Source organism: Sus scrofa, chromosome 7 (genome assembly GCF_054392235.1).
Source record: "Sus scrofa isolate SSC_HxYL_T2T_F1_AM1 chromosome 7, Sscrofa_HxYL_maternal_Yorkshire_Landrace_v2.0, whole genome shotgun sequence".
In the NCBI taxonomy this organism is placed as follows: Eukaryota; Metazoa; Chordata; class Mammalia; order Artiodactyla; family Suidae; genus Sus; species Sus scrofa.
The window spans coordinates 4,218,363-4,360,438 of NC_139389.1; the positions used below are offsets into that span (position 1 = coordinate 4,218,363).

General features: G+C 52.7%; 4 long non-coding RNA genes across 12 annotated transcripts; 3 read left to right on the forward strand and 1 right to left on the reverse strand.

Moving 5' to 3' along the window:
• The first annotated feature begins 4,997 nt into the window (after window positions 1-4,997).
• LOC110261765 (uncharacterized) lies at window positions 4,998-17,588 on the forward strand. The gene is made up of 4 exons (XR_014809540.1): window positions 4,998-5,248; window positions 5,697-5,984; window positions 6,146-6,235; window positions 13,851-17,588. It is a non-coding gene; the product is annotated as an uncharacterized LOC110261765 (long non-coding RNA).
• Window positions 17,589-18,625: 1,037 nt separating this feature from the next.
• Window positions 18,626-31,003, reverse strand: LOC110261766 (uncharacterized). 3 transcript variants are annotated; one of them, XR_014809150.1, is made up of 3 exons: window positions 23,968-31,003; window positions 22,385-23,732; window positions 18,626-22,119 (listed from the first exon to the last, which is right to left on the reverse strand). It is a non-coding gene; the product is annotated as an uncharacterized LOC110261766 (long non-coding RNA). The 3 variants fall into 3 exon arrangements; XR_014809149.1 differs by lacking the exon at window positions 18,626-22,119 and having other exon boundaries at window positions 22,160-22,578; window positions 23,586-23,732; XR_014809148.1 differs by lacking the exon at window positions 18,626-22,119 and having other exon boundaries at window positions 22,160-23,732.
• Window positions 31,004-41,392: 10,389 nt separating this feature from the next.
• On the forward strand, window positions 41,393-51,467 carry LOC146401157 (uncharacterized). 7 transcript variants are annotated; one of them, XR_014809544.1, is made up of 3 exons: window positions 41,393-42,320; window positions 46,521-49,260; window positions 50,970-51,467. It is a non-coding gene; the product is annotated as an uncharacterized LOC146401157 (long non-coding RNA). The 7 variants fall into 7 exon arrangements; XR_014809542.1 differs by lacking the exon at window positions 50,970-51,467 and adding an exon at window positions 43,412-45,140 and having other exon boundaries at window positions 46,521-48,865; XR_014809541.1 differs by lacking the exon at window positions 50,970-51,467 and adding an exon at window positions 43,412-45,018 and having other exon boundaries at window positions 46,521-48,865.
• A 57,002-nt stretch (window positions 51,468-108,469) lies between these two features.
• On the forward strand, window positions 108,470-112,013 carry LOC110261768 (uncharacterized). Its single transcript, XR_002346278.2, has 3 exons — window positions 108,470-108,863; window positions 109,243-109,328; window positions 111,800-112,013. It is a non-coding gene; the product is annotated as an uncharacterized LOC110261768 (long non-coding RNA).
• Window positions 112,014-142,076: the final 30,063 nt, after the last annotated feature.

Here is a 142,076-nt window from a genome sequence, read left to right on the forward strand (position 1 = left end):
CTCAGTTCCCGGCTGAGTCAGCGAAGCCGCAGCGGGTCCCCAGCCTGGTGCTCAGACAGGCTCTGCCCACCCTCTCCAGGGCACACCCGCCACAGCATCCTCCCGGCTCCAGGTGAAAGGCCCCAGCACGGAGCATGTGGACACAAACCCCTGCCTTCCAGGAATCCCACACACTCCCTCCCTGGGCTGGTTCCTGGCAGGGGTGGGGCTGGCCCCCGTGGGCAGGAAGCCCAAAGGGCACGCCCAGCTCAGCAGCGATGCTCCGGGAGATCAATGAATCATTCCCTTCGGTCTCCCGTCTCCACGCTGAGAACAGCAGCCTCGCCTTCTCTGTGTGTTCAAAGGACTAAGGCCTTGGACACTGTGGCTGCTTAGGCCTCTCCAAAGGGTGGAACAGCGGGGTGACTAAACACCACTAAGGCACTTAGCGGGTGACCTCCAGCCTGGCCACTCAGTAAACCGCACCCCTAAGAGCCAAGCGCGCCAAACTCCAGGCCATTTAGAGACACAGCGCAGAAGCCTCTGTCTCATATTCTCTCTCCCCGCCGTGGCCTGTGAGCGGTTTATGCCCCTGCTGTTCCCAAACCAGAGCTCCCTGCCCCTGGGCCGCTGCCCCCTCCCCACCGGGACCACCCCTCCCACTCCTCTCTGGGGCCTCAGGCCAAGGCCCGGGTAGGAGACCCTGTGAACCTGGGTTTCTCAGGGAGTGAGACTGAGGGAGCAGGAAGAGTCAGCACAGGGACGTGTCACCGCGTTGGCCACCAGACCAGCAACCTGGAAGGAGATCTCGCTCGGCTCTTGGAGAAGCGTACAGCCTGAGACTCAGAATCTGCCTGAGGGAGTTCCCACTGTGGCTCAGCGGTAATGAACCTGACTAGTATTCATGAGGAATCAGGTTCAATCCCTGGCCTCACCCAGTGGGTTGGGGATCCGGCGGTGCCATGAGCTGCAGTGTAAGTTGCAGATGCAGCTCGGATCCCGTGTTGCCGTGGCTGTGGTGTAGACCAGCAGCTGCAGCTCCAATTAGACCACTAGCCTGGGAACCTCCATATGCCATGGGGGCGGTCCTGAAAAGAATCTGCTGGGGGACGAGAGGCAGGAGCATTTGTTCTTTGGCCCCGGCCCAGCCTCCCCGGCCCTCATCTCGAGGCTGAGGACAGCAGAGTCTGGGGAAGGGCCCGGAGGCGTCCCGCACCAGGGCGCAGGGGAACCAAGACGGGAGTTTGGCAGCATCTCCACTGGGATGGGTCGCATGCGCAGCCCAGAGAATCCCGACGGGCGGTGTGTAGACGCAGCGCGTGACCAGCCCTGGAGAGCAGGGACCTCAGGACAGGAGGGTCACCCCCACGGGGCAAGACCGCCTTGCCACTGACAGCAGCTGTGCAGGAGCTCCTTGAACTTGCGCTTGGAGACCAAGCGTTTAAGCCTCTGATGATGGTGATAAGTCTTCTGTGAACATATTTCGACACCCGGGAATCCCAACAAAATCTCATTTTGGTAGACACACAGCGTGTAACAGATATCCAGGCCAGGGATCGCATCCCAGATGCAGCTGCGACTTACGCCACAGCTGTGGCAATGCCGGACCCTTTACCCACTGCGCCGGGCTGGGGATCGAGCTGCTGCAGTCGGATGCTTAACCCACGGCCCCATGGCAGGAACTCCAGAAACGCCAAGTTATAACCAACACCATCAAGCTCTCTTACAGCTACTCCAAGAGAGGGGCCCGTGACACGAATTCTTCCAGAAAGATGAACTGAGGTTGGAATAAGCGCGTTCTCTGTCCAAAGGCAAGTGGGCGTCTCTTTCAAGGCCTGGGGCGGACGTCTACACGCCTGAGAACAATGAGAATCCTCTTGCCTTGATGCCAAGGAAATAGAAACAGAAAAGAAATAGAAAACAGGAACAGAATAGGAATTACATAGAGAAATGTACGCGTGACAGTGACGGGGGGAGGAGGAAGAAAATGTGCCCCCTTCCTCTCCTTGGGTCGGAAAGAAAAGCATATGTTGAAATAAAACCTTGAGAAGATGGTGTTGTGATGAGACACTGGGTCGTGTGTCAGCTGGGAGCTCCCTACACGGCTCCCGGCCCAGAGCGTGGCCGGCCACAGAGGTGCCTGCAGGCTCCTTGCACTTCCTTTCAGTGAACAGTGCTGAAAACAGTGTGTGTGTGTGTGTGTGTGCGTGTGTGTGCGCGAATGGGTGTCCACGTGTGTATGCCTGCTTGTGAATATGTGCGCTTTTATGTGTGTGTGCGTGTGCACGTGGTTTTGCACGCGTGTGCCTGTGAGTGCCCTGCGTGTACATGAGCGTGGTCCCAGGAGAAGCCGCAGGGCTGCTTTGCCAGGGCATCCACTCCCATTCCGCCCACAGCGGCCCGAGGCTGGTCTCACGAGCCAGGAGCAAGAGAGAAAAGCAGGGACAGAGGCACATGTTCTCCCCTCCCTGCGTCGTCACTCTACTCCTAAGGGCAGGCGCCTTCGGGGTGAAGCCCAGAACCCAGCGTTTCCCAGCCTGAATTTGGTGGACACGGAGCTGAGACCACGGAGCTGAGACCCTGCGGGGCCCTCCGAGAGGCACCTGCCCTTCCCACCCCCCACCCCCTCCCCCCCCGCGTGCCCACAGCCGGCCGCCGTCCTCTCCTCACCATGGCAACCGGAGCCTCCACCCTCAACTTCCCTAAATCAAAAGCTGGCAAAGAACCCAAGGAAATGAGCCTCCTCCCAGTGACCTGAGGTCTCGCTCTGCGCTGTTTGGACACAAACCCCATCCCCACAGAATACCTGGAAGTTACAGACCGTGCTCATTAAACACGACTACCAGCGCCTAGGCCCTCGGGTTGTCTTAGAAGAGACAAAGCCGGTGGGACGGGAGCCGGGCGGCGCCCAGGTCCTGCTTGGGAATTAGATGGCATGTCAGGGACCCTTGCTATGCTGCCCCGAGACTGTTTCAGGGGCCGTGTCAGGCCCTCCTGGGGGAAAAATCTGGGGGTGGCTTTGTGCCCCTTGCCAGGAAGGGGGGTGGCACGTTCCTGCCTTCCTAACGGGGCACATTCTCGGGTTTAGCCTCCTTTGATGGCTTCAGCTCCCTGTACAATAAAGAAGAATCAGCCCATTTCATAACCAAGGCATCAGAGGGTCTCATCCTGGGGGTGGGGTGGGGGTGGGGGGCGTGGTCCGTGCCTCTGAGAGGTGTGGGTTCCTCTAAAGAACAGCCTTGGCATTGGGACTCCCCATCAGCCTGGCTGACACGTTCTTGGACCTGCTCCTGTGCCTGCTTCCTCCTCTGCGGGGCTACGCCTGCCTCTCAGGCCAGGCTTCTCCCAGCTTCCGCCCCGGGCTCTGCGGATCGGCCCACTTCTCCTCTCCGACCCTGGGTGATCTCCATGGCCAGGCCAGCATAGCCTGGCTGGGGTTGTTCTGGGCTGATAAGGAAGGGAAGAGAGGAGCCCGCAAAGCTGCTGCGGGCACTGGCCGTGTTTACTGGCGGGAGCTGGCCAGCTCTCCTGGGCCTGGGTTTCGCTCAAGGGGGCCGGAATGGAGACTGAGACGGCAGGAATTCCTCGGCTCAAGGGCAGCCTCTCCAGAGTCAGGAGTTAACTTCCTGGCAGATGGACACATTCTCTGCTGGAAGAATAGAAGGGCGAGGCTGGGAGAGGCAGAAAAACCCCACCTGCGCTGGCAGGAGGCCGAGGAAGTGCACAGGGGCAGCGGCCACGCCGGGAGGGGAGCATCAGAAGCCACGCGGGACCTGCCAGAGGCTGATGCTGCACGGGAGCCAGAAGCCACGCCTTCACCACGACCACGGGGGACACGCTGGTGAGGGGCCACCAGCGTCCCAAGATGCTCAGGATGACTGTACTCTGCGGATCACAGGAGGGTGGCAGGGGGCTGGGCCCCTGAATCCCTGTGCTTAGAAGGCAGGAGACCCCCGAAGCCCTAGCAGCCTGGGGCCGCGCTCAACCACCTAAAGCCACAGGGCTGCCACCACCCTCCTGACGGGCGAGGTCGCAGAGGCAGCCAAAGAGCCATGACCACCAGGGAGCTGCAGACACAGGTCACAGAGCATGGGGTCTCCAAAGGAAAAGAATAAACATCAACAGAGAAAGGAGCTGGGTGTCCAGCCAACCTTCCTCTCCCAGGCCTGTCCCGGTTTCAGACCGCAGGTGGAATAACGAGGTCCTCATAAAAGAACGCTCTCCGACCGCGCATTGCAGGGAAGACACTCTATAGTCTATCACAACCACTAATCACTAAAGCGATGCCAGCTAGGAGCTTAAATTATGCACAATGGCCCATCTCCAAGGAAACCTTCCCACCAGCCCCCCCCCCGCCCCCCGCGAAGAGATGCAGGAAGGAGGAAATGCACCCAAGTTTTCCGAGCCTGATGGGAACCAGGAAATCTTTGACTTTGCTCCCTCCCCTTTCAGCAGAAAAGGAGCCTGAATTCTGACGTGGGCAGGACGGTTCTTTGGGATGCGCGTCCCCCATCTTCTCGCTCTGCTGGCTTTTCCAAAGAAAGTCGCTATTCTTTGCCCCAGCAACTCATCCTCTCAATTTTTTGGTCCGTTTTGCAGCGAGCAGTATGCGATTGGACTCGGTAACAGCCACCGGTCATGGTCAGTGGCCTGCCTGGAGCTATCGGTCTTCTAGGAGAAGACGGAAGAGGCATTGGGTTCTCCTGGGTCTTTCATCGCTTCCTGGTCAGAAGCGGCTGCGAGTCTCCAGTGACGCGGCATTTCCAGCCCGCGTGTCATCCTTGGATTCCCATCAGCAGACAAAACGTGGGGAGTCCTGAGCTGCAGGAGAGAGAGGACCACGACCCACGAGAGCCTGTTTTCCTTTAAGGGCCTCCCATTCCATGTGTATGAGACACTCGAGCAGCAAACGCACAGAGTCAGCAGAGGGCGGTGGTTGCCAGGGGTGGGCGGGGGTGCGGGGAAGGAGTCAGTGCTGGATGGGGACAGCGTTTCCGCAGAGGACGATGAGAAAGTTCTGGAGATTGAGGCGAGGGCTGCATGGCAGGGACTGCATCGCACACCACTGAACCCCAGGCTTAAAAATCGTTTCCACGGTACATTTTATGTGTATTAGACAACAGAAAATCACGAAAGCAAAAAAGGGGGGGCTGAAGCATGATGCAGGCTACGCCACGGATGAACCTCAAAAACAAGATGCTGAAGGAAAGAATCCAGTCACAGAGGCCACATACGGTCTGATTCCTTTTACAGGCAACCTCCTCAAGAGGTGAATCCGCAGAGACAGAGGGCAGATTGGCAGGTGCAGGGGCTGCAGGGGGTGGTGGGGAGAGACCGCTTCTGGGGTGATAAAAACATTCTGGAACTCGATGGGGTGGTGATCGCACGACACTGTGACTGTGCTAAATGCTACCGAATGGCTCCTTTAAACAAACGCTTATGTTTATATTAGGTGAGTTTCATCTCAATACATGATTATTTTTTAAGTCCAACAAAATTAGCACATCGGGCTGTAAACATGCCGGATGCTGGGCACTGAGTCCGGAGGTGGCCTTTGGCCCAGATGAGATGCTCCCAGGCTCCCGAGGGCCCTCTCCCGGGACCCGCGTGGCCGTCTGTGCAAAGGAGCCCCTGCGGCCTCAGAGCCACATGGCAGTGGCATTTCCCCCTTTCCGTGGGTTCTCTGCGGTTATTCTCATGACTCCATGTGTCTGCAGGGAGCCAGCCCGGGAAGGACACAAAACCCCCACACTGCACGGTCCATGGCCCACCGGGCGGCCTCGGCTCTCTGACCACGACCGCCCCTGCCCGGCTCAACCAGGGCTCACAAAGGCCTTGCAGAGCATCCTGCAGGTGCCCTGGGTGACCAGACAGGGCAGAGGAGAGGGCCAGGGGCCGGTCTGAGAACTGGAGAAAGAAGAAAAATTACTGAAGGATGTAAGCAAGCCCGACCCCAACAAAAGAAAAGAGACGATCCTTTGATGCAGGAAACATCTCCCGTGTGGGTAAGGGGGTGAGGCAGGCAGGGCCGGGTGCCAGGGAGGATGGGCAACAAGGGCGCTGGATGGGGGTGGGGGGGAGAAGCAGGAGAGCGGCGGTGGAGGTCGCTCAAGGGTGGAGGGTGGGAACTTCAGGAAGCACAGAGCAGATGGCCTTAATCTTCTAGGCGGGAGAGGAGGCCACGTCGAACTTGGCTGGGGCTACGCCGGCGGACTACTTCCCGGGGATGCCGGGGCTCTAGGAGGGGGCGTCCTGGGTGAGTAAGAGCATGTTTCCCAAGCTTGCCTCCGGAGACATGTTCCCAGAAGGATGTCAAAATGCAGATTCCCAAACTCCTCCCTGGAACTGGGATGAGACCAAAAACCTGCCTTGTTGGGACAGGCTCGGCGTGTGCTTTGCGCCAGGCAAGTTTGGGGAAATTGTGGCTTAAAAAAGCATTGGGTGTGGAAGGCTCGGGAGAGGCGGCATAAGGAACGTGACATTGAGGGGAACCCTCTCCACCTCAAAATGCTGCTGTGCAAGAGCCCACGGAGAGAAGACTGATGGTGGCGGAGAGCCCTTTGAGGGGCACGTACTGGACCCTATCCAGGAGGGAGGGCTGTCCCCAGGAGGATGGGGTCCATCCAGGTGCATCTAGCCCACCTAAGAGGGTGGGCTGTCCCCAGGAGGGTGGGGTCCATCCAGGAGAGCAGCCTGTCCCCAGGAGGGTGGGCTGTCCCCATGAGGGAGTGGCGGGAGGTCCAGGGCATGGGGGGTGCCTGGAGCACAGTTGAATCACTTGACCTTGGACCCACATTTGGCAGAGACCAGACTGAGGGCAGGAGAGAGCTGACAGTGAGAGAGGAGGAGTGGAGGGAATGGATCAAGACGGGAGGTGGGTGGGGGGAGGAAAGGGGAGGGTGGGAGTCGGAGGTGGGGTTTCAGGGTCAGTCGTGGGGAGCTGGAGTGGGGGCAGGGCTGCTCAGCGGTCCGAGGCGCATCCCCAGGTCACCTGTCAGTCAGGTGGTCTCCCCAAGATAGCAGCTCTGCACAGATATTTGGGGAGGAAATTATTTTTATACTGTAATAAACACAATCCATTGCTTCACATGAATAGTCCGTTTGAAAAAAAAAGACTTCCGAGGCCTTTCTCCTGGCTGCCTGGTGCTCCTCGCCCAGGGCTCCTGTCCCTCTGCGGTCTGGGGACGTGGAGGAAGATGTGGGAAGCGGTGCTAAGGAATCTATACCCAAAAAAGCATATGCGTTCCAGGTCTGGATCTCTCCGGAGGAACAGGTGGCCAGCCAGGCATAATAACTAGAACTTGGTGAAACGCCACTAAATGACCGCTTTTGCTTATATAAATGGCTACTTGCTGTGATTCAGTCCAAATCGAAGATTCCCTTTGGTCCCTCCTCGCCACCGCTTCCCCATGTGGCCTCAAGACGGCGCTATTCCTCCTTCTAAACTCTGTCCAAAGGGCAGAGGCACTTCCTGGGCTTCCAGCGGTGCAACCAGGTCAAGGTCAGAACAAAGGCTTGAAAAATAGAGAGACACGCCATCTGGGACAGTGCACCTCCTTGTCCCCTTACACACGGTCCCCAGACCTGCGGCATCACCTGGAAGCTTGCAGAGTCCCTGGCCCCCAGCGAGACCCACTCAACCAGAAGGAGCACTTTCACAGGGCTCCCAGGCCAGGCGATCAGAACGTGCCCTGATATTTGCAAAGCATGCGTCCAGCCAGCAGATTCTGCTTCCCGGGCACCTGCCTCGGGGCCTCCGCAGCCTGGGCCCCGGCCACTTAGCACCTGCCCCCGGGGGTGTTCTCTTAGCCTTCCACACCTCAGAATCCACAGAACGCTCAGAATCCACAGAACGCCCAGCCTTCCCAAGGATACGGCGCCACTTCTTCTCTGAGAAGTGCATCAGCTGTCCATTGCTGTGTAACAAATGACCCCCACACCTAAGTTTAAAACAGCAGACATGTGTTATCTCTGCAGGCCAGGAAGCTGGACGTGGCTTAGCCGGGGCCTCTCTCACAGGCCCACGCAGCAAGCAGTCATCACAGGACTCCACTGGGGGCATTTCACGTTCAAGTTTGCTCGTGCTGGGGCGTCCCCACTGGAGGTTGGCTGGAGACATTCCTTCCATGTTTGCTGACAACATCCGAGCTTGCTTCCCTGAGATCAGGAGCTCTGGACAGGGAGAGGGAGGGGCAGAGACCGTCAGACAGGGCAAGCAAGACAGAGGTCACAGACTTTTGTCACCAAATCTTGGAAGTGACATTCCATCACTTTTGCTCTTTTCAATTGGTTAGAAGCAAGTCACTCTAAGTTTAGCCCAGGCTCAAGGGGAGGGGGCTACGGTGGCGGGGTGACGTGGGGGTCGCTGGGGACCCTCTCAGAGGCTGCTCACCTCAGTGGGTGACCGCACATCTCGGGGCACCGCCCAGAGCAGTCCTATCAGAAAACAGGAGAACGACCTCCACGGCCATAGGTGAGGAGGCCTTGCCCTCAACAACAGGAAGTCTAGTCCCTTTAAGAGCAGCTTTCAGAGCGAGTCTACAGCAGCATCACGTGGCAAAGGTTAAAAACCCCAGTGAAGGAGTTCCCATCGTGGCGCAGCGGTCACAAACCCGACTAGGATCCATGAGGTTGCACATTCAATCCCTGGCTGCGCTCAGTGAGTTGGGGATCCAGCAGTGCCGTGAGCTGTGGTGTAGGTCACAGACGCAGCTCGGATCTGGCGTGGCTGTGGCTGTGGTGTAGGCCGGCAGCTATAGCTCCAATTCGACCCCTAGCCTGGGAACCTCCATATGCTGCAGGTGCAGCCCTAAAAGACCAAAAAAAAAAAAAAAAAAAAAAAAAAAATCCCAGTGAAGACCATTTGCACTAAAATCTCCAGGCACTGGTTTTTTGGTTTTGGTTTTTGTTTTTGTTTTTATTTTCCTGGGGTTGAGAATTACTGCCGCCAATAAACAATTTCAGATGCTGCCAGGCCAGGGCTGGGCTGAAGCTCCCTGGCACCGAAGAAGCACGGGGAGACCACTGAGAATTCTGACGGGTGACCTGCCAGCCACAGAGGGAGGGGCTGGGAGGAGGAGCCGAGAATCTGGCCCTTAAGGAGGATGGAGGCCGGCTTAAATGACTTTTTACAATTGCCTACCTTAGCGTGACACTTGCAAGCTTAGGACGAAAGGCAGGCAGGAGGGAGGGAGCGAAGGCAGGACAAGAAACCTGTCCATTTGGAAAGCTCGTCCCACCTCCAGCTGACGGCTTCCAGGAAACGGAAGGAGAAAGAGGAAAACAAACCAGTAAAGGTGCCTCGTAAACTTTTACTCCACCGCCCCAGACACACGGGCATGCAGGACTGGAGAGGCCCCTAGATCACCTCCCTGGCCCCATTTCCTGGATGAGAAAACTGAGGCACAGAGAGGTCCCGGGAAGGGATGAGCGCTCACAGCTTTGCACGGAGCCCGGTGCTTCAACAGCAGGCTTCCCACACGCAGCCCTCCCCTCTCCACGGGGTTGGGCGGGGCGGGGTCCGGCCTGTCTCCTTCTCGGCAGGGTGAGGGCGAGCCTTCCTGAAGAGCTGGCGGGAGAGATATCACCCACTCTCTTTCCAGAAAAATCCTCCATGTATATATTTCCACGAGGCTGGGCACATAGTAGGTCAGCGGCCCATGGTCAGGACTGTGGCAGCCAATCTCCTATTTGATGGAGCCCAGGGGTTGACTATTGCCTGAGTGTCTAACAAGCTCTGGGCTTGAGCTGCACCTGCTCCTCGGCGTCTGACCACAGTCGGCACCTGTAATGGACCCCCCTGGGGCTCCATCTAAGCAGGAAGGTGGCTCCACTCTCCAGCGAGCCCACCTACACCTCTCCGCCCTGGCCTCCCCTCCCTGCCTGGATCTTATCAGGGACCAGGTCTCTCTGTCCGTTGCTACGGCCACCAGCGTCAACCCAAGCATCTCGGCACTGTGGTGCTCATGGGTGCTTTTATTTATTTATTTATTTATTTTGTCCTTTGTCCTTTTAAGGCCACACTCCAGCATGTGGAGGTTCCCAGGCTAGAGGTCCAATTGGAGCTACAGCTGCTGGACTACGCCACAGCCACAGCAATGCCAGATCCGAGTTGCATCCGTGACCTACACCACAGCTCGCGGCAACACCAGATCCTTAACCCACTGAGTGAGTTCAGGGATCGAATCTGCAACCTCAGGGTTCCTAGTCAGATTCACTTCTGCTGCACCACGATGGGAACGCCATGCTCATGGGTTCTGGCCAACATCCAGGCAGATGCTAAGCAGTCGGGGAAGGAGAGGTTTTGCTCTGAAAGCTGTCCCAGGGCTATTCCGTGGGACCCTCTGGACTGTTGACCAAATCTTTCTTTTCCTTTCCTCTTTTTTTTTTTTTTTTGGCTTCACCCATGGCATACAATAATTCCCAGGTCAGGGACGGAACCTGAGTTGCAGCAGCAGTCCAAGCCACACAGTGGCAATGCCAGGCCCTTAACCTGCTGCACCACCAGGGAACTCTGGCTGAGTCTTTCAAAGCTGTCCATTTGGTGGCATCTGTGACCAGGCAGGCAAGGTTCTTTCCTCTCCTGTGCCAGCTTCCTGACGCCTCTGACGCCAAATGTCAAAGAGCTGAAGAAAGCTGATCCCAGAACCTGGGGCACCAGCTGGTTACCAACCCCTGAAAACTTTACCAGTTGCCACCAGTTCCAAATCTCCCAGCTCTTAAGAGAGTGGTGAGGACTGTCACCCCACGAGGTCCAGCCCAGCCCATTCCAGATGCTCCCAAGTGACCTGTGACCTGGACAGGCTCGGAGAGAAAGATACCAGCCCTGGGAGAGGCAAAGAAGCACCCAGTTAGAGGCTAGCGATGTCCCCTCTTCAAAAACAAGCCAAGGCAGGAGTTCCTGTCGTGGCTCTGCGGAAACGAATCCGACTAGTACCCTAGAGGAGGCGGGTTTGATCCCTGGCCTCGCTCAGTGGGTTAAGGATCCAGTGTTGCTGTGAGCTCTGGTGCAGGCTGGCAGCTGTAGCTCCGATTGGACCCCTAGCCTGGGAACCTCCATATGCCACAAGTGCAGCCCTAAAAAGACAACAACAACAACAAAAACCGAGGCAGACCTCTGGCGTACAGGCGCACAGCCGGCACTGGGGCTCTGCGGGCCCTGTGCTTGCATTCGCTGCCATCACAAGCAGAGGGGGACTCCGAGGGGCTCCCCACCGAACACCACACGGCAGGGCACATCTGTCCCTTGAGGTGGGCAGCCTGCTGTATCCTCATCAGGACTCTCCCAGAATCCTCTACCGGGAACCCACCGGGGGTCAGAAAGCAGCGTGTCGCCAAAGAATGCTGCCTTCACTCACTGCGGGTCCTTGACTCCTCCTCTGAGCTCACAAAGCCACAAAGACGGGAGCCCCCCGCCGCAGGGACGTGCCCACACTGAGAGAGTGTGGCCTGGCAGTGGGGGGAGCAGGAAGGGGCTCATGGCTGTTGCTCATGTAAGAGGGGGTTGGGGTGGGGCGGGCGGCGGCCACCTCTGCTGACCCAGCCACAGCAGCTCCAGCCACTTCTGGGGTCCAGGGCCACCAAGCCCCCTCTCAGGTCTTATTTTTGCCCTTGATCTGCCAAGAGGCACTTTGCTGAGCCATGTCTTGGCTCAGGAGTTGTGAATAAAGAAGAGCATAGGGAGTTCCCATTGTGGCTCAGCAGTAACGAATCTGACTAGTATCTATGAGGACGCAGGTTCGATCCCTGGCCTCACTCGGTGGGTTAAGGATCCAGCATGGCCGTGATCTGCAGTTGCAGACGTGGCTCAGATCTGGCATTGCTGTGACTGTGGCATAGGCCAGCCGCTGCAGCTCCGATTCAACCCCTAGCCAGCCTGGGACCCTCCCTATGCCGCGGGTGCATCCCTAAAAAGGCAAAAAATAAAAAAGGAATAAGAGCATGTTAGGACTGAGTTGCCTGGGGCGGGGAGGCATCTTCTTAGGAAGTAATGTAGAAAATACCCCTTTCCAGTGGGAGGGAATATGACCATAATAATAACTAGTGAAAAATTAATGAAAAAGATGCTGAAAGAGGTTTTAACTTCTTTGTACTTTTCTGTGCTCCCCTGGAGTAATGTATTCAGCCTTCTACTTAAGCTCAAATGTTTTCTTGAAGATTTATGGTTTAATTTTAAATTGATGGATAGCGTGTTTACCTCTAGGGCTGGCAAAGCAAGCCTGGAGTTCAAGCCTTAATATTCAGACCCCATGGCCACACCCAAGCCCCCATCAGAGCATCACTAACTTAACAAGCATCCCCTAAGAGCAAGGGGCAGAGACGGTGGGCAGCGGGGCTGAAAAGCCACGGTTCAGAGGGATGGCAGCCATCAGGCGTCCCAGGAGAGTCGGCACAAGCCCCAGGCTTTCCTCCCACTTCCCTCTCTCCATCCTTCCTCCCCTCCCCCTCCCGGCACCCACACCCGTCCCGTGTTTTCAAAATGACTTCCAGTCTCTGTGTAGACTATTTAGATGATCAGAGGCTGGACAGGGTCCAGCAGGGAGAAGCCTCAAACAGGGTGAACAAACCCAGCTGAAACATCTCCAGAAGTTGCTGGCACGTTGCTGAGACCTACTGTCTATTGAAAGACAGTTGGAGGGTGGAGGGAGTTTCCACTGTGGCTCAGAGGACTAAGAATGTGACCGGTATCCATGAGGATGCAGCTTCAATCCCTGGCCTCGATTATTGGGTTAAAGATCCAGTGTTGCTGCAAGTTGCAACATAATTTGCAGATGTGACTCTGATCCTGCGTTGCTGTGGCTATGGTGTCAGCCAGCAGCTGCAGCTCTGATTCGACCCCTAGCCTGGAAACTTCCATATGCTATAGGTGCACCCCTAAAAAGCGAAAAAAAAGAAAAAAGACAATTAGAAACATCTTGCCCCCTGGAAGGTTGGTCCGTCACGAACACACTTTGCCTTGCACAGCCCACAACTTTCCCCATCATCTAATCAGCCAATCACAGGCCCTGGGGGTCCCCAGGGACCGCCGCTCCCAGGCCCTCCCGAAGCTGAGGCAGATTGAGCAATGTTTTCTACCCAGAGCGGGAGCTGGGCTGGGCTGCGTGTGGCGGGTCACGGAAGCCTGGAGAGGGAGGCGAATCAGGACTCCACTGAAGACAGGCTGTGTCCCCGGGGGAACGGCGTGGAGAGGAGGCCACTTTCGAGCCAGATCAGGGAAAGCTTAAGTTATTTCATATTTATTTTTACTGAGTTTCAAGTGTTTGGAAGGCTTGAGGCCACTGGCAGCTGCTGACTTCATGAGCCCTTAAAAAAAAATAAAAAGGAGTTCCCGTTGCAGCTCAGTGGTAACGAACCTGACTAGCATCCATGAGGACGGGGGCTCAATCCCTGGGATCTGGCGTTACTATGAGCTGTGGTGTAGGTCGCAGGCACAGCTTGGATCTGGCATTGCTGTGGCTGTGGTGTAGACCGGCAGCTACAGTTCTGATTCGACCCCTAGCCTGGGAGCTTCCATATGCCATGGATGCAGCCCTAACAAGACAAAATAATAAATAAATACATACACAAGTAAGTGTCTTAGGATGTGGCCCAGCACAGCAGGCTGGGGTTTGGATGTGGCTCTGAGCCTCGACCCTAACAGGCCTTGCTGCCCTGAGTCAGGCAGCCTCTCGGCATCCAAATCTCGGAAACACACAGCAGCCTCTTCCCCACTGCGGCCGCCCTGGGGCTCAGGCTGCAGGGCGGTGTCTCCTCCCGTGGCTGCCCCCCGCGGAGGGGCTGGGGGGCTGCTGGGAGCCAGTCAGTGTGTAGATGGTCTCAGCATCTGTCACCCAGTGGTCACTCGAGTTTTGATTTTGTCCCTCTCCTTTCAGAGGAGCCACCCATGGAGCTGGTTCCAGCAGCTCACCTCTCAGCCCAGCCAAACACAGGACTTCTTGGAGGGGCCGCGGGAGGAGTGTGCAGACCAGGACGCCAGCCCTGCTGTGTCGCCAGAGACGACTGTCCCTCTCCCTCCTTCGGAGCCTCCGTTTCCCCACATTTACAACGAAGCTGCACCTGATCCATCCCAAGTGATAAACCACTTTGTAGCACTGAAAAGTTTCTTCATGAGAAAGCTTCCCCAGGGCCCCCACTTGAAGAAAATGACTCGGGGGGGGGGGTCAAATGTTGACTCAACTCCCCGGCCCACCTGCTCTTAAAGGTCGACCGGGAGGCACCCCCCAAGGAACAACCCACCCCCCCCCGGGGGGGGCGGTTCCTGGGAGCCCACTTAGAGAACGGCAAGACTCTGTTCTAAATCTGACATTCTGGGAGTTCCCACTGTGGCTCAGCTGGTTAAGAACCCAACTGTATCCATGAAGACTTCAGCTCAATCCCTGGCCTCACTCAGCAGCTAAGGATTAAGTGGTGACCTTGAGCTGCAGTGTAGGTCAAAGACACAGCTCAGATCCCACGTCGCTGTGGCTCTGGTGTAGGCCGGCAGCTGCAGCTCTGATTTGACCCCTAGCCTGGGAAGTTCCACATGCTGCAGGTGCAGCCCTAAGAAGAAAAAAAAAGATCTGACATTCTGGGATGCTAAGTGACTACGGAGTCCCTTGGGCACATTTCTGAGCCTGACAATGAATGCAAGGCAGACACGTAACTCGCAGCAGAAAGAACGCAGCCCTGACTCCCCTCGTACCCAGCTCTGCGGATCTGCTGCCTGGACGGGAACCCCAGCGCAGGAAGTCCCTTTAGCTGATCTCAGCTGGAGTCTTGGCGGCTCTGGGGAAGGGGGGAGAAGAGGGGGAAGTTATATGAAAAAAAAAGTGTAATCATGTCCTGTGAACCTTCCCCAATTAGAGGAGCCTGCAGAAATGGGACCTGTGATAAATGAGCCTGGGCAGCCAGGGAGCGGTGGGGGCGGGGCAGAGACTGGGCAGGAGATCAAAACACCTAATCCCCGGTGACTTTGACTGCTGACCTTGAGCAGATCACACCTGCGTCTCAATTACCTCCATGGCGGGGCTCGACCAGGTAGGGCTCAAACCTCCGTGGGACTTTTCCAGCCATAAACTGTGACTCCAAGGAAGGACGCAGGCACGTAAGAATGTTGTAACAAGGTTGCCAAACCGGCGGGGGCAGCAGTTTCCAGCTACTTGTGTTCATTGCTCCTAAATATTCTGCAACCCGCGACATTAATAACACATTTAGGGCCTTGGCAGAGCTTGGGGGTCTGTGTGAAAAAGGAGAGGGCTTCGAGTCTATATGGCAATTCCCAGAGGCCTCTGTAAAGCAATTTCAGCATGTGTGGGAACTTAGCAAGGCCAGGAAAAAGGATGAAGAAAGCGTTGCAGGCTGGTTTGCAAGGATTTGCTCTGGCCCTGCTGCTTAGCTAATTGTTCACTGGGGTCACATTCTGAGGGTCTCAGATTTACTCATTTTTTTACCATGGTTTTTTTTTAACCCCTTAAACTGAAAGATCTGGATATTAGAAGCCTGAGGAATGAACACAGAGAGGCAGAGACTCACTGGGTTTATTTATTTTTTTTCTTTTTAGGGCCGTACCTGCAGCTTAGGAAAGTTCCCAGGCTAGGAGTCGAATTGGAGCTACAGCTGCCAGCTTACACCACAGCCACAGCAACACGGGATCCTGAACCCACTGAGCGAGGCCAGGGATTGAACCTGCATCCTCAGGGAGACAACACTGGGTCCTTAACCACCTGAGCCACAATGGGAACTCCCACTGGGTTGATTTAACCCTGGGCGTGCCTGGGCTAGGCTGCCTCAGGTCATAGATGACTCACAAGGTCACATCTGCCTAAAGAGGGCGCTGTGTTTACACGCCACATCTCTAAGCAGGGCAGGTGTCTTGGCTGGGGATCAAACAGGGTGGCATGCCACCCGAAATGTGACCGCAGGGCCTGGCTGCCAGCTTGGTCCCTTTGGTCTTCCAAGTCCCAAAGTCTTAGGTGGCCCCTAGTTTTATGTATCCACCTCTGCCAACGGCAGGGGACAGGGACACGCCGCCAGGTAGATACAGGAAGTAAAGCAGGATGGCAGTGGCTCCTTGCAGATGCAACGCCTCTCACACACATTAGGATACTTCAACTGCAAGTAACAAAACGCAGCTCACGCCGGCTATAAGAACAAGACATTGTTATCTCAGGTGATAAGAAGGCCAGCAAGCTCCCAGGGGATTAAAGCCCGAGGTTCAATGATGTCAGGAAGCCAAGCTCCTTCGGCTCTCGGCTCTCCCATCCTCGGGGTACCAGTGGTGGCCTCTAGCGTCTTGCCTCGTGGTTTCCAGGGCTTAGTGGTCTGGGTGCACTTAGTGGTCTGGGTGCAGGGCGACTTCACGGGCCATCAGTCTGGGTAGTTTCCCAGGGCCCTGTGCTCACGAGGGCCCCGCGCCTGGTTCAATGCTTCGTGGTCGCCCTCTTGAAGTTCCTCATAATTTTATCCTTGAACTTGTGTTTTGTGAGCGAAGTCCTGCAGGGCCATGCGGCATGCACATGGGCAGAGATTATGCAACATGCATGCCCACCCTGGCAGCTGCCCTGTTCATTCATCCCTGATGCATAAGCACAGAGCCCCAGGGGACCAGCCTCCCCAGAGTCTAGTCAGGCTCACGCCTGCTACACCTCCCCTGAGTGTTTGGGGACAGGGACACCCTTGAGAGGCCCCCCTCAACAGGGGAAGAAGACAGCAGGGCTCCAAGAAAACACCAAAGTCCAAGAAACCCCATCCTTTTCTTTCTAACTCACATCTCTTCCCTGTACGAGCCAAGCACTTACTTGGGAAGGGAGGGCATAGAAGGAAAAACAGAAGTGGCTGGCTAATATACCCGTGTGGACTGTTCCAGAACAAAACCAGTACGCCGCCAGCCTACGACTCCGAAAACCTCCATTACGCGCCTTGTTCACACGCCTCACTTTTCTTCCTTTTCTTCTCTCCACAAAGCAGCAGGGCAACCACTTCAGTTGTGCACAGTCGCTGTCCTGCAGTGAGGCTTTTCTGGACGCCGGCCCCTGCTAGGCGGTCACAAGAAAGAGCCCTTGGTCTGGTGGCTGCTCCCCTAAAGCAGCAACTCTCCCATTTCTTCAAGACCATTTTGAGAAGAAAACAGGGAACACCCACCCCAGGGCTGGAGGGAAGAATGACTTTTCACTGCACACTGCCCTTAACACCTAAATGTCTTAGTCTGGGTATGGAGGACTCCTCAAAATGCCTCATACGTATATTTTTAAAATCACCCATTCTTACTTGTTTCCGAAAACAAAACAAACAGAGCCCTCAAATCAGGAATTCCCATTGCGGCTCTGAGGTTACGAACCTGACTAGTATCCTTGAGGAGGCTGGTTGGATCCCTGACCTCATTCGGTGGGTGAAGGATCCAGCAGTGCCCTGAGCTGTGGTGTAGGTCCCAGATGTGGCTCGATCCTACCTTGCTGCGGCTGTGGTGTAGACCAGCAGCTACAGCTCCGATTTTACCCTTAGCCTGGGAACCTCCATATGCTGCAGATTTGGCCCTAAAAAGAGGGGTAAACAAAAGACAAAAACCCTTCAAACCTTGTTCATGAATATTAAAGAAAAAAAAATCCAGCTTCTGTAGCTACATGACGAAGAAACACGGTGAGCTATGATTCATCCCAGAAAACACTATAAATCTTCTCACAGAGTGGCATCGAAATGCCGGGGTCTGTCACCACTTATGTCACGAGAACTGGCAAGCAGAGGTCCCCAGACCCCAGAGTGGAAGCAGGGCCCCCGCCCTGGCCAGCCCTCCGCCTCCCTCCTCAGCAGCTGCTTCTCAAGCACGTGCGAGGGGAGGCAGCTGGGCACGCGGGGGGCACGGCGGCGTGGAAGGGCATAACCCCATGGCTGCTTCTTCCTTCGTCCCGCTGAGCTTTAGCAATGGTCCACACTGGCTCAGGCACAGCCCGTGAGAGAAGAAAAACTGTTAGCGGCAGAAGAAAACTGGAGATCCGTGAGGTAGAAAAAGTGTGTGTGAGGCTGGATCGGGTGGCACAAAGATGGTCAAAGGGGAGAGAGGAACGGGACAGGCCAGCTGCAAGACCCAGGACAGTAAGAGAGGCCCTCCGGAGGCCTGCGCCCAGAGAGGCAGAATGGTCAAGGGATGCTTTTTTCCAGAATTTTCCATATTGGTCCCAGTAATACCCAGTTCGTCCCGCCCGCTCTATCCTTCATCCCCTGTTACCCACCCAGCAGAGGCTTACACACTGGTAATTGCTGGATCCCTGTGAAAATCCTGTAAACTGGTCACGTGTGCATCAGTCTGAACCTTTATCGGGAACCTAACTATGTCTTCAACTTGTACCACCTCCTGGGGGCACAGGTTCTTCCATTCCCCCCCCCCCCCCCCGTGCCCACAGCAGGCAGGCGCTGTGGGGCCATCCGAACTCTTCTGGGTTGTGATAACTGTGGTGAGAGTGTTGAAAGACACAGGACCAGGCCCTTTGCGGTCCCAGCTCACCCAGATGGGGGGGGCAGCCAGGGAGTGGGGGAAGGGCCGCCCCGACAACCAATGGGGTCGGGCTCCGGGTCTGGGGCTCCAGCCTGATTAGCATAGCCCCTCCCTCACGCATGCTCTTTGCTGATCTGAATTTAGTTCTAAGTTTGGAACTCTGTTGGGAAATGAGCGAAGGGCCAAGAAGAGGGATCTGGGGCTTGAGGGCAGCAGGGACGTCGCAGAGGAAACGCCTGGCCAGCCCCGCCCACACAGCCTCCTGGGGAAACGCACCAGAGCGTGTGTGTCCCGGGGCTGTGCACACCCGGGCAGCGGTGGGCGGCAGGGAGCGAAAGGGCGCCAAAGCAGAGGCCTGGAAACGACTTGAAAGGAGAGACAGGCCAGACCTGGCGGCCGAGTGTGTTTTCTTTCCGGGAGATGCTGCGAGGCGTGCAGAAGTGCACAGCCACCGAGCGTGCAAGAGCCAGGACTGGACCAGCGCCATTCCAAGGCCACCAGGGGCTGTGGCATCGCAGTTATCCCCCCCACAGATCGTCTTTTACAGCTGGCTTGGCCTCCAACCCAGACCAGACAGGGGGCGGGTTGTTGCGGGTCCAGTTTTACACCATTAAAGCAAACCGGTTCCTCCTAAGGGGTTCTGAGCTTCCAACTGTTTGAGCCACAATAGAAAAGAGCCCAGATCAACAAAAGCAGGTAGAGCATCACGTTTTTCTTGGGCCAGCATCCCCACCTCTTCCCCCTGAAAATGACTCTCCCAGGCCCTCACCCTCCACCAAAGCATTGTGCTGTCTCTCCAAATAAAAATAGAGCCAGCAGGGCGAGGAGATGGGGCAGGAAGGCTGAGCGGTGACCTTCCGCGTTGTTAACTTCCTCACTGCCTCTTGGAGGAATCAATGGCCATCCTGCGCCCGCAGAGGAAGCCCTGGGCCTCATGCAGGACCGGGGACAACGACATGCTGAGATCAGCTTAATGAAAGCACCCGTGACACCCACCCCTGTCTGAAAACGCTGTCATGAAGATGCAGCTAATGTGGATGTGCTGGGTCAGCAAGCAACGCCAGGACCTGGGTGCGGAGGGAAGGAAGGGCTTCTCCTGTTCATTGCGGCGTGTGCTCTGGGGAGTTTGCACGGGTCCTGGCATCTGTCTGTAGCAGCGCAGTGCTGCATAACTGCACGCCACCAGGTCCAGCTGCAGGAGGCCGGCCTGGGGAGGTGGTTTGCAAACAGCTGCACAGCAGCAGGGAAGCATCCTCTGTCTGCCACTTCCTGCCCTGCCTGGTTGCCCCCAGCCGCCACCTGTGACACACAGGGCTTGCGTGCATCTCGGGAGAGATGAAGCAGAGCACATGGGAGTGACCGGGGCGGGGTGGGGGGAACCCACTCTGCTGAAAACAGATCCCTGGATTCTGGGCTTTGTCTTCTTTCAGAAAGACATTTTGCATATGGTTGAAAGTAAATAAAATAATGAGGTGAGAAAGAAGAAAGGAAAACCATTTTCAAAAGACAGCCATTAATTCCCTGGGGCGAGCAGCCCTCGGAGTCTAGAAAAGGCTGAGCCAGCGTCCCTCTTTGGGGACAAGCCCACCGCCGGAGCAGAGTGGGCAGCTGCGTGGAATCCGGAGCTGGTGCACCAGCCGAACCTGGGAAGCCAGCGGCGCCCTGTGACCAGGAGGTGGTCCCCACAGCGGGCGGTCACTAAGTAGGTCAAGCCATCTCCCAGGAATGGGCTCTTTCTCTTTTCAGAGACAAGCCTCCAGTTCTCAGCTTAAGGCATCATGTTTTCCACGTCCCAAGACTGGGACTGTTGCCCCGCAGCAGCCTCTGACCCAACACCCAGCACACTCAGCAGAGTTAGAGACTCCATCTGCTGCGTCCGCCTGAGACACGTAGGGACCACGGAGGAAAAAGAGCAGGAGGCGCCACAGACCAGAGCGCTGGGAACTCCCAAGGATCCCTCAGCCCCTTGACGCCTCTGCAGCTTTGGGCCAGAGCACCAGCGGTCAGCCTCTCATTAAACAGATGGGGCTGAGGGAGGAGCCACATGTGAGAGCCACGTGGCTTCTGGGTCCTTCGCATTTTGGGGACCACGCCCATGGCCTGCGGAAGTTCCCAGGTCGGGGATCTAATGGAGCCACAGCGGTGACAACACTGAATCCTCAACCCACTGAGCCGCCAGGAAACTCCCTTCCCAGCAGGGGTAGGAAGGGGGGACAGGCTGCTCCAGGTGGCGGAGGGGACATTACAGTGAGACAATGAGCCAGTGGGGCGATGATACGGTCTGGTCATTCTTGTCTTGGCCAGAGGCTTCGACTTCTATCTCCTGAACGGGTCTTAAAGTCCAGCATCCCCTGCGCTCTCTTCCGGCCCAAGTCTTTGGCCCCTTTGACTACCCTGCTCTGGTCTAAGTGCCCGCCTGTCGCCCTCTGCAGTGTGTGGGAACCCAGAGTATAAGTGGGAAGGGGGAGACGGGGACGCCTGCCCTGGCCTCTTGCTGCTGGATGTGGGCGTTGTGAGGCCCGGGGTTCCCGCTGCCTGCTCCCTGCCAGGCCATCCTGAGGGCAGAGGTGTGCTGCACAGAACAACGGGGCAGCCTGCTCCGACGTTGTCCAGATGGTGACTGATTTCCCCATGGCATCGGCATTTGGAGACTTCTCTGTATTCTAGAAGAAATGAACTGAACAAGGGGATTCGGAATCCCCGAGGCCAAAGACAGTCAAAGAATGATGGTTACGAGGGGCCCAGGCAGGACTAAGAAGAACAGGTTATGTTTGGTTTTTAACTGCCGCGGAGATAGAGCCAAGGTTTGGGTTGTCCTGTCCAAAGGAAAGAAGCCATTCCACGTGGTCATATATTTTAATGCAGGTGTAACAGACTGAAACGACTCCTCGTGCACAGACCCCGACACTCCGCAGCTGCGTCCAGAGCCGGCCCGGTGACAGCAGCTGACTTCTCGCTGGCCTCAGCATTTCCTGTCTCTCGGGCTAGTTGTCAGGTTCTGACAAGTGTACGAATTTTCCCTAAATCTTCATGAAGCACAAACGTTTCTTTTGTGCGGTGGAACGTGGTGTGTGGTGGGGGGGGTGGCTTCTGGCCCATGGCTTGTGTCCTGTCACTTCTAGTCACCTACCGAACTGAGCTGGAAAAAGGGTTGGGAACACCTGCTCCCATCGCCGCCTGAAGGAGGCCACGGGGATGCAGGCAGGTGCCTTGGGGCTGGACTCAGGAGGCCCGTGTGTCAGCACCTGTCCCGCCACCCCCTGGGTCTTGGGGCTCATTCTCACTGCTGTGGGGAAAGGGGAGAGGGGACCGGTCCAGGCTCGGGTTTCTCAGTCTCGGCGTTCCTGCCATCTTGGGACAGATGGCTCTTTGTCGGAAGCGTGGAGGCGGGGGCGGGGGGGGGCTGCTTTCCTCTGCATTGTGGGGTATTTAGCAGGATCTCTGGTCCCCACCCTGCAGAGGCCTGAAGCATCCCCAGCCGTGGTGACAATCCCTCCAAAATATGCAAACATTGATAAATGCCCTGTGGTGGGAGGGGATTTCCCCCAGGAGACCCCCTGGTATAAACCTGCCTCATCTAAGCCAGAAGCCAGATGGGGTCACTGAGCGTGTGATGTGGCTTGTCCAGGTCGGGGTGTGTGCTGAGTACAGACTGTACCCAGCGTGTCAAACATCTGCATAGAAAACAGGAAAATGGAAACCATCTAGTGGCTCTTTCTTTTACGATGTCACATTTTTATTGATTACAGTGATAGTATTTTTAATATGTTGGTTACATACAACAAATTAAAAGTATTAACTTCATCGCCTTTTTTTTTATGGCTGCGTATGGAAGTTCTTGGGCCAGGGATGGAATCTGAGCTGCAGCTGGGACCTACACCACAGAGTGGCAATGCCAGCTCCTTTAACGCCCTGCCTGTCCAGGTATTGAACCCTCACCTCCACAGTGAGCTAAGCCGCGGCAATCGAATTCCCAACGCACTGCGTCATGGCAGGAATTCTTTTTCTGCAGCTGTGATGGGCCAGACGGCGGAGGCAAGACCGAGTTGACACAGGATCCCTGCAGCACTCTTCAATTCTCGCCCCTCGGTGTATTAAGGTCTCTGTCTCCTCCGTGACAAACTAGGCGACACCTGCAGCATCAGCAGTGAGAGGTGACGTCCTGCCCTGTCCCACAAAGGAAGCAGCAGCAGCCATCCACATCCTGCTCAGGCTGAGGGAAGCAGCGGACCCTGGCAGCCCATGCGGGAGGCCAGGAGGGCCTGCCTCCCCGAGGTGACGTTCCAGGCCCACCGGCCGAGGAGGGAGCCTGGAGCCACACCTGCCTGGAGCAGGAGGCAGGGCCTAAGTGGAGCTGGTGGAGGGTGCTGGGATTTGCTAAGCGCTGTCCATCTCTGCGGCTCTGAATTCCCAAAACAGTCCCGTGAGCTGGATGCTAGGCCAGCTCCATTTTTTTATAAGTGGCCAATAAGAATTTGCTCTAGAAATTCAGGGCATAAGAAATGTTCATTGCTTCATTTTTAATAAATCAAAGTAATTCAGGCTTAGCCCTTTTTTTCCACCCTCATTTCTCACCCTAGTTCCTTCAGGTCTCTAAAAGGCAAAGGCGGAAGGGGGTTAAGGACCTGACATGGTCTCTGTGAGGATGTGGGTTCCATTCCTGGCTTCATTCAGTCGGGCAAGGATCCCACCTTGCTGTGGCTGTGGTGCAGGCCGGCAGCTGCAGCTCCAATTTGACCCCTAGCGTCGGAACTTTCCAATGCCCCAGATGCAGCCATAAAATGAAAGGAAAAAAAAAGACCAAGTCCCTGAGTCATAAGCAAAGAACAGTCAAGGTGGCCCCTCCAGTTTTCTGTCCCCCTTATTCCTGCTGGGCTGTTGCACTGGCCTGCTTGGTACCTTGAAGGGGTCTGCACATTGCTTATGGGGGGACAGAACCAAGAATCGCACCTTCCCAAGAGCTGGGACTGTAACAGCACGGGACTCAAATTCCTGGGGCTCCTTCTAGACTCTCCGGACACAGGAAAGCCCTCTCTCTGCTCTACAGCTTTCCCTTTCACTGAACAAACAAACAAACCAAAACCAAACGAAAAGCACCAGCCACATCACCCCCCAGCCTCCACCGGCCCCAAGCACACACCCCATCCTCCAGGCACCAGCTCAGATGAAGTGACTTCAAGCTTTCAAAAATAAAGTCCAAGACGGTGGATTTGGATTCAGCCAAACTCTGCTTTCAGTCCTGCACCACAAACCTCCAGCTAGATAAGGAGCTCAAAAACCTGAATTTCTGGAAACAGAGACCAGGAAAAAAAAAAAAAGGACAACAGACAACATGCAATTTAAGATGCTATAAATGATGCTGTTTCCACAAGTGGAGAGAGCAAGACTCCACGGGATCAAGATAATTGCTCAGTATCACGTTTCTGGTAAGTATCAGAGGAGGAACTCAAACCCAAGCCCCCTGCCTCCGCCTAAACACATCACAGGCTGCTCCCCCGCCTCCACGCCCATCCCCAAATTACCCGAGAGCAAGGACAGCGCTGCCAGCTCTTCATAATCACATGCTGGCGGCCTAGGGACGGGGTAGCTGGATCTCCGCGTCCTCAGCTCTATTCCTGGAAGCGCCTTCCCCTTAGGGAGCTCTTATTGTTCTGTGGCTGCCACGCTCCAACTTCCCGAGTTAGGACACGCTTCTCTTAGTCCCTTAGCATAGCTGGAACTCACTGGAACATTTAAACAGAACCTGGCTAGAGGGTGAGATTGGAGTTCCCTCTGCAGCATAGTGGGTTAAGGATCTGGAATTGCCTCTGTGGCAGCAAGGGCTCAATACCCCTCGCAGTGGGTGAAGGATCTGACCCAGGAACTTCCATATGCTGCGGGTGCTGCCAGGAAAAAAAACGGGGGGGGGGGGTTGAGGTTAACACATCTGATTTACAAGTTATCTTCCTCTCTCAGTTCTCTGCAGAAACAGTTACAAAAAGGACAGTATTCAGTGAATCTATAGTGCTTGAGGGATCTGCAAATCCGTGATTCCCACAGCAGTTTTTTCATTGGGTGAACGTGGATGGAAGGACAGCCGGCTGAGAGGAGGTGTGGAAATGTTTAGCTATTTTATCACGTGCGGTCGGTTGTCAGCCAGGGTAATGGAGTGGCTGATCAAAGTACGCTCTCATAAAATGATAGCATCGATCTTTTTTTTTTTTTTTTTTTTGTCTTTTTTTTTTTTTGCTATTTCTTGGGCCGCTCCCGCAGCATATGGAGGTTCCCAGGCTAGGGGTCTAATCGGAGCTGCAGCTGCCAGCCTAAGCCAGAGCCACAGCAATGCGGGATCCGAGCCGCATCTGCAACCTACACCACAGCTCACGGCAATGCCGGATCCTTAACCCACTGAGCAAGGACAGGGACCGAACCCGCAACCTCATGGTTCCTGGTCGGATTCGTTAACCACTGCGCCACGACGGGAACTCCAGCATCGATCTTAAAGTTGGAAAGGATGTTGGTCATCTGAGTAGGCCCAGCTCGTGGACGGGGCAGAATCTTCACTTCACGTCTGCCTCTCCAGGCTGTGAAATGTATGAGAGCAGCAGAAACAGAGTGGCAGCCCATGTCCCCACAGGGGTGGGAAGAATAGAGTCTAAGGAAACTGCTACAAACATGCCCAACAATGCCGTCTATTGAGGGCTAAGGAGGAAGTGTACTCTGCTAAGTACTCTTGCAAAATGCTACCCAATTAATTGTAACACTGGAAGGATCTATCTATATAAGCACTCCTTATTAACCTACAGGAGAATATAAAACACACAAACATCAAGTACATTGTAACTGCTTACAACTCTGGCTGCCAGCTAAAAACTTATGAACAAAAATCCAGTTACACAAAATTGAACAAAAGAGCCAGATGAAAGAGTGTGTGCCGAACAGTTCCATGTATATAAAGTTAAAAATGGGCAAAACTAGCTGTGGAAAACAGTATGGAGGCGCCTTGAAAAATGGCAAATAGAATTACCACAAGACCTAGCAATTCCACTTCTGGGTATTTACCCAAAAGAATTAAAATCAGGGTCTCTAAGAGATATTTGTACACTCATGTTCATGGCAGCCTTATTCACAACTGCCAAGAGATGGAAGCCACCCAAGTGTGCATCAATGGACGAGTGGATAAACAAAAGTGATATAAACACAAGGGAAAGTTTATACCTCACATCAGTGAAATCTACTCAGTAAAACAAATGGACAATTAAAACACACACACATACACAATGGTCAGCCTGAAAAAGGAAGGAAATTCTGACACAGGCTACAGTGTGGATGAACCTTGAGGACATGACATGCGGTGAAATAAGCCAGTCACAAAGGGATAACACTCTTTGATTCCACTTACAAGACGTACCTAGAGGAAGCAAATTCATAGACACAGAAAATAGAATGCCAGAGGCTGGGGGGCGGGGGGGCAGTGGAGAGCTAGTAATTACTGGGGACAGAGTTTCAGTTGTGCAAGATGAAAAGTTCTATGGATGGATAGTGGTGGTGGTGGTACAAACCACAAATGTACTTAATGCGCTGAGCCGAACATTTGGAGATGGAGAAGATGACACATTTTATGTTTTGTGCCCTTCATTACAATTAAAAACAAATCCTTTTTTTAAGAGGGGGAAAAAAGACAAAAAAAAAACAGACCGAACTAAACTTTGGTGCAAGATGAGGGCTGGTGCTGGGGGGCAGGGGGTGTGGGGGGGTCTTGGGTGCTGGTCAAGTTCCACTCCGTAGTCTAAGTGCTGGTTGTATGAGTGTTTTCAATTTGTGAACCTTTAAAAACTACATATTTAGGCTTTTGGCACTTTTCTTTCCTTCTTTTTCTTTTTTTTAGGGCCACACCTGCGGCATATGGACATTCCCAGGCTAGGGGGCCAATCAGAACCGAAGCTGCCGGCCTACACCACAGCCACAGCAATGCCAGATCCAAGCCTCATCTGTGACTTGCACCACAGCTCACGGCAACGCCGGATCCTTAACCCACTGAGTGAGGCCAGGGATTGAACCCATGTCCTCATGGATACTAGTCAGGTTCTTAACATGCTGAGCCACCATGGGAACTCCCAGCACTTTTCTGAATGCATGCTGGTTTTTTTTGTAAATATTGCGAAATGATTGCTTCATCCAATTCTTCATCCCCCACCCTCCATTTTACACTTAAAAGAAATTATATTAATGAAAATAAAAACCCGACCACACAGGAAAGGCCCCAAGGATGAAAGATATAACCTGAAGTCTGTGATAACCTACGACAGACTATTAACTTCTGCCTACATTTGGTTCCTGAACAGCTTCTGGGGCGCCCAAGTTCAGGAAGCAACTCCTCTTTGTGCTTTCATTGCTACCTCTTTTTTGCTTTAACTGAAATGTATATTTTATCTTATTGGATTCATTAGGCTATAGCTGATTTCTAGTGTTGAGTCGCTCTCCGCTGTACAGCATAGCGACCCACTCATACATATAGGTCCATTCTTTTTCTCATATTATCTTCCATTATTGGCACGTACAACCAACCCCCAAAAGCCAGATTTTTTTAAAAAACAACTTTATCCTGAGAGTCGCTCCCCTCAAGGGCTGCTCGGCACGACTGGGACTTAGTCACGCTCTCAGAGTGAAAACACCTGGATGTGCAGAGAGCCGGGGGGGGGGGGGGGCTTTGCAGGGATAAGGTAAATCACAGGTGCATCCTTACCTGGCCAGCCCGCAGCTTACTCATTCATCAGGTGCTTAGCAGGCTGGCGCGCCAAGGCCCCTCTCAGCCTGGCAGACTGGCAGCTTTGGATGGGTTCCCAGATTGGCCCCCCGCCCCCTGCCAGGTCCCTTTTCTATTCCCAGTCCAAACCTCTCTCCGTAGGTATCCAAACCCTAAGCCCTGGCTTCTGGCGGATTGTCTCCCCGCCGGGTCCCAGAGCAGAACTGACCCATCGGGTTTGCTCTGTGCGTCTCTGCTTTCCTGTGTCTGCCCGACACGTCCATGGGCTCAGGGTGCGATCTGAACCAGCTTCTCCAGAAGAAGAGGTCTTAGCTCTCCGTCCCGCCGTTTCCTCATCTTCCTCCCGAAGCTTTGACTTTCATCCCACTTCCTTCCCTTGCCACCGGCTGGAAGAAGCCACCTGGGCATCTCATTTCCTTTGGGTCCTTTTAAGCCAGTCTTTTAAAAAATAATTACATTGGGAGTTCCCGCTGGGGTGCCGTGAGTTAAGAATCCAACTTCAGTGGCTTGGGTGGCTGCAGAGTTGCAGGTTCAATCCCCGGCTTGGAGGAGTGGATGAAGGATCCCTCATTGCCGCAGCTGTCGCATAGGTCGCAACTGTGGCTCGGATTCAATCCCTGGCTTGGGAACTTCCATATGCTTCAGGTGCAGCCATAAAATATATATATGTATATATATATATATATATATATATATATATATATATGTAGATTATGTGGTAGCACTGCAAATGCTAATCACGCCTCTGCCCCCCACCCCACAGAGGGAGGGACACTGAGGCAGGGAGACGTCACTGCCCCGATCAGCAAGTAGCAAAGCCAGGAAGATTCAAGTCCCACCCGGATGGCACGGCCCTACTATCTCAGGTGTGCCTGGCACCTCACTTACACTCTGATGCGTTCTGGGCGCCTCTGCCACATCCCCAGGGACCACCATGCTTGGGTCTTGCCAGCCTCCCCTAAGCCCTATTAGAACGTTAACTGGGAAGCAGAGGATGCTGGGAATGTAAAGAACTCTTAGACGTGTCTTCACACCGTCACACTCTTTTGTTTTAAATGTCATGTTTACGCTCAGGGCCCTCTGTTTACCTTCAGTGTCACCCCCAGAAAACCAGGGAGCAGTGTGCGTGGCTCAGGAGGAAGCCAGCCTTCGGGAAACACGCTTACCTCCCCAGCGTGGGAACTGGCCTTGCACGAAACATTGGGGAAGAGGAAGGGCTGAGCGGGACAAGTGCAGGATGTGCCATCTTTACGCTGGAGGGGCAGGGAGGCGTGGCTACAAAACAACCCAAATCTGGGGCAGACAATACGCCGCGTTATTTCGGACCCAGCTCTGCTCCCTGGGGGCGCCACGCTCAGAGCCAGCTTGATCCTCTGCCTCTGGGCTTCCAATCCTGGGCAGAACCCCACTGTCTCTGTCCACCCTGGACAGCAGGTGCACGGGGTTCTTTAGAAAGATGCTGCACACATCTGGGGCTGAGGCAGCCACCAAGCATCCAAAGAGAAACCTGGCCCAGGTTTCCCATCAGTTCTGTCAAGAGAGGAACTTTTTTTTTAATATTAATTTTTTTCAGAATTTGCTTAAGATTTTCAGAAAAAAAAATCTCTTTTTTAAGTTGAATGGGGAAAGATATTTCCTAATAATAAGCTTCTATAGCTGCAGACCAGAATAAAGTACAAAATAAAAATAAGTAAAAATTTAAAAATATAAAATTAAAAAATACTGAGTTCTCATTGTGGCTCAGCAGGTTAAGAACCCAACTAGCATCCATGAGGATTCAGGTTCAATGCCTGGCCTTGCTCAGTGGGTTAAGGATCCGGCGCTGCCGTGAGCTGCAGTGTAGGTTGCAGACGTGGCTCACATCTGGTGTTGCTGTGGCTGTGATGTAGGCTGGCAGCGGCAGCTCCGATTCGACCCTTAGCCTGGAAACTTCCCCTATGCTGCAGGTGGAGCCCTACAAAATTTCTTTAAATGCTTCTTTTCCAGTTCTTCAACAAGCCACCAAATCAGAAGTAGTTAGTTACTGAAACCTCCCATGAACACCAGGCTTATAACTCAAAATTTCAGCCCAACTTTCCCCACTCCCTGTTGTGCATCTCTGCTCCCCTGGGCAGAGAAGAGCAGCAATTTTTTCCACCAAGTGGAGCTTCCAGTTCCCCAGGAATCAGCGCTGTAACCTCTGTGACCACGGCCCCCAATTTAAGAAAGCTGCAGACGGCCCGCGCTAAACTCCATCTCACCCTGAGTCTTTTTTCCCCGAGCAGCTTCGCTCCATAAAACAGTCCAAACTTGTGAAAACGCTTTCACATGGTTCTGGCCGCGTGGCAAAGCAGGGGCACGATGCCCTACTTCTGCAGGGTCTGGGCTTTATTGGAGGGAAACAGGCTTTCCTCTGCTCGTTCTTTCCATCACTTCTGGAGACAAGCTCTCCAGCTCCAGCTACTCAAACAAAATGTTCCCCAGTTTTCCTTCCCACACCCGTGACCTCTGTTCCTTGATGAAGTCCCCTGGAAACGGGCCTGGACTGTGTCCAACCAACTTCTCCAGGCTCTTCCATCATGAACGCAACAGATGTTGTTTCACGAGCTTGGGTGTCCTTTGTTCCTCGCCTTTGAGCGTGTGGGTCAGTCTTCGAGGCTCCAGTGGGGAAGGCTGAGGGGTTGCATCAGGCCCAGCCCTGGCCTCACCCTTCTCACCCGAGGGCAGGAGAAGGAAGCCCCTTTGTGTGCACAGCCAACAGGCCTGTGCTTTCCTCTCTAGACGCGGCCAGAGGCTGCGAGCCAGCGGGTAGACAGCATGGGCGCCGGATCGGCCGGTCCAGCCCCGGAGCCAGAAGGGCCCACTTATTTCACACGCAGCCGTGAGATGCTGGACCATTCCTGCAGCCAGACGCATTAAAGCGGGCTGACTTTTGCATCCGTCCCAATCTCTCCTGAGAGCAAGGGCTGGTTCTTTGCGCTGGAGGAAGGGACCGAGCCAGCTTCCTTGGAAGAAATCTCGCTGTGACCTCCACAAAGGCCTGGGCTCCGTTGCCAAGGGAGCCTGGAAACCGAGGAGGCGGCGCCGTTAGAGGGCGGCATGAGCTAAGCCAGAGCTCGGAGCTGGCTCCTCGTTGCAATTACAGGCTGTCTCAGAGCAGAAGCGCCAGGGTTCCAGTGTCAGCAGAAAAGCAAGTTAGAAAGAGGCAAGGGAGGGGAGGCTGGGAGAGAGCAACATCCCCCAAGCCCAAGCAGTGCCAGGGAGACACTGCTCTTGGGAGAGCCGGGCTGCGTGTCCCAGCACATGCTCCCGGGATAAACCCGGGGAGAGAGAGGCTTCGGGGGAGGCTGGCACCTCCCGACCCATTAGCCCGCCTTTGATGGGCTCCCTGGCCTCTGGGCCAGGAAGCCAGGGTGCGTGGCCAGACCCCAAGCAGGCAGGCGCAAGGGGGACCCGGGCAAGGCCCTGAGTGGCCCTTCATTCTCAGACTCCTGGAACAAGAGGACAAAGGAGCGTCCAGATGCTGGTAGATGCCAGAGCCACGGCTGGGTTTTAGCGGGAAGGGCGAAATTTGACCCCACCCATCAGGACCCAGCCTCTTTGCCAGTGTATGGGGTGACCCAGTTCTGAGCGCAGCGCCTGGCTCTGAGCAGACCTGCATCAGCCTCCCGGCTCGCGGCCCCAGCCCTGCCAGAGAGCTCAGGACAGGCCATCTTTCCACAGGACGGGAAGGAGCTGGCACTTGGGTGGCCCCTGGAAAAGCGGCTCTGCATCTCAAAGGCCTCCCTGAGGATGGAGGACTGGCCTCGGCCCCTCCTCCCACAGCACCCCACATTCTGATTCACGGGGTGCCCCACCCTCCACCCCTGGAGAGCAGAACCAGAGCCGCCGCGGCCGGGCCTCACCTCCTCCAGGTCACCAGGGCCAGGAACTGGGGTGCTTGTGCAACCTGATTATTCATCTCCTCCCACGAGCCCTTCGGGGCGGTGGCCCTGTCCACGATGCCACACCGGGGGCACTTCTGAATGACAGGCTCTGCCCTAGAAGGCCCAGGCAGGTTCGAGTGTCACACAGAAGGTGACAGGTCCCCAAAGTTCCAGCCCTGGGTTCTCCCCCCATGGTCGGGCCCGAGGTTCTCCTTCCCTTCTCACTCCCCTCCCTGGTTCACTTTCATTTCCTGTCCTCCCCCAGGACCCAGCCTGGCAGGCAAGCCCTGAGCTCACCCCCAGATTGCAGGGTGCCTGTGGTTCAGCCCATTGCTCTGGCTGACATTTCCTTATGGAGCAATTCCTTGGGTTTTTTTTTTTTTTTTTTTTTTTGAGCACCACTCACAGATTTTGTTTTCAAATTCTGCTTACTGAAAGCCAGGCACGGGTCCTGAGCGGGCGGCGTAGCAAGGCTGACGGTACCAGGACCTCCGCGTCCCAGCCCTGCACACGTGGCCCTTGGGAGCAGCCTCTGGGCCTCCTCCCCCCTCCCCCGTCCACGCGTTGGTCCAAGTGAGAGGGACGGCAGAGCCTCTAAACTGGGCGCATGCTAATTATAGAAGCGAGCCTCACCATCGAGAATAGAACGCCTTTGGAACTGAATGGAAACTTCACGCTGCCGGGAGAGTTTCCAGCGTCCAACAGTGCTGGGCAAGGTATTCCGACAAGTTCCCCACTGACAGCAATGTTAAAGCTGGACGAGATGTCAAAGAACTCCGTGTCTTTCTGGTTTAATTTTGAATTATTGAGCAGGAAAGAATATTGGCTATTGATGTGGAGAATCGGAAAGGGCGGAGGTTCCTTCCTCTCCCATCACCCCGGCTTCCGAAAGCAAGTTAAACGTTAACTATTCAGCCTGAAAAAAAGGAGATTCCACCATGTGGATGGGCCTGGAGGACACGGCGCTCCGTGAAGTAAGCCAGACGCGTGGAGAGAGCAGTCCTGTGTGAGTTCACTTATGGGTAGAATCTAAAACAGTCAGATGCAGGGACTTCCTGTGGTGGCTCAGTGGTAACGAACCCGACTAGTATCCGTAAGGACACGAGTTCGATCCCTGGCCTCGCTCAGTGAGTTAAGGAGCCAGCGTTGCCATGAGCTGTGGTGTAGGCTGCAGGCGATGCTCGGGTCCCTCGATGCTGTGGCTGTGGTGTAGACCGGCAGCCAAAGCTCTGATTTGACCCCTAGCCTGGGAATTTCTATATGCCCTAGATTTGGCCCTAAAAAAGGCACAAAAAAAAAGGCAAAGAACGTTGCAAAGAGGATAGATCTAAAATGAAATCTTGGCGTGCCCATCGTGGCGCAGTGGTTAACGAACCCGACTAGGAACCATGAGGTTGCGGGTTCGATCCCTGCCCTTGCTCAGTGGGTTAACGATCCGGCGTTGCTGTGAGCTGTGGTGTAGGTTGCAGACCTGGCTCGGATCCTGCGTTGCTGTGGCTCTGGCATAAGCTGGCAGCTACAGCTCCGATTCAACCCCTAGCCTGGGAATCTCCATATGCCGCAGGAGTGGCCCAAGAAATGGCAAAAAAATAAAATAAAAATAAAATGAAATGAAATCTTGCCACAAGCAGAGACACACACACACACACACACACACAATGGTGACTCCGGAGAGTTAAGGGCGTGTTAACTAGTGCACGGTGTGATCTTTTCACAGCGTATCCATACATCAAAATACCAAACTGTGGAGTTCCCGCTGCTGCACAATGGGATCAGCAGTGTCTGCACAGCACCAGGACGTAGCCTTGATCTCTGGCCTAGCCTGGCAGAGTGGTTAAAGGATCCGGCGTTGCCAAAGCTGACAGAGGTGGCAACTGTGGCTCAGATCTGATCTCTGGGCCTGGGAACTCCATACACCACAGGGTGGCCAAAAGAGGAAAAAAAAAAATCAGCTTGTACATTTTAGATAGATATAATTTTTCTACGTCAAAGATACCTCTTTGGTGTGCAGTGGCTTAAAGCAGAAACTCAGTTCCCAGACCAGGAATTGAATCCCAGCCACAGTGGTGAAAGTGCCAAATCCTAACCACTAGACCACCAGGGAACTCCCCAAAAATACTTCTTTAAAAAAAAAAAAATTTTAAATGGAAAGCAGCAAACGTGGTGTAGCAAGAATGCCAAGGGGATGCATGGAAGGGCAGCAGAAGAGGCAGGCCCCCCGCCACTGTGAGAAGGCCGGCAAAGGGGCCCAGCCGCCAGACCGAGGAGGCCTCCGGGCCGGCCCCACAGCCCCAGGACGGCCACTGGGTACCATATTTTCACGTTGACGGTGACTTTGCCCAGACAGAGGATGTTGTCACTTCCTGAAATCTTCAGGCATAGGAAATACAGCCATCAGACTGTGCTGAATACAACCGCCCGGAAAGGGCCGGAAGGAGTGAAAATCGGCCTTGAAAATAAGCCTTGATCCTCGTACATTATGTAACTCAGCAGAAACCTAGCATCGCTTCTGGCCGGAGGCTCTCCAAACATTTGGGGAATGCGGCCTTTTAAGAGCTGTTTGCTGAGGTGACCCTGGATGCCCATGGCCTGCTGGGACCCAGCCCTGACCGTGGCGGGGGAGGGGAGCAGAGCTCAGCTAAACTCCTGTTCAGGGTCCGGAAGCGTGTCTCTCAGGCCCACCGGCCTGACGCCTTGCTCGGGTGGGAAGCGTATTTCCAGAGCATGCTTCTGCCTTGGGAAACAGAGAGGAATAGCCTGCAAAGGGTAACACACGGACTTGCGTGGGGTCTGAGCTCCCCCGTGGGAATGAGCCATCTCCCTCTCTGCGTATCACAGGCCGGTTCACGACGGCTGACCGGGGCCCGGCTTCAATGCTCTCCTAGCCCCACTGACCTATGAAACCAAAGCCAGATAAGATACCACTGCAGAGCACAGCGCGCTCAGAGGAGATGTCTTTCAAGCAATGCTTCCCAGATATTTTTGTGTGCAACTCAGTGCAAGGAACACGTCTTCCACCTCTACCCAGTAACACACGACCTGGGCACACGCAACTGAAACACACGGCCCGGGCACACGCAACTAAAACACCACGACCCGGGCACACGCAACTGAAACAAACATTCATGAAATGATAGCTAACCTTACTCTGGGCCATAGGTACAATCTGGAATCTTCTGCTGTTTCATTTGTTAGAATACTGGACATAGCTTACTAGCAGGCCACAACTCGTGGTTTGAGAAACACTGGCTAGGGGCCTTCCAAACAGGGAGAGAGACTAAACACGCATTTTCACCTCTCCCTCCAGAGAGCCTTTTTTTTTCTTTTTTTTTGGTCTTTTTAGGGCCGCACCTGAGGCATCTGGAAGTTCCCAGGCTAGGGGTCCAATCGGAGCTGCAGCCTCCAGCCTCTACCACAGCCACAGCAACACAGGATCCAAGCCACTTCTGGGACCTATACCACAGCTCACAGCAACGCCAGATCTTTAACCCACTGAGTGAGACCAGGGATCGTACCCGCATCTTCATGGATACGAGTCGGGTTCATTACCGCTGAGCCACAGTGGGAACCCCAGAGAGCCTATTAAACTGGTCATAAAGGAACAAAATGGCATAAACGCACAAGGACGAAGAGCAGAGCAGAGACATCAGCAGATAGGAGACTTCAACAAGCTCTTAGAAGACAGATCACCACGACTCCATCACAGTAAGTGACAGAAGAAGCCACAGCTGCTGGGTGGACAACCTCGGTTTCCCACCAGAAATGCTTGTCTTATTCTTCTCTGAAATAAGAATCAGATTTTCTTGAAAGACCTCAAGCTCAGAGTTGCCAGGGCGGTGCAGCAGAAACGAATGTAGGGTGTATCTGCTGCTTACATCTGATCCCTGACCTGGGAACTCCATATGCTGCGGGGTGGGGGGGCAGCCAAGAAAGAAAATTAATAAAAATGAAATAAGATGATCAAATTAATTTTATTCCTCTTATCTAGTGACTCATTTAGGAAGGGCCTCAACACCTCATTTTGGACCCAGGGTCTTGATGGAATGTCTGCCATGAAGGGATTAATTCTGGGAAATCGTCTACCGTTTTAAAAAGAGTTAGAGGGAGAGATTGTCGCAATTTCTGCCTCTGAACTATAAGCCACAGCCGTATCTTGGCCACGAAGGGATCGACCCAGCGCATCCTGGCAAACAAATGGATTTTTTTTTTTAAACCTGGGTTCCGGATGATGTTATTCACCCCTAAATTAATCTACCACAGAGCCACCGAACCCCAGGGCTTCTCACTCGGCACCTGCGTACATCTATTTGTTGTAGAACCACTTTCACTGAGCTTTCTTCACTTCGAGCAAAGCATCCCCACGGAGAAAACAAGGCACATGGTCACAAAACTCCACCACGCCAGGGACAAACTGAGAAGCCTTGAACTTCCAAGGAGGGAAAAGCCAGAGCATCAAGAACAAGACTGATAACGGACAAGGACAGCCTTGGCTGCCAGAAGGACCATGGATGACCTCGAAGTGCTCAGAGAAAACCATATGCTCCTTCAAACTCGATAATCAGCCAAAGTGCTGACCAAGCATGAAAGCAGGTAAAAGCATTTTTAGACATTCACGGATTCAACCAATTTATCTCCCGTACACTTTTAACTAAGAGCTAGTAGTTGACAGGTTTTAGGGAAAGACAGCAATAAAAACCAAGAAAAGCAAGGCTAGGCCCTTCAGGAGCCAGTGAGCCCAGCCCGCAGGGCAGGGAGGAGGGCAGCTGTTCCGTCGGCCTCAAGAATAACCAGCCCGGTGGCAGCAGAAAGGTGAAGCGACCCAGGACAAAAATAATTAACTCGACAGAGTAGATCACGTGGCACATCTAGTGACAAAGTGCTAATCAGAACGCAATTAAAGACATTGCATTCATTACCTGTGGCTGCATCACTGATGACCCCAAGTCGCACAGACTTGAAACAATCACCATGTGTTAATGTCACCATGTCTGAGGATCAGGAATCTGGGAACAGCTGGGCTGGGTGATCCTGGCTCAGAGCCCCTCCCCGGGCTGCAGTCAAGACTAACCCCAGTCACCCGCATCTCCACCAGGCCTGTGGGCTTAGCTCCCAGCGCGGATGCTCACAGAACTGCTGGCAGGAGGCTTCGGCTTCTCTCCATGTGGATCTGGCCATAGGGCTGAGTGAGTGGCCTCCCCTTGTGGCAGCCCTTTTCCCCAGAGCAGGCAATGCATGAGAAAGATGGAGGCTGTGATGGCTTTTTAGGACCTCGTCTCAGAAGCCATACGTACCTGCTTCCACCATTTTCTACTTGTTAGAAGCGATTCACGAAGCAGAGCCCACATACGAGGCAGACGAAATGGGGCTTTTACATTTTTTGGGTTTATCTTTTTGTGTTGTTTTGTTTTTTGCTTTTTAGAGCTGCACCCACAGCATATAGAGGTTCCCAGGCTAGGGGCTGTAGCCACCGGCCCTACACCACAGCCACAGCAATGCGGGATCTGGATCCTTACACCACTGGGCGAGGCCAGGGATCGAACCTGCGTCCTCATGGATACTAGTCTGACTCTCACTCTGTCCCATCATCAAGATTCTCTCCAATTAAAACCATTGATAAGAGAGTTCCCGTTGTGGCTGAGTGTCTTATGAACCCAACTAGTATCCCCAATGACGTGAGTTTGATCCCTGGACTTGCTCAGTGGGTTAAAGGATCCATCGCTGCCGTGACCTCTGGTGTGGGTCACAGACGCGCTCGGATCCCCCCACTGCTGTGGCTGTGGGCTAGGACAACAACTACAGCTCCGATTGAACCCCTAGCCTGGGAACTTCCACATGCTGCAGGTTTGGCCCTGAAAAGAAAAAGCAAAACAAAAAACAAGAAAAACCCCAATAATAACAAAAATATTTTCCCGGTGAGAGTAGGAATGACTCAAAACAGTTTCCCCAACAGGGCGGCGACATTGAGCCGACTGTCCCAGGGACCTGGACGAGGTGAGTGTGGGAGTTTGTAGGTGAAGGTGGAGCAGTCTCGAGAAGGGTGGGGCTGGATTTGAGGAGTGAGGCCTCTCCAGGTCTGTTAGGGCCCGGGCCTTGCCTGGTACAGCTCACCTTCCTGCAGACACACCTCCAGGGAGGCAGGGCCACTTCGACAGGACAAACCAGCAGGTCTCCAGCATGACAAGCGCAAGAAAAGGCCACACCGTGAGAGCAGACCGTTGGGGCTGGCCACCAAGAGCACCTGTCTTCTTTCTAACCAGAGATGATGGTGACGTGAATGCCACCCGGGCACCAAGCAAAGCCAGGCAAGCCGAACCCCCTCCACCCCATGCGCTCTCGGGGTCCACTGTCTCTCCGCCAAACTCCCCACAGGACTGCAGGGCATTGGGGCTGTCGGTTTCTGGCCCCACCTCATCCTCTGATTAAGTCACCAGAGAGCACTGATTTTCTAGCTATAATGGACACTCTAATGCTTGCCTTTTTTGGGGGGTCTTTTTAGGGCCATACCCAAGGCATATGGAGGTTCCTAGGCTAGGGGTCAAATCGGAGCTGCAGCTGCTGGCCTGCACCACAGCCACAGCCACATGAGACCTGAGCCTCATCTACGACCAACACCACAGTTCAAGATAACACCGGATCTTTAACCCCCTGAGCAAGGCCAGGGATCAAACCTGCATCCTCAAGAATACCAGTCGGGTTCATTACCGCTGAGCCATGACGGGAACTCCTACTGCTTGTCTTATGAACTCTTACTGCTTGGAATGGGTTGACTGGTCACTGTCACTTCTTGACATTTGCGTCTCCCAGGCTCCTGCGACCCCTGCCTCCTGGTTCTTGAGGCCGCGCACCGGCGCCCCCCAGCCGCGCTCCCCATCTGCCGCTGGCCCTTCCCGGAGCCCCGAGCGGTTCCCTCTGCGCCTCCCTCTGCACACCTCCCATGAGCAGTCGGACCTTCTGTACGCTTCACCCACCCTGTGTGCTCCCATGAGCCCCGCTTGGCAGTGGCATCCCGGTTACAGATCTGCAACCAGCCCCCCCCCAAAGGAGGAAATCTGCAGCTGCTGTCTCGGGAGTGATCCAGGTTCCAGCAAAAACCAGGCACCGAAGGAGAGAGAGAAGTGAGACCGAAACACCTCTGACTCAAACGCAGTTAAGCCTGGGACTTGAACACAGTTTTTTAAATGAGAATCCCTCACTTGGTGTCTGGACTCACTGAGGCTCAGGATCTTTGTGTCTCAGCACAGAAGGAATTCGGCCAGAGACAAAGTGATAGGCAAGAAATAGATTTAATACATCTATGAAGAAAGGACACTTGTGAGAGATGCAGGCGGGCAGGTGGGGAGGCTCTGCCCCGAGGATCAGGTGGGCTACAGTTTTATCATCCAAGGGGAGTTGGCAGGGGTGGGTGGGGGGACCAACTTGTTTCTCATTCTTCGAGTAGAAACATGCTCACATCTCTAGCTCCTCCTTCACATCTGGCAAGAGAGCATCTGACCCTGTGAGGTCAAAGGAGGCCTGTCGTGGTGCTTATTCAAATCAGTAGCAGTGGCAATGACCTGAGGCATATCTCATGCTTTTAGTTCTGGTTTTATAGTTAAGCAAGGCTGCTTTGTTCCATGATGTTCTGATGGCTTCTTGAGCCATCGTGAACTTACAGTGATCTTCCGAAGTCCCTAGGTTTGCCTCTCTATCTCTGGTCGCCTACTGGGACTTCGGCAACTACCTGTGTAACTATCCTACTCTAACTGTCCCTATCAGAAGGGCAGCAGGGGAGAGAGAAGCAGAGCAGCACAAGTTCCAGCCTCTCCTGGGTGATGAATCAGATCCCCCTGGACCACAAGAGCCCCTGCACTGGACCACAAGAAACCTCTCAGCTGTTCCCCGTGCATGTGTCCTGGCTTCAGCCACACAAGTGTAGCTTTTAACTCTCTGGTACAAACAGCATCTGTTTTCAGCCTTATTTGGAGGCGGGGGAAGGGAGGGTTATTTGAGGCATCTTATGTGAAGAATTCACTGAACGGAAGGTTGTTCCTATTTAATTAGAACAAATAAAAGCCAAAATTGCTATGCAAAATAGAAGTCAACCAGCCACCATAAGCATGAACAGCAGGGTTTGGTGCCACCTGCCTCCTTGCAAGTGGGCATCTCTGACTGGCATCCTGACCACCAGCTGTTTAGACACATTCCTAGAAGCATTGTTTCAAGCTATCGGAACTTGGCCGTTTAGAAGGTGCTAGAAACTAGTGCAACACTCTTAGCCACATGGCCCAAACGAAAAAGCAAATCATTCCTATTTAATGACTAATAATGAAACAATAAGGTTATGCCCACTGTAAAAATGTCAACAAGCTGGAGACATATTAAGAGAGCAGAACATTCGAGCCAGATGATGCAAAAAAGACAGAAATGGAGAACTTGGGGAGACTGCCGCTGGTCTGGGGTCAGGCTGGTAAGGAGGTTTCCTGTCACGTGGGAAGGGCCACCAGAGGCCGGCAGCTACCAGGAAGGCCTGCAGTGAAATCGTGGCGGCCTCATGAGCCCAGCTGGGAAGATGGAGAGACGCCAACTGCAGGTGGGAGGACTGTCACCCGTGTGTCTGCAGCCATGACCCAAGGCCCCCTGGCACTGGCTGGCAGCTATACAAAGGTCAGGAGGTGACCACACTCGCTAGTACAGGGCATCACTAGTACAGGGCAGCTGTGGCCTGAGCAGGAGCTTCACGCCTATCTTCTTAAGTATCTTCCATAACGAAGAGCCCAGCCCCCGCTTCTCTTCCCATCTCTAGACCCCCACCCCCACCAGGTCACTAAAGCATCCCTGGAGGTGTCTCTAAGTGTTTCTTCTTTATTTTCTCTTTTTAGGGCCGCACTTGTGGCATATGGAAGTTCCCAGGCTAGGGGTCCAGCTGGAGCTGCAGCTGCCAGCCTACACCACAGCCACAGCCACAGGGGACCTGGGCCGCATCTGCAACCTACACCACAGCTCACGGCAACACCAGATCCTTAACCCACTGAGCAAAGGCCAAGGACGGAACCTGCATTCTCATGGATACCAGTTCTTTGCTCTTAACCCACTGAGCCACAATGGGAATTCTCTATAAGCATTTCTAAATGTGTCTAAACCCAAGTCTTAATCCCCTCAACAGACCTGAAGCTCCTCTAGGCTTCCGTTTCAGTGGCGTCACCACTGTCTACTCAGCCGCTCACCAGAAACTGGGAGGCATCCTTGCTTCTTCCCATCTGAGCCCAGTCTCCATTCTCCGTGTTTGTGGCTTCCACCTGGACCAAGCCACCGTCATCACTTGCCTGGACTTTGGTCAGAGCCTCCTAAGCTGTTGCTTCCTTCGTGACCCACCCCCACAGGCCCATCCCCCCATGGCAGATAGGACGGTCCTTGCAAAGCCAGAGTCCCAGGGCTTCCCCTTCCCGCAGCTCTGAGGGCACATTCCAGCTTCTGGAGGATGCCCCCTCCTGGGGCAGTGTCCACCTCTCCTTCCTCCTAGGGGCACTTGGACCAACCCTGCTTCTCTGGGTTCCGTCCTTACTGAGTTCTCTTGCTTCTACCAGTACTTTCCAAAGAGCAATCATGTTCCCTTTCAGGCTAAAATGCAAAATAGAGCCTGGCTTATCTCCCAAGAAGGCCAAACTCCAAGTCAATCCTGGAACATCTTTTGCCCACTTGAAAATTCTTGAAAAGCAACCGCTGATTCCCAGCCAGGCTCCCTGCCCCCGTGCTCCCCCGCCTCGTCCACTCTGCATCCTCTGCAGCCTCTGGTCACCGCTGCAGCTGGGCTCTGCCCCTTCAGAAGCCGACGCTCCAGCGAGAGTGGGGGATTTATGGTGGAAGGTTACACAGAGCGTAAATCTGGCCTCAGGAATCAAGGGCTGTGACATTTTTACGGCCTCCTCCTCCAAGCCCCTGCGTGGATATGAAGCAACCAGAGGGAAGAACATCTGGTTTCACTTTTTTTATTCACTACCCCAGCTCCCATCTGACAAAACCCTCCGTCTTGCCAGGGTTCTGGTGGATGGTGGAATGAATGAGCCCTGGGGCAGCTCTCTGCCGCAGATCTGCTTTTCCTGGCTCATCACGGGGTGAAGAAACCGCCGGGGACCAACGGGCCGCCACCGCTGCACTGAAACAAAGCGTGTACCCAAGTTGAGGCCGGGGTGGCAGGCTGCGAGCTCGCCTGACTTACGGAAGGACATCTACCAGGGCGGCGAGGGCTGGCCCGGGCCTCCCCGCTCGCAGGGGGCGTGGCCGGGACGCGCGCGATGAATGCTGGGACTTGTAGTTTCTGTGGGCAAGATGGCCGCCGGTGAGAGTCGCACACCGCCGTCGCTGGCCGGGACTTAGCAAAGTAAGGATTCCCGTAATGACTACAGGTCACCCTGGAGGAAGGCACACCAGAGATAAGAAGCCGCTCCAATAAGTATCTCCTGTTCCGCGTGGCTAGCCCAGAGCCCCACCTCACGGCAGAGGCTTGCTTCTCAGCTGATGGCGAGGCCCTGCGGGAGCCAGTTAGAAAAATGTGCCCCTTGTCACTCATGCCGACTGACCGTAGCCAGTCAGGTAATTGACCAGCAGGGAGGATGAGAACCAGGCTTCTGGCTCTCCCTGTCCCGCTTACTAGATACCACTCCATCAGCCCGGGTAATGGGAGCCCTAATCTTTCATCACCTGCTCCCTAAGCTGTGCGCTGGCCGGAATGTTCCAGAAAAGATGGAAAGCAACAAAGTCCAAGCAGGACAGTGCACCGGGGCCCTGTGAGGACGGCCCGAGTGGCCAGATCTCCTGCTCCCCCTCCCCCCGCCCCCGTCTCCAGGACTCCAAAAGCAGATCCCCGCAGACCGAAATCCCTCCAGAGTCCTCACGGCCTGTTGAACAAGCTCGTCTGTACAGTGCGCATCTATCCTTCTCACTCACTGCTGCCCCCAACTCGCACCCTAGGAGGGTTATGTGCAGATGCGAATGGTGACTTTTATGAGCTGCCCGAAGCTGTGTGCCCAGAACTGCACTGGATCCCAGAAGGCGGTGCCGTTACGTCCATTTTTCAGATGGTGAAATGGAGGCATGGAAGTTAAAGCCTCTACCACCTGCTGCCCTCAAACCTGAAATCCAGCAGGTGGTTCTGCCGGAGGTAAGCATGGAGCCAAGCAGACAGTCGGCACGGGAACCGCAGCATCACCCACCTCGGGAGGGCCTCATGCTGCTGCCGCCAGCACTGGTGAGTGGCCTCTGCTCCCAGAGTTTACTCCCTTGACCCCCCCCCCCATTGACCTCCAGCAGAGACCCTGATCCCTCGGGGGCTGTGCTCTGGCCTGGCTGGTGGGGGGACTTTAAACGCCCCCCCATGCCTGGATTCCAACATAGAGATTCTGATGTAATGAGCCTGCGAGGTGAGCCTGGACATAAGGGAGGTTGAAAAGCTCCCTGGGGGATTCTAATAATGTGACCAAAGTGGACACACTGACCTAGACTCAAACTTCATCAGAATAACACAAACCAAGCCTACAGACGCCCGTCATGGGCAGGCACCCAATGCCGTGGGCATCCCTTCTGTTTGAAAGGCAGAAGCACCCAGCAAGCATCAAAGGCAGGTGACTTAAGGGCTTCAGTCCCTCACTGACCCCGCTACTCCTCTCTGCCCCTCCCTCTCCACTGCGTCACCCCCACCCCCCGCCCCAGAAGCTTGAAAACAGTTTTTTTCACTTCCATTTACTGCTCTCGTCTATTATAGCCAACCTTCTGTTTTTCTTTTTTGGCTGCCCTGCGGCATGTGGAGTTCCCAGGCCAGTCTCCACCTAAACTGTGCCTGGCGGGGGGATCGAACCTGCCCAGCCAGTCCCGAGACACCGCTGATCCCCTTGCGCTACGGTGGGGACTCCGACAGCCAAGCTTCTTGAAAGAGCTGTCAACACAGTTTATATCCACTTTCTCTCCTTCCAAACATTTACCCAATCCAATCCGACTTCCACTCGTGCCAAGGTCACGGCTGGCCTCCATGTCACCTACCTCAGCCATCTTTCCAGACCCTTGAGCTTGGGTGCAAGACAGAAACCCCCTCTCCCCTCCTGGCCCCCTTAGGGCCACCGTTTCTGGATTTTTCTTCCCTGTCCCGATTCCCCTCTTCTCAGCCTCCTTTGCCAGACTGTCCTCCTCCACGCAAACCCCGAAGAACGAGCTCACCGGGGCTCTCTCTGGGTCCTTGCCTGCGTGAGCCCATCTGCACCTAGGCTTCGTGCTAGCCACCCCCAGACTAACACCCCAGACTCGGGTGCACCCCGACCAATCTGAAACATCCATTTCGTCCCAAAGGCACTCCCCGTTTCGGACATCCTGCCTCGCATCTCTTGACTGTCGCAGCTCAGCTTGAATGCAGAGTCTCCACGGCCGGCTGAGGCCACAAACCTCTCTCTCAAATCTGTGCCCTGGTCTGTCTGCTTTAGGGCCGGATGACAGCCCCTTTCTGGAGTTGCCACTGTGGCTCAGCGGATTAAGAACTAGACTGGTACCCATGAGGCTGCAGGGTGACGTGCAGCCATGTCATGAGAAGGACACTTACGCAGACTGGAACACGGAGAGGAACAAGCAATGACAAGCACGAACTTGGCTGCCCTGAGCGTCAGCCACCTTGGCCTCCACTGTAGCCTCAGCCAGCACCTTCGCGGCAACCTCATGGGAGACCCTAGGCCAGAACCTCCAGCTGATCAGTTCCAGAAATCCTGCCCCAAAGAAAAATGGGCCGTTCTAAGCCTGTTTGGAAGGGATTTCTAATACAGTAAAGATAATTAACCCTTCGTCTCTATCCCCCCGATGACAGCCAGAGCCCTATTTTCAAAATGTAAGTATCCAGAGTTCCCGCTGTGGCTCAGGAGGTGAAGAACCCGACAGTGTCCATGAGGATGTGGGTTCGATCCCTGGCCTCGCTCAATGGGTTGAGAAGCCTGTGTTTCCACAAGCTGCAGTGTAAGTGGCGATGCAGCTCAGACCCCTCGTTGCTGTGGCTGTGGTGTAGGTCAGCAGCTATAGGTCCGATTGGACCCCTAGCCTGGGAAATTCCATATGTCGCAGGTTCGGCCCAAAAAAGAAAGAAAAAAAATTTTTCTATGGCTTTCAAATCTTCAGAAAGAACAGTGAAACTGATGAAACTGGCATCCAGGCTTCCTCAGGACGTGGCCTCTTGGCTGCATCCTCGGGCAGCAGCAGCCCCGGAGGGCTCTCCTTTCTGAGGCCCCTCCATCAGAAACGCTCCTGGAGGGGGTCGCTCACACCCCTAAGAGTGGCCCGTTCCTGTGTCCACACTGACTGACTGACATCTGCCAGGACGCCAGGGCTCTGACCCGGCTGGTTGACTTTTATGTCTCTGGCCCCGGGTATGGAGCACTTGAGTCATTTTGATGGGAAGACAGTAAAAGGACTAGAAAAAAAATTGCCTTCAACTCTGTGACTTCCAAAGCCACCAGCAGGAGACTCAAAGGGCACAATTTCCACTCAACGTTTGCTATCAACTCATCTCCATAAACCCATCTTTTCTGGAGCCTCTCAGATCATTTCTGGAGGCGGGGAGCTTTGAAAACAAACTCTGCCGGTTTCGCAACTCCCTGTGGCCACCCCCGGGGGCGGGGGGTTGGGGGGAAGAGCCCCGTGTGATGGTTGATCCTCCTGGCCCCCCAGCCATGGCCCCGGATCCCAGCGTCCCATCAGGTAGACCTGCCACCTGGCTGCCCCCTGAAACTGACCTCGAACCCGGAACAGGGAGACTGCAGGTGGGGTGCGGGTTTCCGGGGTGTGCCTGTAGAGGCAAGGGCCGGCAGGTCTGCAGGAAACGTTTACTGCAACCACAGTGCCGGGCTGGGCTGTCGGGCTACGCACAGACCGGGGATCATGTCGACGTGTTAGTGATTCGTGGAGGAGGAGAGGCGGTGGGTATTTTGTTCTGCTTGTCCGAGTGATCCGGTTTCCACATATGTTGGGAAATACCTGTTTTAGCCACTCTGATGGAAAAAATATGTGTGAGTCAGCCGGCCTGGAGGTCTTCCAGAAGGTCAGTTAGCCTGGTGGGTGCTTAACCAGGGTGAAGGGCCCCGGGGTTTTATACTCTGGAAACATGGGGAATGGCTTGCCCTCACTGAGCAGGGTCCCCAGAGCCGCCTGGTGGCCCCAGCCTCGGGCTCCCTCCTCTTACTCAGCACCCCCCCCCCAACCCACCTCCGCAGCTGCACCTGAGCCTGCCTTCCATTCCTCCAAGATGCTGGGCCGCCCTGGGCTCCTCCTCCGGGGCTCTGCATGGCCTGTTCCTTCCAGCTGTTCAGTCCTATGTCAGCATCAGCACCCCCGGCGGGGAAGGGGGGGGTCACTCACTGCACCATCTTTCCCAGGGAGCACCCCCCCCACGCCCTGAGTAAGTCAGGCTGGAGCCAGGAATTTGAAGTGAGCAAAGGAATGCTGATAATACCAGCTGCGAAAGTGTACACAGGGCCCACTGCCTCACACCCATACTGGGGCCATGGCATTGCCGTGGAGTCGAGGGGGCTGAAGGGTCCTTTTCGCTCTCGGCTCTTTTTCTGAAATGAGGGCTTGCAGGGTTTGCTGCAACTGAGGGGGGGAACCCCCACAATGTCTGGTTTCACTCGACAGTTAATGGTTTATTTCACCCTCAAGTATTTGCCTGGTTGCCTTTAATTAGGAGAAACTCCAAAGATGCTAAGCGCTTAAACACAAGCAGCTACACTCTTCCACAGCTGCCTCGCCAGGGCAGGTTTGTGCCCCGGTGGGAAGGGGAGGGGGGACTGGGAGGGGCTCCTTCGGTCAAGGGCAAACCTCTGGGGAGGGTGGGGGCGTGAGTTCTGCTTGCTCACAGCAGCAGGGACGGGTGCAGTTGCTGGAAGGAGAACTGCAGCCAGGTAGACCCAGGATACCGCCTGCGGCGCCTGGATGTGGCTCTCCCATCGTCAAGGCCAGTGTGGTTTTCAGCACAGGAGCCTCCGCCTGACTGTGCACTACTCATGCTCTCATGGCATGCCTCTCCCCACCTCCTTGTGAATACCAGTTCTTGATAAAATTCACAGCTAGGAGTTCCCTGGTGGCACAGCAGGTTAAGGATCTGACATAGTTATGCTGTGGCTCAGTTCGCTGCTGTGGTGCTACTTAGATCTCCAGCCTGGGAGCTAACGTATGCCATGGGTGTGGCCAGAAAAACAAATTCACAACTGAAAAAGCAAATTAATCAACCATGACACCTCCCAGTCGCTCTATGCAGAGGCATCGGCGGTGCTGGGGTAACTGGGTCTCCAAGGGGTGGGGCATGAGGTAGTGCTGGCTGAGTTCTCTGGGGAAAACACTCTTCCCGTGGCCCAGCAACTAGCAACATGCCTGAATATTTTAATCTCTCTCTCTCTTTTTTTTTTTTTTTTGGTCTTTTTAGGGCCGCACCGTCTAGGGGTCAAATCAGAGCTACAGCTGCCAGCCTCTGCCACAGCCAAAGCAACTCAGGATTCAAGCCACATCTGTGGCCTATACCACAGCTCACAGTAATGCCGGATCCTTAACCCACTGAGCGAGGCCAGGGATCGAACCTGTGTCCTCGTGCATACTAGTCGAGTTCGTTATTCCTGAGCTTGCCTGAACATGCCTGAATATTTTAACATGAGCTCATAGGAGTCCAGATAACGCATCACTGCAAAACACCTCATGGTGCCCATCTTAGGGAAAAACCACCCACCTCCACAGCCCCTAAGGAAAAGAAGGATCAGACCTGCTTTCTAGAAGAAATCTGAACTAGGACATCAAGATCTAGATTAGAATGAAGAGTCCTGAAAAATCACGATAGTCGTGTGAACAAACCAGTCTGATAGGAGCTATTGCATGGCTAGCTCTTCTTTTCAGTATGTTGCTGAGTGGGAGGGAAGCTTCGAGAAGGCAGGGACCTTGTCTCCTAATGTCCCTGGCCCTCCAGTGTGTTAAGAAAGTGCTCGATTCACAGGGAAGCTCCGTTGTCCTCACAGATGGAGAGCTGCCCTTAGTGAGGACATTAACCAGGTTAAGAGCCAGCCTTTACAGAAGAGTGAGGTCAAAGCCAGAGGAGGGAGCAGGACTGAATCCTAGATGTTTGGCGGATGCAAACAGCCTCTTTAGGACTGAACTGGAAGGCAAAGGCCGTGGAGATGCACCTCGCCGCAGCTCGGGCTCAGCCGCAAACTTGGACCTGCCCCAGGGAAACTGGGAATGTCAAGGCCAGCCAGGTGTGAGGCTGTGCAGAGAGAGAAGACAAGCCGTAGCTGCCCCACCTCGCTCGGCCCCAGCAGAGTTAACCAGTCCCAGCCTGGGAGGGGGGAGAGCAGAAAAAAAAAACCACCACCACCTCCTCTAAATGAAAAGGTCAACAAAGGCTCGAGACCAGAGGCCCCAGCCCTGCTAGGGAACAGCTCTGCACTCTGCCTTCTCATTGTGGAAAAAATACACAACAAGTAGATTTCTGCACCCATACGTCACCGAGACGAAAATAATGCAGCGGTTGGCTCATGGATTTATCACAAGCATTTTGCGAGTCTCATTATGTGCCAGTAGCTGTGCAACATGCTGACAGTAGCTTTGCAAACATCAAAACCAGAGTCTGAGTTCCTCTTCAGATCATCTCTCCCCAGCAGGTGGGCAGGCTCCGTCTCTGCTCCAGCAGGACCACGAGACTCGGCTGGGCACCCACCGGCGAGAGTGTCCCCGGACTGCAGAACACGGAGCCAGGACAAAGCAGGGGATGGAGCCTAGAGGCAAAGGCAGGATTTGGGGGTACAGACAGCCCCACGGAAGGAAAGGGAAACCCAGGCAGGAAACAGACACCAGGCAGGGGCAGAAAGACAAAAGCCACAGCTGCCAAAACAGAGTCAGGTGGGTCTGATGTAGAGTAAAAGACAGCACCTGGAAGGTTCCAGAAGTGACAGGAAAGCACCTTTTTTTAACAAGATGCCTCTGTCCTCACCGCACTGGGAAGGGGGTTGTTAAAACCACTCCCACTGGTTCAGGATCACTCAAGGCCCCAGTTGGAATATTCCAGCAAATCTAAACTATAGTCAGTAGTACCATGACTTGGCGTGCCACTAAGAGAGAAAGAAACCTAACAAATTAGGATCCACCACTGATTTTAAATGTAGACCAGTCTCCGAAATGTGCAAATACAAACAGTGGGCATCAGAGAATCAATGAAATACAGACACTTGGGAGGAATAGACGAGGGAGAGAGAGGGACACCATCCGTAAATCCCAGGAGAGACTGGACGACGGCTTCCTGTTCAGGATACACCGTGGTAACATTGGAATCCTGGTAACCATGGAGACAGGAAAGCCGGTGGAAAGAAGGGAAGGATGGAGAGGCACCAGATCAGCTGTCTCCAAGACGGCAAATCCATCAGGAGCCCCGTCAGCGAGTCAGGGACCCTCCGAAACTCGGTCTGCACTGATCCAGGAACACCTTTCCTCTCGAATCACGGCCGTCCTCAGGGAGAACTTCGCCACAAACACGTGGATGCAGCCAAGCAGCGCATTCGCTGTGTTCGCTTCCCAGAGAGCGGACGATCAGTGAAGGCTTGTTGACTAATGATGTAATTCACATGATGAAGGATTAAATGATGGGGTGGATCAGGCAGTGAAACAGAGGCATCTGCCTTTGAGCTCAGGGGCTGAGAGAGCGCTCAGGAGCAATGTCTCAGCCTTCTTCATCTGTGAACAACTGATTATAGGTGGGAATTAAAGATTAGGTAATTTAGGAAATAAAAAGGAAACTGCCCCGTGCATTTTTATTACATATCCTCACTTACCTGGAGATGTGTATCTGTGTGTAAATAAAAATACACACACCCACACGCATATACACCATATACTATATATAACATAGAGTGTGTATGCTATATACTATATATAGATCATAAACTATAATATACATACATACAGTTGACCCTTCAGCAATGCACAGGTTAAAGACCCTCAGCCACTGTGCCGACAAAAATTCCCGTATGACTTACAATCAGCCTCCAAATACGCAATCCTCCTGGTCTCCTGGTTCTGCCTCCGAGGATTCAGCTAACCTCAGATGCTGTAACGTGGAGTACTTACTATGGAAAACCATCCATGTGTAAGTGGACCCAGCCAGTTCCAACCCATGTTGTTTAGGGGTAAGCTGTTTACCATGTACTGTATACACACACCATATTTTATATCGATATATATATCAATGTGTCTATACACACACACACACACACACCATATTTTATACATATATAAATGTGTATGTATCTACACATACACCGTATGGTGTATGTACACACACACACAATTACTCCCTGAATACTATACATACACTCTGTACTATATATAAACTTTTTATATGATAATATATATGATGGCAGTGCATATACTGGCTGTTTCCATGCAAGTGCACTGATTTAAAGTGGTTTACAATCCAGCAAATCAGTATCCTGACTTATAACCTCTTCGATTCTGGAAGAACTTCCCAGGAATATGATGAAAAACCCTGAAATTTCCAGTGTCTGGTAGTCCCCTCTTGTCAGCTGAACCCTAATTGCCCACAGAGAGTCCAATTAGCAGCAAATCCGATTTCCCCTTCATTGCATCTGATGGGGTGAGCGGGGGCAGCAGCGTCTGCCAAGGCCAGCCTGGCGGGAGGGAGAGAAGGGCCACCCTGGGGGTGCTGGCAGGGGATGGGGGCCCAGGTGGGACCTGGTGTTCCCACACGTGCACTCACTGCTGCGCCCCTCCCCCTCCCTGCTCCTCTCTGCACGCCGGGATCTTGCTTCTGTTTTCCAGAATTGCTCTCACAGCATCAGAATCTTCATCTAAGAATCAACGTCTTGCATAGAGTACACAGCTTTCATAACCGATCTTTTTTTTTTTTCTTTTCCTTTTCTTTTTTCTTTTTACGGCCACACCCACAGCATACGGAAGTTCCCAGTCCAGGGGTGAATCTGAGCTGCAGCTGCCAGCCTACACCACAGACACAGCAACACCGGATCCTTAACCCACTGAGTGAGGCCAGGGATCGAACCAGAATCGTCACAGACACTACGTTGGCTTCTTAACCTGCTGAGCCACCACAGGAACTCCCATGACTGATCTTTATAAGACTCAAATCTAGGGAGTTCCCTGGTGGTCTAGTGGTTAGGATTCGGCACTTTCACTGCTGCAGCTTTGCCTCAATGACCCCTGGTCTGGGAACTGAGATCCCACATCAAGCTGATGCCTGCCGCAGCCCAAACAAAGACAAAAACAAAAACAAAAAAACCCACATTGTATATATAGAAAAAAATCAAATTTATCAGGTACAGTCCTAGAAAAAAAGGCTTAAAATCAACTTTGAAAGCAGGGTCTCTACAATCTCTCCCTTCCCTCCATCTCTGTATCTTTCTGTAAAACACACACACACACACACACACACACACACACACACACACACACACCCTTCTCCCAGGAAAATGTTTTTGGCTGATGGAGCCCCCCAGTAGCACCACACTCCTCCGGGATCCTGACAGAAGGGTCTTGAGGCCCCTGACTTGGGGACCAGGGTGCAGCATGGTGGGCACAGGCATGCCCTCTTGGGGACACGGGGCAGCCGCGGGCACATGTGTGGGACCAGGGCTCCGTGAGTGCTGGCTCCACGAGAAGCGTGCCCTGCCAAGCCTGCTCTCCCAACTCAAGGTCGTGATAATAGGTTACGAAGAAGTGGGAAAGCTCTGCCCACAAAATGGGCCACGGGGACTTTCCTCCGGGTGAGGAAGGGGAGGACAGGCCGCGAGGCCGCCGACACTGGACCTCAGAGGCCGGCCAGGACAGCATCTCACGGCGTCTCCCCTTCCCGCACGCGCAGAGAACACCTGACGTGGAGACGAAGGAAAGATGGGACACCCAGCGGTTACGTCGAAGGTGGTTCGATGGAGGAGAGACGCCGCCACGAACACGAATGCATTTCACGAGAACCGAATACTTTACGACCATGTTTCATGCTGGTGACGTCCGTGTATCCCTTACAAATTAAGGTGGATGGATGCTCTCAGAAAATAAACTTCTCCCTGCCTTAAAAAAAACACCACGGATAAATAGTTCAGGCAAATGAATCCTTGCCTCCCCTCAAAATACCGGAGGATTGTTCTTCTAGAATGGCAAATCGAACCAGCCCCTCAAGTGCCCTGAACAGAGGGCCCCGCTCTTCCAAGATGTGACATCTGCATGACGTCATGGCTGTCCCGGGACCTGAGACAGCTGTCCTCAAAGAAAACGCTTTGTGTCCGATGCCGCGGGGACCAGACGTCAAGCCTTAACTTAAAAAATAAATAACCACAAAAATAAAATTACTCTATAAAAGGAACACTTGCTTTTTTTTTAAATCCAAGTCACACTCACCAGCTTGAAGGAAAAAAAAAAAAAAAAAAGTTTGGGGGTCTTTTTTCCAAGACTACAGCAAGCGGTTTAGAGTAAGATTAGATCCAGGGGAATTCTTGAAGGGGATCCTGGGTACTTGGATTTTATTTCCAAGACGCTTCATTCCCAGACAGTTCAGTGAAGAGGTCAGCCCATGACAGGATCACATCCTGGACGAAAAATGTCCAGGGGGGGACAGGCGGCTAGAAATAGAATCAATAGAATCGGAGATTCCAGAAGCTTTTCGAGACTCCTAGAGACTGGCAGCTGCACTGCTGCCTTCTGCCCACCCCAAAGGCTTCGCCTAACCTACCGGTCCTCCTGGCATCGCCTAGTGGCTGCCAGCCCTGGAAACTGGTCCTACCGGTTCCTGAACCTCCAGCCACTTTCTCTGAATGTCTCAACTGTGGGCCCCTTTCCTCCAGGGAACGGGCCCAGAAGCACGCTGGAGGGCAGCTCTGCAGTCAGAGGCAGACCCCACGGCCCAGAGAAACCACTGGCCCCCCGATCGCACACGTCCTTGTGGGGCCAAGTCCAGCCGTCCGGAACGGCTCACGCTCCCCAGCTCTCGGCTCCCCAGCCCGGCTGAAGGCCGCAGATGTCAGCTGGAGCTTGGCTGCTCTGGTTTTTCCTCGGGCTTATTTATCTTCCCTCCAGCTTCAGGCAGGTCACTCCCTGCCTCTTTGTGACACGGGCCATTGCCACCTGTCTTCCGCAGGACACGATGACTGGTTCTGGATGTCTCCAGCCAGGGTGGCAGAGGGCAACGGAGGCTGCGCGGTGCCTCCCTCGTCCGCACGCCTTGGGACCAGCGGAGCTGTGAGGATGGGGACCAGGACCAGGGTGTCCTGCTGTGCCAACCCCGACGGGGTGGCTGCCCGGCCTGGAGGGAGGGTGCCCCCAGCGCAGCCCTCAGTGAGCCCCGTGATCCTGGCCCTGCCTGGCATCCAAGCAAAGGGGGTGCGGAGGAGAGAGGGGCCAGGACATCCCCAAAGCGCTTCTACGAGATGAAGTCAGGGGCAGCAGGGCCTTCTGTTGAAACACATTTTCATTAACGATGAAATAATTAAAAGTTGTAGAAAGTAGGGAAACAAGGCACTCACTGATTAGCATTTTGCCATATTTACTTCAGATTCTTTTCTTTAAGGAAAAAAAGGGATCACTCAGCTGACCACAGGGCAGCTCCCTCGGGGGTTTAAGGGCCGCAAGTGCTGGAGGAAATTCACACAGCGGCTGGGGCTCTCCCACTCGGCTCGGTGACCTTCAGGCTCAGCTGCATCGAGGGAGTTCCCTGCTCCTCTCACTTCCCGCGGACGGTGGCTGACCGGCCACTTTGCAAACACAGCGGCTTCGAATCCCGGAGCAGGCAGCGCCCCCAGACACACCCTAAACTCCCCTCCTGAGCCCCACCCACCCCTCCGCCCCTGGCCCCTGGCTGTCCCCAGGCACCGTTTGGCTCCAGTTGCACATCCCAAGGGTTTCTGAGAATCTAGGCTTTGTGGACTATTAATTCATCCGACGTTAACCCGCAAGGAACCCGCAGCAGCGACACCGCCATTGCTCTCCTTTGCCGTGGACCCTCTGCCTAAACCCTCACTGCAGCTTGGTGTCCAGAGCAAGGAGCAGTGGGCAAACCAGAAAGTCAGTCTGGCCCCCTGGGGTCCACGGGGACCGGGGGAAGGGGGAGGCCAGGCAGCACGGTCACCGCCCAAAGCCACGTCCCAGAGCCAGAGTGGGGCCCTGCTCTGCCCCCAGCACAGCCCCCTGCTCCCTCGGCCTCTTTCCTGATGCACCAGGTCACTGACTTTCCCCGGGCTTGTGGGCGGAGCGCCTGCAGGCCAGCAAACAACGCTTCTGAAAATCAGAACAACACGGCCAGCTCGCCTTCTGCAGGGCCGAGGACGCAGGGGGAGCTGGAGCCCACGAAATGCCTTCCACAGCTCCAAGGAGTTCTGGAAGCTGTGGGCAGAGGAGGGGCGGATCCAGGGGCACAGCCACGCCCCTTCCCCTCCTAGCAACGCTGGGCCAGGCCTGGAGGTACCAGCCCTGCATCTGTGCTCACCCACAGCCTCACCAGCACCCTCAGAGGCCACAGGGCCGCGTCTGCTGGTGACAGCTGTTCCCTTGACTTTCCGGAGGAGAAACTGACTCTGAGGTCGTAAAACAGTGTTAGGAACTGAAACTGGACCGTTTCTCCCTCTGGCCGGCACCCTGGTGCTTAACTCACACTGGCACACAGGGCGCATGCGCTCCACATCCCCTGCTAAGGACATTTGTGTTGCCTACGTGCTGCTCAGCCACAGTTTGGCTGGCTGATGGGTGGGGTTGTGTTTGACAAAACATACTTTTAATCAAATCCAGGGCTTGCCATCCTGAGTCGAGAGCCATGCAGAACAGGGGCCTCCCTCGCCCCGACCCGGGACTCTGGGCAACGCTCCATTTCGTCTCCTCCAGGCAGCTGGCAAGACGAGTCCCTGGCAGGTGAGAACCGTCTCTGGAAGCCCAGGAATTTTCACATCGTGGATTCAGCTGCAGTGAGGGCCCTGCACACACACCGCCAGAAGAGAGCCCCAAGTTCTGGGAGGCGGCCTGCCTCCCAGTAGGCACCCTTCCAAACACTGCCAGATTGTGGGGAGAGCGGCTGCAGCCCTCCGCTTCCCTGGGCCAGGAGGACTGACCTCTGGTCTCTGCCCACCCCCACCCCCCCCAGGGAGCAAAGGGAAGGGGCCAGGGGACAGGAGGGGAACAGCTTTTCGCAGACCTCAAGGGAAGTAGCGACCTTACAGAGGAGCCCAGGAGAAGCACACTTCAAAAAGGAGGGAGAGGAGTTCCCGTCGTGGCGCAGCGGAAACGAATCTGACTCAGAACCATGAGGTTGAGGGTTCGATCCCTGGCCTTGCTCGGGGAGTTGAGGATCCGGTGTTGCGGTGAGCTGTAATGTAGGAGATGTGGCTCGGATCTGGCGTTGCCGTGGCTGTGGTGTAGGCCGGTGGCTACAGCTCTGATTGGGTCTCTAGCCTGGGAACCTCCATATGCCGCAGGTGCGGCCCTAAAAAGACAGAAAATAAATAAATAAATAAGGGAGAGAGGGGAGGAAGGAACGGGGAGGCAGGGAGGAAGAAGGAGAGGAGAGGAAAGGAAGAAATGCATATGCATTAATACCCAGGCAATCCAAGACAGATCATATCAGGACTTCTATTTTTAACAGTAAAGAAGATGCCAGGTTGCCTGAGATTTTCCCATCAAGCCCAACTTATCCTCAAATCAAATCCCTTGTCTTCTGTATTACTAATTGTTTTTTTGGTTTTTTTTTGTCTTTTCAGGGCTGCACTCGAGGCACACGGAGGTTCCCAGGCTAGGGGTCGAATCGGAGCTGTAGCCACCGGCCTACGCCAGAGCCACAGCAATGCGGGATCCGAGCCACGTCTGTGACCTACACCACAGCTCACGGCAACGCCAGATCCTTAACCCACTGAGCAAGGCCAGGGATCGAACCCACAACCTCATGGTTCCAAGTCGGATTCGTTAACCACTGCACCACGACGGGAACTCCTGTATTACTAATTCTTAGGACCTTTTTTTTTGTTTTTTTTTTTGCTAAGACATTAGTAAATCTTAGAAAGTGAGGCAGCCAGCTTCAACCTGGTTGGGCACCTAACTGTCACCCATGCCAGCTTGTGACCTATGTCCCTCTCACCCTGCAGAGGAGAAAGATGCCCAGTGTGTGACGGTCATCAAGCTCCCCAAGGGCTCCAGGGCCCAGGGGTCTAGGGGCAGTTGTAAGGGAAGTTATCATTCCTGCCAGAGACCGTCTAGAGCAACAGATGCGACAGGGTAGCCACCAGCCACACGAGACTGTAGAGCACTGGACGCACAACCACTGCCAGGCACTAAAAGCCTAAAAGCGTGAGATATGCTACAGACTCTGAAGATTTAGTGTGAAAAAAGGATGTAAACTATCTCATTGATAGTTGAACTATCGCATTGATTCCATGTTGAACGGATAACATTCTGGTTCCGTTCACTTAAATGTGAGATGTTGTTAAAATCCGTGCTTGTTCTCGTATTTACTGTGGTAACACACGCGCCGTAAACTGTGCCATCTTACCCATGTTCCAGTGTGAGGATCTACTGCGTCAAATTCTTTCACGGTGTCATGCCATCATCCCCACCATCCCTCTCCAGAACTTTCTTACCACCCCGGACACGAGTGCACTCGCTAAATGCTAACTCCCCATCCTCCCTCCCCCAGGCCCCGCAAACCCCCATTCTTCCTCCTGTCCCCATGAACTTGACTGTTGTAGGAACCTCATGTAAGGGGAATCCACGCCTTGTCCTTTGTGTCTGGCTTGTTTCACTCAACGTAATGTCCACGAGGTTCCTCCATGTGTCAACATTTTCTTCCTTCCTAAGGCTGGATCATGTTCCATCGCCCGTACAGAGGGTGTTTTCTTTGTCCACCCACTGCGGATGGACACGAGCGTGGCTTCCACCTCTTGCCTGTTGTGAATACTGCTGCCGTGAACACAGATGTGCCAATATTCTTCAAGCCCCGGCTTTCAAGTCCCAGAAGTAGAACTGCTGGTCACACGGTAACTATTTTTAATTTTTCAGAAGAAAAAAAAAAAACAAAACCCCACCATACTGCTCTCCACAGCAGCTGCACCATTTTACATTCCCTCCAGCAATGCATAAGGGTTCCAATTTCTCCACATTCTTACCCACACTTGTTATCTTCCTTCTTAATAGTTGTCACCCTGGAGTTCCCATCGTGGCGCAGTGGAAACGAATCCAACTAGGAACCCTGAGGTTGCAGGTTTGATCCCTGGGCTCACGCAGTGGGTTAAGGATCCGGCATTGCCGTGAGCTGTGGTGTAGGTTGCAAATGCAGCTCAGATCTGGCATTGCTGTGGCTGTGGTGTAGGCTGGCAGCAACAGCTCTGATTCGACCCCTAGCCTGGGAACCTCCATATGCCGCGGGAGCGGCCCTAAAAAGACAAAAGACAAAAAAAAAAAAAGTTGTCATCCCGATGGTTGTGTGGGAGTATCTCATTTCAGCTGTTTTGTTTTTTTGTCTTTTTCTAGGGCTCTACACCACAGCTTACGGCAACACGGGACCCTTCACCCACTGAGCGAGGCCAGGGATGGAACTAGCAACCTCATGGTTCCTAGTCAGATTCATTAACCACTGAGCCATGATGGAAACGCCTCTCATTTCAATTTTGATCTGCCTTTCCCTAGTGATGGATGATGTTCAGCATCTTTTCATGTGCTTTTTGGCCATTTCTACATCTTCTATGGAGAATCATCTATTTATTTTTACTTCTTTTCTTTTTAGGGCCACACCTGGGGGCATATGGACATTCCTCGGCTAGGGGCTGAATCTGAGCTGCAGCTGCCAGCCTATGCCACAGCCACAGCGACAACGGATCTGAGCCACATCTGTAACCTACAGCACAGCATGCAGCAATGCTGGATCCTTAACCCACTGAGCGAGGCCAGGGATCGAATCTGAATCCTCACAGACGCTGTGTTGGGATCTTAACCTGCGGAGCCACAACAGGAACTCCTACTTGCACTTTTTAAATGTGGCTCCTATACAATTTAAAAAGTTACATGTGTAGCTCACATTTTATTTCTACTAGATAGCACGAGTCTGGAAGGAATAAAGGCATAACTGCTCTCACATGGGAATCTTCTGACGACAAGAGGAACCATGACGTTTAAAATACAGAAAACGAGTTCGACTGAATGATCTCTAAGCTTCTTTCCAGCGATAGCACTTCAGGCTCTTTTCTCTCTGTGCTCACAGAGCTTAAGCTAGAGCTTTCAGTTCGAGGATGGCAGGAGTCGCTTCCCCCTCCAGTGAGGAGGCCCCACCCCCCCACACAACCTGGAAGATCTAAAGGTTCAGGGCCCTCTGGCCTCCGTAGCTTGGGTGGGCTCTGTGACGGGGGCCTGTCTCCAGAGCTTGCCGGTGTCCGGAACGGAGGGGAGAAGCGCCACATCTGAAAATTCGGCTGGTAAAATCCTGCACCATTGAGGGAAGGATGCGTAGGGCTGGGGATAGAAAAGGTGGTCTCCATGGAAACCGCCACGCTTGGTGCCTCCCGAAGGCAGGGACTAATCCTCTTCTAAGAGAGAGACTGGATGCCATCAGCACCTAGTCCCTTGGTCTTCGGGGTGGAGACTGCAGGTGTGCTGCAGTAAAGTGAGTATGCCTTGATTGTGCAAACCTCTCCCCACCCCCACCCCCACCCAGGCTGCTGCTTATCACCCATGCCCGGGCGTCATAATTTCTAGCAGAAGATGGCCAACTCTTCCCACCACTGAACGGTAATAAAAAAAGAATGGGCTCCGGGAGTTCCCGTCGTGGCGCAGTGGTTAACAAACCCGACTAGGAACCATGAGGTTGCGGGTTCGGTCCCTGGCCTTGCTCAGTGGGTTAAGGATCCGGCGTTGCCGTGAGCTGTGGTGTAGGTTGCAGACGCAGCTCGGATCCCACGTTGCTGTGGCTCTGGCGTGGGCCGGTGGCTGCAGCTCCGATTCAACCCCTAGCCTAGGAACCTCCATATGCCGCGGGAGCGGCCCAAAGAAATAGCAAAAAGACCAAAAAAAAAAAAAAGAATGGGCTCCAAAACACTGCTACTTTTCATTAACGTGCCTATTTTCCCTGAGGAAATAGCGTCCATAAGTCCAGATGTCCCTCCCTCTGTCTTACGAAAAATCTCACAAAGCCATAGCCCGCCCACCAGGGAGGAGCTGAGCCCACAAATGCCCCGACCAGTGACTCAATTTAAAAGCAAGAAGAAGAAATTTTGCGGAAAAAGCAATAATTGGGGGGGGGGGGGCTCTTATTTCTTTCTAACTGAGAGAAATAAGCTTCATGCACGTCCACCTTGGACCGTAGTTGTTAATATGGTTTTCGAGGAAAATGGGAGCAGTATTTTGAGGCCAGACAACAAAACAGGGAGCAGGCAAGAATTAAGAATGGGACCAGGAGTTCCCATCGTGGCTCAGCGGTTAATGAATCCAACTAGGAACCATGAGCTTGTGGGTTCGATCCCTGGCCTTGCTCAGTGGGTTAGGGATCCGGCATTGCCACGAGCTGTGTCACAGACGTGGCTCGGATCCCGCATTGCTGTGGCTGTGGTGTGGGCCGGCGGCTGCAGGTCTGATTAAACCCCTGGCCTGGGAACCTCCATGTGCCACGGGTGCAGCCCTAGAAAAGACAAAAAAAAAAAAAAAAAGAATGGGACCAAACCAATAGAACCTGGTCACCTACTGTGAAAAGATACTGTAAAGAATACTACTAAATAGAAGATATTTGACTGTACTGGAGGAAAATGCTGTATAAATATAAACCTTTGTAGTTTCTACATAAAATAGCTTATGTAAACTTTCTTTACTATCTAGAGTCATATAAATACAGAAAGACACCTTAGTAATACTGCCAACTCAGACCTTGATAATTTCTTTTATATCCAAAGTTTTAAGCGCTAATATCCCTGTAATATAGTCATATCTAATCTCTCATATATCAGTTTCCTCATCTGAAGAACTGATTAGAGGTACAATCAATTTCCCTATATGATTCTGGAGCTCACTATAAGGAGCTAATGAAATAATAGATTCTATTGTGTGAACACTTTAGAAAATTAAGAATCCCATAAAAACGATTCTTATAAAAGTAAATATAGTTCTTTATACTAGACTTCCCATCAGGGAAATTGAGAAATATTGAATTTTTTTTGTCTTTTTTTGTCTTCTCTCAGGCCACACCCGTGGCATATGGAGGTTCCCAGGCTAGGGGTCACATCAGACCTGTAGCCGCCGGCCTACACCACAGCCACAGCAACGCAGGATCCTTAACCCACTGAGCGAGGTCACAGATCGAACCCGCAACCTCATGGTTCCTAGTCGGATTTGTTAACCACTGAGCCACGATGGGAACTCCAGAAATACTGATTTTTATAGAAAAAAATGAAAACCTGTACTGGCCTGTGAAAAATATAAAATCCAAGATTTCCCCTCAATCCATCCATGTGGAGGAACTTTTTAGGAGGCCTCCAGGCAAGTCGTGGTGTGAGATGCGCCACAGAGTTCATATTAACATACAAAACTTTCAACTGGATGAGGGCAGGAGAGAACTAACCAGAGAAAACTGAAGATACACCCTCTGCTGTTACATGCGGAAGGCTTCCTGCCAGCAGGTGTATGTGCGTTTACGTGTATATGAATATGTATATACCTGCCTATATATTATGGATGTATATGGAAGTGTGTATGTTTGTGTACACACGTGTATTATGTATTGATGTGTCTGCATGTGAGTGTATTCATGCGTATGTGTGCGTATGTATTCATGTGTATTGTGTTCATATGCGTGTAGGTACTTGTGTGTGTACATGTGTATTCATGTGTGCGTGTGTGTACATGTATATGTATGCATGTATATATGTTACTACGTATCTCTGTGTACATGTGTGTATTGTTTGTGTGGGTGTGTATGGGTGTACGTGTGTGTGCATGTGTGTTGCATGTGCATGCACGTGTGTGCAGATGTGTGCTGCGTGTGTCTGTGTTGAGGGTCAGAGGCACAGCCCTCTTAGGTACCACATGTCTTTCGCCATCATTCCTTCCAAAACAGGAAAAAGCCTCAGGCGAGCCACGCAGGCCTCAGAAACCTTGCGCTTCTGTCTCGGGTTCCGCCTGCGGGATTACCCCAGAGCGCCGCCGAGGCCGCAGAGCCCCGGCCCGCATCACCCACGGCAGCTCGGGCCTGAAGCAGGTGTGGCAGCGACACAGGTGGTTGGTTTGTCAGGGTCAGATTGGCACATCTCTAGCCTAGGGCTCTAGGGGAACGTTTAGATGTCGTTTCAGGGGTACGGTGTTCAGCTCCCCGGCGTCAAAGGCAGGCCCCTGCACGCTTCCCTCCCACATCCTTGGTCTGGTGGGAGGGGAGAGGGCAGAGGGAAGGCGAGGAAGGAGGGGAGGAGGGAGGGAGGGGGGAGGGGGAGCGAGAGGGGTGGGGCAGTGGGCGGGGAGGGAATGAGGGGGGCTGTCCTGCAGCCTTTCCGACTCGCCCCAGAAACCCCTTCTCAGGCACACGGGACTCCCCCGGCCCAGCCCTGGGAATCAGCCTTGTTTACCCAGCTCAGGGCGCTCCCTTTGCAGTTGCTATAGCAACCACCAGGGGTCAGTTTATAGAAGGAGACTCAGCGCTCCAGCTCCGTGCGGAGCCCAGCTGAAAACAATAGACCGGGACACCCGGGAAGGAAGCACATTGAAAACTTTGCCAGGAGCAGAAGCATCGCTCAGAGCAGAAGATATCCCTCGGCGATGCCGCGTTTCTTCTTTGCCGCTAGAGCTATTGTAGAACAGTGGACAGGAGAGTGGGTCTAATCATTGCATCTTCCAGATTTTCCCCTCCCACCCTCTGCCACCCCTCCGCCCCCCGGCCCTCATGGCCTGAAGGCAGACGTTAGGAGTTGAGGTAATAAGGGCCGCTGACGGGGTTCATTTAAAGTGATAACTTCATTCATATAAGGTATTCACTGAGGATCAGAGAGATCCTTACAAACTCATTTTTCCGTCTTTCTCATGGGGACGGAGGCAGCAGCCACAAGAACCCGCAGGCTCATCTAGAGGTGCAAGCCAAACAAAATGGAACAGAGAGCATGCTGGGAATCTCTCAGGATGCAGGATGCTAGGATGCTGTCCAGTGAAGACTTTCCAGCTCTAACCCGACTAGCCAACCAGATCTAGCAAATTTTAAAAGTACAGGGTGCCCAATTAAATGAGATTTTCAGATAAACAACAAATGGATTTTTACAAGCCTATCCCACGAAATCTTTGGGCTATCTATAGCAGAAGCTGAATTTAACCCAACCCTATTCTAATCCTCCTCATTACCGCTGCCTCCGGGAAAAAAAGCAGGACACGTGAGTTCGTCCTCTGCGGCCAATCATGTGCCAGATCACCGTTTAGGGTGATCTGATCCTTGGACTATCCTGCCGACAGTGGAAAAATGAAAAGGCATTGTTTACCTGAACGTAAATAGTACACCAGAGGCAGGTCAACTGCCCATGGGCAGGCGAGGCTCCTGACTGTCGGTCCCTCAGATCTAAACACCTGCTCTAGGAGTTTGATGGCTCAAAAGGAAAGAATCCAGTGCTGGTATGACTTTGACTTTTTCACAAAGTGTAAAAGTCAGCTTCCTAAAGAATAATGGTTCTTATTTCTTTGACAGGAAAAGCATTTTTTTTTCTTGGCCGTGGCCATGATCCCTCGGAAGTTCCTGGCTCAGGGATTGAACCCCTATCACACCAGCAACCGGAGCCACTGCAGTGACAACACCAGACCCTTAACCTGCTAGGCTGCCAGGGAACTCCAGGAAAAGCATTTTTAATGAGTTTTTTGTTTGTTTGTTTTTGTTTTGCCCAGGAATAAATGACTTTGGCTTCCCAGTGTTAGGCGGGGGAAACTGGAGTGGAAAAGACACTCAGGGGAGCTGGTAGGCGGTCTCTGTCCATGGGGTCCTCTGTGGTTTGGGGGCCTGGGCACTCACGTCCACAGTGAGAAAGCAGCATCGGCTTTAGCAAAGTCACCCTCTGCCCAGCTCGCCTTTGGCTCAGGTTTTGCTGCTTCATCACCAAGGCGAGGCCGGCCCCAAGAAAGCTGTGCCGACTTTCGTAGAACTTCTGGAAAACCCAGACCTCTGGTTGTAAGGCCTGCGGAACCTGTGGAAGCTCTGCCTCTGGTCTGACCTTAAACCCCAGGAACCTAAAGCTTAAGGCGAATAAGTCAAGAAGCATAAAAGCGACATGAAAACAAAGCAAAGAGGAACAACAAGAGGCTCCGTGACGCCCCTGCCAAGTCAGACTGCAAGGTTCCCGCAGCTCACATCCCAAACACGTAATTAAAGAAAACTGTCAAGATTAAAAAACACGTTGTGTACCATAAAAATGTTCTCACCTGTTCCTGACTCTAAAAATCTCAATTCGATGTTTGCCAAGCCCAACAAGAGCTGATGTTTCAAGAGAGTTCTGGTTTTGTTTCTTCTTCTGCAGGTGGCTCCAGGGAAGTCAGTGGGGACCACCTATGACTTAGTTTCCCCACAGGCAAAAGACCCTGAGTCAGTGCTAAGGACTCATCTCACTGGAGGGGTGTTGGGAGAAAGTCCACAGAGCTCTCTGAGCTCTTCAGACAAAAGGCAGCAAGTTCGAAAGGTGATTATTTGCCACTTGATTTAGGAATAGAAATCAATTTAATTTCGTTTTGTTTAAAGCACGTTGAAGGGACTTAATTTTTGAAAGCCTATTTTCATTTATTCAAAAACATAGCTCTTTTTTTCTTAATCATTTGTTAAGAAACCCTACATTTGAGGCTCGAGCTGTCAGACATGGTCTCTTTAACACAGTTCAACAGCTGTTAAATGGGCTAATCACCTGTTTATCCTCATGTCACTAATTCAAATGCTAATTACACTCCAGACACAGGCTTATTCTGCTCAAGCCAGACCAGGTGCACGGCGCTCTGAAAGATGCTACCGAGACCATGTCTACTGGCGTGCAGGGAGAACAAGGCAACACACACACACACACACACACACACATACACGAACAAACATGTTGCTTCTAACTGTGAAAAATCAGAAATTAATGTCAAATTACAGCAGTGCGATAAGCCAAAGTAAACAACTATGCAATGCAGTATTACATAACCATTAAAGGGATGCTTATGAATACGATTAAATAACGTGTGAAAAAACATCGACCTATTTCTGCTGGGTGAAGTGAGTAGCATGTGAAGCTCTGGTAATCAACACAAAGGAACATCAGTGCAGAAAAAGACACAGAATGGATGACAGTCTTGGAAGTATAACCAACCACTCTCTAGAGGACCACGGGCAAGGAGACTTCGAGGAGCTGGGAATCCCTGAGTTCCTGCTTTCACAGCGTGTACATTTTGGAGGAGAAAGACAAAATCCAGGGAAAGAAACCAATAAACAGGAGTTCCCGCCGTGGCTCAGTGGTTCACGAATCTGACTAGGAAAGATGAGGTCTTGGGTTCGATCCCTGGCCTCTCTCAGTGGGTGAAGCATCCGGTGTTGCCGGGAGCTGTGGTGTGGGTCGCAGACGCAGCTTGGATCCAGCATTGCTGTGGCTGTGGCGTAGGCCAGCAGCTGTAATTCCAATTGGACCCCTCGCCCGGGATCCTCCATTTGCCGTGGGTGTGGCCCCAAAAAGACAGAGGAAAGGAAAAGAAACCAATAAACAGGAGCTGTCTGGAGAGTGGTGTCCTAAGAAAAGGTACAAGGCGTTGAGGGCGAGGAGGACCAGAGGGTCTGCTTTCAGGTGGGTCTCGAAGGAGGAGACCCAAACAGTGAGAAGCCCCAGCGGAAGCCCCAAGAGTGGGGTGGGCTTCGCAGGGTCACGGCCAAGGGCTGGGCAGCAGGTCAGAGCCAGGGAGAGCTCGGAGAAGGGGAGTTTGGAGAGAGGGGCAGGAGGACGGGCCTCTGAGAGAAGTCCCAGGGTGGGAAGAGAGAGACCGGGCTGGTCCCCGCAGGGGTCCGGGTGCGAGAGGTGGCCGAGGCTGGGGTGGCCACCGTGGGCGGGGGGGAGGATAGACGGATTCCGGAAATTCACTGACAGTGAACCTGATTGGGGCGGGCGAGCGTGGGGACAGAGGTACCGACGAGAAAGAGAAGACTCACACAGGCCTCCACGACTGCAGGACGGCTGCCTAAGTGAGAAAGACGAGTGGAGGGAAGAGGTGCGTGCTGGAAAATCGAGTTGATTTTGGCCATTTTACAGTCGAAATGCCTCCCCACAAAGCAGGGGGGTCAAGGCGCTCTGGGGCAGGGGTGAGGGCATGCAGACATCCGTTTGGGAGTTGCTTGGATGTGGTGGCATAGATGGCAGTGTGGTGGCACAGAGGGCAGTGGGTCTGGGTGGTGTGACCACGAGGGAGCAGGTGGGGAGGACAGACAGCCCGAGACAGACAGGGAGCTGGAGGCTGGACTCGGGAGGAGGAGCAAGGCAAGAGACGGCCGGGGCGTGAGGAGGAAGGCCGGGGAGGGGGCAGGTGTGCCGGCGCCAAGAGGAAAAGGGCTGTTCTCAGGAGGAGAGAAGGCTCAGCTGTCAAGAGTGCTGCTGCAAGCCTGGGAGTCCAACAGAGAGAAGGCAGCTCTGTCTGGCAACAAGCTGACCCTTACAGGCGCAGGCTCCGAGGAGGGGTGAGACTGGGATGGACAGCGGGCGAGGCCGTGGGTCCCAGCAGGGTCCCCCTCAGCACTGGAGGTTCTCGAGGGAGGGGAGCAGAGCAGTGAGGCAGAGCTGGTGGGGAGGAGGCTGGTTTAGCGGAAGTGATTTTGGAGCTTGTCTGTGCGCGGACTAGGACGACCTCGTCGAAGAGGACGCAGGAGGTGGCGGAGGAAAGGGAAAGGTAACACAAGGAGAGGTGGCTGAAAAGCAGGAGGGGACAGCCTCCGAGGAAGGTGGGGTTTGGCCTTCGAGAGGGGCAGGGAGACTTTATCCACTGTCGCAGGAGAGGGGACAGGAAGAACCCGCAGAGATGCCCACGCAACAGGAGTTTTGGAGGCGTGAGTGTAAGAGGTTCCAGGCAGGAGCATCAGCTGAGGGCTCAGCTCTGCCCCCGCAGGAGAAACACGGCTACTGATGACACGCGCATGGACGAGGGCGGCTGTGTTGCGGTAACATCTTATGATGGACTTGGACTTTGAATTTGATGTATTTTTTTTTTTTTTTGTCGTTTTGCCATTTCTTGGGCCGCTCCTGCGGCATATGGAGGTTCCCGGGCTAGGGGTCGAATCAGAGCTGCAGCTGCCGGCCTACGCCACAACCACAGCAACACCGGAACCTTGACCCACTGAGCAAGGGCAGGGATTGAACCTGCAACCTCATGGTTCCTAGTCGGATTCGTTAACCACTGCGCCATGATGGGAACTCCTAATGTAATTTTTAAGTTTATGAGCTACTTCTTCCCCTTTTGGTTTTTCCAGCCATTTAAACATGGAAAAACCATCCTTGCTTCACTGGCCATACACATGCAGGGGTGGACCAGATTTGGCCACGGCTCTTGATTTAGGTGGCGCCCTGTGCTTGGCTAGAGGCAGTGGGGCTGCGGGGTGGGGGGTGGGGGGTGGCGCTTCTGGGGAAGGTAGGGAATGACTGGAGCTTCCTCTTATCTCTTGCCAGCTGTCATTTATCTCTTCTTTTCTCAACTTGCATTTTCTAACTTTTAGAAGTTGCTAGTTCTCATGTGCTGCTTCTAGCATGAGAAAGTCCTGTGTGTCTTGTAGGAGAAAGAAACCACCACCCCTCGAACTGTGGAGCCTCCTTGCCTTCCTGCTGACCCAGCGAACTGAAGCCCCGTGGAGGTTTTTTTATGTTAAAATGAATTTTTTCCTTATGGAAGTACAGCTGATCCAGTGTTATAGCAAAGTGATGCGGTTGTGTGTGTGTGTGTGTGTGTGTGTACATATACCTCTATTCTTTTTCAGATTCTTTCCCCATATAGGTTATTACAAAATCCTGAGTATAGGTCCCACCATGGAGCTTTCGAGGACCTGCCCTGCGATCTGCTGGTTCTGAAGCCATTCCAGTCATGAAGCTGAAATTTCACGGTGGCTATCTTATCGCTATTTTGGATTAAACAACATGAAGGGTATATTTCATTATTTGAACTGAAAATAAGCAACATAGTTCTTTTGAACGTTTTAATTTACCCTTCGACTAAAAAATAACTATTCAAATTATTTTTAAATTTTGTTTTTTCGACTAAAAAATAACTATTCAAATTATTTTTAAATTTTGTTTTTTCGACTAAAAAATAACTATTCAAATTATTTTTAAATGTTGTTTCTTCGACTAAAAAATAACTATTCAAATTATTTTTAAATGTTTCTTCATATGTGAGAGAGACTACGAAAACAGATTTAAATACATGGATGGGACAAAAACTAGAGAGGTGTTCAGGGAGAGAAAATCACGGAGAATGTCACTTCCCTCAAGAATAAATGAATTGAGGATTCTCTTGTGGCACAAAGGGTTAAGAAGCAGGGGTTGCCCCAAGCTTCAGAAAAGGTCACAGAGGCGGCTTGGATCCCAGGTTGCTGTGGCTGTAGTGTAGACCAGCAGCGGCAGCTCCAATTCCCTAGCGTGGGAACTCCCACGCGCTGCAGGTGCAGCCATAAAAAGAAAAGAACAGAAAAAAGCACGAGCTTTGCAAAAGATCGTCTCAGGTGTCATTTCTGGTCACTCCACTTACTCGCTGTGTGACTTGGGCAAGCTGCTTCCTGAGTCTGGTTTAACCCTTATAACAGGAAATGATAACACCTAGTAGCTCTTGGGATGCGGGGGAATAAATGAGGTCTTACATGGGAAGCTCCCAGACAAAGCCCGTGAGCCTGGAACATTCCCACCGAATGCTGGGACTCCCGCCTCGCCCCTCGGCCGCGTGGGGAGTCCTCAGCGGGTAGACAGCCCTCAATAAACACCTGGAGGCCGATGAGTTAATTAACGGGCGAATTAACTGATAGAATCAAGGACTTTCCGTAAAGAACAGCCAGATCACAATGCTTCGTTTCTGCAGAGACTTTACAGCCTCTGCCCTGAGTGAACCGCGTCTGAAAGACCACGCTTGGCACGAGGAGGCACAGGAGCGAAACAGCCGGGCTTCGGGCGAGGGGGAGGGATGTTTCTCTCTTTGTTTTCACCTGATTTGTTCTCTCATCCAACTTGCATTCAGCCAGCCCTCTCGACTGATTCTCTCGGCTGCCCGTTGGAGTCTCTGAAAGGGCAACCCTACCAGCCACGGCGTCCCCGCCACCCAGTGCCCACTGTCCTTCCTTCACCCCAACCCAGGGTCCCAGACGCCTCGCACTCTGGGCAACGAGTCCAAAAGCCTGCCGGTCAGAGTCTCCCTCAAAATCCTGAAGACACGCTGGAAGGTCAAGTTCGGCAGCGCTCCTGAGCCACCTGCGCCAGGAGGACACAGGGAAACAGCTTGAAAGGAAGATGCGAGCAGACGAGCGAGGAAGAGCAGAGATGAGGGGCCGGGGGGCTCCGAAGAGAGAGGTCAAAGGCCAGCCAGATGGTGACAGAGGAGGTCTCTGCAGAGGTGCTGGTCCCCAGGACCCCGAGCTCCCAGAGCTGCCCGTGTCCTCGCCTTTGGCCAGTGACATTCATCGCTGATGCTGCCGGTTGGGTTGGCAGGGCCATCTCCACTGTGAAGGGGAACCTTCTCTTTCGCATCGTCTGGCCCGTGCAAAAAAATAAAAACAAAACCAAAACCAAAAAGCAAACAAACAAACAAACACCTTGTCGGGAGCCTCCTGAGATGCATTACGATGCAACAAGATGCTGGAGCAACCCCTTCAGACACTTGCACACACACACACACACACACACACACACACCCCTTCAGACACTTGCCCACACACACACACACACACACACACACACACACACACGGTGCACCATGCGTTTGGTCTGGGTCTCCCCGGCGACCCCTTCAGACACTTGCCCACACACACACACACACACACACACACACACGGTGCACCATGCGTTTGGTCTGGGCCTCCCCGGCTTCTCCACGCTCCCTCTGGGCTCTGCTTCCTTTGCACTCACAGCTGATGGCAGCTTATCCTTACTAGATTTCTAGGCATCCGTCTAAACAGCTCCAACCCACAGAGTGGTGGCCATGCTGCCCTTTTCCCAGACTTGTTCTCTTAGTGTGTTTTCATTTCTCGCATATATTCAAGTCCTTTTTTTTTTTTTTAAAGCTGCACAGCCACACCTGCGGCATATGGAGGTTCCCAGGCTAGGGGTCAAATTAGAGCCGCAGCTGCCGGCCTACACCACGGTCCCAGCAACTTGGGACCTGAACCGTATCTGCAACCTGTGCCACAGCTTATGGCAACGCTGGATCATGAACCCACTGAGTGAGGCCAGGGATTGAACCCACATTCCTCATGGACACCATGTCGGGTTTTTAACCTGCTGAGCCATGAGAACTTCATTTTTTTTTTTTTCACCCCACGGCATATGGACAATTCTGGGTCAGAGAAGAGATCCGAGCCAAAGTTGCGACCTACACCATAGCTGCAGCAACGCCAGATCCTTAACCTACTGCCAGGCCAGGGATCAAACCTATAATGTGGCATTTCAGGGACACTGCTGATCCTGCTGCACCACAGCAGGAACTCCCATTCAAGTCTGAAAAGTGAGTTATTTATTCTGAGAAATGATGCACTCTGTGCCAGAACCAAAATTACTTCTATGATATTTAGTCAAAGACAAGGCCAATGGCTGCGTTTTCTTTTCTTTCTTTTTTTTTTTTAAATAAACTTAAATCTACCCAGTCTAAAGAAAGAAAGTCCAAGCACAAATTCTGTTCAGCTCTGAGTTTGCCTGGAAAAGTAAAAGCGAAAGCACTGAGGATTTGAACACCCGTGTCCACAGCAGCATTATTCACGGCAGCCTGCTGGTGGCAGTGACCCCGCTGTCCACAAATGGATCAGGGGATAAACAGCTGTGTCACACACCTGCAGGGCACTATTATCCAGCCTTCAAAAAAGAAAGAGGAGTTCCCGCTGTGGCTCAGAGGAAGCAAATCAGACTAGTATCCATGAGGACGCAGGTTCAATCCCTGGCCTCGCTCAGTGGGTGGAGGATCCTGCGTTGCCGGGAGCTGTGGTGTAGGTCGCAGATGAGGCTCAGATCCCTTGTTACTGTGGCTGTGGTGCAGGCCGGCAGCTACAGCTCCGATTCAGCCTCTAGCCTGGGAACCTCCATGTGCCTCGGGGCAGCCCTAGAAAAGACAAGAAAAAATTTTTAAATAAAAAGAAAAAAGAAAAAAATCTGACAGCAAAGGTTAAAGGCTCTATGATTCCTCCTCTGTGAGGTACCTGGAGCAGTCAAATTCTTAGGGACAGAAAGCAGAACGGCAGCTGCCAGGGGCCGAAGGGCTGGGGGATGGGGAGTTCCTGTTTAATGGGGACAGAGTTTCAGTCTGGGATGATCAAGAAAGAGGTCGGGGAATTCCCGTCGTGGCGCAGTGGTTTAGGAATCCGGCTAGGAACCAGGAGGTTGCGGGTTCGGTCCCTGCCCTTGCTCAGTGGGTTAAGGATCCGGCGTTGCCGTGAGCTGTGGTGTAGGTGGCAGACGCGGCTCGGATCTGGCGTTGCTGTGCCTCTGGCGTAGGCCGGTGGCCATAGCTCCGATTGGACCCCTAGCCTGGAAACCTCCATATGCCGCGGGAGCGGCCCAAAGAAATAGCAAAAAGATAAAAAAAACAAAAAAAGAGGTCTGGAGACGAGGGTGGTGCTGGTCCTCCAACAGGATGAATGGACGTGACGCCACTGCAGTGTCCACCAAAAATGCTCACAGCGGTTAACGTTCCGTTGTGTGTATGTGGATGTATCGTTCTCTTCTTTTTAGGGCCGCGCCTGTGGCATACGGAAGCTCCCAGACTAGGGGTCCAATCGGAGCTGCAGCTGCCAGCCTACACCACAGCCCCAGCAACGCGGGATCCAAGCCACATCTGCACCCCAAGCCACAGCTTGCAGCAAGGACGGATCTTGAACCCACTGAGAGGGGCGGGGATTGAACCTGCATCCTCACAGACACTATGTTGGGTTCTTAACCGGGGAGCCACAGTGACAAGTCCTAGGTTGTGTATATTTTAACACAGGGACGCACACATAAATAACTGCATTAGAAGGCAGAAGCATTAGAGGAGGACCTCCTGCAAAAACCTTTTCCACCTGCCCATATGTGTTCTTTGTTTTTTGGGTTTTTTGGTCTTTTTCTTTTTGTCTTTTTCTTTTTTTAGGGCTGCACCCGTGGCACATGGAAGTTCCTGTGGTGTATGGAGTCTAATCGGAGCTGAAGCTGCCAGCCTACGCCACAGGCACAGCAATGCGGGATCCAAGCCGCATCTGTGACCCACACCACAGCTCATGGCAACGCTGGGTCCTCAACCCACTGAGCAAGGCCAGGGATTGAACCTGCATCCTCATGGATGCGAGGCGGGTTCACCAACCACTGAGCTATGATGGGAACTCCCCACACGTGTTTTAATGGCAAGAATTTTTTTTATTAGGGCCGCACATGCTGCACAAGGAAGTTCCCAAGCTAGGGGTTGAATTGGAGCCACATCCACAGCCACCCCAGATCCCAGCCACGTCACAGCAACACGGGATCCTTAACCCACTGAGAAAGGCCAGGGATCGAACCTGCATCCTCATGGATACTAGTGGGGCTCATTACCACTCAGCCACAATGGGAACTTCCTTTCTTTTTTTTTTTTTTTTTTTGGTCTTTATGTCTTTTAGGGCCACACCCACGACACATGGAGGTTCCCAAGCTAGGGGTCGAATCAGAGCTGCAGCCACTGGTCTGCACCACAGCCGCAGCAACACCGGATCCAAGCTGAGTGTGTGACCTACACCACATCTCATGGCAACCCTGGATCCTCAACCCACTGAGCGAGGCCAGGGATCGAACCCGAGTCCTCGTGTGTACTAGCTGGTGTGTTACCAGTGAGCCACAATGGGAACTCCCCTATTTTTTTTTTTTTTAAGTTTACTTTTAATGAATGGAACTCAGATAAGAAGAGGCCATTTGGGGAAGGTACAGGACTTCCTGTTTTCTCCTCTGGGCACAGAATACCAGCCAAGTAAAGCCATGGTCAAGTTAGAAACCAAACAGGGTCAGTTCATTTTGTTCCTCAAACTCAAGATTCCTCTTCCTCAAACGCCTCTCCAGTTCCGTGTACGTTCCGGGTGACCCAAGCTCCGCCCGAGCCCCTGCTGATGTCTTTGGCAGGACTCAGGATGAAGCATCCTCCTCCCGCAGGGAGGGCCCTGCCCAACTGGCAGGTGTAATGAAAGGAGTTTTGTTTGAGAAGGATAGAGCAAAATCCCACTTACAGGCACTAGAATGTGGGTTAATGCAGAGCTGTCATCAGGGTAGGTTTGCGTGTTGCAGGGAAGGGCTGAAAGGGTTCACAGCGTTTCTCAACATACAGTTTAAAGATCCACTTCCAGGTCTTATTCACTGTCCGTGCTATCACTTTAAAATAGCTTTTTTTTTGCTCTTCACTAGTACCAGCAATGCAGACTCTCTCTAAATCTATACCACCGCTAAATGTACACACTTCTTTGGTAGCCCAGTCTCCAGGCTGTATAGCCTTTGGGTGCTTCTATTGCTTTAAAAGTCAAATAAATAGATGTGGCTATTAAATACATATATTTTACGGAGTTCCTGCTGTGCCTGAGCAGGTTAAGAACCTGACCAGTGTCTGTGAGGACGCAGGTTCGATCCCTGGCCTCGCTCAGTGGGTTAAGGATCCGGCGTTGCAGAGAGCTATGGTGTTGGCTGCAGACGTGGCTCGGACCCCGCGTGGCTGGCTGTGGTGTAGGTCGGCAGCTGCAGCTCCGATCTGACCTCTAACCTGGGAACCTCCATCAGCTGCAGATGTGGCTAAGAAAGAAGAAGGAAGGAAGGAAGGAAAGTGCACAAGTGGTAAGTCCACCCCCGGCCCAATCGCTGTCACTGTCATCACCAAACACACCTGCAACCGCTGGTGATGCTTTCAATGCCTGCCTCCTGCAGACAGGACATCCCTCAGGTAGGTTTAATCAAAACACAAATGCCTCTGGAAGCACATTCAGAATGAGGAAGAAGAGGCGGCTGAGAAGAAAGAGAACAAGGGGTGAAGGACTGTTGCTCCCACAAGTCGGATGAAGCCCCAAACGAAAAGGATCCTGGTAGCTCATGAAGGTAAAAGCTAAGAGGCACGGGGTCCACCCAGCCGGGAGAGGAGAAGCTAGGAGGGAGGTCAGGCTCATTCAGGAAGGCTGCTCTGCGGGAGGAGGGCGATGGTAACTGCCCCCCAACACCAGGAAGCAAAAAGAATCTTTGACTCCCCCGCTCCTGGTTCTAAACGTAATTAATCCAATTTTGTTGGTTCAGAGCTTCTTTCGTTTACACAGGTTAAGAGAAAAATCCCCTCACCTGCTGCCTAGCACAGGGAATGCTACTTAATATTCTGTGATCACCTCTATGGGAAAAGGGTCTGAAAAAGAATGGACACGTGTATACGTACCACGGAGTCACTTTGCTGTACACCGGAAACTAACACGACATTGTACGTCGACAATACTCCAACACAATTTTTTACATGAAAAAAGATTTAAAAGGCAAAAAAAAAAAAAAAAATCCCCTCCCCAACCTCACCAAGAAAGCCATCATTTAATTTTTATTTTTCCCCAACTTTTAAAAAAATTTAAACAACCATAAAAGTTTAGAAGAATGGTTCAGCCGGAGTTCCCTGGTGGCGAAGCAAACTAAGGTTCTGGCTTGGTCATTGCTACGGCTTGGGCTGCTGCTGGGGGACCACACCTGCAGCATGTGGAAGTTCCCAGGCCAGGGGTCAAATTGGAGCCGCAGCTGCCAGGCTAACCACAGCCAAAGCAATGCGGGATCTGAGCCGTGTCTGCAAACTACACCACAGCGCACAGCAACGTTGGATCCTTAACCCACTCAGCAGGGCCAGGGATCGAACCCACATCCTCATGGCTATTAGTCGGGTTCGTTAACTACTGAGCCACAACAGAGCTTTCCCCCCCGCCTCATTTTTTTTTTTAATTTAAAAATAAAGGATGGTTCACATACGAGCCACCTGGACTCAAGGGCGGTCAATACTCTGCCACCTCCACAGGCTCTCTGGGCACGATGTGACCAGAGGGTTCAGGCATCCCCACCTTTCCTCCCCTAAAGGCTGCAAGGTGCATCACCCAGGAATAGAGATGTTCTAAAAAGCCACAGTGTAAGCATCACATCAAAGAAAATTACACAATAATTTCCTACTATCATCTAATATCCAGTCCATCCTTAAATTTCCACAGTTGTTCCCCAAATGGCTCTTGGTATAGCTGGGTTTTTTCTGTTCGGCATCAAATTCTTTTTTGTTTTTGTTGTGATTTTGAACCAGGATCTGATCAAGGTAAACACACCACATTGATTATTATGTCTCTTTAGACTCTTTAAAATCCTTTAATCTAGCACAGTCCACATACTTTTTATTCACGATATTGATTTATTTTCAAGCATCCGGGACAGTTTTGTAAAACTTCCCATTTTCTGGTTTGGCCGATCATTTCACTGTATTGCCATCTAATTTGTCCCTAGTCTCTGCCCTGTCTAGAGACTGGATGAGATTCAGATTGAACACTTCTGGCACAAACAATCTCCAGGTGATACTGGTGGTTTGTGGGGCGTCCTGTCGGGAGGTGGCCTGGCTGCAAATGCACCATCAAATCTGAGCCCTTGTAAAGTGCTGGCCATCCGATCTCTCCATTGGGAAGGTTCCTTTCCTCTGCACAGTTAGGAGGTAGTTCTGGAGCCATAAGTTGGCACGAGTGAATATCCTGTCCCTCCAGTAACATTCCACCCAACGGTTGAGCATCTACTGAAGATCCTTGCTGAGGATTATTGCACAAAAGCCCTTCCATTAAAACCTCCTAAAAATGATTGGGAAGACGAGAAAGGGGGGTGGAGGGACAGAACAGAGGACAAGGTAACGAGGGGCTAGAGAGCTCAAAAGGAAGCGAATAATTCCAAGGCTTTGCCACGACCCTTCCCAAGGCACATTCAACTGTTTCCAGAGTCAGAAGCCCTTGAAGGAAATTCTGGCAAAGAGAGGTGCTGTGGATGTGTTTCAATGAGTCTAGGCATCTATCTGCCTATTCATCTACCCATCTGTCTATCCATGTGGTCTAGGCATCTGTCTATCTATCTATCTCTATATATAGTCTAGGCATCTATCTGCCTATCTATTCATATACATACATATATACATATATATATATATTTTAACTTTATCCCCAAGCTTAGCCAAGACAGAGCTACCAAAGCACAAGGAAGAGTACAGCCAGGTACCCCATCAGGTATTTGGGCCACGGATTTCCTTCTGACCCGCAAGAGGCCGTGCCAGCTCGGGCAGCCTGGCCCTCTCCACGTGGGGCTGGTTTACAGGACACAACTCAACAACAGCCATTTAGCCAGAACTCTCAGTTCCAAGACTTCTCCGCGAACAGTGCTGGCTGCACTGCCCCCCGACAGGTTTCTTTGAAAGAAACAAGTGGTCGCTTTGCCAGCCTGTTGAATAAACGCATTGTCTTAGGAAAATGACTCTCTTTCAGACTTTCGGACATGGTTTTTCTCCATGAAGAGTTTTGGTGGATGCTGGCATCGAAGGATATTCCACACCTGCTCAGATATTTAAATCCCTTCTGGTTCTCTCCCAACACACATGCCTTTTTTAAGACATCTGAAACATATTGAAGACTGTGTCCTGATTCCGGGGCATCCTGACTTTGGTTATGAGAAGCAAGAACCCTCACTCCCCAAACAGGCGTTAAAATCGACTTCAGTAACCTTGAGCAGCAAGCATCACCCCTCAGCAAAGAGTCTGAAATCGAGAATGGGGCTAAGTCGTGGAGACATTCTGCTGTCCTCGACAGAGCAGGAGAGGCTGCTGGAAATGACAAAGGGCTGTCAGGGAGGTGGCACGGGGCACGTCCCTGACTCGAGGAATCAGAGAAGGTGTCTCCTAGGGGACTCCACCAGGAACAGAAAATCAGTCCCCACAGTGGGAACCAGCTCCTGGGAAGTCAGCCAGGGCTGATTCACCAGGTAATCATGAAAGCGAAACAGACGCTGCTCTAGACAAGGTAAGTTTTCACAGCTCCCTGCAGGGGGAAGGGCGTCGTAATTATGTCAAGAGGAAAATTTTTTTAAACCTTATCCTTTTTTTTTTTTTGGCTGCCTGTGGCATGGAGTTCCTGGGTCAGAGATCAGATCCGAGCTGCAGTTGTGACCTGTGCCACTGTGACAACCCACTGTGCCGGGCCAGGGATCAAACCTGCAACCCAGCACTGCAGACACTTTTGAGCCCATGGCACCACAGCGGGAGCTCCTGTTCAGGAGTTTTTGTTTTTGTTTGTATTTTAAAGTAAAGTGCTTTAGGTTATAGTTACAGGTTTCATTTTTGCCCTGGATGAAGCAAGTGGGTTTCGAGATCTTTCTTTACCTATGTAAATTCACCAAGCGACTAGTTGGCTTTAACAGAAAGGACCAAAAGAAAACAAATCCCAGGAAAAGAAACTCTTCTTTTCATTAGGAAAAACAACTATTTTCGGCTGTTAGTAGAGACCCAGGCTCATTTCTTCATCAGTAGTGATTACGCCTGGTCTCAGGGGTCCTAAAATGCCAGACCTCAGAGAGCAGCAGATAGCGGGGCAGATTGAAGAGGAAGAGGAAGAACAAACACCCCAACCCCCAGCCCCCTCCGAGCCAGTCTCCTGCAGGTGCCTCTGCTGCTGCAGAGTCAGAGGCTAAGGGAGCAGCATCCGCAAAGGTCAGCCTCCCACCCCCACCTCCAAGCGCCCAGGATTAAGAAGACTTTGGGAAGAGGCAGACAGACAGACAGTGCTCAGCAGAGAGTGCTGAAACGTCACGACCAGAAGACGATAAGGGATGTCTAAAATTAACACATCAAAAAAAAAAAAAAAAAAAAAAGGTGCACCACCAGCCTATTTTTTAGAACTGAAGTAGCCAGGATTTGAAAGCGACTGTCTCTGCAAAGCAGGAATCCATGGCAGAAGGTATATAGGAAAAGACCACTTTCCTGATCAAGCTCAGAAGCATTAGACTTAATTTTATTTTTTTATTATTGTTAATTATTATTATTATTGGGTTTTAGGGCCGTACCTGCAGCATATGGAGGTTCCCAGGCGAGGGGTCTAATTGGAGCTACAGCTCCAGCCTACACCACAGCTACAGCAACACAGGATCTGAGCTGCATCTGCGACCCACACCATAGCTCATGGCAATGCCAGATCCTTAACTCACTGAGCGAGGCCAGGGATCAAACCTGAAACCTCATGGTTCCTAGTGGGATTCGTTTCTGCTGCATCACAACAGGAACGCCCCGGAAGCATTAGACTTTAAAAATATTTGTTTATATTACTTGATTAGAAATAAAATGTTGAAAAAGACCCTCCCCCCCCCAAAAAAAAGTAGGCATAAAGAGGAAGAAAAAGGCACTAGCTCTGTCATCTGGATCCGGCTGTGGGACCCAAGGTAAGTCCTGTCCCCTCTCTGGGCGTCAGTCTTCTTGGCTGTAAAACAAGGCAATCATCCCGCCTTGGAGGGAAGTTGAGAGACTGAATGAGACAATGGACACGAAGGATATGAGCCCTCTGCTCCCAAGGCCGCGCTTCACAGAGAGTAAAGAGAGAGAGAGAATCCTGAAGTGGCCACTGAGCCTGACTATCAGCATCACTGATTACAGCTTCTCGGAAGCCTCAGCATCTAAGGAGTCCGGGTACCAGCAGCCACTCCGGGAAAGTCCGCTGGATGAGAGCAGTGCGCTTTCCTGCCGCCTCGCTCCTCGCTTGACGCACAGGACCAACGCACGGGCCTGTGACCTGCTTTTCAAGGTTTCACCTTGACCTCGACCTTGCCGTCAGTCTCACCCCCTAGATCTGTCCAGCTTCCCCCTGTGGTCCCCTCTCTGTCCTTGCAGCCTTTCCTGAGGCACTGCAATCCAGTTTTGCAGGTGGAGATGCTGGGACCTGTCCTCCACTCCTGCAGCCTCACTGCAGCCTAAGCCCCAAGTTCTCTGCCCTCAGCGCTTGGCAGTGACTTCTGTGCTGGTCATGAACCCGGGGACTAGACCTGCAGCACAGGAAGCTCCACTCAAAAGGCTCTATCCATGATGCCCTGCTGCTGGCTTCAGGGCAGGAGACGCTGAGGCCCAGTGGTGTCCTTCTGATGGTGATGGCAGGACCGAGGACCGCCGGGGACGGGTGGCGTGGAGAAGAACCTCTCGTGGCCCGGGTGCAGGTTCAGGCAGCCGGCCCTACCTGCTCCCACTTCCAGAAAGGACTCCGAGGAAGGTTCTGGCTTCCGCCTCGTGCTGTTCTCTCCGGCTGCGCGCTCCTCCGCTGGAGGCGGTGCCGGGGCTGGAGAAAGCAGTCCTCCGACGTTGACGGAGTGGACACTTGTTCCCCACGTGGGATCCGTCATGTGATGGCCGTGCACGGCCAGGCCCCGTGCTTGCTCACAGCCCTGGGTGTGGCGGGGGCCACTCCTGGTTGGTGGCCGTCTCCACTGCCCAGCCCTGGTCCAGGAGTGCCATGAGACCAGGAGTGCCCACGTGACATGGGGGGTGCACATGTGACCAGGAGTGCCCTCGTGACCAGGGGGTGCACCCAAGTGACCAGGAGGAGAAACAGCCTGAAGGTGGAGGTGGGACCGGGGCTCTTCTGGGCTCATCTAACCTGGAAAAGTAACGGTCCCTTGACAGCAACTTCCAGCCCCATCGCTGAGTTTCTTCTCTTCCCAGGAGCTCGCTGTGCCCGGCCTGGTGCACAGCAGGTGGCATTACTGCCCCGACCTGTCAGCACTTTGAGAACCAAGAGTTCGCACAGCTGCGTTCCGGGCCCGCCTAGGAAAACCAGCACACCTGCCCAGCGTGGTCCATACACGTCTCCCGCGTTAGAGTGAGCACCAGGGGAGGGTCCACACACCCCTTCTTAGGACCAACTCACGGGACAAGGTTTGGGTGGAGATGAGACAGCCTCGAGGGAGGAGGGGGCAGATGGATTCTTCAGTGTCGGCTTCCTTCACTGACGATCGGAGTCCCGTTTCTGGGTTGTAGCCGGGTTCTTTTTAGTGTGTTTCTGCTTGTAGCTGTTGTAACCATAATGACTCTTCCTGCCATTGACCTGCCCTCTGACAGGAATGTCATCACGTCATTTCTGTTTGATTTTGTGCCTCCAGTTTTCCCAGAGGGAAGTGGGAATGTGTGAGGAGGGATGAAGACATGCCTGTGAAACTGCATTGCAAGAGGCTACCCATCGCCTACAACCCTTGACAAGAGACCGGGCGGGCTACGTGGCAATGCCTCCCCTGGCCGTGTAGGGTCCTTCTGCTCGGCCACCTTCTGCGGAATCCACTCCCACAGCCTCCCCGGAGCACAGCGCTCATCTGAGCTGGGAGAGACCCGGAGGTCCTTAGGCGAGCCTTCCTTGGGCAAAGCCCACGCCCCCTTTGGATGCTGGCTGTGAAAGCTACATTATTAATGACTCAGAAATGTGCTGTCGCAAAGAAACCTGCTTACCTCTGTTCAACGCATCATCTTCGAGACTTACTTGGAGTTCCCGTCGTGGTGCAGTGGTTAAGGAATCCGACTAGGAACCATGGGGTTGTGGGTTCAGTCCCTGGCCTTTCTCAGTGGGTTAAGGATCCGGCGTTGCCGTGAGCTGTGGTGTAGGTTGCAGACATGGCTCGGATCCCGCGTTGCTGTGGCTCTGGCGTAGGCCGGCGGCTACAGCTCTGATTAGACCCCTAGCCTGGGAACCTCCATATACCGCAAGAAAGCCCTAGAAAAGGCAAAAAGACAAAAAGACAAAAACAAAACAAAATAAAAAAAAAAAACCTTACTTGATCATAGAAAAATCTTTTTCCTCTAAAATCCATTAACATCTCTTGGATTCTATTAAAAAAAAAAAAAAAAAAAAAAAAAACCTCTGGGAAAAGCCTGATCAAGTCCAAGCGCCACGCTCCCCCATCTCATTTGGCCAAGGATCTACATCAGACACACCCAGATCCCAAAACACCCGCGCTGAGTGGTGACTGAGTGAATGAAAGGCTGACAGATTCACGAGGGACTGACTCGGGGGACTTGCCATGAGGTCTAACACGCCCGTTGGGAGCCTGGGCGCCCATGGACCCAGGACCCCCGCCCAAACCACACGACAGTCAGGAAAGCGTTCCTGGAAATGCAGCTCCCAGGCTTCGGTCACCTCTGCGTAGGCCGAGCTGCCTGGACACCAGGAGGCCAGAGGAAGCGTTGGAGTCCGGGGTTTAACGTGGGATCATGTCGCCTTAGCCTTTGTCAGTGGCGGGACTAAAGGCTTGACAAACTGGGCCATCTGGCTGGGTCCCATCACCCAGCAAAGAAGGCTCTGATCTTCTTGTCGGAGCGGGGGAAGGCCGTGGTTTAGGTCCGTGAGCCCTTACCAGAATCCTGGGGGCAGCTCTACTACGGAATTCCATTTTTCAGGCGTTTGGAAAGATAAGACAGGGCACAGTCTATCTCTGATGAAACACCCCTCACAGGGAACCCAGGGCACTGCCCTCCAAACGTGAGTGTTTCTCCAGCGAAATAGCAGATTCATGGGGGGTGGAGAAATAAGTCCTGTAAACAGTTTTCAGTGCGTTCAGGTCAGATTTTGCTGCCAAATGGCATCAGATAGATGGTTTTCATAGTTTCTGGAGTAAGAATGGCAGCTAAGAGGGGGAGTCTTTGGTCCTTTTTTTTTTTTTCTTTCTTTTTTTGAGGGCTGCACCCATGGTATATGGAAGTTCCCAGGCCAGGGACTGACTCTGAGCCACAGCTGCCAATCTACCCCATAGCCAGATCCTTTAGCCCACTGCACTGGGCCAGGGATGGGACCCGAGCCTCTGCAGCAACCCGAGCTACTGCGGTCGGATTCTTAATGCACTGCGGCATAGTGGGAGCTCCCAGAGGGGAAGCCTTCAATGCGTCTCTTGCCGGTAGGATGCCAAGAGCAAAGGGGGCACGGAGTCTGTGCGGTAAATCTACGGATGGCCCTTTATGGAAAAAATCCATCTCCAGTGATTCACAATGCTCTTTTTTTGTTTTTGTTTTTTGGGTTGTTTTTTCTTTTCTTTTTTTTTTGTTTTTTTAGGGCCTCACGCGTGGCATATGGAGGTTCCAAAGCTGGGGTTAAATTGGATCCGTAGCTGCCAGCCTACACCACGGCTCATGGCAACGTCGGATCCTTAACCGGCTGAGTGAGGCCAGGGATCGAACCTGCGTCCTCATGGATACTGGTCAGATTTGTCTCCATGGAGCCACAACGGGAACTCCAATGCGCTTCTTCTTTTTTTTTTGCTTTTCAGGGCCACTCCAGTGGCATATGGAGGTTCCCAGGCTAGGGGTCTAATCAGAGCTGTAGCCACTGGCCTACAGCAGAGCCACAGCAACGCGGGATCCGAGCCGCGTCTGCAACCTACACCACAGCTCACGGCAACGCCGGATCCTTAACCCACTGAGCAAGACCAGGGATCGAACCTGCAACCTCGTGGTTCCTAGTCAGATTCGTTAACCACTGCGCCACGACAGGAACTCCCCGATGCACTTCTTTTTAAACAAAAATTTCCCAGTGTTTCTTTCAGGACCGACGTCCTTTGAACTTTGCCTTAACATCGTGTGCTTTGATCCAGGATACCCTGAAACGGGATCGATCCACTCTTGCCCTTGGGGACACTCAGAAGAACGTCAGGCTATTTTAACAACAACAGGGAGAGGCTTGAGAAAGAGGGGGTTTCCAAGACAAAGGGTTGCAAATCAGAGGGTTAATGAGTCCTCAGTAAATGTCCAGAGTCACCAAACATACCCATCTTGGGTGAATGTGACGGCAGAGTTGCCAGTGTCCCCAGTGACAGTGACACAGCGGCTTTCTCTCCGTCTATGAGCTCCTGTGAACCAAACGTCAAACTTTTCTGACTTCTGGCTTTACGGCCTCAGGTTTTAACTTAGAAAGAATGGTTAAATGCAAACTACCTCCTGTCACAATATTCAAAGGGCCTCCCATTTTCATAATCCAACAAAACCCCCAGTTATGATTTGCCTTCATAAATAAACTATATGTGCAAGGCAATCTGAGGCACTTGGCCTCGAGGCTGAAGGCTAATAAGCAAATGCTAAATATTCAATCTAGGAAGTTCCCGTTGGGCCTCAGCAGCAACTGACCCAACTAGCATACATGAGGACAAAGGTTCAATCCCCAGCCTCGCTCACTGGGTTAAGGATCTGGCGTTGCCGTGAGCTGTGGTGTAGGTCGCAGACACAGCTCGGATCCCACTTTGCTGCGGCTGTGGTGTAGGCCAGCAGATGCAGCTCTGATTCGACCCCTAGCCCGGGAACTTCCATATGCTGTAGGTGTGGCCCTAAATAGCAAAAAATAAAGCGTTAAAAAAAAAATTCAGTCTAGCCTACCATTGCAATATCTGCCTAGAGACTGGCTATGATCTATTCACTGGTGTCCAGGCAAAGCTGAAACACCAAGATCGTGCTTTTCTGCACCAGGCCCTAGGTCCACCGACAGGCAGAGGCAGAGGGTTCACGGAACCGAAGTGCGACACAGGCACTAGAACAACCTTGAGCTTCTGCCTTTGCTTCAGGTAGCACTGCACCTAATTGGTCAGACCGAGCGCGTTCCCTTCTGCTCTCAGAGCCCTCCCGACGTGAGAAAGTGGTGGCACCTGCGAGCCCTCCCCGAGCCGAAAGTCCCTGCTCACCAGTCTGTGCCCATCTGGCCCCAGACTCCCAGCTACTAGGCCAATTACACTGCATCCCTGGGGACCTCGCCACACCAGGCCACTGAGCCACCAGCCGAGAAGGGACTTTCCTAAACCTCCCAGCCAGCTGGGAGCTGAGCCCATGAGAGCCTCTTTATGCGTCTTTAATTCCTGAAAACGCTGAGGGTGCCAGCAAGGGTCGGGTGTGTTTCCGTCTCATCTTCAGAAGCGAGAACCTGAGGCAGCCACGTGGCTACAGGAAGTGATGCTCCGGCAAAGGCCACCTGCATCCAGCTCCCAGACGGCGCTTGGCCCTAACAGCTGTGACAGCAAGAACCACCAGCGGCCCCCTGGTGCCAAAGCAGGGAGACTGAGCTGAATCCCTCAGTGGTTCGTGCCTAATCCCTTAGGCGCGAGAGACACTCCTTGCTCCTGGGGGCGGTGAGGGGGATGGTGGCCCAGGGGGAAGCTCAGGTGCAAAGAACATGAAGGTGTGGGCTGGGGTAGGGGGAACCCCAAGGAAGAGTCTGCACTCGAGGCACCACTCTGTTGGCAGCCCCCACAAAGCCTGAGAACGGTGCCTGGCACACAGTAAGTGCTTAATAAGTAAAAGTGCCCTTCTGGTTTCCTGGCCTCTGGGCACCGTGTCCTTGACCCCATCAGATGAGTTTGCCTAGTTCAAGCACTTCTCCTTAAGTCAGAGCTTCGCAGAAAAAGAAGTGGTTAAAAAATGAGAAAAGATTAAATCCCCGCTTATATGACACTCTCGAAAGAAAATTCTAGAGCCAGAGAACAGACTCATGGTCACAAAAGATTAGGGACGGAGGGTGCGGTAAGTGGGAGATATCTTTAGAGATGGAACAGAGTTTTGTGGTTTTTGTGGGGGGCTGCACATACAGCATGTAGAATTTCCTGGGCCAGGGATTGAACCCCTGCCTCAGCAGTGACAACACCAGGTCCTTAACCACTAGGCCACCAGGGAACTCCAGCAGTTCTGTATCTTAACTGTGGAGGTGGTTATAAGAATCTACCACCAGTTTATTAAGATAAAACTGCAAAGAAGGGTACACTCGTGTACACACACACACACACACACACACAGATATACACACAACTACAGGCAAAACTGATGAAATTTGAATAAGCTCTGTGGATTATACCCATGTCAATTTCCTATTTTTGATATTGTGTCTAGTTCTGCAAGATGTTACCACTGAGCAAAACTGGATAAAGTGTACATCAGACTTTCTTATACATTGTTTTGCAACTTCCTGTAAATCTACAATCATTTCATAACAAAAATTTCTGGAATGACTGAAGCCACATGAATGAATTACATCTGTACTTTGCTGAACAGCTGAAGTAAGCATAAATAGACATACGGACAAACTCCAAATAATAGGCAACGTTTTGTTCTGATACTAACTTTTCACATGTCCCTCACTAAAGGACTTGGCCACTGCTCCGCACAACACTGTATGTGTTGTGGTTTCTAGGAAGAGGGCCTAACAGAGTTGTGCAGTGCACAACCTGTGCAACCCTGCCTTTAGCAAGTACTGCAAAGAAATGCATCTCAGTCAACACTTCTTTTCTTTCATCACCTTGGTTTCATGATTTATTTCTGATCTCAAACTGCTCCACCTTTCAACCTAGACTGGATTGGAAGAACCACATTTTTGTATCCGTATTGATGTATTGATTACAGAGAATTCTGTCTACACTTGCTCAAACTTCAGACCTAAAAAAAGAGTTTGTACTCATTTATTCAATGAATTTTCTATTGAGCTAGAAAGACTGGTTTCAGTCTCGTTGTTACTCCAGCCGCAGCGGAGTGTAATTCATACAGAGAGCCCCGCAATGCTGCAGTTTAAGGCATTTCCTGCTCCTGGGCAAAATGCTTTCTCTCTAGAAAAGGCTCTCCTGTAGCCCTGATACATCTAATTCTCTAACTTGTTGGCAGAAGGACGACTTCTGGTGTGAAGGCTACTTGAACCGAGCCTTCTCACTATGCAGAAGACGCTGTATCTTTACAAGCTGGACCATCCGCTGTGGCTGGTGTCGGGCTTGTATTGTTCATCCATTTCATCCTCTTGACGTGCAAGCCAGTCATGATTGTGTGGCTCCCAGCAGGGCTGGTCCCTGGACGAGCCCCACGCAGACTCGGTGATGGGCAACAGATGGAGACAGGTGAGTAATGGACAGGGGCAAGGAGGTGGTGGCAGGGGTGGCGCTGGGAAGAGGGCTGAACCGGTGAGGCGGTGCCTGAGTCAGTGACTCACGGGCTCCCCTTTGTCAGGAGGGGTGGGGTCGAGCTAGCCCGGGGCATGGAACCCACGCCCAGCACAGGTTCTTTCCTGATCTGGGCCTCCCGCCCCCAATTTCCCATCAGATGCAGGTGCAGGGGCGGCACAGAGGCTGCTTCCGGGGCAGCGGGTTGGGATGAAGCCAGCAGGTGATCTCAGGGTTTGGTGCTTTCCTCCAGCTCCTGAAAGGAGACTAGTAATGTGGCTTGCTAAGGGTTTAGGCTTGAGCTAGCAGGGGTGGGACAGGGTGGGTGGCAAGCTCCAGGATCCAGACATTTTCCTGGAGTAACTGTGATCTACACACACACAAACACACACACACACACACACACACACACACACACACACACCCCAGTATGCTCATTCACACCTGGATTACCCATCGCCAACTCCTTCCCCTACCAGCCCTACTTGGGGTCTGAGGCAGGAGAGAGGCTTTGTGCCAGAGGGGCTAAAATAGTCACATTTCCTGACTTTTAGGGAAGCACATAAAAGAGGAAGGTGGAGAAGCTGCAAAAGAAGACTTTGCATGGATTCCATGAGCTTGCAGGTAAAGGCAAGTCTACATAATTTAAAAAAAGGAAAAAAAGAAGGAAGAGGAGGAGAAGGGGAAAGAAGGAGAAGAAGAGAGAAGAAAAGGAGGAAGGAAGGGAAAAAGAGGAGTTCCCATGGTGACTCCGCAGAAACAAACCCGACTAGGAACCATGAGGACGTGGGTTCGACCCCTGGCCCTGCTCTGTGGGTTAAGGATCCAGTGTTGCCGTGAGCAGGTCACAGATGTGGCTCGGAGCCAGTGCTGCTGTGGCTGTGGCCTAGGCCGGCAGCTACAGCTCCGATTTGAGCCCCAGCCTGGGAATTTCCTTATGTCACACCTGCAGGAAGGAAGGAAGGAGGAACTCATCCTTAACCATCAGACAAATGTGAATCCCGGCTACATCACAGGAAGCAGTGTGACCTCGGGCAAGTGTCTTTGCTCCTCTGTGCCTCCTTACTCTCCCCATTTGCAAAATGGAGACGATGCTGCAGCTGCCGCTGCTGCTGCTGCTGATGACGAGACACTGACCGCCTAGATTCGGGAAGCCTGCACGGGCTGAGGGCTAATCGTGGGGGAGCACAGGGACACGCCTGGCATGGAGGAGGGCCCTGGGCACTGAGACGCTCTCACTGGCTCTGGCCGGGACCCTCTTCGACTCCCGGCCCCAGGGAGACACTGCTTCCCAGCGTCTTCCTGCCCCCGCCAGCCTCCTCCCTCCCCTGGGCTTCGGCAGCTGCGGGCTTGGCCGAACCTCCCTCCCCACGTCCTCGCCTGGCCGAGCTGACCTCCGCCTGCCTGACCTCCACGTCCGTGCCCGGGCGTGCTGCCCACCCCAGCTTCCAGAACGGGGCCAAGGGTGGAAACGCTGCCCGGCAGGAGCTCAGCAAGGGGAGGTTTCCACGCGGGCGCTCCCCCCACCGCCCGGAGTCCCCTGGTTTGCTGTCACGCTGCTGTCCTGACCCCTTCTGCCTCCACACCGTGTCAGGCTGACAACAAGAGTGGCCGTTTGATGGGCACCCGTTGCCTTTCCAGCTCTGTGCTCAGACCGCCTCTCTGTGTCCCCCTCAGAGAAGCCGGGGCTCGGGGTCTGCTCTCCCCCAGCCCCGTGGCCCCTCCCCGCCTTTCCCAAGGGAATAGTCCAAGTTAACCGTGTGTTGCTGTGAAGATGAGCAGCGCTAGATGTGCCACAGGAAAGAAAGAGGGAGAAACAGACAAGCGTGTGAGCCAGTGACCAGCCCCCCAGGTTTGCCCAAGACTAAGGGCTTTCCCGGGGCAGTTTCATTGCTCAGGCTGGGAGAGTCCCTGGCAAATGGGACGGCTGGTCACTCCAACAGCCCAGTCATTCATGACATCCAGGACCTCAGAAGTGGCTCAGAAACCAAAGTGACCCTTTTGGGGAAGCTACTTAACTTCTCTGAGCCTCAGTTTCCTCATCTGTAAGATGGGCATAGACCTCACAAGAAAAGGATCAAACGCACGGAGCACTCCTCCAGCAGTGCCCGTCGCCCCGTGAGCCTCTCAGATGTCACCGTCAGGCCCTGGAGGGGCTCTGGGCCCCGAACCATCTGCCCCAGGGGGCAACCCCACCCACTGCCAGCCGCAGCCCCCGCTGCTCACAGAGCCTCAGCGCCTCGTCTGTCCAGCCGGTTCGGGGCGGGGGAGGCTAATGCAGTGACAGAACCTTGCTTTTCGGGTCCAGACCCTCAGGCCCCCTCCCCTCTGCGAGTTCACCCTCTCCCAGTCTTGGGGAAGAAGAAAAAGAAGAAGGAGCCAGCTGGCTCAGAAGACTTTGCCTGGACTCCGCTGACCAGGCCTTGTGGGTAAAGGCGGCATAATTTCTGTGTCAAAGGAAGCGATCCGGATGTTAAGACTCAGACCGGCTGGAAAACCCCAGACCCTCCGTTCCTCACCACCAGACAAGGAAGTCTCAGCTGATCAATGGTGGAAGGTTCTCGGTGAGGGAGGCAGGGATGGGCAGGCCAAGAAGAGAAGTGACAGAAGCGTCCCGGCCTCGGGGCCTCAGTGCAGGGTCTGAAAGGCTGATGGCCAGCGCACCTGTTCCCCCCGCGATGTCTACAGGCATGGGGTGAGGTGGGGCAGGCATTGTCCTTTGGTTGGTAGAGGGCACACAACCCAGCATCTCCTATAGAACATCAGGGGCCCCCATCTCACTTATGGTGACCTCTGAACCCAGCTGGGGTCAGAGCAAAGTCCAAGCCACTCCTGGATCCTGCTGCCCCCGGGGCCCAGGGTGTGTTCCTGGCTTCCCCTCCCAGGCCCTGCCTGTCTGGCCCCACGGAAGAGGAACCGTGGTCTCAAAGCCTTTACATGAAGGTCAGTGGCTCGGATGTTGCTATTTTTTAATGTTTATTGAATGCCCATGGCATGTGAGCCCGGGGAGAGAGCAGGGGTGCACAGAGTGGGAGGGGCGGGGGGGGGAACGCTCTGCAGATAAACACATGTGTGCATTCCAGAGCTCTGAGGGAAGGTACCCCAGCCCCCTGCAGGAGCAGCCTTGCCCACACTGTCACCTTCAGGGCCGTTCCAGAAGTTTCCACTCCAGGGCTTGGCAACAGGACGAGCCAGAGCCTGAGGACCTCCTGGCTGCCTCTGCGGTTCAGCCACCAGCCCCAGCCTGCCGCCACTCCCCCTGCCTTGCTCTGCTCCCAGGCCTCTCCTGGCTCCCTTCACTGCGGGCGCTCAATAAAAGAACAGCTGGAGGCAGGGGGCGGCCCTCCGTGGTCTTCCCAGGCGCCCTAATCTGGGACTCCACCTGTTCTTCCCCCAGGCTACGGGGTGGGGGATTTAGTTTGAGTCAGGAGGAAAAGCCATCACCTTTGGGAGAGGCCTGGGGGTGCAGGGGGAGGGGCCGGCAGAGCTAGGGGTGCAGGGACCAGCCTGGAGAGATGCCATCCTGGGTTTCCACGCCTTGAACCTTCCAGCTCACCTCTCCACCTGCCCCAGGGGTGCACTCACCTCCTGGGCACAAGGGAAACACCCCCGGGGGCGGGGGAGGAGCTGGCAGCCCCCGAGCTTTCTGGTGTATAGACTAACGGCTCTGGGTTCACACGCCGCTCTACCCCGACCTGGGTCAAGTCACTTCTCCTCTGCATCTTCATTTTTTCACCTGGAACGTACAGGGCTGGGGTGGGAAGGCTTTGCACCGCTCCTTCCAGCTCCCGGATTCAGCCACGTGGGCGGCGGAGGAGGGTGTGACGGGAGGGCCGCCAGCGGGAGCCTCCCGTGAGAAACGCTCGCTCAGGTCTCATTACTCATCTCGCGAGGCCACATCCCCTGGGTTGGGCACCGAGGCCCCACCCCCCAGGCCTTCATCCTTCACTTGCCAGTGACTCACGGCCCTGGGGACAGGGCATCATGAGCGCCCCTGCCAGCCAGCGCCCCGCGCCCCATCCCCAGGAGCCGCTGCTGGGAGCTGCCGGGCCGTCAGCTGTTCCTGAGCCACAGATGCTCCTTGAGTTACCAACCCGAGAGGACATGGAAAATGAAACAGGAGATGCGGTGAGCGGGGCCAGAGGGCTCCCGGGCGGCTGTGGAAAGACGGCCCAGCCAGAGTGACCGCGTTCTGTATTGGTTCTCTCGGGAAGACTTATATGGTTAGGAAAAGAGCCTCTTCCCATCACAAGACACAGCCCTGCTTTTCCGCAGCTCCACCAAAGCACCACCCCACCAACTGCAGACGTTGCCAGGCCCCAGAAGTGCCTGACAATGGCATGTCAGCGTCACAGCTATTTTTCCCCAAGCGCCTCACAGGAGGTGGGGAGCAGAGCCGCAGCGAGGCCCCCCCACTGCAGGGGAGTGTTCCCAGGGCCACCCAGCCCGGCCACTCAGCAAGCAGGTGGCCTTCCTGGAGCCCAAGCCATGCGGCCTCTGCCCAGGGAAGCAGTCAGGGCAGCCGGGCCTGGGATATTTTCAGAAACATAGGGAATTAGGTCCCCCCCTCCGCCACAGCCCCAAGCATTCCCACCACTCTGGACATGGGGGAGCAGCCGGGCTGTGAGACGGCGCCCGGGGAGGGGGGGGAAATCTGGCCCGTTGGACCTGAAGTCACGTGGCCGCAGCTAAAAGCCTGCTGCTGCCCAGCGCTGGGGCTGACAGCCCTGGCCTGGATGCGCTGGGGAATGGGTTTCGCGAGGTTGGATCGAGTGGCTGCTTTCCTGGAAGCCGGGCTTCTGGTTGCTAAGGCTGATAAGGCGGGCGGGGAAATGCTACCCCTGGCGCTCCTGGGAAAACACTTTGACATTGAAGAAGAGCTGGGACATGTTAACGGCTGAGAAAAAACAGTGCAGGCCCGGCTCAGTGGCTGCCCGACCAGCCCTGCGGAGGCTCCGATTAGCAAGTCAGGGCAGCAGCCAATCCGACGGGGCGGGCTCTGGAGGCTGCAGGACAGAGGTCCCCAAGGTCACACCACCCAACAGGGCCCCAGTGCGCCCTGTCTTCCGCCAGGTCCCCCAGGAGCCGGCCCCCACTCTGGTGGACGTGGCCCATGCACTGCATGGGCAGTCAGCTGCCCGGGGACGTGACCCCAGGCTCCAGCCCCTGGACACTGGACATGCGCCGATGCCCCAGGACCCCAGGCTGCTGCTAAGGAGAACGAAGGGGGCTCTGCGACCGGGCTCGGGACGGCCCTGAGCGGGGCACAGTCTGCACCGGCACATGTGGCCAGAGGGGCAGTGGCCTTGGTGCCCCCAGCTGGCAGTTCTGGGCTGGGGTTGGGACCAAGGGGCAGCCTGCAAAGGGAAATGGTCCTTGGGCCGAGAGCCCGGGCCAGCCTGACTTGCACAGATTTCTGCGCTGTGACAAGCAGCCCCGTAAGGAGGTGGCTTTACATCTCTTCTCACCCGCCTGAGTGCAGCCCAGGGCTCGGCCTTCGAGTGGGAGGCTTGAGTGCCCCCTCGTTGCTGCTCCCAGGACAGCCAGGAACCCTTCGACACCACTAGTGGTTTTACTTCCCCTCTGACCTCACTGGGGGTATCCGCGGGGTCTCAGGACAGGAGGAGAGGGAGCCCTGAGCTCAGGGTGCGAGATCCACCCCGCCCCTGCCCACCCCCCATTCTGCCCTGTAAGTTGTCCTGGGAGCCTGGATGCCAGTTCATCTCCCCTCGGCATCTGCTTCTGCTCCAACCGTGGAAGTACAAGCCGACGGGCCCCCGATACTTCCCCATGATTCTCTCATCACCACCGACGCGCCCCAGAGACCTGACTGCACCCAGGGGAGCGTGGGAATGATGGAGGGAGGGGAGAGAAAGGAGTGAGAGTCTGAGAGACGCCACGGGACAGTGGGGACGTGGAGGTGACGCAGGGGGCAGCCACTGGACAGAGGCCCCGGGGCTGTGTGTGAGGAAGGATGGAAAACATAAAGTCAGATAAATACAGTTTTTTTAAAGATTTAAAAGAGCATAATGGAAGATTATATGAGAAAAAGAATGTATATATATATATGACTGGGTCCCTATGCTGTACAGCAGAAGTTGACACAACCGTGTAAGTCAACTATACTTTAATAAAAACAAAATAAAGTGGAAAAAGACTGAAAAATGAGGAAAAAAACCGACCAGTTGGAAATGAGGCTATGCAGAAAATCCCCCACCTATGATAGTTCAGCTTAATGATTTTTCGACATGAGCGTGGTACAAAAGCAATATGAATTCAACAGAAACAGTACTCCAAATTTTGAATTTTGATCTTTTTCTCGGGTAGCAATATGTGACCTATGCTCTCTGTGGAGGCCAGCCAGCCCCGCGATGGCCAGGGCAGACAGCCAAAACACCGACCGCCGTTCTAGACCCAGACAGCCGTTCTGCTCTGCACTTGCAGGCCACCAATTTCATGAGCTGTTGGATGCTGTATTACAAAATAAGCTTTGAGTTAGATGATTTTGCCCAAGTGTAGGCTAATGGAAGTATCCTGCGTACATTTAAGGTAGGAGAGGCTAAGCTATGTTCAGTAGGTTAGAGGTGTTAAATGCATTTTTGACTTAGGATATTTTCAATTTACAATGGGTTTACTGGGATGTAACCCCACCATAAGTCAAGGGGAAAAACTAGATATAAACATATCTACATATACACATAAATATACATATATATATACGTATGTATCATAAACTACATACATACACAGAAATATGTGAACAAAAGAAATTTTTACAAGAGGCACATATTTCCTTAGAGCAGTCATTTTTTATTCCAGAAATCTAGTAGGAATAAGCGTTTTGCAAATTTAAAGTATTCTAAATGGCAAATAACAATTATAAATATAGTAGCATTAAGAGTATTGAGCAGCAATCTCTAAGCCTCTTTGTCAAGAAAAAATGTTACACCACACCAGTAGATTGATGTTACTGTACTGATAAAATGTATACACTTGCCTCCATATTAATTTATTAGAAACATGACTTAAAATAGAAAATTCAATCATATAGAAATGTATCGATTGATCATATGAAAATTGTAAAAGTAATACATTCTTTCTGAGAGCAGTGTGATTGAATAATTATTTTTTTGAAACCTGGCTTCGTATTTTGTGATACAGTGATCTGAATGTCCTCTTGATGCTTGAGTTTAATGACTGTCATCGATCAAAAGTAGGGCTTCTGGAGGGATGTAAAGTCTAGACGGGCATCTTGGTCCCCATTTTTCATCCTCGCTACTTCCGAGGCAAAGGTTTTATTGAAATTTGGCTGAGGAGCATCCGTCTTCCCGAATGCTGATTGCTTGTTGTTAGAAATTAATCAGAAGTGGTTGTACTCTACTTTTCACAAATGGCTTCAAGACCCACTGAAATTTCTCATTTGAAAAACACTGGGGCAGAATAAAGAGTTCCTTTTCCATATTTGTAAAGAATGCAGGGATGACGTTTCATATTTAGCACATACATGTCCCTTCCAGCCAATAGATAAAAAGGATCAGAGTTCCCATCATGGCTCAGTGGTTAACGAATCCGACTAGGCAGCGTGAGGTTGTGGGTTCGATCCCTGGCCTCACTCAATGGATTAAGGATCCGGCGTTGCCGTGAGCTGTGGTGTAGGTCACAGAGACGGCTCGGATCCCGAGTTACTGTGGCTGTGGGGTAAGCCGGCAGCTACAGCTCTGGTTAGACCCTGAGCCTGGGAACCTCCATATGCTGCAGGTGCGGCCCTAGAAAGACAAAAAATAATAATAATAATAATATAAAAAAAAGAAAGAGAAAAGGATGGGAGGGGAGGAGGGAGGAAAAGAGCAAATGGCAAAGCCTTGGAAACAGTCTCGACGATCAGTTTTCCACTTGCTCCCCTCACAGTGTGATTTTCTGTTGAAGATCCGTTACTCTCTCACTCGTGGTTAACGTGTCCCTTTTATTTTGAATGTCCTTAACTTTTCAAGATGCTTTTCTACTCAGCTTATAACCAAGAGCCACTTGGGAAGGTCAGGAGTTCTGGAAGATGTATCTTTTTTTGCCTTGAGCAAATCTCTTTGGAATAAATCTCTCGCATCGGCTTCTCGTTTCATTAGAAGTGTCACAAAGATGCGGCTTTTTTAGAAGTCAGTGGCATGAGCGTTCAGCTGCACTGATGTTTGCCCTGTCCACCTCTGCACCTCACACCCTCTCCCCCCGCACAGGTGCCTTGCGGCCAGTGTGCGGCCGTGGGGCTGCCCCAGCGCTGGCCCCTGGGCTTCCTAGCAATCAGTCTTGATGTACTCCATCCTTTAAGCTTAAAACACAAACAAACAGAAGTTCTAAGGTTGTTCCCCTGCGACACCCTCAGGGGACCCCTGCCTAGGGGAACACGTTGGGGAAGCCCCAGGAGGGGGGCTGTGGATATCCGCTCTTCTCACCCCAACCCCGCCCCCGGGGGGCCTCTCTCCCTGTCTCCCTCCCCACCCTGATCCCATGTGAAGTTACAGCAAGAAAGTGGCTGTCTGCCCCCTAGGAAGAGGCCATCACCAGACAATGGAGCTCCTTGGACTCCCAGCCTCCGGAACGAGGAGAAATGTCTGTCTGTCTGTGGTATGTCTGTCTTAGTTCATCCACAATAAGACACTCCACTTGCCATGCTTGGTTAAAATGACCAACCAGTGCTGTCGGGAGTTCCCGTCATGGGTCAGTGGTTAACGAACCTGACTAGCATCCATGAGGATGTGGGTTCGATCCCTGGCCTCTCTCAGTGGGATAAGGATCCCGCATTGCCATGAGCTGTGGTGTAGGTCGCAGACATAGCTCAGATCCCACGTTGCTGTGGCTGTGGCATAGGCTGGCAGCTACAGCTCCGATTCAACCCCTAGCCTGGGAACCTCCATATGCTGCAGGTGCAGCCCTAAAAAGACAAAAAAAAAAAAAAGAGGTAAATAAAATGACCAGTGTTGGACAAGGTTCACTCCCCACTGGAGCCCATGGTGCATGGGGATGCCAGGGGTCACCGGCTTCAGAGAAACGGGAAGGAGCCTTTGCTTCCATCCTGAATGGTCACCGTCCCCTCTTTGCTGCCCAGGGCCACTGCCAGGGACTGGTGCTCCCCACCTGCCATGCCCTACTCCCCCGGGCAGGCTGCAGAGGTGGCCCCGACAGCTTTCTCCTCCTTCACCAAGGCTCCCAAAGCCACAGGGCCTGGTGGCCAACCTCACTGTCACATGAGAGATGCCACCGAAGATCGGAATCCCTGGCCCGAGACTGCGAACGGGGTGGGCCTCCCGCCCCGGGGAATCGGCAGCCCTGATCCACACGGCCTCCCACCCACACGGCCCTCCCGCCCCAGGGAGCCCATTTTCCACCCCTGCACCCTCTCCGGACGCGAGGGGGGTTGTCTGCGGTGCCACAAGGGCAGAGAACACAACTCCACAAAAGACCGCTGCTTGTTTTTCCCTCTGGAGAAGCAGAAACCACCTCTCTCTCTTCTTTCTTTTTTCTCTTTTTCTTCAGGGCTGCAGGAGCAGCATATGGAAGTTCCCAGGCTAGGGGTCAAATTGGAGCTTCAGCTGAGGTCTATACCACAGCTCACAGCAATGCCGGACCCCCGACCCACTGAGCGAGGCCAGGGATCAGACCCGCATCCTCATGGATACCAGCTGGATTTGTTTCCACGGAGCCGAGGCGGGAACTCCATCGCCTCTTTCCTTTGCCAGCACGTCTCCCGAGGAAGGACACAGCCAACATAAAATGAAATACCTCAACTCCAAATCTGATATGACAAGAGCCCTAAAAACACTATTTTTTTAAAAATAAGAATTGCTTAGGATGTAAAGTGTGTGGTGTCCTGATTTCAAGAAAAAGAAACCAGAGTTCCCTCGTGGCCTAGCAGTTGCAGATGTGGCATTATCACTGCTGCCAAGTGGGTTTGATCCCTGACCCAGGAACTTCCACGTGCTATAGGCGTGGCCAAAATAGGAAGAAAGAAAAAGAAGCCCGCTCATTCTAGCTCCAACACAAAGTAGGCCTTTTTCTCAAGAAAATGGGTGTCTCGTCAAAACAGAAATGATAGCAGGAAAAAAAAACAAGCAAACATTTTTTTTTTGTCTTTTTTTTGGTCTCTTTAGGGCCGCATCTGCTGCATATGGAGGTTGCCAGCCTGGGGGTCTGATCAGCACTCCTGCTGCCGGCCTACACCACAGCCATAGCAACACAGGATCCAAGCTACGTCTGCAATCTACACCACAGCTCACGGCAACGCCAGATCCTTAACCCACTAAGCGGGGCCAGGGATTGAACCCATGTCCTCATGGATACTACTCAGGTTCGTTCACCACTGAGCCATGACAGGAACTCCAGGAAAAAAAAAGCTTGATGTATCTTTTTATTTTTAGTTGCATCAAATATTAACAATATAGTCATGAGTAAATACTGATTAAATACTCTACACACGTGTAGTGAACAAGTACTTTGACTGTGTGATGTAAAGAATTTACCTGGCCCAGAGAGCCCAAGTAACTTGCCCAAGGTAACGCAGATAAAATGAGCTGATGGAGCCTTGACCTGAACACAGAGAAGGCCTGACCCCAAAGCCTGTGGCCCTGACCACGGCACTACACCACAACTATCATACCTCCTGAGGGGTTCCTACAGCTTCTTCTTCATCTTTGGTAGGTACCATTCGTAGAACAATTAATATTTCATAATCGGAAAATTTCAAAGTGTGGTCTTAGTCTCTTCAGCAAGTGGTGTTGGGAAAATTGGACAGCCACATGTAAATCAATGAAGTCAGAACACTCCCCCACATTACAACACAAAATAAAGTCCAAATGCCTTGAAGACTCAAACATAAGACACCGTAAAACTCTTAGAAGGGAACACAGGCAAAACATTCTCCGACATAAAATCGTTCCGAAGTTTTCCTAGGTCAGTCTCCCAAGGCAAGAGAAATAAAAGCAAATATAAGCAAATAGGACCGAATCAAACCTATAAGCTTCTGCACAGCAAAGGAAACCATAAACGAAATGAAAAGATGGAGTTCCCATGTGGCTCAGTGGAAACACACCCAACTAGTGTCCCTGAGGATGCAGGTTTGATCCCTGGCCCCACTTAGTGGGTTAAGGACACGGCAGCGTTGCTGTGAACTGTGGTGTAGGTTCGGGACTCAGTTCAGATCTCGAGTTGCTAGGACTGTGGCATAGGTTGGCAGTTGCAGCTGCAATTCGACTCCTAGCCTGGGAACTTCCATATGCTGCACCTGCAGCCCTGAAAAGAAAGACAGACAGACAGACAGACAGACAGAAAGAAAGAAAGAAAGAGAGAAAGACAGAGAGAGAGAAAGGGAGAGAGAAAGGGAGAGAGGAAGGGAGAGAGGAAGGGAGAGAGGAAGAGAGAGAGGAAGAGAGAGAGGAAGAGAGAAAGGAAGAGAGAAAGAGAAAGAAAGAAAGAGAGAAAGAAAGAAAGAAAGAAAGAAAGAAAGAAAGAAAGACAAAGGGAGAGAGGAAGAGAGAGAGGAAGAGAGAAAGAAAGAGAGAAAGAAAGAAAGAAAGAAAGAAAGAAAGAAAGAAAGAAAGAGAGAGAGGAAGGAAGAGAGGAAGGAAGAAAGAAAGAAAGAAAGGAAGGAAGGAAGGAAGGAAGAGAGAAAGAGGGAGAGAGAAAGAGAGAGAGAAAGAGAGAAAGAAAGAGAGACAGGAAGGAAGGAAGGAAGGAAGAAAGAAAGAAAGAAAAGACAACCTATGGTCTGGGAGAAAATATTGCAAGTGATACAACCAACAAGGGCTTTATTTCCAAAATATACAAACAGCTCATGCAATTCAATAACAAAAAACAAATGAATCCCAACTGGAAAATGGGCAAAAGACCTACATAGGCATTTCTCCGAAGAAGATTTACAGATGCCCAAAAGGCACACGAAAAGATACTCATCAGAACCGCAAATCAAAACTCAGTGAGGTCCCGCCACACACCAGTCAGAATGGCCATCACTGAAACACCCACGAATAATAAGTGCTGGAAGAGGGTGTGGGGAAAAGGGAACCCTCCCACACTGTTGGCGGGAATATAAACTGGTGCGGCCACTATGGAAACCAGTATTGATGTTCCCCAAAAAATTAAAAATAGAGTGCTCATAAGATCCAGCAATCCCATTCCAGGGCACATACCCAGACAAAACGATGATTCAAAAAAATACATGCACCCCAATGTTCACTGCAGCACTTATTCATTATAGCCAAACATGGAAGCAACCTAAATATCCAACGACAGATGAATAGATAAAGAAGATGTGAGAAGAGTTCCCGTCGTGGTGCAGTGGTTAACGATTCCGACTAGGAACCATGAGGTTGTGGGTTCGCTCCCTGGCCTTGCTCAGTGGGTTATGGATCCGGCATTGCCGTGAGCTGTGGTGTAGGTCGCAGACACGGCTCAGATCCCGAGTTGCTGTGACTGTGGTGTAGGCCGATGGCTACAGCTCCGATTAGACCCCTATCCCGGGAACCTCCATATGCCGAGGGAGCAGCCCTAGAAAAGGCAAAAAGACAAAAAAAAAAAAAAATGTGAGATGTGTGTGTGTGTGTGGTGTGTGTGGTGTGTGTGTGTGTGTGTGTGTGTGTGTGTGTGTGTGTGTGTGTGCAGGAATATTACTCTGCCATAAAAATAATGAAATAATGCCGCTTGTAGCAACATGAATGCCACTAGAAATTATCATGCTCAGCAAAGTCAGAAAGAGAAAGACAAATACCATATGACATCACTTGTATGTGGAATCTAAAATATGACACAAAAGAACACACCTATGAAGCAGACTCACAGACATAGAGAACAGACGTAAGGAGGAGGCAGCGGGCGGCCGGGGATGGGATTGGGAGTTTGGAGTTAGCAGATGCAAACTCTTACATACAGGGTGGATAAACACCGAGCTCCTACTGCAGAGCAGAGAGAACTATATTCAATATCCTTAGACAAACCATAACGGAAAATAATATGAAAAAGAACGTGTGTGTGTGTGTGTCTGAATCACTCTGCTGCGCAGCAGAAATTAACACACCATTGTAAATCAACTATATGTCAATAAATTTTTTCTTCAAAAGTGTACGCTTCTCCAATCACATTAGAACTTCAGACTCAACGGAAATACTAAACTGAGCTCACCTCACATGGCTGCTACTCAGGAGCTACTGTTGCTTGGACCTGTGTGCCTGTGCCTTTGAGGTCAGCTTTTCATAAATGCTCGCAGGGTCAGGCAGGGCAAGGCTCACCCACCGAACAGGGATCGGAGAGGGTAGGTGGGCTCTCAGCGTGGGATTGATGGCAAGCATTAACTATTCAGAGAGCGCCCACTGTCTCAACCCACTCAGACCGCAGGACGAGCACAGTGGGTTGGTTTGAGGCTTTTCTAATTAGCGGCACAAACCTTCCTTAACTTTCCTCTTCAAAGGCAGAAGTCTTGGCATCACCTAGTTTCCCCTCCTGCGAGAATTTCTTTAGACTTATCATAACTGTTAGTCAATCAAGATATGCTGCTCTGGCCGAGGCGGGGGCGGGACGGGACAAGGTCCAGACAAAGCCAAGAAGACCCTCTCCTGGGAACATTGAAAGGAGCAGAATGAACTTGGAAATTGACGGAAGCTGAAAAAGAGGGCTCAGGGGTACGGCTACTTCCTTCTGCCCGGGAGACGCCACAGGGAGCTTGAAGGATCTGAGAAACTGGTAAGAAGTTAGTGAGGAGCCCCTGGACTGGTTCTAAAGGAGGAGAGAGACGGGCAGACAGCACCCCAGGCAGAAGAGGGATGGGGACACAGATGGGAAAATCAAGTTTTTCTTTCATGCTTCCTTCCATCCCTCGCCTGTCCCTAGATGCATCACTGCTCACGCTGGGGAGAAGGAACTCAGCTACGCCAGGCCTGGCTGCAGACAACACAGTTCCAGAAATTACATCGAGGCCGGAAGGTCCTGGGATACTGGTCAGGTTCATTACTGCAGAGCCACAACAGGAACCCCAAGGAGGATGAACCTCAATTCACAACCGAGACGCTGGCGCTCTCTCTCCGAGGCTCCACCCCCGGCTCCACCACTGTCCTGAGTCACACACACCCATTTTCTCTGCCGTTCTCTCTCTAGACTCCGGGAGGGGCACATTCTAGAGCCTGAGCTGAAGTCCTCCTCCTGAGATGCCCTTCGCCAGCCAAGGCACCCAGGAGTAGTCACTCAAAGAGAATGATAACAGAGAGCCATGCTTATGAGAAGAGGAAATGGATGGAAATATCGATGCTATAGACGAATTCACAGCAATGAACTCAGGGGAAAAGAAGTTACAAAGAAGCATCATGCTCAGATAACATGCATGTGTGATGGAAGAATGGGGGAAAGGCGGAAATTCTCAAATTCCACAGAGGAAGGTCAACTGATGCTACTTAAATTGGAAAAATTAAAAACGGTGCAAAGTCACCATGTAAAGATATGTACATAAATGACGAAAGAATTAAGAGTAGAAAGCAGTTTCCAGAGTTCCCCTGTGGCTCAATGGGTTAAGGATCCAGCATTATCACTGCAGTGGCTCAGGTTCAATCCCTGACCCAGGAACTGCCACATGCCGCGAGTACAGCCAAAAAAAAGTTTAAAAAAAGAGTAGAAAGCAGTTTCCTCTAGGGAGGGATATTCAGAGGAGTGGGGGGCAGTGGATCACTTTACTGCATTTAAAAAACCAATTTATCTATTTAACTCCTAAAACTATGTACATGTATAACTTTGATAAAAAATAAATAAACAGGAATTCTCCTTGCAGGTCACTGGGTAAACAACGCAACTAGGATCCATAAGGATGTGGGTTCGATCCCTGGCCTCGCTCAGTGGATGCAGGATCCAGTGTTGCGACAAACTATGCCATAGGTCATAGATGCAGCTCAGTCGGTGTTGCTGTGGCTGTGGTGCAGGCCGGCAGGTACAGCTCCGATTCAACCCCTAGCCTGGGAACTTCGGTAGACCGCAGGTGTGGCCCTAAAAAGGAAAAAAAAAAAAAAAAAAAAAGGAATCAGCTTCTGTTGCTTGCCACCAAAGACCCCGCTAAGTGCTCAGTGAGTGGGTCCCTGGGATGGAGGGATGGGGCGTGGGCTCAGTGAACAGATTTCTGAGCTTGGAGCGTCAGTGGCCACTCCCGTCCACGTCCAGTGTCTAGGCTGCTCCAGCTGCCGGGGCGTTGGACGCTCTGAGGGAGAGGCAAGGACTGCAGCTCGTGCTCCCTGGACGGTCACCCCGGGCACAGCGCCTGCGCCCAGTAAGCGGATAAACGCCCTGTGAACGGATGACCTCGTGAACGAAAGACAAATGTGTACGGGAGCTGCTGTTGTCCAACCTGCTTTCCTGCAGCACCATCTCCACCCGCCAGATGTTTTTGTTAGTAACCCTGATGCGGGGCTCGGAGGGCCACAGGCCTTCGCGGAGCATCTGCGGGACCGAATCGCTGCGGACTGGCTGCCTCCAGGGTCCGTTTCCTGGGCGACCGTGCTGGGCCATCACGCGGGCCCCCCTCACTCGGGGGTCTCAGCGCTCTGCCTTCACCATCTCGAAGGCCTTTACAACGTCTCACCGCGGGGCCCCCGTCTTCATCCCGTGGTGGGAGGGAAGGAAAGAACAGAACCGCCTTCCTTCTGGCGCCCGGCGCGGTCTCTGCGGTGCCCTCGGAAACGCGGACTCTCTTCCTGCCTCCTTCACTCTCATTTCAAAAGGCAGCTCTCTTCGGGGCCACGGCGCAGGGAACTCCATCCAACCGCTTGTGATGGAACATGATGGAAGATAATATGAGAATGAGAATGTGTGTGTGCGCGTGCATGTGTGCCTTGAGGGGGGGGCTGGGTCACTTTGCTGCACAGCAGAAAGTGACAGGACATTGGATGTCAATTACAATTGTTTTCAAGGCAGCTCTCAGGAGCCCTCTGGACTTAACATCATTCTTCTCTGATCCCCAAACACCTTAAATCCATTCTTGGACAACCTCTAAACCAAGATATGCTGATTGGATCAGAATCCCCTTTCCTGGCCCGTATTCTAATTCCACCCAAATAGTCCAAAATTTCCTGACTCCTTTAATTACTCTACCTGCATCCTGAACTCACCCGTCTCAATGCTCCCAGTTGTTCTTACCTCTCTCCCACTCCCCTCCAGTAATCCCATCCCACGCCCCCATCTCCCCAAGCCGCGGCTCCCTTCCTCCTTGGGCTCCCCGGGTGGCAAGAGCACATTCTCATTTCCTGACCTCCCTGCCACCTGGGGACAAACACCGGCTTCAAAAAGCACAGGGACATTTTGATAAGCACAGCCTGGTCCGATAGCAGCTCTCGGTTCACCTGCATATTCACCGGGAGGCAGAAAACACTGGTCTCTACAGAGTAAACACAGCTCGGTTTTGAATTCCTCCTTGGCATTGACCTGGATCCTATCACCTTGTCACACCCCCTTTGCTCCAAAGAGAAACGTCCCAACATCCACCCGCCCCCCGGAGTCTCAGAGAACAACCAGTAAATTGTTAGGAGTAGAATGGTGCTCTTTTCATTATGCTTCACTCTTCCAGGAAAAACCAGTTATTCTCTCGTGGGCTGCCCCCGTGTAAGCAGTTTTCACAAAGGAGGGGGCACAGAGAAGGAGAGACAAGGAGGGATTTCTAAGCCAGACAAAAATAAAACGATTACGTTCAGACGCAGTTTAAAATTTCATTTGCCCTTGAGCAAAACGAAATTCAACCCATTCCCAAAGATACCCGAGTCCTTTGAAATAACGGGGTCTACGAGAAAGCGCCCACGGGGGTTTTCTCAGTTAGTAAAATGTCAAAGCCTCCTGCTTTCGCTGAAGGATGAAACTGACTCGGGAGTATTTTGCAGTTTCCAGATGTTGGAGCGGAGGGTCCCCAGGAGGCGGCTGTCTGGGTGAGGGCGTCCTCCCATCTGGAAGCAGACTTATTGCTAGAACGGCCTTCCGTGTATGCATTAAAAGCAGGAGTTTCTGTCATGGCTCAGCAGGTTAAGAACCCAACTAGGAACCATGAGGTTGGAGGCTCGATCCCTGGCCTCGCTCCGTGGGTTAAGGACCTGGTGTTGCCGTGAGCTGTGGTGTGGGTCGCAGACGTGGCTCGGATCCCGCATGGCTGTGGCTGTGGTGTAGGCCGGCAGCTACAGCTCCGATGTGACCCCTAGTCTGGGAACGTCTATATGCTGCAGGTGCGGCCCAAAAAAGAAGAAAAAATTTTTTTAATAAAATAAAATAAAAGCTACTTCACATTATCACTCAGCTGCTTCTCTCCGCCACTAAATACCAGCAGGCTACTCATCAGGAAAGTCCTGACGGGCCCTGAACGCCAGGGCCACATTTCCCCCTTTCTCTTCAACACACAGATCTGTTTTCTGTCCCCACTGGTTTTGCCATGTGAGCCCCCACAAGGGTGGGGGCACCCTGAACACACTGGCCTGGGCAAACAGGTGGTGTCTTAATACTGCAGCAGTTAAGCACTGAGGCTGCTAAAAACGGAATGGAGGCCTCGGGAGAGGCCAAGGTGTTATTAATTTTTAACGTCGTTTGCTTTGTACTTTAGAAGTTATGAAGTGCGTAAACATTTCATTTTATTGATTCTTTTTTTTTTTTTTTTTTTTTGCCCCCTTTTCCGGCCTCACGGGAGGCAGCTGGAAGTTCCCAGGCCAGGGATCAAAACTACACCTCAGCAGCCATTCAAGCCACTGGAGAGACAACGCCACGTCCTTAACCCGCTGCACCACAGCAGGAACTCCTCACTGATTCTTTATTCTGTTTTTTATTTTTTATTAAAGTATAGTTTGTTTACAATGCTGTGCCAATTTCTCCTATAAACTGACCCAGTCTCACACACACACATATATTCCCTTTCTTATTTATCTTCCATCATTTTCTGTCCCAAGAGACTGGAGAGAGTTCCCTGTACTGCGCAGCAGGACCTCATTGCTTATCCATGCTCAGTGTCATAGTTTGCATCTGCCAACCCCCAACGCCCCGTCTGTCCCCCTCCCTCCCCCACCCCCTCGGCAACCACACGTCTGTTCTCTATGTCTGTGAGTCTGTCTATGTTTTGTACCCGGGTTCATTTGGAATCTAAACTATGGCACAAATGAACCTAATTATTTTGTAGTTTTTAAGCCTTCTGGACTTTTTTTTTTTTTTTTTTTTTTTTTTTTGCCTTTTCCAGGGCCACTCCCCTGGCACATGGAGGTTCCCAGGCTAGGGGTTGAATAGGAGCTGTTGCTGCCAGCCTATACCACAGCCACAGCAACGCCAGATTTGAGCCTCATCTGCCACCTACACCACAGCTCACGGCAACGCCGGATCCTTAACCCACTGAGCAAGGCCAGGGATCGAACCTGCAACCTCATGGTTCCTAGTCGGATTCACTAACCACTGCGCCACAACGGGAACTCCCCTTCTGGACCTTTATACTTCATGATCCAGCATATATACCACACACATGTATACACACACACACACACACACACACACACACACACACACGAGTGCCTACACACATATACGCATGCACACCCACACACTCAAATATTAGTCTATGCAATGCACTGTAATTTTCTATTTTATCCATTTGATTTGTTTAATGCTGAGCACAAGCTTCTAAACTGATCTCACAACTCCCTGGTGGTCGCCGCCCACAGCTTTCAGTGGCCCTTTTAGTCGGGGTAAATGTCGTCTGCGGGCACCTGCACTTCCCCCCAGGCTTTTTCTGCCCTGTTTCCTGAACTCTCAGGGCTGAAGCCTTGTACCTAGTACCTCAAATACCTGGCCGAAGGGTTCCAGTCCATTTTCCACCAACATCCTGCTCTGGAGCGAGACGGGGATGCCAGAGAGAGATGCCAGGCACCCTTCCTTAGCATTGGCTGCAGTCAGGCGGGGGGACTGTGCGCTTCTGCTGGGCCCCAGGCCTCTGCGTTGCCGGCCAGCACCGGTTCCTGACCTCGGGGCGAGTGGGACGCCTCCGAATGGCTCCTCTGGCCTTTAAAGCACCTCCCTCCCAGTTTAAATGCCCCTTGGCTTCAAGTGCAGGCTGCTTCCTGACTGCAGTGCGGCTGGTACCCATAGGTTCTGGAAACCCCCACTTTATTTTTGCAGCAACCCAGACAGACGAAGCTCAGGCGACTGGTACCGATCACAGCGTCTTAAGTGACAATCGGCAGCCCGCTCTCTGAGGACAAGCTCAGTTCTCTTTTTCACCCTCCCACGGCTGCTTACGGGTCAGATAAAGTTGCGGGGGGTTTTGTTTATGCAAAGCTATACCAACTTTAATATCTCACGCGTTTTAAAATGTTCTCAAGTTTTTTCCTCTTTATCAAATTAAGTTTCCTTCTTCGTGCCTTCATCCACCCAGCTGCGCCGACCTTCCCGTTCTGTGAATCGTGACAGTCCCTCTCGCTGGAATCTGCTAGAGGCCAGAGGTATCCTCCTGCTGTTTGTAGGGACATATTCTTCTCTCACTACTTAAGGTGCAGGTGCCTTGAGGACAGAAATCCTATGTTGGCTTTCTTGGGCCCCCTTATTAGGGTTCTTAGATTTCTTTTCTATGGCAGGGAAGAAAGGGGTCTTTAACACACTTGGTTGCTCAATGAATCCATGTCGCCCAACTGCCATTTTGCCAAAGTTCACAGGTTATAAGAAGATAAAGGCCCCTCTGCTCCTACCTGCTAAGCTGTCCCAGGAGGAAGAGCTCAGTGTCTGCAGGGCAGGGCGGGGAAAGGAGCCTTGGATTCAAGGGCCCACAGTCAAGGGTCCTCTTTCCAAAATGAAAACAGGACGTGGCCCTCCAGGGGAAAAAAGGGGACAGGCATGTGACTCTGGCAACAAAGAGGGGAACGTGTTCTTACTGGATGCCAACTGTTTTTACTCAACTCCTGTCTTCTCCCTTGAGTTGACTCCCTCAACTGCTTATTGCATTTATACTTTTTTCGATTTTGTAGGCCATCTCAACATCTTTTGTGAAATGCGGCAGGTTTAGGCACTGAAGTCCTTCCACGTGCTCCCACCCTGCCCGCGCGTCGGGATCTGGCAGGTGCCTTCCCTCGCGGGGCGTGGAGCTCTGACCAGCCCTCTGCATCTAAAGCGGATGCCGTTCCCAGGGTGCTGGCCAGGCCGGCAGCCTCGGCACCACTGGGAGCTTGTTCGAAAGGCGCATGCTCAGGCCCCGCCCCAGGTGGGGTGGCAAATCGGGGGATGGGGCCCTGCAGGTGACAGTGGCCCACACAAGAGCTGGGGAACCTTGCTTTAGACGGCTGACCGGAGCCAGCAGCCCCTCCACCCCCAACATTCGTGGCCCTCTTATCCACCATCCTAAAGGCTGCACGGAGCAAAGGGGGCTTCAGGACGGGACAGAGCTGGGTTCAACTCCACCCTCCAACATTTAGGGTAACCTTATGGGAGACGGGTTCCGGGCCTGGGTCTCCCAGTCCGTAAACCAGAAACCATCAGGCTGCTCGGCTGGGCTGTTACACCAATTCACAGGGCTCCCCAATCCGCGGTGCTCCCCTACTTCGTATTTCATGCCACTGCCTCCTCGCTGCCGGGTGAGGGCACGCCTGGGTCTCAGCTACACGGCTGGTCCGCCCTCTCCCTGACACTCACAGCCCACTTCAGCCGACAAAGGCGTCCAAAACCAAAGCTGTGATAAACCTGAAAAGGCGTGATGGGCGCAGTGAAAAAAGGCAGGAAAAGAGGGATGAGAGCGAAGCAAAAAGACAGGACGCAAGAGAGGGAAGGGAATTTGGGGCAGATGCAGGAAGACGTGAAGAGGAAGCGGGTAAAGAGGAGGAAAAGAGAAAGAGGAAGAGGACGAGAGGCAAGAAGGCGACAGAGGGGGGCCCGAGATGGAAACTTCCAGGTTCCGTGGGGCATTCGGCCTTGGGTCCCTCCCGGGGGCGGGGGGACCCTCTAATTACCCTCTTTCCTCCAGGCTGCTGCTCTGGCTGGAACGTGGCCTTGGGTCTGGAAAAAAGCCCTAAGCATCTCCTGTGCATATGTCCCACCTAGTCCCTAACAGTGTGGCCTGTGTTCCCGCGGGCGGGTGGGGCGGGGCTCCGCCAGCTGCCTCGGGCAGGCGGGGCTGGGGGGGTAACGGGGCGCCCGAGAGGCAGGGCTGGGGGGCACTGCCTCCCCCACAGACCCAGCAGGAGCAGGAAAGGGCCTTCTTCCTCCCCCAGTTTAAGGGCAGGAAATCAGAGGGTGTGTGGATTCTGGCTATTTCACTGCTTCCTCCCTGAGCTTTTTTCCCTCCCTCGGCCAGCTTTGCCGGGACGGGCAAGCATCCAGTTCTTTCCAATGAAAAGAGGAGAGAGGAGAACGGAGGAGAGGAAGAGGGGAGAAGCTGTCCTGGCTTCCTCTCTGCCGAACTCCACGTGGAAAGAATGATTTTCCCAGAACGAGCATCACCACATGCGTTTCATTTTCCCCTTCCTTCCTCTTTCTTTCTCTCTCTTCTTCCCTCCGCCTCTCTCTCTCTTTCTGAAAGGAGTTCGTCTCGTCCAATCCAAGAGTCTCAGGAGGGGAACCAATGAGCCACCAGGAGAAGGACCATCCTGCCTGAGAATCGCACGACGCACTGGGGAGAAACCACAGCCTGACTCACAGTCTATCGTAAAACATGTCCACACTTGGGAAAAGACAGGTGAGGCAGAAAGAAAATCCTTTGCAACCCATCCATGCACTCCGGCTGCCCGCTGGGGTCTGCCTTGCCACCCACCAGGCCGAGCCGCCCAGCCAGCTAGAGGACGGATGCTCCAGGCCCCAGCACAGCCCGAGCGCCACCACCCGCCGACCCCTGCACAAAATGACAGGTCTGACTTGCCAACCACCTACATGACTTACAGAGAAGATCTGTGAGAATCAGGACGAGGCAGGGAGGAAACCTCAGTCTGAACCTCCCGTGTACAGAATGTACAAGGCAGATTAACAGACCAGCCCGGAACAGAGTGAGAAGGCAAAATAAGGCTGCCTGACTCCATCGGGGCGCTGGCGGTGATGGCTTTGTTCGGGTACCTGTCATTTCGACAGTGGGGGAGATTGGGGAGCATGAAGACTAAGGGGGGGGGCTGCTGCGCAGAGGCTGGTCTTGGACCCCCGAGAGAATTTCTTTCAAATTCACCCCAATGAAGCAAGGCCCCTCTTGGAATTTCACGCTGGTGCCGCCTGCGCAGCCAGCGCGATGGTTTGGGGAGCCCCTCGAGGGAGACTGTACCTCTTTCCCTCGGCCCCCCAGAGCCGTGTGCCGGGAGCCGGAGCGTCCAGCTTCCTGCCCAAGTCTCTCCAAAGAGAGATATTTACAAATGCACTGGACTGGTCTGAGTCACTCAAAATGGGGCGTTTTCAGTTCCTTTTTAGAGGAAATAAGCACAGTCCCCTGGCCCTGGAAGGGGCGGAGCATCTGCCCCTTGGCCGTCTGTGGGTTCTACCCCCACTTTACGTGGCTGTCTATGCAGGGAATAATCCCCTTGGAAGAGGGGGAATTCCAACACCTCTGAGCCCGGCCAGCTCTCCCACCCACGCCCTCCCTCCACCTAACCCTCGGGACAGCCAGGCCAGCACCCGACGCCCCGACCTCCAACCAAGAGAAGCAGTGATTCTTTGTTCCTTGAAGCCACAAAAAGCCATTTTGCTACTCCCCTTCCTTAGAGCAGAAAATCTGGAGTTACTAGCTAACCCGAAGCTGCCCAAACGTAAATTATTGACAGTTTCCCCTGGAAGAGGGAGAAGAAAATTACCCGAAGCCCGCAGAATTCTCTTGTTCAAAGACCAGCTCTAAAATAAGGGACGTGGGATGGAACTTTCCACGTCCTGGTAAGTGTCTACACCCAGACACAGGGCGGCCCGCACCCCACTAGTAAATACCCGCTTCTAGAAGGCACGGTGAGCCTTTCCTGGCCAGGAAACTCTCCGTTTCTTGGAAGCAAAGCAGCTTTGCTGTGGAGGGTGGGGGTCTAAGGAGAGTTCCCAGGTCTGTTCTGAGGGGCTCCTGTCCCCAGAGGGCGCAGGAAGAGGGCCAGGCCTCTGCCACCCAATGCTGGCGACGTCTTCCTGGTACGTGTGCCCCAAATCGCTCAGCAGCCTTTCCCCGGAACAAAACTAAAACGTCGTGGTTGTACTTTCACAGGTGTATGTGTGCAGTGTATACACACACACACATAATATACACTAGATTTACACACACACACATTATACACTAGATTTACAGAATATTGGGGACGATGGCAGAGTGCCCACACACCCAGCACCCAGGTCTCCTATCATTAGCATCTTACACGAGGAAGCCGCATCCGTCACCATTAATGAACTAAGATCCATATGCTATTGCTAATGAAAGTTCAACCTTTATTCAGATTTCCTAAATTCTCCCCTTAGTTTCTCATAGACCTCTTTTCCCTGACTTCGCCTTTAGGGATCGTGTCTCCTGCAGGGCCTCTTGGCTGTGACGGCGTCCCTCCCCGTGCTCTGATGACCGGGCCAGTTCTGAGGAGCACGGCCGAGCATTTTGCGGGCTGCCCCGGGGCTGGGCTGGCTGACATTTCTCTCATGGTTAAACTGGGAACATGGACTTGGGGGCGGCCGACCACAGAGGTCAATGCCATTCTCTCCATCCCATCAAGAGCACATCCCATCAACGGGACACCGCGGCTGATGCGGACCTTGACCCGGCTGAGGTCACCTTCAGCAGGCTTCTCCTTTGTGAGTGACTCTTTCCCCCTTTCCCACCCCCTGCTCTTTGGTGGGAGGTGGGTTTGAGGAACGACCTGGGAGGGAGAGCTGGCCTGAGAACACTGACTGCCCCAGGATTCTGCTGTCCCCTCTGTCCCCAGCCAGCCACCAGCCTCCGCTCCTGCCTCGGGGGAGTGTGGCTCCCCCAAGCCCTCTGCCCCTCTGTGCACAAAACCATGGTCCCTGTCCCCTCACCTGCCAGGGCCTCATGTAGCCCCAGTGGGCAGGGTACGGCACCCCTGCCTCACCCTAGACGTATGTGGATCAAGGGCTGTCGGACCTGAGGTTGGAGCGGCTCCACCCCGATGCTGGAGAGGAAGACTCCCCGAATTCTCCCAGTCTTTGGAAGCAGGCTGGTTCCCATGGATGGTTCTGCTCCACCTCCGAGGGTAATGTTTTCTTCCGGGTGGAGATGTGTCCACCCCCCCATCCCCGCCAGTTATTTACTCAGTCATTGTTCCTGTATCAGGATGGATGCACGGATGTTTATTCCACACGCTGGGCTGGGTCGCAAAGGGTACTTTAGTTTGTTGCTCAATTGTTCCCGCTTTGGTCACTGGTGACTCTTTTATCCCTCCCCCGTGCGTTCTGACCAAGCCCATCGACTGGACCACCCCTGACTCCCCAGCGCCCCAGGATGCCCCCGGCTCATCTGATATGTTTCCTGCCCTGGTCCTAGTTCTCCCAAAGGACCTCTGGCTCCTTTCACTGGAGGATGGTCTTAGAAATCAAGAGCTGGGGAGTTCCCTGGTGGCCTAGAGTTTGGAGATCCAGTGTTGTCACTGCTGTGGTGCGGGTTCAGTCCCTGGTCCAGGAACTTCCACATGCCCCAAGTGTGGAAAAAAAAGAAGGAAGGAAGGAGGGAATCAAGAAATCAAAGTCTGGCACTATGTGTGCTCATTGGTACTAAGGTATCATTTTCTTCTTTTTCTTTCTTTTCATTTCTTTTCTTTCTCTCTCTTTCCTTCCTTTTTCTATCCTTCTTTCTATCTACCTATCTATCATCTTTCTTTCTTCCCTGTCAACTGACATGGCAAAGAAGTATCTGTGGCTGCATCGCCCCCTACAAATGCGAACATCTCAAAATTCTGAAGATGAGCGCTGCCTCATCTTCCCGCCTCTCTCTCCCCTTCAACCACTGATCTTTCTACATCTCTAGAGTCTGGCCTTTCAGAGAATATCATCTCACTAGATAGGATGCAGTCTTTTTAGAAAGACTAGCTTCTTGTGCTTAGCGATTCTGTGCCTATTTCCCCTTTATCTTTTCATGTCTGGTTTTTGTTCCATCAGCTCCAGGGAAGAAGAGTCAGCTCCATGAATCCATCACTTCAGCTCATTTTCTTCCAGCTCAAGCCTGGCTCCCTCACTTCCTGCAGGTATGGAGTCACGTCTCATCCTGGCCACACTGCAGCCCCCACCCTCACTCTTTCCTGGCTTTATTTTGTCTTACATGTCTTCACTGTTATGGATTTATCTAGTCTAATGTGGGTCTCCAGGCAGGCGGGGTTTGCTATTTCATTCCTTGCTGGTTTCCCAGCACCAGAAACAGTAGCTAACACGTAGGAACCCTCAGTAAACATTTGATAAATGGATAAATGAAATGGACCTCACCCCCCCCAAATGTGTATGCACGTGTGTGTGCCTGGCCCTGCGCCTTGTGTGCCTCTTGGCTTTATAGAAAATCAACAAGTCAGGATGGCGAGATGGAGCAGGAGGTGTGGGGAAGGGGTGACACCTGCTCTCAGCTCATTCCCTCCGAACAGGCTCGCCTGACGTTTCTCCACTAGGGATTCATTTAGCTGGTGTCTTTGTTCTGTGTTAGGGTTTTGGTTTTCAGTTTAAAATATTTAAGAGGATACTTTTTAAATGTTTTCTTTTCTTTTTTTTTCCTTCTTTTTTTATTGAAGTGTATTTGATTTACAGTGTTGTGTTAGTTTCAGGTGTATAGCAAACTCATTCAGTTATACTTATGTATAATGTACACATATATGTGTATAAATGTATATAACATACACGTACATATATATGTATATATTATATATGTATAATATTCTTTTTCAGATTCTTTTCCATTATAGGTTATTACAAGGAAAATGTTTTAGGAGTTCCCGTTGTAACTCATCAGATTAAGAACCTGAATAGTATCCATGAGGATGTAGTTTGATCCTTGGCCTCACTCGGTGAGTTAAGGATCCAGCGTAGCCGTGAGCTGTGCTGGAGGTGGCAGGCTCAGCTGGGATCTGATATTGCTGTGGCTGTGGTGTAGGCTGGCAGCTGCAGCTCCAATTTGACCCCTCGCCTGGGAGCTTCCATATGCTGCAGGTGCAGCCAGGAAAAGAAAAAAAAAAAACATGTTTTGGAGTTCCCATCATGGAGCAGTGGAAGCAAATCTGACTAGGAACCATGAGGTTGCAGGTTCCATCCCTGGCCTTGCTCAGTGGTTAAGGATCCAGTGTTGCCGTGAGCTGTGGTGTAGGTTGCAGACTCGGCTCGGATCCCGTGTTGCTGTGGCTCTGGTGTAGGCTGGCAGCTGCAGCTCCTACTTGACCCCTGCCCTGAGAACCGCCATGTGTCTTGGGTGCAGGCCTAAAAGGACAAACAAAAAAAAAAGAAAGAAAGAAAAAAATGTTTTAAATCCCTGACTGCCCTGACTGTTTATTGTGATGAGTCAGATAATTTGGAGATATGTAAGGAAGAGTATTTACTCCTCTTCCCTGTGCCCCTGGACCTGCCCCTGCCCTGAGCCCCCTGCTTTAGAAGCCTGAGACTGCCAGTGGGTCTCCAGGGCCAATGATATGTCTGCACCTGGAGTCTGACTCCCCTTCTGGGCCACACTCCAGCTACCAAGGATGCTAGAATTCTCCGCCCAAATGGCCCCAGGCCCTCTTCCAGGGCCCCTCGGGCCTCCTCTGGGGCTGACTCCCAGCAGAGAGGTGCACTCCCAGACTCCAGGAGCATCTGTGAGGGGTGGGCCGGCCGGGGCCCTCAGGGGCAGCAGGAGCTGGGGTGAGAAGCAGGGCGCAGCCAAGGCCAAGCGTCCGTTCGTCCTCTCTCGAGCCACCGTCTCGCAGTGGTGAGGGCAGGCCTGCCTCCCGCGCTGTGATCTGATCCCCTAGGGTGACAATATTCACAGTTTGGTATGTGACCCTCACACCCTTCTCCATGGGTCCATAAACACAAAGAAACGTAGACACATACGGGAGAGGGCTTCTTCCTCTTTGTAACTTTTAATGAAAACAGTATTCCAACATGTAATACACTACACACCGTGGTCATCCCTCCACTTCTAGCTCTAACTCTTGTTTTTTTCTTTTTTTTTTTTTTTTTTTTTTGGCTACGCTTGAGGCTGTGGAAGTTCCCAGGCCTGGGACTGAACCTGCACCACAGCAGTGACAATGCCAGATCCTTAAACCCACTGAGCCACCAGGGAACTCCCCAACTTATTCTATTTGTGCCATAAGTTGCCATAGAATGAATGCATATTCCTTTATGATGGGATGGTTCAGTGTTTCCTTTCATCCCCCACCCAAACAAAGCCCAAAGCATCTTTATTCCTGCCATCTTACATCCGGTGCTTTCGTTTTGTAAAAACTACAGCCTGGATTCCCAGGAAAAGGATCAGCGGTTCCATCAAAGGCTATAAATGTTATTTATTTTAATAGATGTTTCCAGATGATGTCGGTAAGTATTTACAGTAACTCAGAGCCACCCTGGCAATGGATGAGATGCCCATTTTGCCCATCCTTGCAGCTCTGGATATTATGGATGGTTTCCAATTTTGCAAATTGGGTAGAAAAAAAAAAAAAAAAAAGCCTAACATCTGATTATCTTCCCTCTTGTTTCCCAGACTACAGTGAGGCTCGGCTTCTTTTCAGATGCTCCGGCCACTTGTACTTCCTCTTCTGTAGGTCGCCTGTTTATATTCATCGCCCATTTTTATATTGGGATTTTGTTTTCTCATACCAAATCTCAAGCATTCATCAGAGAGGAAATAAACCGCCATAGTTGCAGGTATTATGAATTTTTTTCTCCTGCCACCTATCAACTTTGATTAAGGTATATTTTCCCATGTAGACATTTCCTTTTTTTCTTTTTTTTTAATCAAATCTATACATCTTTTTTTTTTCTTTTTTAATGCTCTCTGGGTTTCCTGTCTATTTAAAAAGCAATCTCTATTTGTCCTCCTAAATTTGATCCTACTCTTTTTATTGTCATGTCCTCCGTCCTCACTTTCTAACGGAGCTAAGGCAGGAAGCAGGGGCTCTGAGAAAGGAGGGAGTCCCTGAATTCTGCGCCTTAGGTCTCTTCTGCTTGTATTCTCCCTTCTGACTTAATTTTTTCTTGTCTTCCATCAATCTCCTCTTAAAATATTAGCAACCCTGCAGAAGTAAAACCTCAAGGCTTTTTCCAGCCAATCAGGCTAGAGTTCATCAGCGTCCCAAGGACAAACGTCCTGGGAAAGATAAAAAGCCAGAAACAGAGAGAAGGTGGAAGAAAGGAGAGGAGGGATGGTTGCATGCACTCGTACTTTGACCCAAGCGTCAGAAACAGATTGGAAGCTTCCAGCAGCAGAGCCTAGAAAGACTCAAGACTCAAGCGACAGGGTGGCCCTTGTCCCCCAGGGGTTTATCGTGGCATAAAGGAAACTGAAGCCCACCCAGAAACAGGAGAGGACAGGGCAGAGCATCCGGGGTCTGGACGCAGGGCAGAGAAAGAAGGAGGTCGCTTCTCTTGGGTGATCAGAGGAGACTTCAGAGAGGGGGTGAGTTGAAGGTGACTTTTCAGTAATGGCTAGAATTTTATCAGGTAAAAGAGGAGGGATTTCAGAAGAACATGGCATAGGCAAGGACAGAAATGTGGGAAAGGAAGCGAGAGCACTTTTAGAGAAGGGACTAATCTCGTCTGACCAAAAAAAAAAAAAAAGACATGTAGAGGTAAAAAATAATAATAATAATTTTTAAACATTTAAAGGTTTTTAAAAACTTTTAACAATTAAATTTTTTTTTTAATGTCTTAAAGTACATACAGAGAAAGAGTAAGAGATGAGCTGGAAAGGCCACTTGAGTCCGGCACTCAGGAGGCTGAGAGGTCTGGCCCTGACCCTGCAGGCAGTGGGGGCACAGGTGCAGGCGCAGAGCCACTGGCCTGGGTCAGCCCTCTGCTGGAGCCCACCCTGCCAAGAAGAGAGGGGCACGGTAAGGCTCCCAACTCCATCTGACCTTAAAATCACCCAGGATCATCTTTAAAAATGACCAGATGATCGATCATAGTTAACATACTCAGTGGGTCCCACCACAAATCTCTAGAATCCAAAACTCCTGGTGATTTTAATGACATGCCATTTGGAAAACTTCTACTTCTGGCTAAATCATTCCCCAAAGAAAGCATAACGATATCTGCAGGAATCCTTGGAAATTATTCATGCCCCACCACTTCCTCTAGTCTGTCTTGTCTGTGCAAATGCAGCTAGTCCACAGCAGAGATCTGCAGCTTGGCTGTCCAGCAACTCCTTTCTCCTATAACCATCCCCAGATCCCTACAGATCACCTGCTGCCCCATTCTCAGCCCACTGGCTTTGGGTAGAGGCAGCTGGCAGGGAGTGGATCGTATGACCCGGGTTAGCCAATCAGTAGATGATACACTCTCCTGGCCGTATGATTGGTTCAGGGGCAGGCTGTTGGCCCAATCAGAGGCTCTGAGGCTTTGCTTGGGAATCGTAAGCCAATCATCTTCGCTTTTTGAATCCAGCATCTCCCCCCCCCCCCCCCCCGCGCGCGCGCGCGCGCACACACACACACACACACACACACACACACACACACCTTGAGAGCAGCTGGCAGCCGTCCACACACACACACACACACACACACACACACACACACACACACACACACACACACACACACACACACACCTTGAGAGCAGCTGGCAGCCGTCCTGCAAAGGGAGAGCCCTGACTCAGAAAAGAAGTCACACCAGGGCTGGGCCCTATCACCTGAGGCTTGAATACAATCTCACCTCAAGCCACACCCCATGTACTCTGGACTCCTTGGTTACACCAGCCGGCATAGTCCGTTCTGCGTAAGCCTATTTAGATCAGGCTTCATGCCAGTTGCAACTGAATTATCACTGATAGAAGGTACAGAGTCTTTCAAGTACAAGGAAAGCAGGTACCCTTAGTCATCTTCAAAGGAAGCTGTCCTCCTGAGACAGAGGCAGACTGCTGGCACCTTGAGCTCATTTCAAAAATTCTTTTGGAAGCTTCTAGAGACAGCAACGAAAATGGTTTCTTTGTTAGGCCAAAGAACCTCTCTCTTGATGATGCAATAATTCCATCTCCCTGTGTGTGGTGACTGGGCAATGTGTTTAAAGGACACACGGTAAAAATCTTCTTTATATTATCTAAGCATAAAGAGTTCTGCAAAAATCAGGAAGAACTGTGCTGGCTGGGACCTGGAAAGTCAGTTCCTGGGTGTCCTCCTAAGGGGTCTATCAGTGTGACTGATGGTTTATGTGAACATATGTCAGACACAGCACCTGCTAACAGGACACAAGTCTGTTTGCTTTTCCCTTTGAGACTTTGCAAAGCAACAAACCTGGGAGAAACTTTTTGAATTTCCATGTCACAGGTGAGGAAAAGAGGAAGGAAGAAAAAGAAAAACGAGAGAGAAAGGACCCAGACAGGAGAGTCTGGGAGTCATTTTCTCTGTTCTAATTCTGGCAGCGAGCTCCTTCCTTTCCCCAGACCACCTCAAGGAGAGTTCACCGGACATGTAGGTGCAGATAAACAGCCTGCCCTCTGACAGGCTTCTGGCAAAAAGACTTTCACTTTTGTGTTTAAATTTCAGGACTAAGGAGACTGATGCTTTATTATCCTAAAAAACTCACCTGCCCAGACTTGGTACTTTCTGACAAATAACCTAAGACAAACCCATGTCGTATTACTGTCTGGACTCTAAAGAGTATTTTGAAGCCCCTTCGAGTGGTATCTGCACTGTAAGAAAAAGAGCAGTGAGGGTTATTCCCAGGCTAACGTCAGCGGTGAATTTCCCTGAAGGCTCTCTGTAACCATGCAGTGTTCCCCCCGACATCCTGAAGGGTCGCTGTGAAGGCCAGCGAGTACCACCAAGGTTCAATCCCTGACACCCTCACCAACCTTCAGGACTGAGAAACGTGTGTTCGGCTTGCTGAACATTTCAAAAGCCTCTACCTCTTCCAAGGGAGCGAGCCGGGGAGAAAAGCATTGATACCAGGACCAGAATCGAAGGATAGATTCTACAAACTCCAAACCAAATCCTTTGTCCATCGAGTCATCCATTCAACAAATACGGGTTGAGGTCCTCCTGGGTGCCAGCCCCAGTCTCGCGCTGGAGGTAAAACACCAAGCAGGCCAGTTAAGTCCCAAGGAACTTCCACATTCGAGAGAAGGAGGATGATAAAAACAGGTGAAAAATGCCTGGGTACGGGAATAGCAATAGCCTAGCATGTTAGGCAAAACTAAAGCCGAGCGGGGACGTTGGGGTCGAGAGAGGTCATAGGCCTGGAGTGCTCAGGTGATGCGAAGAAAGGCCCCAGTGTGGCGGTTCTGAGCCGAGCAGCCCAGGGGGAGGAAGGGGCCAAAGCCTGCGGGCGGTGGGGGCCAGGTTTGGAGGCTGATGCGATGGTGGGGCAGGAGGTGAGAGCAGAGAGCTGCCCGAGACCCCCTGAGGGAGCTCACAGATCCTCATAGGCGTGGAAAGGAGAGTGGGTTCTAATGGAACCATGACCAGAAGCCGCGAGGGGGTCTAAGCAGGGAAGTAAAGGGATTTGTGTTGCGCTCTGGGGGCCTGCGAGGCATGGATGGTAGGAAGTGAAAGCAGAAGCGAGGAAGCCGGCGGGGAGCCTGTCCAGTGATGTCACTGGGGCTGCCCGCCGTCTGTGCTCTCAGCTCTCCCCCCGGGGCAGCAGGCACCTGGGAAGCAGTGGTCCAGGGGATGGATGCAAAATCCTGGTCTCAGGGGAGCTTGCAGCCTCCCGGTGAGGCAGAGAGGTAACACTTAGCTAGGGCACAGCATGGGAGGCGATGGGGGACGGGCTGGAGAAGCGGCGGCGGAAGGACGTCCCAGGTGGAGGCCTGGAGGGCCGGGCGCCCTGCCGGGAGGGTGGGTGTGAACTGCTGTCCCTGTAGGAGGGAGCAGCACCCAGGGGCGCGCTGGCTGCCTGGCGCGGCTGCCTGCCGCCTTTGTTAAGGGGTTGGGTGCCCTCCCCCGCGGGTCTGCCAAGCCGCCCCCAGCCTTCTGCGGGGCACACACAGCAAGTCCCCCCTCCCCCGCCCCCTGCCAGCCATCTGTGCTGGAGGCAGGAGTGGGCCCGCTGCCACGGGGAGGCACTGAGTCAACGCCCTTTCCCGGAACCCACCTCAGGTCCTTCCCACACCTGCAGGAATGAGGCAGGGCCGGAGGGGGCCCAGAAGCGGCAGGATGCGGGGTCAGGCGCAGGTGGGTAGAGGGGCCCAGGACCAGCCAGGCGCACTCACCACCCCAGAGCCCGGCCGCACAGACTGGGGGCCCAGGCCCAGATGTTCAGATGGGACAGTCCAAGGTGGGGTGTGGGTCTGGCATCTGTCACAGGCTCCAGGGGCCATGGGTGGGAGATGTCCCAGCTCATCCCCAAGGCCCACTCACTGCTCTCTCTATATGAAGCCGGGTCGGGGCTGGCAGGGAGCCATGTCAGCAGAACCGCGACTCAGGAGGGCCAGACCCCGGGCTGCGGGCATTATGGGCCTAATCTCTTTTAATCCTCACCCAGCCCTGTGAGCTGACACCATTATTCTGCCTATTTCACAGCTGAGGCTTAGAAGAGGGGGTAACCCGGCCAAGGTCTCCCGGCTCACACGTGGGACCTGCACTTGGCTGTCTGCCTCCAGCGCCCCAGCCATAAGGGACATCTCTGGGCTAAAGGCTGACGGGCTGACTAGAACCTGTTACGAGCTGACAGCCAGAGAAGAGGCCAAGAAACACAATATACACCCATGCATTCCAGGGTTTCACCACAAAGGAGGGTGGACACGCAGCTGTAACCGGTCCCAGAAGACTCGGGAATGGCACAGCTTCTGAACCAGCCAAGGTGAAAGACAGCTGTGATGAAAAAAGAAAGTTGAGGCATTCCTGTTGTGGCTCAGTGGGTTACGACTCTGACATGGTGTCTGTGAGGACCCAGGTTCAATCCCTGGCCTCACTCAGTGGGTTAAGGATCCGGCATTGCCATGAGCTGCAGCGTAGGTCACAGATGTGGCTCAGACGCCGCACTGCTGTGGCTGCAGTGTAGGCTGGCAGTGCAGCTCTGATTCAGCCCCTAGCCTGGGAACCTCCATATGCTGCAGGTGTGGCCCTAAAAAGACAAAAAGTTGGCAGAGCTTTGCATTTATTTAAATGTCTACCTTTAAGATTGAAATTCCCCCAAATTAAACATTTTCTCTTTTATTTCTGGAGCACCCCCACCCCACCCCCGACCCCACCGCACCCCCTGGCTCTCAATAACTCATCTGTCTAAGCCTTTGGTCTCGGTGTTTTATGAACGGAGCATCCCAGGCAAGCACGCGTGATGAGTTCGCTCAGATTCCTGCACGACCGCACACGCTGCACAGAAGATTCAGAAATAAGACTGGGGAGCTGTGGAATGATCTGGAATGAACAGTCCCGTTCGATGCTGGGCAGGAAAAAACAGAATTCTCCTCTCTGGCTGCTGTGCAGGTTGCATGCGAAATTACTTCCGGAATGAAATGAGAATGGAAAATTTTGAGTGTTTGTCCCCAGCGCACCTCAAGGAAGAGCAGCAATCTGGCCTAAATCCTTCTCAAAAGCAAAGTCCGCATTAGGGGAGATCTAACCCAAACTCGTTCTTTCCGAGGGAGAGTCCCTTGAAAGTGGCTCGGGGCGGTGCTGGGGGGTGGGGGGAGCCTAGGCTGCACTGGCTCCTCATGTCTGTGGATTTCACATCCGACCCCAGAGATCACCCAGGGCAGTTAAATAATCCCGTGTCTGGATTTGTGGCTCCGGAATGAGAGCCGGGAGAAGGCTTCTTCCCTCCTCGGCTGCCCTCTGGGCTGGGGAAGCCACCGGGCACGCATAAACAGAATCCTGGGAGCTTCTGCCAATCACCCCTTGCACACGGGCTCGTGGTGGGGAGGCAGTGGGACAGCAACAGGCTAGTTCGGTCCCCGCAGGAGGGAGGGGTCTCTGGCTGCCATGAGGAGGTGTCCCCCGCCCCTGACGCTTGTCCCAGTTTGACCATATTCCCTAAACCCAGCGACCTTCCTCATCAAAGGAGCCCAGGAAGAGCAGACTCAGGTAGCTCACCGGCTCTTACAACATCTGAATAAAAGCGCTCTCCTCTGGCCTCCAGTCCCGAGGCTCGGCCATCGGGCAGCCCCAGGACTGCACCTGCGCAGACTCGCATCCCCACAGGGCTGGTCTCTCCGCAGTTCCTCTCAGCAGCAGAAGGTGCAGTGACGCCCAGAGCCCCTGTGTTACTGCAGGGCCTCCGCACCAACTCACGGTCTGCTTCCCTCTGGAACTACTGTGTCATGACAGCCCCTCTCTGCATCTCAGCTCCTTCCATCCATGCCTGGGGCATCTAAAGCTCTCCCTTTGGGTGCAAAAAAAAATCCCAACGTCCCAACAAAGAGCCTCAGCTTGATAAACGCTTGAAGGCTCCCTGGGATCTAGTCTATTGTATCCATGCTACATATTTAAAGAGTGGCTGTCTTCAGGCTTCCCCAGTAAGTTGGACAAGAAGAGCACCGAGGCGCTCCCGCAGCCCTGCAACCGAAGTATAACACGGGCCAGGGGTGGGTTCGAAAGTCTCTAGGGACCACAGCAAAAGAAGAGGAAAAAGCAGCAGGTGAAATTCCTTTTAGTAATGCAGTCAGCCCCATGCACCCACAGTGTCTCCCCTTGAACATATATATACTCCATCTCTGAAGTGATGAAAGAGACATTTTACATTCTTTCTCTTTGCCAGATCGCCAAGCGCTAGTACGTTGGTCACGATGGCAGCACATCGCAGCTTGAACCTGACCCACGTCCAGTGCTCAGGGACCGCACGTGGCCAGTGGGTGCCGGCTGGACAGAGCAGGGCTGACAGAGCTGGAAGGACCTTTGAGCTGTCCTCTACCCCACTGCTCTTTCAACACCTTCTTCCTGGAAGGCAGAGCCCTGGCTTTATAGCTCTCTGGACACCCTGCCTAAGGGGCACGCAGTACAATGAGTGAATGAATGAATTTCGAGTTCACTTGCACGCCCCTTAAAGCATCCCTTCTAAAAATATCATCTAAACATTAAAACCTGCCAAGGGTAGCGTGGAATTTTTTTTGATATCCAAAAATAAGTGCAGTCTTTACACGCTGAAGAAGGCATACAGGTTTAACTTGGCAGAAATTCCCGTATAACCTTGGTGCCGCGGGAGCCACCAAAAGCAATCCCGTAAGTTCATCCTGTGACCTGGGCAGTGAACGCATTCCTGGGCAGCACGTCCCCCAAAGCCGAGGGGCTCAGTTATGTCCAGACAGAGGCCCACGGGCACCCGGACGAGGAGGGCCCTGAGGAGCCACAGGGAAGGACCCGTTCCCAGCCCCGCCATCGCCCACACCCCCAATGAGGGCCCCTGGGCTCCGCTGGGGCACCCACCTGAGCTGAGCGGAGGGGCAGGCCCTGCCCAGCGCCAGCCTCTGCCTCCGCCAGCGTCCCCTTTGGCTGTGAGGAAGCTCGGAGGCCACGGGTGTGAGCCGGGCTCCTCAGGCTGGACCAGCCCCCGTCCCTCCCGGCTTTGCTCCCGCCTCCCATCGTCCAGGACTGTCCCCCCAGCTCAAGGCCCTGCTGGCCGTTTAAGCGATCCGCTGAAGTGCTGTTTCTCAGGGCGGCGCTGTGCAGGTGAGGGCGCCGGCATCCCTGCCCCCTTTCCCTCCTTCATCCGTCCTTTGCTTTCATCTCATGACATCTGGATCTGTCCTCTTGGTCGAACTGGATGTTGCCCCACTGAACACTTTCCCACTTTGCTGGTGCTGGTGGGTTGGTTTGTTTGTTTTCCTGGCTGCACCCAATCACGAGAAATTCCCAGGCCAGGGATTGAACCCACGCCACACCAGTGGCAACACCGGATCCTTAACCCACTGAGCCCCGCGGGAACTCCCCCACCTTGGCTCTGACTCACACTCACTCCCTTGTACTTTGAACTCAGCCTGGGTAATCTGCCGCCTCCGTCCCTAAGAACAATCCAAATCCCTTCCAATGGGGCGGCACCTGCCGCCTCTCTAAAAGCAGCTGTTAGGGGTCAGGCTTTCGCAGTCCCACCCACCATCCAGCAGAGCTGGAGGAAGTCCAGTCCACTCACCCGCTCGCCCACCCTAAAGCCTCACGGGGCGTCCAGGGCAGGGGAGGTGTGCAGAGGGTCACGAGCACTGGACAAGGCAGCGGGAGAGATGCCAGGCCAGGGGGATGCTCACCAAGCCAGCCGTCCGGCTCGGGGAGCAGGGAGGGCGGTCAAGACTGAGGTGCTCATTCACTCGTTCGTGGCGACGTGCCAGACGGCAGACCGTGGGGCTGACTTGGTCAGAGAGAAGAAAGCAGACTCCGGAGGCGAGGTGTGAGATCATGGACTGGGCAGATTTTTTTTCTTTTTTAATGGAGCAAGAAGTAACCAGAAGTACCAGGATGGCTATTATCAAAAAGACGTTATCACAAGTGTTGGTGACGATACAGAGAAATCACAACCCCCTATGCATCGAGGGTAGGAAAGCAAAATGTTGCAGATGCTCTAGAAAGCAGTCTGGCTGGTCCCCAGACACACAGGACTCGGAGTTCCTGTTGGGGCTCAGTGGGTTAGGAACCCAGCCTAGCGTCTGTGAGGATGTGGGTTTGATCCCTGGCCCCACTCAGTGGGTTAAGGATTCGGCGTTGCCGCAAGCTGCAGTGTTGGTCACAGAGGCAGTTTGGATCCAGCGTGGCTGTGGCTGTGGTGTAGGCGAGCAGGTGCAGCTCCAATTTAAACCCTAGCCTGGGAACTTCCCTATGCCACAAGTGCGGCCGTAAAAAAGGAAAAAAGAATTCAGGATCTATCGTGACATCGTAAACCACAGCAGATGCAAACATTCCACCACTGGGTACCCGGAATAAATGAAAACTTAGGTCCACACAAATGCAAAGTAGTCACAGGAGCTTTATTCGTAATGGCCAAGTCCAGAAACAATCCGTGTTCATCCACGGGTGACCGGACTGGATAAATCAACAGCGCTCTCTTCACGCAACAGACCATTTGGCAAAACAGAAAAAAGAAAAAGGAACGAATTATTGATACTACCACATGGATGAACCTTGAAAACACTGTTAAATGAGAGAAACCGGTCACATGTGATACGATCCCATTTGTAGGAAGTGAGGGGAACAGGCCAGTCTACAGGGGTGGAAAGCGAGCAGTGGCTGCGGCGGGGCGGGGGAGCGGAGCGACGGCTCGTGGGGGCCGGGCTGCTTTGCAGGGGGTCACATGCTCTAGACGTAATTGCGGTGACGGTCCCACAGCTGCAAGAATACACGACAACCAGGGAACGGTACCTTTTCAGCGACCACGTGGCGTGGAATGTGAATTCCATCTCAAGACACTGTCGTCCCCGAAAGTAACCAGAAGAGAGGTGAGCCCGTCCTGTCCCCAGGAGCCTAAGCAAAGGGCAGGGCTGTCACCCAGGGACATGCAGGGGTGCCTGGTGAGGGAGGAGGCAAGGGAAAGTGGCTGGCATGTAAAGGTCACAGTGTCACCTGTGAGGACGTGGGGCACCAGGCAGCTGGCATCAGGGGCCCGAGGGACGTGTGAAGGGTTCAGCCAGGGTCGGACACGCGGCAGGAAGGACCAGCTACACGTAAACTCTGGGGAAACGTCTTCTTCGTGTCTGACTCTGTCCTCCTGACTCGCACCCCCCCCCCCATCTGCTCCCTTTCACCAGAACGCAGAGGCCCACACTATGAACAGGCGTTTTAGCTCCATTTATGGTGTGAAACAAAAGTTGTTATCTTGAGAAAGGAGCTTTGAAAGCCCCAGGGAAACACCTCACTTGGCGAGGGTGGGGGAGGGCAGGGCGTGCTCTCTCTGCCCAGCAGACGTCACCCTCGCCCCGAGGCAGCCTTGACGTTTGGGGCTGGGGGAGTCCTTGCTGTGCGGACTGTCCTGTGCCTCGAAGGATGTTTGGCAGCATTCGCGGTCTCTACTCTTCGGAGGCTGACAGCCTACCCTTTGTGGCCATGCAAAATGTCCCCAGACATTGCCAAATGACCCCCAGGGCTCAGATCAATCTCTGTCTGTCTCCGCTGCTCTGTTTCTCTTGCACGTGCACACACACATCCCTCCACAACCACAGCCCTCGAGGAAGGTGTCTGTGTGGTGAACTTTGAGCCTTAATGTTATAGAAGAAATAGCAGGCACTCAGGCAGGTCTGGGGCTTAACAGAGACCCCTCCAGTTGTCAGGCTCCTGGACCCCGTTCTTCTTTTCTTTTCTTTTCTTTTCTCTGTTTTCAGGGCCACACCACAGCATATGGAAGTTCCCAGGCTATGGGCTGAATTGGAGCTGCAGCTGCCGGCCTACACCACAGCCACAGCAATGCGGGATCCGCGGTGCATGTGTGACCTACACTGAAGCCCACAGCAATGCCGGATCCTTAAGCCACTGCGCGAGGCCAGGGACTGAACCTGCAACCTCATGGATGCTAGTCGGATTCTAAAGCTGCCGAGCCACAGCAGGAACTCCTGACCCCCTCCTCTGCTCCACCCCTTCTATCTGCCCCCACCCCAACACCCCCAAACAAGGCTTTAGCTGTGACACTCAGAGCTCTGGCCGTCCACCCCAACCGTCGCACACCTGAGACGGCCACAAGGCTGAGGTTTGTTTTGCTCTGGGAGCAGAGAGTCACAGGTGACAGGAGCCAGGTGGGTGGGCGAGTCTGGCAGAAGCAGGAGGGGGAAGGGAACTGTCATTTACTGAGCACTTATCCATCAGGCGCGTGTTCAGTTTCTGATTCATTCTTTCATTGAATTTTCACCGTCACCTTGCATAATAGGTATTTCCCCTGAGAAATGGAGACTCGGGGAGGTATTTTGGTAGGTTACTTGAAAATAGGGCCACCGACACGTTCTCTGGCCACTGCCGAGCTCACTGGGGCCCCATGAGCACAGCTGCCAGGGGCGGCCAGGCTGCCTGACCCCACGCTCCGTGTGTGTTTGTTGTTCTCCACGTGCAGTGGTAGCGAGAAAATGTCAAGCGAATGCAGATGAGCATCTCAAAGTTTTCTGAGAGTCAGTATCTGTTAATGTGAACAAAAGAGGATCTCGAACCTGTCATTTCACAGATATCTTTGCTCAGGACGAGGGTGAGGTAGATAATGCCAGGTGAGGTTAAAAAGCTATGACGCAAATGAACCCGTCTGCAAAGCAGAAACGGGTCGCAGACGTGGAGAACGGACGTGTGGCTGCCAAGCTGGGGGGAGGGGGGAGGGGGGGGGAACGGACGGGGCGTTGGGGGTTGGTGGATGCAAACTTTGACACCAAACTGTGACACTTAGATGGATAAGCAGTGAGGTCCTACTGCACAGCACAGGGAGCTCTATCCAGGCTCTTGGGACGGAACGTGATGGAAGACAGAATGAGAAAAGAATGTGCAGGACTTCCCGTTGTGGCTCAGCAGAAAGGAACCTGACTAGTATCCACGAGGATTTGGGTTGGATCCTTGGCCTTGCTCAGTGGGTTGAGGATCTGGTGCTGCCACAAGCTGTGGTGTAGGGTGCAGATGCCGTTGGATCCTGTGTTACTGTGGCTGTGGTGTAAGCCGGCAGCTGCAGCTCTGATTCATCCCCTAGCCTCGGAGCTTCCTTATGCTGCAGGTGCAGCCCTTAAAAAAAAAAAAGCGCGCACGCGCGCCCGTGTGTGTGTGTGTGTGTGTGTGTGTGTGTGTGTGTTTGTGTGTACATATGACCGGGTCACTTTGCTATACAGCAGAAATTGAAACGACCCTGTAAATCAACTATACTCTAAAAAAAATTAACTAAAAAATAAAAAAGCATAAAATTTCAGAGCACTATGGTGTAAATGATACCACAGGAGAAATGAGAATAAGTTGAGGCCTCGAGGCCTGAGGTTTCGGGAGCACCCAGCCCCCTCATCACTATTCAGAGGGGAGACGGAGGCTCAGGGACCCGACGGAAGTTGGCCAAGTTCACACGTCATCAGGTCGGCAGGTTTGATGACCTTGCTCTTGACCAAGGTTAATCCCTAACATTGCATTTGAGAATAACTAGGATGCAGGGTCCAGTACTTTTGGTAAAATCATTTTCTTTTTTTTTGTCTTTTGTCTTTTTAGGGCCGCACCCGCACCATATGGAGGTTCCCAGGCTAGGGGGCCAATCGGAGCTGAAGCCGCCGCCTACACCACAGCCACTGCAACACGGGATCCGAGCCACATCTTCGGGCTACACCCCAGCTCATGGCAACGCCAGATCCTTGACCCACTGAGCGAGAACAGGGATCAAACCCGCGTCCTCATGGATACTAGTCAGGTTCGTTAACCACTGAGCCGCCACAGGAACTCGCAGGTAAAATCATTTTCTACACACTTTCGCTTTCTCATCACAATCCTTTTGTCGACAGATACAAACATGACGGTAGAATTTCCATAAATACGACTGAAGCCCAGTCGACCAGCCTAGTCGTTCTGAGGGGCTCTGTGAGGTGTCTCTACAAACAATACCTAACAAGGAGCGATTCGTTCACAAAGGCCTCCTGACGTCTTTCGGGGCTGGTTTCACGACAAACGAGGGTGGCAGTGACTAAGCATTTCTTAAAAATGAGAACAATTTCTCGGAAACAGAGGACACGCCGGGGCAGCGGGGCCATCAGGAGCACAGGGGAGGTAACAGCGCGGGTCTGAGGGAGGGACACGAGTCGCAGCAGCAGTGTACACAGGGCGTCCTGTGACTGGGCTTGGAAGTGGAGACCTATGAACAGAGCAGGCGCGGGTGTGCCACGCATGCACAGATTTATGCCCCAATACATGCAAATTCGTCCTCAATTTAAGTCGAGACCTGGGGAAACGAAGGCGTGTGCAGATTTTCCGTTTTAACGAGGCTGCAGTTCCGTCCTGTGTCGTGGTTTTTCCTCATCAGCGGCCTTGCCGGCTCGGCCTTCATGGAGACTTAAGGCCAGGGCTGGCACCTGCCAGAGGCGGCATCTGGAGCCAGGGACAGGCTCTCAGGGACCAGAAGACCACACACTGTTGGAGGTCGAGAGACTGGACGGGCCCCGGCAGTGCGGCCTCTGAACTCAGAGATGGAAACAAAACAAGGTCGCCGGATGGGCCCCGTCGCCAGAGCTTCTTTGGAAGTAGACAGACGCCTTCTATCTGTCCGGGCTTGTTTGTGTTCTGGTCTGCTTGGTAGAGAGCGAGGGCGGAGATAAGGGTTCAAGGTCCCTCGGCCTCTGAGAGTGGCTGAAGCCTCCAGAGCAATGTGTTTGTCACTGGCGGGTTAATGAACCCGGGACTGATGGACACTCTGCTGGGTGGCGGGGCGGGGGGAGGTCAGTTGACTCGGGGTGGGGGGACAGTTTAAGGGTGGGCCGGGGCGGAGGGAAGGAGGGAGCCCCTCTGTTCCAGTGACCACTCTGCATCTGCTGTGTCATTACAGAAAAGAAATGCAAACGTCCAACCGCCCCCAGTCATTAGAGTGGGGAAGGCGTCAGAGGATCCAGGGCTGCCTGCTCTCTTTCTCCGTGTGACGTGTTATAAATAAAGCCCAAACCAAACCATAAAACTGGAATTAAAAATGGGGGGGCGCGGTGGCTCATCTCGCAGACGTACCCTGGTGCACATGCAAAACAGATGAGCTAAGAGAGCCCCAACTCACAACCATCTCTTCACAGTGGAAATCCAAGAATGGTTTCCAGATGGAGTCCGAGGTACACAGCTTATCATTATACCAGGGAGCAGGCCCGCTTCTGACCGCATCCAAATGAACCACCGATCCGCAAGTCTACGCTTGGGCAAGTTTGGCTTTTTTGGGGTTGCCTGGAACGTTCCTGGACCTGCCCCTGTGGTTCCTGGGTTCTCCCCTAGACTAGTCGTTGGGATGACGCTGATCAGCTTGGAACCAAGCAAAGTTTCAGGCACATGACAATCCCTAGCCCTCTTCTGCCTTCTTTCATTTTCCCCAAGGCTTGCGGGTGGAGTAGGAAATGACCTCAAAACGTCAGGATGGCATCTTCCAAGTGTCAGGTTCCCCCTTCCTCTGGAACCCTGAAAGGGCAGAAAACTCTCAGAAGTGTAACTTAACGTGGTAGGTAGGGCTGTGGGGATGTCAAAGCAGCTGAGCAAGCAGAGGGTGTAAAGATGTGGCTGCGAGAGACAGAAAGTCCGAAATGACAGTGGCTCAAACAATATGGGAGTTTAGGGATCCCTCCCGTTAAACCACGATGGCGACAGACATCGGCGGCCCACAAGGGTCTTCAGAAAGCTGAGGAGGGCTTGGGGTCACCCCGTCTCTCCACCCCACCGTCCCCAGCAAGGGGTCCTCACAGCTTGTCCAGGACAAATGCTTCCGTTCCAGCCATTACAACCACATGCCAGCCAACAAGCGTGGCAGAGGGTTCCTAGCAATGGTCCCCGGGGAGTCCCGCCTCCTGTGTCTGCACACCTCTGCCTGTCAAGGGCTTGGCCGCCCCGTCCATAGAGACTTAGGGTCTATTTCTCCATCCTTTTGCTTCTGGTCACATCCACAGCATGTGGAAGTTCCAAGGCCAGGAATCGAACCCACACCACAGCAGTGACCCAAGCCGCTGCAGGGATAACACCAGATCCTTAGCCCCTAAGCCACCAGGGAACTCCTATTTCTCTAGCCTTGAATCCAGGTTGACCAATACCGGTTGGTGGAAGCGACGTGTGAATTCCAGAGTCCATCCCCTAAGAGGTCTCGAAGCTCCCTCTGTCTTGCTCTTAAAACCCCGATACCCATGTTGTGATAAGTCCATGGAGCCTCTGGAAGAACAAGACACTTCACAGAGAAGGACTGAGATATCCCAGCGGCCGGACATGCCCCCGAGGCCATCCTGGAGTGTGCGGCCCAGACGGGACCTCGGCAAGACCAGCACACAAGACGTCCCAGGCTGCCAACCCACAGAGTCACAAAAGGTAATCCACAGTAGAGGTGTCGGCCACTAATGTTCAGGCTGGACGGGACCATGGAGAAGGAGAGCCGAAAGGACAATCGGTGGGTGACATGAAGACGGGACCCAAAGTGTATGCAGTGCTATCTTTGGTGGAACTTTCCATGAGCTTCCAGGCAACACCGCTGTTCATGTCGTTTGGGCCACACTCAGCTCTGCAAGGGAGGATGGGCAGTGTGGTCTTTATGCAGCAGCCTGGGACCCAGCAACCATCAGGAGCATCGTTGATACGGAAGAACCCACCCCAGGGTAAACAGCCGGCGCTCCGGGGGAAGCCACTAAGAAACCAAATGCACAGCGTTCCCCACGACGGTCACAGGTTTTAAAAGTTAGAAAGGAAACGTGCACCTTCTTTTTCCTTTCCTCTCTCTCTCTCTCTATTTTTTTTTTTTATTTTTTTTTTTTTCCTTTTCAGGACTGCACTCATGGCACATGGAGGTTCCCAGGCTTGGGGATGAATCAGAGCTACAGCTGCCGGCCTACACCACAGCCACAGCAACACAGGATCCAAGCCATGTCTGTAAACTACACCACAGCTCACGGCAACGCCAGATCCTTAACCCCCTGAGCGAGGCCAGGGATTGAACCCACATCCTCATGGATGCTAGTCGGGTTCTTAACCTGCTGAGCCACAATGGGAACTCCTCCTTTTTCCTTTTCAACTTAAATTCTCCCCAGCTCAGAATAAGAGAAGGTAAATGAGAACAGCTTCCGATATAAGCTACGCCTCTGAGACCTAAAAGGCCTTCAGACCCTGCAGCCCGAGGAAGGGAGGGTGGAGGACAGCAAACCGCCCTGGGAAGTGTAAGGTCACCGGCAGTGGGACCAGCTCCTCTCGGCCCACAAAGGAATGTGAACAGGTGCTCACGTTACACCTCAGGAAGCACGTCTTGCCCCCAGGCCACTGGACCCAGAAATGGGTCCACAAGTGACGTGACTGGAATCTTGCTCTTGCTTTTTAGAACTGGATGAACTCTCAGCTCTGAGACTCTGAATTTCCTTTCACCCGATGCATGCGCGGCTGAGCCGAACAATTCTAGAGTCCTTGGCTTCCACGTAGCAGAAAGTCCACCTGCAGGTTTACCCCTGCCCATCACAGCCCTGGGCCCCCGGGGGAAGAGTTTAAAAGGACCCACATCTGCCCTCAGAATGCTCACAGCCTACTTAGAAAGCAGTCTCTGCAGCCTCTCGGTACAAACCCCAAAGAAAGTTCTCAGAGTTGCTGGGAATTGTCCCCAGTTCTCCTGTTTATGATGCTGGAGGCTCTCTCTTTGTAAACACCTGCCCTGGACTTTCTGCCATGGCGCAGTGGGTTAAGAATCCAACTGCAGCGACTGGGGTCCCTGCAGAAGTGTGGGTTCGATCCCCAGTCCAATGCAGTGGTTAAAGGATCCAGTGATGCCAAGCACAGCTGTGGTGTAGGTAGGTCACAGCTATGGCTCGGAATCAACCCCGGCCCCCAAACTTCCATATGCCACGGGTGTGGCCCTAAAGTAAAAATACATCAAATTTAAAAAAATAAAATAAATGCCATCTGCACAGGCCCTCTTTACTCCAATAACTGGAAAATCCCCTAACTCACCAGGTACCCCCTAACTTCAGGAAGCAGGAGGACTCTGCAGGGGGTACCCCTTGGATGGTCTTAAGATAATCCAGCACTTTCCTGAACTGGTTGGAGAAGGGGCTGCAGTTTGCAAAATCCTCTCTCCCACTTTGTAAAAGAAGAGCTGCCCCCTCAGCTCGTCCTGTCCTGAGAAAACCCCAGGGCAGCCCAGGGAAGGGGATCCCCCCGCCCCCCCACCCCACCCCCCGGCAATGATAAAGGTCCTGTCAACTCACGAGGCTGCCGGGATTTCCCTGCTCTGTGTATTCGCTTGTTTGCTTGTTAAGGGAAAGCCTGTTATTCAAACTGGGTATCTGGCCCATGTTGAGAGGTCTGAACTCGGTTGGATGGTCAGTGGAGGCACTGGAATAAGAACAACTTTTCTTTTTTTCTTTTTTTCTTTTTTGGTCTTTTTGCCTTTTCTAGGGCCGCTCCCGCAGCATATGGAGGTTCCCAGGCTAGGGGTCAAATCGGAGCTGTAGCTGCCGGTCTACACCACAGCCACAGCAATGCCAGATCCGAGTTGCATCTGCAACCTACACCACAGCTCACGGCAACATGGGATCCTTAACCCACTGAGCGAGGCCAGGAATCGAACCGGCAACTTCATGGTTCCTACTTGGATTCGTTAACCACTGCGCCACGACGGGAACTCCAGTAAGAGCAACTTTTCATCCACAAGGTCACCTCTTCTCCTTTCCCACCTCTCTCAAAGAAAGAGACAGAGAAAGAGAGGGGGTGGGTGGCGGAGAAGGAGGAAAACCACCGTTCTTGAGGTTAGTCCTATAGGAGCAAATCAAGGAAAACATCTGGAAGAATAGTTTAACACCAAAAAACACCTCCTCACACTTTTAAATATAAGAAAGTCTTTGCCGCTATTCCTAAGTCCTCCTAGAGGGTGTCATTTGCTGAGAAGAAAAGCAGATCAAAGTGGCTAAAGCCATGTGGCTACTGAAGTTTTATAATGTTAGTCATATGCTGATCATTTGAACTGTAATTGGAATGTTTTAAACTATTTCTCTTTTTGGTTTTTTTGGGGGGTGGTGGGTTTGGCTGCACCTGAAGCATGCAGAAGTTCCCGGGCCAGAGATGGAACCCTCACCACAGCAGTGACTGGAGCCAAAGCAGTGACAACACCAGATCCTTAACCTACTGAGCCACCAGGGAACTCCTAAACAATTTCTAAAATTTTCAAGATACATTAGGTAAAACCCTGGGATGAAAGTTTCATGGGATTTCTTTCAGATGTGGTGTGTTATTTAATAATTTAAAATCTATTTTTTATCACTTTTATTATTAAGATCTTATTCTTGCAGAGGAAGTACTTTCTAAATTATTCTAGTAGGTTAGCATCACCCTAATACCAAAACCATAAAAAGATATTATCAAAAAACTACAAGCCAATATCTCTAATGATTATAGATGCAAAAATCCTCAATAAAATATTAAAAAATGGAATCCAATAGTGTAGAAAAGGAATTATACACCTAGTCAAGTGGGATTCATCCCAGGGAGGTAAGGCTGGTTCAACATTTGAAAATCAATTAATGTGATCATCAACAGACTAAAAAAGAAAACCTCATGATCATGTCAATAGATATAGAAAAAGAATTTGACAAAATCCAACATCTACTCATGATAAGAAAAACTCTCGGTCAACTGGGAATAGAGAAGAAGTTCCTCAACTTGGTAAAGAATATCTACCAAAACCCTACAACTAACATCAAACTTAATGTTGAGAAACTAGAAACTTTCTCACCAAGATGAAGAACAGACAAGGATGTCCCTCTCACCACTTCTCTTCAATAGCGTATTGGCTGATGCGATAAGACAAGAAAAGGAAATACAATGTATCCAGATTGGGAAAGAAGACATAAAACTACCTTGTTCACAGATAACACGACTGTCTATGCGGAAAATCTGAAAGAACTGACCAAAAAGCCCAAACCAAAACCAAACCAAAACAAAAGAACCTCCTGTAACTACTAAGTGATTATAGCAAGGCTGTAGGCCACAAAGTTAATATATAAAGTCAATCACTGTGCCACATATCAGTAATGAACAAGAGAAATCTGAAATTAAAAAAACAATACCACTCACATTAGTACTTCCAGAATGAAATACTTAGTATAAATCTAACAAAATATTGTCCTTGTGATGTAACTTTTGTGAGTCTATCTATCTCCCCCTCTCTGAGCCTGGGCCAGCCTCGTAACTTGCTTTAGCCCATGGAACAAGGCAGAAGTAATCATGAGTCAGTTTTGAAGTTAGGCACAGGAGGCTTTGTTTGGTCGCACCCACTCTCTTGGGACCCTGCCCAGCCGCCCCATGAAGAAGCCCAGGCTGGCCCACTAGAGAGTGAGAAAGCACATGCCACAGACACAACGCATCCCAGCTGAACAGCCACTGGCTGCAGATGTGTAAGCCAGCCCAGCCAAATCAGCCAAGCCCTTCTCAACCGAAAGAACACCTCGGTCCACCCACAGACACCGGAGCTAAAAGAATGCTTATTGAGGAGCTGGGATACTTTGTGATGTAATATTTTTGAGTCTAGAGAAAGTTGGTATATCCTATTTTGACAAATTCTCTAATACCTACTGTGGTGCTAACTAGATCCAGAGGGGGAAAAAATTCTTTTTTTTTTTTTTTTAGCATTTAGCAACTTGTCACAGGAAATAAAACAAATATAACATTGTAATTTATGTATATAGATTTGATAGAAATGATTATGAGACCAATAAAAGACTTTCAAGCATTAAAATATATATCAGGATAAAAGTCTGTGTGGAAGTGGAGTAGAAATAGGAATTCAAGGAGGAAAAAGGATGATGAAAAAATGCCTAAATGTTAATTTAAAAAACTGTTCACATAATATAAAATGTGACACGTATCAAGTTGTCAAAACATCTAAATTCTATTTGGCCTATCTATTAAAATCTGGTAATATTTTTATTTTAAAGTGTCAACATTTTACAATAGGCCAACTATTTAAACTTATGACCAAAAAAAAAAATTAGGAGTTCTCTTGTGACAGCAGGTTAAGGATCTGGCATTTTCACTGCAGCAGCTCAGGTTGCTGCTCTGGTGTGGGTTCAGTCCCCGGCTCAGGAACTTGCATATGCCATGGGTGCAGAAATAGAAAAAAAATTAGGTGTTCACGTATAAATGTTGGGAATGTTTTGTGGGTTTTTTTTTTGTTTTTTTTTTTTTTTTGCAAAATTCCTTTAGGAGGATGCAAGCTAAAATTCTTGAAAACTGCAATTCTAAAAAATCCACTCAAATAGTTCCTATTTATAAGTGAAACGTGGACTAATCCAGCGTGTGTTTCATGTAGCTGTCCATATGTGTAAGAATAAGCTTACCTACATTCTTATGTATGATGCATGTAAATTCACATTCACATCTAATTATATTATTCACAGCTATGGTTTTCTCCCTCTCTCTCTCTCTCTCTTTCCCTCTCTCTCGTTTTTTTTGTTTGTTTGTTTGTTCGTTTGTTTGTTTTTGGCCACACTCACACCCTGCAAAAGTTCCCACTGCCCACACCACATCAGTGACCTGAGCCGCAGCAGTGACAACACCAAACCCTTAACCCGCTGCATCCCCAGGGAAGTCCAGCTATGGTTTCTGTTTAAGGATATAATTCCTCTGTGACCAGTCAGCCATCGCTTTTTGTTTCCCTGAAGAGAGAAGGAATGATTCCTGGTCCGGCAAACTGAAGAAAGGAAGAGCACAGGCCCCCTGCCGAGAAGCAGGACAAGCTTCTGGAAGGAGAAGGGGCTTTTCCTTCAGAAGATGCTGGCGCGCATCTCAGGCCTTACTATCCGCCAACCAGCCTTAGTTTGTGTGTGGTGGTGAACGAGGCTGACAAGGCCCCACACTTCCAAGGAATTTAGATTCCCGGAGGTGTCCAGAAATCACAGAGATTTGGAAGCCTGGCCAGAGGGACATCAGATGCAGTTTTGGGGGGCTCTGTTCCCCGGTTGTTGCTGCTCCAGGTCTCTGGGTGCACATGCTGCTCTCGGCCGGGACTGTCCTTCTCTTTTCTCATTCCAGTTCATTTTACTGCCTGGAGCAGACAGCACATTTGCACGGCGAGAAAATCAACACGGCAAGAGTGATGAGGAAGTCGGGCTCCCCCGCTGGCTCCTCCTCCCCCCCCCCGCCCCCCACCTCCAGATCATGTCCGTCCGTTCCCTGTTTATGTGGCGGGGCTTCCGGCAGATATCGGGCAGTATGGATATATATTCCATCCCCTGCAACCTTCCTTGCACAAAACACAGCCCGCTCTAGATGCTTACTGCTCCTTGCTTAGTTTGCATCACAGTATGTTCTGGAAAGCCTGTCCTCTCAGAGCCCTGACCGCAGCCCCTTCTTTTTCCAGCTGTGTAGTATTCCACTTCGGGGTGTCTGTCAATTACCTAGCCCTCTGCAGATGGACACACGGGTCCAGACTTCCGCTCTGGCAAGCGGTGCTCCGAGAACAACCGTGCTCACGTCCTTCCACGCACGGGCAGGCCCCCGGGGGTAAATTCCCAGAAGTGCCGATCCTCCTTTGCTTCCTGGCAAACTCTTACTCACCTCCTGACACCCACGGCCCAGGGAGCCAGACATAAGAAGAGGCATGTCCGGAGACTACGGGAAGTACGTCTGCCTTCCCCTCTAAGCTGGGAGCATCTCAGCTTAAGAAACTTGGGAAGACACCTCCCGGCAGAGAGGTGGACTCTTCCTGGAGGTGCCAGGTACTACTCATCACTCTGAAATCCATATCCACAGACAGTCTAAAACGTAATACCCAGGACAGTGAAGGGACTCAGAACACACGGCAAATCCCAACGATGCACTCTTCTAGAAACAATTCCTCAACCCCATGCCTAAGGCAGAATGTCTTAAGAAAAAATCTTGAACGTGTAAACATAAACTGCATTTCAACTGTTCTTATGCTGCTGCTTTTCGTCTTTCTGGAATGTTAATGGAAGTCATCAAATGAGCGTGCAGAGAGTGGGAAAGGGACCCAGCACCACTCTGTAGGTGTCTAAGTGTGCGGAGGGGCGAAGGATGAGCAAAAAAAGATGTGGCCCATGTCTACGTAATGACGACAGCAAACGTGTATCAAATATTTCCTGTGTGTCAATCACTGTCCCATATTTCCAAATGTATTCTCTCAACCCACTTCAAAAATTGCATGGTTAGGAGTTCCCGTCGTGGCGCAGTGGTTAACATATCCGACTAGGAACCATGAGGTTGCGGGTTCGGTCCCTGCCCTTGCTCAGTGGGTTAACGATCCGGCGTTGCCGTGAGCTGTGGTGTAGGTTGCAGACGCGGCTCAGATCCCGAGTTGCTGTGGCTCTGGTGTAGGCCAGCAGCTACAGCTCTGATTCGACCCCTAGCCTGGGAACCTCCATATGCCGCAGGAGTGGCCCAAAGAAATAGAAAAAATACCAAAAAAAAAAGAAAGAAAGAAAGAAAGAAAAAAAATTACATGGTTACTATCATTATTCCTAGCTTATAAATTTAAAAACAGGCACAGAGAGGTTAAGAAACATGTCCAAGTGCACAGAGCTAGCAAGTAGTGGCGCTGGAATTTGAAGCAAAGCAATCCAATGGGAGAATCCATGTCCTTCATTTCAGTGCTGTTCCTTTGTGTGTCCTTTACATAAATAAAGAATAGACATAGCATTTGGGGATTGCAGTAACAGCCAGTTACCAGGAACGCAGGCATCTTATCAACACAGAACTTCCACCTCATGGCCCAAAATGGCTACTTGAGCTCCAGCCACCACATCCACATTCCAGTCTACAGAAAGGAGGAAGAGGAAATAAGAGTATATACTCTCTCTTTACTACTAATTCCCAGAATTTGAACATGATACGTTTGCTTTTAGTCCACTGGCCACAACCCACACGGGCACCCCCTGGCCATGCCTAGTTCCAAGGAAGGTTGTAAAAAAGTAGCCCTTCTTCTGGAAACACGTGTCAAAAATACTGTGTTCTGTTACCAAGGAAAAAGCAAAAACGGATATTAAATAACTAGCAGATTCTCCCACTAGATTCTACCATTCTAGTAATAGAGAAGCACAAATGCGGGCAACCCCAGGAAGAAAGGCTTGTTTTTTGCTTGTTTGAATTACCTAGTAAAAGTGTTATCGGATGCTTAATTCTTCCTGCCCATTGGCTCTTCCACTCCCACCCCCTGCCCAAGGCATGAGAGGTCTGGGCCAACCCATCTGCTGTCTGGACTGTGTTCCCATGTTGAGCTGATATCCAATGGGCCGTGTTGCAATACCTTAAGGTCATTCAGAATAACCCTCAAACCCAAGGGCGCCTGCCCTAATAATTCAGATATTTGAAGAGCACTACCAAGCCCCACCCCAGACTCCTCCAAGCACCAACCGTGCACTCCATCGCCTCCCAGGTGCTAGCCAGGACTGGATCTGAGGTCCTAGGCGTGGCCCTACCCGGTCAGGTAATGGGCATCTATGAATACACGGCTAGAACGGCTTCTCAGATTGCTTTAGGGCTTTTGACAACTGTTCCACAGTCCATCTCAGATAGCGCTCACCACCAACTAAAGCTGCACATCCCTAATTTCCTTTCTTGCAGTTGATTTTTGGCTTTGACACAGAACCTTCCATGGCTCCCTATTTCACCCTCTCTTATGGATAGGATCTCTAGGCTGGAAACTACAAAGATGGTTTTAAATCCTGAGTCTGTCCATCAACAAATCACCCATCACTCCCACCTGCAGCTGCAGCTGGTGGTAACTCTGTGGCCTCATCAGTGTCACGGAGCAGAATGTGCCACAGGGCAGGGCCAAGGTCAACGCTGTGTAATACACCCTGAAATCCTCCCTCTGGGTCACAAGGATCTGTGAAGCAGCGCTCTCGGTGGCAACAAGGAAAACTGGTTTGGATGTGTGTTGCTGCCATAGCAACACCCAAGCAGGCAGCCAAGCGCCCCAGGAACTTGGGTGCTGGCAGCACCTGCTACCAGAGCTTCCCTTTGACATCAAGAAGACTCCCAGAGCCCGGAGGAGCAAGGAGCCAGAAGCCAGTCGCTGGGAGATGGCTTTCATTTACGAATCCACTCATTCATTCCACATTCATTCCACATTCATTCATTCCTCGTTCATTCACAACACATGCCCTGAGGTCCTCTGCCACCCAGAAAGCCCTGTCCTGAGAATACAGGTCAGAAAGACCCAGCGAGCTTGTCTGCGGACTGGGGAGTAGTAACGTCACAGCCGGGATGAGTCTCGAACTCCAGTCAGGTCATGCTGCCCCCTGCCCAGCACTCCGGGTGGCCCCCACTGCCCCCAGAGTAAAGGCCAAGGTCCTTCTGCGGCCCCCAGAGCCCTCCACGCCCGCTGCCCACCTCCCCGCTCCTCCTTCCCCCCCTCCAGCCAGGCGGCCAGCAGGCTGTGCCCCTGCCTCCTGTCCTGGGTCTCTCCCTCCTTTATCTCAAATGTTCCTTCCCAGATATTCACACGGCTCCCTGCCCTCAACCCTTTACTCAAGAGGTTCCCACTGGGGCACAACGGGGTTGGCGGCGTGTCTGCAGCGTCAGGACACAGGTTCAATCCCCCGGCCAGGTTAAAGCATACGGCATTGCCACAGATCCAACGGCAGCTTGGATCTGATCCCTGGCCCGGAAACTCCATCTGCTGTGGGGCGGGCAAAAAAGACCAAAACGAGTCTTTCCTCAAAAACCACCTTCTGGAGTTCCCGCCGTGGCAGAGGAAACAAATCCGACTAGGAACCATGAGGTTGCGGGTTCGATCCCTGGCCTCACTCAGTGGGTTAAGGATCTGGCATTGTTGTGAGCTGTGGTGTAGGTTGCAGACTTGGCTTGGATCTGGTGTGGCTGTGGCTGTGGTGTAGGCCGGCGGCTGCAGCTCCGATTCGACCCCTAGCCTGGGAACCTCCATATGCTGCCAGTGTAGCCCTAAAGAGACAAAAAGACAAAACAAACACACCAGAAAAACCTCACCTTCTCAGCAAGGATACCTCTGGCCACCCTGTCTCAAATGTCACACTCAGAGTATTTCGAATCGTCCACCCCGATTTATCTGCTCTCCTCATCAGCCTCCATCCTACTTCTGAATCTCATTTCATTTCTATCTCGTCCACTAGCGAGTAAGCCTCTGAGAGGAGCAGGAGCCATGGAGCTTCCTTTTTTATCCAGAGCTCCTAGACGAGTGGTGATGTAGAGAATGAACGAACGAACAAATGAATGAGTGAATATGCAATCTCACTGTAACGCGTTCTATCCTGTACAGGAAGAAGCCCGAGGAGCCACGGAGGCGCGGGGCCTCCCAGCCCAGTCTTGGGAGGTCGAGGCTTTGCTGAGAACTGTGGGATGAGTCAGAACGGGCCAGGGGAGGAGCAGAGAGAAGGGTCCTTCCAGGAAGAGCAAGCAGCACAGGAGCAGCTCCAGGGGACAGGGACCCACTGCCCGGGAACCGGGTGCGCCTGGGGCAATTCTGGAGGGCGTGGCCCCTGGGCCTTGGGGCTGAATCAGGGGTAGAAAGACCAGAGAACGGACTGCGGGAGCCCAAGAGGAGACAGGGCGGCAGCGGGCAGGATGGTTCAATCGTCCCGTGAAAGAGGATGAGCGGTGAGTCAGGCCAGGGGCGGCCACGTGCTCCGTGAAGGGCCGGAGGGCACACGGGGGGCCAATTCGAGAAAGGAGCCAGGGAGCTTGTGGCCACCTTCCCAGACACCTGTCTTTACAACAGCCATCCGGGCTGTGGGCCATCGTTTCCGACCCCAGGTCGGGGGTCCTGGGGAGCAGTGGGTGTCCTGAGGGGGTGGGGGAAGGGCAGACCCCCTGGCCAGCTCCGGGCCCAGGGAGCAGAAACCATGAGGAGCCACATCCCGAGTCGAGGACGACCCAGAAGAATCCCTGAGCACCTCATTCCAGTTCGAAATTTCCCGAGAAAGAGTGAGAAGCGGTGCGATGGTGCAGAGAAAGGCAGCCCGATGGGGAACGAGGGAGAGACGGGGCCTCCCCACGAGGGTCTGGGCCTGCCTGCATTCAGGGGGGCCTGCCACCTGCCTGAGCGCGGCTGCAAGGCACCCTGGCCTTTCTTCTAAGACACATCCCCTTCCAGGTCCTGGGGGCCTCTCCGCCCTCCTTGGCTGGGTCCCCCCCAGGATGCCTGTCTTTTCCCTTCCACCGGAACCTCTCCAAGCAGGTCAAGTTCAGTGAGCCCCACTGAGAATCAGAAAATAGCGGGGTACGCATGGGGTGAGGGCTGCTGACAAAGCAGTCCCCAGAGGAGAACGGTGACAGGAGGACCAGGACTCTGGATCGTGGGTCTCCCCGTAGAAGGAGAGATGCCAGACTCCCCAAGAGCCGCGCCCAAGACAGGTGCAGTGCAAACAACACAAATGAAATGCAACAAAACGACGTGCGAGGGACCGAGCCATGGGCTCCTGCCCCGGCCCCCCGCAGACGGTGGGCTCCCTCGGCCAAGGGGTGGCAGGGAGGGCGCCGCTGCCCCCCAGCACGCTCCCCACGTGGGACTCCTGTCCCACGGTTTTAAAGGTCACGGGCTGACAGGACAGTTGCTGAGGCTGTGATGAAAGCACCCGAAGGAGGCATTGCGCAAGGGGCATGGCAGGCCCATGGGCACTGGGCACCGCTCTGTGTGGGGCCTGCGCCCCTGGGCAGGGCTGTCACCCAGCCACATGCAGCCTCGGCTCCCAGCCTGGCGGAACCAGCCCTGCGGGGGGCTGGTGGGGTATGTCGCCAGGCTCGGGGGCTGCAGCCCAGGAGGCTTCCCCAGCAGGTCCCAGACGGCCCGGCCGAGGGCTGTGACTTGTGTCCCACTGGCAGCCCGGGGGTTGCAGAAGCACCCAGCCTGGGACGACCTTTCACCCCCACGCAGACAGCGAGCCTGTGTGCGCTTCAGGGGAACGTGGGCGCCACAGAGTTTCATCTCTCAACCCGGGGAGGGAAAGCAGGCACTGCTGGTCCCGGACCCACTGGGTGCTGCTCAGAGTTCCCAGGACCCGGGTTCCGAATGAAGAGGCCAGGGCCCAGCTCCACGCACAGGCCACAGGCTGGCACCTCTTGCAAACCCACACCTCCCTCCGTCTCCCCCCACCAGCCCCCCGCAGGGCTGGTTCCGCCAGGCTCCCCCTCACACCCCTGCCTCCCCCTCCTCTCTCACGAGCTCCAGGCCTGCCAGCCAGAGGCCTCCTACATCATCAGCCGCCTGGCCAGGCTGGGTCCATGGGGCTCCTGGGAAGGCTGGGAATTCTTGCCAACACCTTGGGAAATGCCAGCACTTACGCAACACCACCGCCCCAACACACACACACACACACAGACAAGACCCCTCTGGGTCTAACTCATGCCACCACCTCTGGCTGGTTTGGGGGTGACTGATGATGGCCTCAGATGCGCATCCGCCAAGGGCCCCACAGCAGCCCTGTCTCCAGGGACCCGGGCACCCTTTGGCCGTGGTCTTGCCAGGGGCAGTGCCCTGGCCAGGGCTTTTGTTTGTTCTGCCTTTTCAAGCTCTTGATGAGTCCCATCATTTGTCAGCAACTCAAAGGAGCTCCGGTAACAAGCAGAGGCTCGTACCCCGATGGAGAGACCCTGGCAGCTGCCACCACCGTCCTCTCCCCCAGCCCCACAATGCACGTCCCATTCATGCAGGGGAAGCTTCCAGAACAGGCAGTGTTCTCACTGCTAACCATAGCTGAGGCCTCTAAGAAGCTGCAGCAGCATCAGAGGGGTGTCAGGACCCATGCCGGCACCTTGGGCGGGGGACAGTTCCAGAGCCACAAGGCCCAGCTAGGACTCCAGGCCACACAAGGCTGGGCCCTGCAGCTGGAGAGCAGGCGCCTTCCCGCTGGGGGAGCCCAGCGGGTGGGAAAGAAGAGTGCGGCCTTGGCTGGAACCCAGCAGGCGTCTGAAGACGGGCGATGAGACGGCAGGCCTGGCGTCCCTCCACCACCACCCAGCCGGAGCAGAAGCCTCCCAGTCACGCTGCCATCCAGATGCAGCTTGAACCCAACACACCACGATGCTCCCCAGGCCTAAAGCCCACCCTCAGCCCCTCACTGGGTCCTCGGCAAGCCTCACCCACGAGGCCAGCCTGCCTCTGTCTGAATCAGCTGTGACCACACGCACCTCAGCAACCTCTCTGTGCCTCTATTTCAGTAGCCTTAAAGCAGGATGATGAACGCCCTACACTTGACATTCGCTACGAGCACCAAGGGCACTGCCTGCCCCGCAAGAGGGCCTGGTCAGTGTCACCTGTGACGGGAGGACTCTCTTGGCCCTAAAACCAGCAAAGGCCTCATGGACCCCAATTTAACAGCTTCTCTTTGAAGAGAGCACCTTCTCTTAAAAAGTGGGAGACGGAAACTCAAAACTTTTCCCTCTCTCCATTTAGATGCCTAGGGAGGGTCTCAAGCCTAGAATTTTGTCCCTAATTCCTCTCAGCCAGGGCTTCTGCTAAGGAGGATGATGGGGAAGCAGGGGAGGGGGGGGCCCCAGTCCAGCCTGTCTCTGCAAAGTGGGGCCCCTACCCTTCTTTCTCTCTCTCTCTCTCTCTCACACACACACACACACTGTCACACTCACGCCTCTGATGGAAGAGTGACGCATCTGCTGAACCATGGGGAGCAGTATGTAACATCTGCTTTTTCATGGCATGTGATGAGTCAATTATTAATCCACGGCCAACCTGAAGGGCAGCGTGGCTGAGAACACTAATGCCACAGACACCCCCACCCCCTGCTTCCCAGCTCCTGCTTCTCCTGGGGCAGCGGGACCCTAAAGACAACAGGAATGCCCTTGGCCTCCATGTATCAACATGAAGCTCAATCAGAGGGAGCAGCCTGGGGAGTTCCCGCTGTGGCACAGTGGCAACAAATCCATCTAGTCCTCATGAGGATGTGGGTTCAATTCCCGGCCTCGCTGAGTGGGTCAGAGAGCTGGCCTTGCTGTGGCTGTGGTGTAGGCCGCAGCTGCAGCTCTGATTTGACCCCTAGCCTGGGAACCTCCATGTGCATCGTGTGTGGTCCTAAAAAGCAAAAAAAAAAAAAAGAAAAAGGAAAACAAAAAAAGAAAAAAGAGGGAGCAGCTTAGCAAGGCAGGAAATCCTGACACAGGCCACACCCTGGAGGAAACTTGGGGACGTTACGCTGAGGGCACAAGCCAGGCGCAAGGGGCAAATGCTGCGCAGACCCACTTACATGCGGTCCCGAGAGGGTCAAACCCAGGCAGCCAGAAAGTGGGACGGTGGGAGCCCAGGGCTGAGCTCACGCTGAATGGGGACAGAGGCTCTGTCTGGGCTCATGAAAAAGGTCTAGAGCTGGATGGAGGGGCGGCCGCACAACAGCGTGCATGCACTTAACGTGACAGACCCGCACCCTTACAAATGGCTACAAAGGTACATTTTATGTGTGTTTTACAATTTTTTAAAACATTAGGAGTTCCTGGAGTTCCCATTGTGGCTCAGTGCTAACAAACCTGACCAGGATCCATGAGGACACAGGTTCAATCCTTGGCCTTGCTCAGTGGGTTAAGGATCCGGTGTTGCCATGAGTTGTGGGGTAGGTCACACATCGCTGAGGTTGCGGCGTAGGCCGGCACCTGCAGCTCTGCTTCAACCCCTAACTTCCATATGCCACAGGTGCGGCCTTAAAAAGAAAAACAACAACAATAATAATAATAATAAATTAGGACAAATAATTCCATAAAATTCAGAGGTAAGCAGTGCAGCCTGGACCATGAGACCTTCCGAGGTTGTGGAATCCAGGGAAGGCTTCCTGGAAGAGGCAGAGCTCCTGTGACGTCTAGAGCGGCCCGCCTACGCCTACGCCACAGCAATGTGGGATCTGAGCCTCGTCTGCAACCGACACCACAGCTCATGGCAATGGCACATTCTTAACCCACTCAGAGGGGTCAGGGATCGAACCCTTGTCCTCATGGTTACTAGTCAGGTTCATTACTGCTGAGCCACAACGGGAACTCCAAGGCCATGATTTCTTATCTGCAATTATATTCTCATTTCTCTGCAGAAATGGTTCTGTGTTCCAGGACGGGGGCTGCTCTAGCCCCTGCCAGGCATGGACGACCCTTCCGAACTGCAAACTTTCTGGGTGACATTGGAAGGACAAGGACTCCAATGATGAGTTTCAGTGTCCTATACAGATTTAAATCTCTTGTCACCGAGAGATACAGCTACGGGAAGTTATAGTAAGTGAAAGACGACCTGTTTAGTTTAAAAGAAGCAACACGTCAAATAAAGTGTATTCTATGCTCCTC